Consider the following 111,428-nt stretch of genomic DNA (forward strand, 5'->3'; position numbering starts at 1 on the left):
GAATCTATCTCCCTTCCCAAAAACATTGTTTAATCGATGTTTGATAAGGATTTTTTTTAAATCAACTTTTCCATGAAATTTAAGATAGTTTACTGTCAAAAACCATCCATTTGGACCACTTGTAAAAAATTGCATCAAAGTGGCATTAATATATGGGACTGAGCGAGTCTCTGTAAATACCAGTGGTGTAGGAACGCAGTGTTTACATTAATGGAACCTCGAGGCTCTTGCCTGTCTCAAAATGATGCATTCTTGGGCAACCTTTGTGCCCAAAGCAATGCGAAAATAGCCATGCAGCTCAGAATTGCTTGCAATATTTTATTCCATTGCTAGCCTAGCCTTTTTCCAAATTAATCTGTGCCTAACTTGCTTCATGTAAATGCAGGAGACAAAATGTTGGTTCTACAATAGTTGGAGTAGTCATGCAAGCCAATGTCTCGATATCACAGACTCCTTAATATTGCTGTTCCTGTGCTGAGAGGAGACGTTTTTCCTATGGGAGATGGTTGATCTGTTGGTTGATGATTTCTGCTATTATATGTTGTGTTATTTGCGCACTTTAGGTTTTTTCATACAAGTTAAACAGCCTGCACTGGTGAGAAGGTTAATGCCTTGCAATGTTATCTGACTGACACTGGATATTATCTCCACATTTATCCTCTGGTTTAACTTCTAGGAAGTTATATCTCAGATAAATATCACAATCCCATTTGCCCTCAGAAGTCCTTATTGCCGTCTTTGAATTATCAGAATGGCACAAACTGAGGCTTGTTCACCCATTTCTAGTGAGATACGTGTATATATGTATGTATATTATAGTCTGTCTTGAAACTAGTTTTGGAAAATAAGGCATCAGCTAGCTCCTTTCAAGGGGTTACATAGATTAGTGTCTACGGAGAGTGCACTCTTTCATGGTATTTTTTCCTCAAGCAGACATCTGATGCTACTTCTGTTTTGTGCAGGCAATGAATGTTGCTTCTAGTGCATCATCAAATGTCTCGTTATTAAGTAATTAGAGAATGGTTTTTATAAGCATTTTGACTGTGAAGAGCCCCAATTACTATTATTACTACTACCTTCTGGCAATGGAGAGGAAGACACTGGTGAATCCTCCTTTGATGTCTGTTGAAACAAGCTGAAGAAAAAGGGCAGACCTTTGGACTCTAAATAATGATACTATCTGTAAATAATAAAGCTCTTCAGGGCCCTTTGTAGACAGACTGTAACTTCCTGCCGAAAGGTATTCATCTTCATGCACAGGCACAGTGTCTGTCCTGTGTTCCTCTCTTACCGCTGGTCCAGCTGCATTTTGTGGCTGTAAATTTCTTACAGAACATATTTCTTATTGTGGTAGTTGTAATGGCATCTGAAAGGACACACATCTAGGGGTTGGTTGGGGGTTTTTTTTGATAATTTAAAAGTTTTTCCAGACAGAAATTTTGTTTGGGCAAGAAAAAAAACAAGAAGCAACAAACAAGGTCATTTATTTGAGATTTCCAGACATCCAGACTGGAGGTGACTAGAATTCTGGCCAGTTCTGCAACTTGGTAGCTGCAAAACCCGGCAAGTCATTTGGGATGTCTTGGACTTTGGACCAGGGAGCCCAGAACATAGTCACCAAACAACCTTGCTAACAGACAAGGGGATCTGCCAGGCTTGCCAGATATCCAGAGGTCCTGGACTAATGGCTCTAGACAACTTGTTTTTCATCTTTGCAGTGCACATCTAGTAGGACCAGTACAACCAGGACCTGTCTGACCTGCTGAGGAGGTCCTGCACGGGGGATCGCTATATGCCCACCAAGCATGTATTGTTTTGGGTGTGATTGACTATCTGTGGCTATCCAGAAGGTGCTGGATTTGCTGTGCCGTTAGTGCAAGTCCGTCCAACAGTACTTGAGTTTAACGTCTCCTTTTTCTCTGTTCCATACCCAAGAAAGCTTCCATGTGATAGCAAAGTCACAGTATCAACTCTAGACTTTGTCTTGCTGTCATTTCTGTTTTAAAAATAAAACTGCAGCATGCTGTTAGATAAGTCCAGCAGTGACAACTCTCTGAGGTATAAATCTAGAGTGGGGTCTTGCCCGTTTGGTCATCCAGGGATGGGCATATCATAGCTAAAGAGCTCTGTGTGTATCAAGGGCAACTCCCAAGATAAGGGCACATCATGCAACTGCTAGTGAGGGCGTACTGGTGGCAGGCAGCTGAGTAATTGCTAACTCTAGATCTGCAGTTGAGGCCCAGGTACATGCCAGCACATCTTACAGCAACTCCCAGGGAGCCGCTGTCTTCCCCAGCACGTGTACCACATCTGCTCCCCAGCTCTCCAAGGTACCTGCTGTGTGTCTTGTGCTCAGGCACATACAGATTTTGAAATACAGGCCATAAACTCAGAGCATGCCTTATAATAAGCCCTTCTCATGTGCACGGCTCTGCCTTCAGCTCAGTGAATCAGATCAGAAGCCTTCATGAAGGACCAGACTGTTTTCTCTCAGGAAGGGGGCCGGAGTGCCAGTCATTAGGGAAAGGAGGGGTGAGCACTCTTCTCCAGGCTGATTACTGAGGCTCCGGTTGAGCCAGCCTCCCTTGCCCATACAATGAAGATTGCCCATCTCCATTGTATGAGTCAGAGAATCAAACCCTCTTTTGGGACATCTGTCTTTTATCAGTGACCTGAAGAGGGAGAAGGGTTCTTTAACCTTTCCTTTGCTATAAATTAAGGAGCTTTCAAAAACAGTTGGTAGGTGAACAGGCCCTTCTCTGCTTCTGCCTGTGCTCCTCCATCACCGTAGTGCTTGTATGACATTATTACACCACATATTTTTCTTCTACAGCAAGCCCGTTCCCAGCTATAGGAGGCTGACAGGCCTTGTGTAACTTGTCATTACTCATCAGCACTCCCTATACTCGTTTAGATCTCAGGGTGTGGTTTTAATTAGCTGATTTTGTAATAACACCCAGGTGACTTGGTGATGGATAGACACCCTAGAAACCTATTAAATAGGAGTGTAGTGACTCTGTGTCCTTAGAGTACTCTCTCAGATTGTTGTTTGCTTCTAGAAATTGAGTCTGTGGGGTTGTTTGTTCATCCTTCCCCATAGCTTCCAAACCTGTTGGTTGAATTCCACCAGGTTATGCTGGTGGATAAATCCCACAGAAATGATCAGACCTGTAGATATTCATGGAAATGTGCAACCAGCTAGAAGAGAAAGAATACATTAAGTGCCTGGACTGAGAATCCTGTGCTTGTTTAGGTAACAGAAAATCCATGTGGGAAGGAGCATGTATGAATGTCCCAGCTATGGGGGGAAAAAACATTGCTTGCAACTCAGTTACCAAATCTGAGCAAACTGGACTATAAGTAGGTGTTTTATTATCATATAATAACCTTAATTTATGTTTTTTCCTGTTGCTACTTTTAAGTTCTCTTATCTCAGCAGCTTAGTGATGTCTTCCATTTTGCTAGGCTTCTGTGGTCTTCAGCATGAAGCTGCTTGGGGCTTTGAAATGGTCTGCCATCAAGGTATGTGCTTGGCCAAGGACTTTTTAGTATTTGATATCAGATACAGTCAGACTTGTATATCCAAAGACTCTATATTGTTTGGAGCTAAACAAAGCTTTGCTTTGGTTGTCTTTATAACACTGAGCAGGTTTTTGGTCTAGTTGGTTGCCTTTTGAATAGCTCAATAAAATCAAGTGGTACCCTCTGTACAAGTTGAGCTTTTGCTTTACCTCTGTTTTGGTGGAGTTTCATCGGCCTTATTTTTCAGTGGTGACCTTAGATCTGAAATAACAAGCTCTTTTTTAATCTTATGCAGTCAAAACCGTTAAATACCTTCCTAAGAATGTCTTGCCCCATGTTCTGCAAGTTAGACAGCTGTTTGGTCATCTGCACGCACCTGTACTCAACCCGGATATGTATTTGGGTCTTTCAGCCCACTATTTCAGGCTCAGTGGAAGGGTGTCTGTCCCTGCATAAGCATACTTGTTAGCTGGTCCCAATTTTGTGTGGGAGAAGCAAGATGAGCATTCTTTTTCAGTACTGGTGATCACTGCTCTGTTGATACTGGCTTCATGTGCAGTGTTGCAGTATCTATCAGGATATACGCTCTTGGTGTTACTTCTTTCTACTTCTTCAAGTCAACCAGCTGTGAAGCCAATCTTGCATTTATTATGGAACAAAGAAAAAAACTTCTTTTCTAAATCCACATGACAGAGTTATCTTCCCATCGTGTGCAGAAGACTATAGTTAATTTTTAACTTAATACAATTTTAATGTTTCAGGAAATGTATGTTTCCATTGTATACAGAACAGCACACTATACAGCTGCTGTCACAAGCACATCTTGCCCCTGCTGTTACCTTATCCTTGCAGTCTGTCTTCAGGCCTTTTAATTTGGAAGCTGGTTTGTTGGAGTTTTTTGGCAGCTTTGCTGACGCTTTCATTTGGAAAGCACGGTTCTCCCCAGCCTTGGAAATACCCATTGTTCTTTGCAGTCAAATCCGTTTTTCACAGTGACCTTGCTTTGACCTTGTTATCAGTCTTACCATAAATAGTGTGATCTCTATTTAGTCCATCTGTCAGCTGTCCAGGTTCACATGACAGGGCATGAGCGTTGCCACGCAGATTGGAAACCAGCTGAATGCACAAAGAACGATACATGAGAAATGTCGGAGGATTTGGATGCTAGTAGCTGTCTAATGTCTTGTTGCAAGCCTTGGCATTAGATCTCGTCTTAACGTTGTTAATAATCTGGAGGAAGGGTTAAAGGACACGCTAATGAAACTTGCAATGATATCATCCGCTTGCTTTTACAAAGCAAGGCTCTTGAGCAAAGTTTGCATTGAAACAGGCATGCCAGTTGTTGCATCAGGTAATGCCCACTTGCAAGCCTTGGGATTCAGTGGGTTTGTGTAGATTGAAAGTTAGACCCTGGCCCCGAGAATAAGAAAGGGGAGAAAGGGATTTAATTAAGGAGGCACCACACATAACTGAGCACAGTGGACACCAAGTTAGTGAGCTTGAATGCATACTCTGAAGAGCTGTACGTTGCTGGGCTTATTTGATGAGCAAGAGGGTGGAATAGAAGGGGCGCGTGGCTCTGCTGGTGAACTTTTACTGTACCAGGGAGAGACTAAACTGGGGTTATTTGTGCCTGCCAGGATCTATCAGGAGCAGCTGCCTTTCACTGTCCATTACTTGCGCCCACAACTCTTTTCTGACTAACTTTTAATCCTGATTCAGCGTTGCGTGTGAATGGTATCACAGGAGTACGTAACTGATGGAAGAGGGGCAGCGTGAAGCCTGCGAGCAGTCTGTAGCAAGGTAGGTGTGCATGTGGGAGCCTCACCAATAAAGCCCTCAGCTGCTGGGTGTGGTGGGAAATGATTCATGGACCTGTAGGTTTCCTAGGACCAGGTGTAGATGAAGGTGACCTTAGGAGCAAATGAGTAGAGTAAAGGGCTGGCTGGTAACACTGCACTTCTGAACAGAGGCACCATGGCTTTAAAGCCAGAAGTTGCATTTCCCTACCCTTCCCTAAATCTGCTCCTGCAGAATGTTGTTGACATAAGAGGAAAAAAAACAATTATGAGCTCTTCTGAAAATCCTGTCCCAAACGTTTTCAGCCTGTGGTGCCTCTAATTCACTTGCAGGAAGCTCAGACATCTTGATTTTGGTGCTTAACTGCTCTGATATCAGAGTATCCCAAAACTCGGACTTGGCTTGATGGCTTGTTCCTGGAAACAAGGCTGCTCTGTAGAAATAAGCAGTTAATATCCAAGGGCTTTGAGCCAAAAATCAGCAGCGCAGTTCTCCTTGAACTCTTTGGAGCAGGTCCTGTGTGACAACATCCTTGTATTTCCAAGCTAATTCATGATTGTGGACCACTGGAGGGAAAACTGCTTCCAGGAGGGGCTGTTTTGCAAATGCATTTTAATGAGGGGAAAAAATCACCAGTAAATGGTGGAAATGTCTTTGCTGGTGGCACAGTGGTACTGTAGTGATGCCACATCACCTGCAGTTTCCACAGTGGCTAAAAATATTGCTGCCCATTTTGGTTTTTCTGAGGGCTCTGATTTTTTTCAAAAATGCTGAGTGAGCATCTCTCTAAAAACCATGCCTTGTTCAGGTGCCTGAAATTAGGCACCCAGGAAAAGTGGAGGAATTTACATTTCTAGGCTCCTGCCACGCGTTTGGAAGGAATTTGGAGCGACCCAGAGAGCATGTGCAGTCTCTCACTGAGGAATGCTGTGGGCTGCTCAACAAAAGCCTTTTTTATCATTTAGCAAATGATGTTCCAGTTCGCACAAGTGTCTTAGGCCATTTCAGCATCATCCAGCACTGTGCACCGTGTTGCCTAATGCTGTTAAGTCCTCAGGCAACTGCTTCTCTACCTGTGAGGAAGGCATTGTTTTAAGTTGGCCGTAGACTTTTAACTTTTACCTTCCTCGGTGCTGCAAGGGCATGTGATGTTCTTTGATTCCTACTCATTCTGGTTTCAGAGCATCCTAAAATTTGGACTTGGTTTGAAGGCCTGCCCTTTGATAGAGGGCTACTCTGAAAATGAGCAGCCAAGGGCTTTGAGCTGAAAATTAATTGTACCCATTGCATGAAGGCTTTTCTTGCTCTGTTCTGCATCTGTCTCTCTGTTCTGGTAGAAATGGTGACGCTTGTATTTTGTAGCACCTTGTTAGTGCATGCGACCTTAGCAAAGTGCCGTCTAGCAGGACATGTAAGCATGCACTTACCTTTAAGCAGATAGGTCTGCTCAGCACTGGTCTGCAAGTGCCCTACAGCTTGCAGATAGGAGTGTGGGGCTGAAGGCTGCTCACTCAGCAGTCCTTGGCCTGGTTGGGTTTGTGGATAAGAGATCACAGATAAAGTCTATGCATAGCATCTCTGAGATCTCTAAGGAGAGTCTGTCAAACATTTGGTCAATATTAGCTTACACAAGCCATGAGGAAAGCCCATCTGTTGCATAGTCTGGACTTGCTCCTGAGCTAAGTTCAGTAACTAAAGACATTGCAAACTCTGTAAGAGGAAAGTACCAAATTCAGAGTCCTGCCTCTTCATGAGTCACAGCATTACCCCATTGCTCCCCTTGCAGATCTCCTCCGGCTCATTCTGCTTTGTGTGTATTTCTCTGGCGTGGTAGTTAATCTGGTTATGCTTCTGCACTCACTGCTGGTGCGATCTCTCCTCCTCCGGGCCCCTGAGGGCCCCTAACCACTGTTCACCTGTGTGCCTCTGGAAGTCTCTGCTGCGGGTTAGTTGTAGCATGCACAGTCACTGCAAGATTAGTGTTTTGGTTTGGGTTTTTTCCTGGTAGCCAGCAGAATAGGTTTTTTCTTTCTTGTCTGGCACTGACTTCAAGGGTGTAAATTTTATGCCCTGTCAGATTTGCTCCAGCTACCCCTGTGTTTAAAAGCCAAGCCAAGAGTGTTAATGAGCAGACAGCTGTTTGCATTTTCTGGTGCTGTTAGCTTTCTGGTGTGTGGACTTGTTTGGACCAAGCAACTAGTGAAACATTAACTATAAGGCTGGCCATTTTGTCTCATCCTCCCAGTGCGTTAGATCTGGAGAGAGCCCCCCGCACCCCTGGTGTGGCCCTGTGCAGCAGCTCTTCCATAGGACAGTTTTCTCTGTTCATGGATCCCTCCCTTGCATTGCACAGTGCTGCTGCCTGTGGCACACGCAGCTGCTGGCCCTGATACAGCAGGACCCATAAGGGCATGTCCTCCTGGAAGCATGTTTCCTGCACTCTTGCAGATGGTTCACTCATGGACTTTATCCTCTTCTCTTACCAATTCTGTCTTGCATCACTTCCCTAAGCTTTCACTTCTCGGAGGTAACTCGGCACACCTGCAAGGATGAGTGCATTCATTTTTACTGAAGTAAAAACTCCTCTACTTGAAAGAACGTCCCAAGGAAAGGTCTCAGTTTGTGAGTTCTTGGTGCACGGGAAGAGTTGTTTTGCCCTGGAGGCTATAGCCCCTGCTTGGCATTTTCGTGAGCTACAACCACTGCTGTAGTACATGTGAGACATGAGTCATGTCTCTAAAGACTTGCGTTGATTGAAATCACAGTTCAGAGCTCCCCTGAGGGTTTCCTCAGCTTCACGGTCACAGAAACAGATTCTGCTTTTCTTCTCTGTGATCTGAGCCAACAATTTGCCCTTCAGCCCAGAAGAGCCCTAGTTCTTCAACCAGAGGAATAAACCAACTGAGGATTTATTGGGAGAAGGAAGAATTTGGCCTTTCCCTCCTCTCTCCCTCTCTCCCTCTCTGCCTATGTGCACGTTTGCATTGTCACTGGGACATCTGTCTGCTCTGGTCACCTTGTCCAGGAGTGGCCGTGTAGTTGCACAGCCTCCTGTGCCATCTGCAGGAATTGTTAAGTAAAGGAATTAAAAAAGCAAAAAGGTATAATGGCTTAATAAAGTTCCCATCTTGTGTTCTTGAACTGGAACAGTATGGTATTTGGGGAGTTGAGTGCAGGTGCTCTGGGAGCCAACTGACATTGAGTTGTTCTGGTTTTACAGTGTTGAACTCGAACAAATTACCCTTTGGGTACTTCCCAAGGGGAATGTTTGTTGACTCAGTTCGCAAAGGAAGTAAGGATGTGCATTTGCTTGGGAAAATTATTATCCAAATCACAGTGTTCTTTTGAAACAGTTGTTTGACTGAATACCAAAAAGAAGCAATCAGACGCTTGCCTTAAAAGACCTTGGCAAAGCAGTGAATGGTGAAATTATAAATTTCTTCTCTCTTACCCCCTCAGAGCAGAATTATCTATATTTGGATTTCTTTTTATAGCCCCAGAAAGGAAGTGAATGAAGTTTGCAAATGGTGTTTGGACCAAATGCAATTAATCCGGCTATGCCTCTTACATGTAGCTGAACTAGAACAGAGTCCTGAGGAGCAGTGCTTGTTCTTGACTCAGACCCAAACAAGATCCCTTGCCCTCTCTCCCCTAAGGACATTTGGTAGAAAAATGAATGTGTGGTGAATGTAGAGCTGGGAGGTTAGATGTTTCGGTTTCTTCGCATCGCTATCAAAACTATACCAGGGAAGCCTTTTAGGCTTATTTTAGCTCCAGCTCCACTCCCACCATTGGAATGTCCAATCTATTTAGACTGAAGGTATGTGGGGCAAGGACTGCTCCATCTCTGTTGCTGTTCCCACCTTTGAAGTATTTCTTAACCAATCCAGAGAAGCTGTTTCTCTTCACTGAGTACCACATCTCTCTTTTTCTCCTCTCTCTTACTCTCACTCAGTGCTTTTCACAACCCTTAGATCAAAGCTCCTCTGCTCCAAGATCATTCTGGATGGCAGGGCTGCCACCTCCACTTTTGTCCCTGGGTGAGGTTTGGCACAGACTCATTCAAGATGTTTGCCATTTTTGAGGCACAGAGTGAGTTTGTGGCTGGAAGAAATGCCATGTAGGAGAATCTTTTTTTGATCTCTTTTATGAAATATGCCGAGAGCAGTGAAGTCTTCTGTGGCTTGCCTAGATACTTTGAGGATGATCTCAGTGTTAGCAGATGAGGTACTTGAGTGTACATGCTACTCTCCCGAGGGGGACCAGAGCTCTGCTGGATGACCAGAGCTCATCAAACAAGTCCGTATCTGGTTTCAAAACTCAGATTTGTTATAGTCCTTGGTGCAATGAGCAGTTCCCTCTGTACCTGCATTTACTCTCTCATCTCTAGCTGGTTTTTTAGGTATCTTACCACTAGCTTGAAAAATTCAATGATCAGTTGAATAATAACAGTGTTCAAGCTACACTAGCTCTCTGAAATCTTTGTGGGGTCTGATCCTGCAATCCCATTCCCAGTGGATTTGCTGTGTTATATTGAATTCAGTCAGTGAGAACCCCAGCACTGATCTCCCGGAGGAAAGGGAAGATGCAGGAAGCTGAGCAATTAGATCAGACCCCGAGGTTTTCATCTATATATGTTTTTAACTCTTTCATTTAATTTCCCTGGATGGGTAGGTTTAATTGAGACATTCAAAAGTATTAAAAAAACCTAATTCCAAATCAGCAATGCCAGGAAGACTCATGCTGTGGATACTTTCTTCTTCCCAACCGTTCCCTGTGAACTCGGGGAAGTCGGACTGACCTGGCAAGCGGCCTAGCTCTCTGCTGTTGATGACACCTCTCCAGCAGAAGCAGTGTGTGGGCAGACAGGTAGTTTCATCATGGGGAGGAGGAGGAGAAGGCATGCATCACCTTTTGTTTAAGCAGAAGCATCTTTTTGGAATGCTATCCATTTTATCGGTTAGGGCTTGGAACAACAAGCAGCCAGGAGAGGCTGGATATTGTAATTAACACAAGTGGAGGCAGGCTGCTGCGTCTGCCTGCCTGCCTGGAGAAGAATAACCTGTTGAATTTGCTAAGAGCTATTGCTGTGAGGACAAGAGCCACAGTTACTGGGAGTACAGCAGCCACAAGTGGATGAAGTAGCTGCTCCAGAGCTATGCTGTGGGGAAGAGGCAGAGGCTTGGATGTTGGACACTGGATGCCCATTTGGGTTAGAGCCTCCGCTTTTGCCTCCTAAGTCTGGGGAGGAAGAATCTGCAGCCCGTTCGCTTTTGGTTGGGTCAGCCAAGGATGGCTGCGCTCTCTCAGCACTTGAGGATCCTGCTGTGGAAGAACTGGCTGAGTGTCAAGAGGCAGCCGGTGAGTGTGAAAACAAAGTAGTAGAGGAGGGGGAACCTGGAAATCACAGGAGCTGAGGAGCAAGGGGGGCACTGCAGGAGAGGAAGGTCACAGTATTAAAGCAGAAATATTTTGAAGGCTGGTGATAGAGGCAGAGGAAAGGGAATGGCATGGAAGTGAAGGTGGGTCTTTTTAAGCCAAAGTGATTTGGTCTTGCGTTGGAGCTCACGCATGAGGGCTCAGGAGTCCAGATTGAGTACCACGGATGCCACTGTTGTTCCCTCGGGGCAGTGGTCTGTGCACACAGAACCATGCACAAACTCATGGGCAGACTTGAATTAAGGCTGCAGTTCTGTATCTGCTCCCATGTAGGCAGACCCCGCAGTTGGCATACAGCCTCCAAGGAGTCCCTGGGATTTGGGGGTGATGGAGGGTGCCCTTATATAGAGCCATTTGTAAAGGATGGACAAAGAAAAAAGTAGCTCTGAGAGATGCAGGTAGGACAGATTTCCAGTGCAGTCCAGTGTGTTGCAAATCAAACATCCCAAATGGTCTTTCTTTCCAAAAGATAAACCATTGCCAGCAATGTCCAGAGAGCAATCTGAACTGCAGCAGCATCAGGGAGGCGAATGTTCCTGTGGATGCTATTGCGTGTCCAGGCAAAGCATGCCCAGTAGTTTTGTCCCAGTCCGGTTTCAATACAGCTGCGCTGTAATTTCAGCAGAAGCATACTGCAGTTCATGGACTTGTACTGTGACCTGTCCTCTTGCTAGTAATCAAGATGTGATGGTTTTTAAATTTCTTTTGGTTGAATGGAAGCCTTGGCAGGTGCAGAAAATGCTGATAGAAGAGAAATGGCCGTGGAGGGTGTGATATGAGGATGGAGTGAAAGGCCTCATATCACTGCATGCTTCTGCAAGGTCCATTCTTGCCTGCCCTGTCCTGCCTCTTGGTTTTGGTGCCTGATTTGGAGAGGTGCTGAGTTCATCTGACTCCTTGTGATCCTCCATAGGAGCTGTGGACATGCTGCGTACCTTAGAGTATCCTTCACTGCTGCAAAGGATACAGGAGACTTTTTTCTGAGATGCAGAGGAATCCCAATAAATTACCTCTAATTTCTCATGAGAAATTAGAACAGCCTTGTTAAAAGCAGAAGGCTTGGGTCTCTTTCAGCTCTTATGTATCCAGAGTAAATGCGAACCTAAGCCCTACCTGTACTTCTGACGGTACAGTCTTACTTGCTTTAATTCTGGTTTCCTGTGGAGTTGAAATATCAATTCTGTAGAATTGAAATGTCAATTAAAATAAAAAATCTGCCCACTACTGATTATTTTATGGCAGGCATTCCCTGCAACCCTCCTTCATTTCCCTCTCTTGCTCCAAATTAGGGAGCTTTGTCAGACTGGAGGGGGTGTGAGGAGGTAAACCCAAATCTCTGCTCCCAAACACATCCTGATTTCTCTGCTCTCCTGCTTACGTTTATTTACCTGTGTAATCTGACTTCGCTTACAGACCAGGCTTTTAGAAAGCTGCTTTTTTTTTAGCATGCTTGTTTTGTGAGGGAAGCGTTCTGTTGTGCTTCTCAGTTTCTGATGACAAGCGAAGGTGGTTCCTGCCGCTGCATTGGTGTTGGCTGCCCTCGCCAGGGCTGATTGGTATGTCGTGGAATGGTCTGACACCAGGCAGCCCCCATCCTCCCCCCTGCAGACTCGAACGCTTTCCTGCTCTCTTTATCAGCCTCTCCAGGGCTGGCAAACACATTTACTTCTGCCTTTTGCTTTACACTTTATTTCCTCTGCAAGCTCTCTGCAGAGCCCCTGGAGAGACTGCCTCTACCTGTGCAGCATGGGGAGAGCTACAGCTTGCTTGACTGTCAGTTTGTTGAAATCAGCTGAAGCTCTGCATCCATGGCCAGGGAATGCCTCAATACAGGTTACTCCTGCTGAGAAGGGAATGGTCATGAGTTTAGGTGGCAGCCTTCTTGGGAGCAAGGTTTGCCCTGCGTACCAAGGGGAACTGGAGAAATCAGTGCCTCTTGCACTTCTGTTGTTTTCCATCTGTCACTTGTAGGCAGCTTGGTTATTTAAACAGAGGCAGGAGGGAGAGAAAATGTGGCTGCATCCAGAGATACTAAGTAAGGTCTGAGCAATTAAATCTACTTTTAGCAGTGAAATAATCCAGCAACCGAAGGATTATGCAACCTACATCACAGTGCTTCATGTCCCAAGAGCCAAATTGAGGTTGGTTATGGCTCCATTCAAGTCAACATGTTCTACCTGCAAGCAGTTTGGCCAGGGTGGTTGTCTTGTTTTTGTTAACTAGAAATGCCTGGGACAGTGGGAATATTGTTATGTTGCAACTGATGTGCCTGGTTACTGTTAAATCCAATTAAGTCAAAGGACAGAGATAATAAGGGAAGAGCTGTCAAGAAAGCGGGGAGTATAAGCACCATTTTAGCTCAAAATGGGGAGGTACAAAGATTTCCCTGAGTAGAAACAATCAGTATTCATTTCTTGCCCCAAGAATATGACAGATCTCTTGCCCTTCCTTTAGGCGGCTTCTGACTAATATCAGTTTCTCTGCTGTTACCCCATAATTTTACTTTAGCCTACATGGTATTAAACAAGGAGGATACCTTAATAATACCGTTTGCATGTGAATTAATCAGAGTTAAACAGTGTGTTTGGGGACTGATTATAGAGAAAGCATGTGATATAAAAAATTATAAAAAGATGTTAGTTTCAGTGATGAATCTTGTTATGAGATGGCAGTGTATATATAAAAGGTAGGAAGAGTACTGTCTGTGAAAGCTAAAATGTTGCTGAATGCTGAAATTCTAGGAGTACCCTCTCTGAAGGGATGTGTGGGGAGGTGCCTTGTGGTTTGATGTCTGTCAGTTGCCTGTTTTGGGGCATGAATCTTGCTCCTGCTTTCATGGCTGTGTCATCTCATCAGGGATGATAGGGATGGAGTTGCTGTAAAACAACCATCTTTAAGCTGCATTGCTCTCCAGGATTTGTTTGTCTGTTTGTTTGTTTTTATGTTCCAGTAAGTGTTACAGGAAATGAAAACACTGTTATGGGCTTGGAATTACTTTGGAAAAACAGTTTTAGGTAATATGTGCTGATCTGAAAAAAATAGCAACACAATGATGAAAAATGGGATGATTTTGAAGAAAGACATCTTTACAGTTTCAAAAATTGGCATGAAGATAGCACAGCAATTTTGCAGCACAGAGTAGTCTGAGCTTAACTACTGATGGATGGAAAACTCTAATCTAGTAAGTGCGAGTAATCTAGTAAGCTAGCCAGCTAGTGCAAAAGCAGTTGATTATTTGAATAATTGCATTTTCCTAGCTTACAAAACTCCAAGGCTTGTAGTTTTAAGACTGACTTTGGGCCTCCTACCTAGGTTGATTTACTACACTAGATGATTAGCAGACTCTATTTTCTTCATTCTCGTCCATTGAAATGGTCAATCCTTATGTCAGAGACAAGAGCTCTATAAATGTTCATGTTTCTTCCAACATACAAGGCCAATTTTACATCATCTCTCTTCCATCTCAGCTCATCTATATGGACTGCTATAGTCTGGAAATGGAAAGGTGCCAGGGAGTTACGTTGCTGGGGTCAGAAGCTCATATGAGGGATCCTGGTGATTGGTGTTCAAATGTGACTTCTCCAGTTGACTGGTTACACAACTCCATAAACCCCTTTCTTCACCGTGCTTGAGCTCCACATTTTGTAAATGACTACTATGAAAACCCTTTCTTTCAGCTCTACTGTGAGGCTCGACTACTGTTTGTGAAGAACAGTGAAACTTTTTGGGGAAAAAAAAATGCTGTAGACTTGCCAGTTCACTTGTCAAACACTTTAATTTTGAGGTATAATCAAATCAAAGTCATCTTGACCCATCGTTTGAGCAGTGCCATTCACTGAAAGTGAAACCAACCTTTCACAGTTCAGCTCTTTTATCTTGCGATCAGTGCATCCAAAAGTCTTGTACTTCTCAGCGTGCTTTTACTATTACATAGCAGTGCCTCAAAGCTGTGTAAACACTGTCCCCCGTAATTATCAGCCAAACTGAAACACAGGAAGGCTTGTGTTATTTTCAGGCTTGTTATTTGCTCTTGAAATCTTACGTAGTTTTTCTTCCTGCATAGATAATACTTGGGTTTTAATAGTATGCATACCAAGACAGGCGTGATTTACAATGGCATCCTATAACTCATTTAGGGTAGTACTTGTACATTCCAGACAAGCTCTGAGACACATCAATACAACAAACGTAACCGATATATTTTCATTGCTGTTTTATAGGTATGGTCGTTCATTTTAATTTCCTGGCCTGTGGTTGTTTTCATAATCTTGGCCATTATCCGTCTCAAATTCCCTCCAGAACCACAGCCAAACTGTAAGTAACTGGTTTGTTTTTATGTCTTTGGGATTTAGTTCTCATTTCAGTGACTGATGTGTTAATTTGATGTGTTTTGTTACTTTTACAAATTTGGTTCTTTGTAGTTTCCAGTGGAGATTTCCTGGGATGCAGCATGCTGTAAATAAAATGTCTGTGTTCGTCTGAGGTTGTTTCTGTTTATGTTTTTTTTCAAATTAGTTTTATAATTAGAAAACAACTTTAAAGAACTGTCTCATCAAGATGCACTCAGATCCTGCTGTTGTAGACAGCAGTATAAATTTACGTGATAAATTGAGGGACAAGAGGGCAGCTGGGGGAGACCTTAGTAAAATGAGTAAGGGCATAGGCTTCAAGTGGGATTATGAAGGTGAGGTAACAAACATGAGGTTGGTCAACATGAAAGATTTTGCCGTGTGTGCTACAGGCAAAAAGCACCTATTTAGGCAGCTTGCTACTAAGGCTCAGCTGAAGAGTGGTAACTTGTTTGGCTCCCATAACTTGATGGTCTATGTGAGCCATTTCTAGCAAGTCAGAGAGCAGCAATTTGGGTCGATGAATATTTGGTGGTGGTTAAATGGATGAAGAGTTTACACAAGGTTGTTTTTGCTTGCAAGCCTTGCTTCCTGGGTCAGGAGAATGTGTCCGCATCTCAGAGCATGGGTGTGCTTGAATCTGCTCTAAAAAACTTACATTGATTTAGTGAGTCCTTATCACCATCAGAAGAAGCATGCCCCCAATCCTGGCCACATTTGTTCATGAAGTTATATGGTAAAACAGAGCAAGGAGTTTATCCAGTTGGAATCCTTTTTCCCTTCCAAAGTGTTAATTTTGAGTTGGAATAAATCTCTGATTCTGCTCTCTGTGGCCTCACAAGTGCAGTCCCAAGGAGAGGGGAGAGGAGTGAGTGAAAGGGCTGGGCCCCTCTTTCCCAACCTTTGTGTTGGGAGAAATCAATCATGGAGCTGCACTCTTTGTTATCTGCCTATTAGAGGGGTTCCTTGCCCTTATCATTGCAGAGACCCTGAAAGTGTACGCAAGATTCTTGCTTCATGTTGCACATCTAGTCTGCTGAATCACATCCATGTGCTGCAGCACAAAGCTGTGCAGAGAGCTATTAGCGAGAGCCATAGTTTCCCAGCACAGGGTAGGAATAAGCCCTCAAAAATTACCCTTGCTAAAAGATTTGCAACATCTGATTCATAGGAGAGACACCACCATGGATGACCTGCGTCAGGGTGTCATTGACTTGACAAGAATAGCCCTGGCAGGGGCAATGCTGGATTTTTATATTTGGGGCGAGGAGACTGATGCAGGGGGCGAGGAGACAGACTCTGGCAGCAGCGAGGACAAGCAGTTGGCTTCCAGAATTTGTAGCTATCAGATGTGTAAAATGTGATTGTGAGGGATCTGTACTTGATGACATGTGTGTGCACTGGAAATGTTTGAGCCAGTGACGTGTGTGATTCTTTGATTAAAAAGTCTTTGTTTCTGTATGATGTGTGAGAAAGGGCCACATTGTGATAAATACTGGATATACAATTAGGATAGCCCTTGTCCCAGAGAGCTTGCAGCCTAATCTGAGTAAAGGTTTGTGTACCTGATTTTGTAGACAGGGATGGAAAGCCAGAGTAAGTGACTTTCTGAAAGTATCACAGGAAGTCTTTAATGGAGAAGGACATTCTTGGTGTGTTAGGGTGGTCTTTTAACCCCAAGCCCGTCAGCTGTCAGCAAAAGGCCTCTTTAGGCATGTTACGTATTTTAAGTTCTCCCAAATTCCCTTGAACCAGTTGGAGCAGGCAAGACAGGACACGTTGTACTTTTTGAAAGCCCCAGATGTTGCCAAGTGTGGAAATGGCAGTCCTCCCACACTGCTCCATTGGTTGTGCTTCCTGTCCCCGATAAATCAGATAAGATGAATGTCAAGAGAGCCAGCTGGATGGTAAAATATTTATTCTTTTATTCTACATGGCTGTTAGTTTGAATGTGTATTTATCTGGAGCATGTTTGCTCTGGATGGTTGCATCTCTGAATTAATGGATTGGAAGGAATGTTCTTAGGAACAGCAAGTAGCTCCATCAGTTGTGCTTTGCAGGAAAGGGGAAGATTGGGCAGTATCTTTGGACTAGATCCCTTTTCTTCCATAGATGAAGTCTATTTTGGGACAAGTGTCAGTAAGTATGTGAGTAGGTGGCTGTCTCTTAGAAGTGGATGATAGGAACTCTCTATTGCAAGAGAGGTTTTATGCTGGAAAATAATAGTTATGGTGTATTCTTGTGATCCAGATGTTCAGAGACCATCTAAGAATCCCAAGGGGAGGGAGAAGAACGTTAACCAGAGCATCAAAAAGCCAGTTTCTGCTGCTTTGCTAGTTAAATAAGAATAGCCACTTGACAATTATGCTCTGTTTTTGACAACTGGAAAAATATAACAACTTTTTGCTTGAAAAGCAAAAGAGAAATCATTTGGGAACTTTCTTTTCTGATAGAAAAAGAAAAGGGGGGGTGGACACATGTAGGAAAACTATTACAGGAGGGGGTTTTTTGTTTGTTTTGAACAGGAGTAAAATCCACTTTATGCTGAGTTCCAGTGCCCGCCTTAAAAGATGCAATCAGTAGGTAGTGACAAGAAGCTGTTTCCAGTTCTGCTGTCAAGAGCTTATTGCAGGTAGACAAAAGTCAGGAAGCACAGAATCAATGGCACAGAGATAGAATAAGCTACTCAGATGCTGAGTTTTGAAGCCTTAGAGATAACCCCACAGAAAATCTCACTCTGTAAGCTTATCTCATGTATTCAAGGCCACAGAAGTGTCATGAAATCTATTATTTGCTCAATTAAAACAGCTCAGATTCCAGACAGTAAGTTCTTCTGAAGGATGTCTAATACACATTCAATAGATTGAGGATTATGTAGAGAAATTACATAGCAAATATCAGTCAAGAATGAACAAGTGGCAAGAGCTTCCTGCAAGAGCAAGTTGGTCACTTTGAATTATGTTGTGTAGCACCTAGTGCAATGGCAGCTTGTGCCAGACTGAACTCCGAAGGGAAATGACATGCCAAATAAATGCCACCAGTCAAGAGGATGCTCATAGGAAAACTAAGAATTGAGGAAAACAAGGAGCTGAAATCCATCTGATACCTAATTTTCTTCACAACTAAAGCATCTAGTATCTAAGAGGAAAAAAACCACCTCTCTTCTTTCTCCCAGGCATCTGTTTGATGATGTATTTCCAGGTCAGCAGAGATTGTTGTCATGAGGAATGAAAAAGAGATTTCTCTCTCTCTGCATAACCAGTTCCGGTGATGATCTGAGAGTCTAACCAAACAAAATCCCCATCCAACGTACTATGCACATCACAGTTGTAGCTTTTGACCTTTTTATTATGGCCTTTGTATTTGCTAGGAGATTTTGGGACGTGTTTTGTGGCATACATGTGGAATAGGAAGCTCTGGATTGGAAGCCTGCAGTGCGAAAGCCAGTGAACTGGGTTTGATGATATCTTCCAGTCTTTTGTGCCTGTATCACCTGTTTTCTCAAGTGAGTAGGGACAAAAGTCCCTTTCCATCACGACAGGTTTTTGCAAGGTATGGGAATTGTGTGTGAGATACAATCTGTCCCTCAGGGCTCAACCCACTCAGTCTACAGAGAAGCCCAATTACACTCCTAGCTTTAACTAGCACTGTCACACCCTGTCACACCCTCCCCGCCTGCTTTCTTCCTTTTCTGTTCTCCTTCTCTTCCCTCCTGTCAGCTTGACCTCATCATTATTCTCCAGAGAGGCTCTCTTGGGTGTGGTTAGTTGTCCACTCATCCAGAAACCCTGCTCTTTAGTGTTATGGAGAAGATGTGGTAGAAACCTTGCTCTCCTGTTAGACCCAGGGCTCTGCTCCCCCTGGCTTTCCAAGGGACAGCCAGTGGGCTGTGAAAGCCATGCCTCATTCACAGATATTTTTCCTTCTTCATTGTAAGAAGCTGTGATTTGGGTCTGGTCTTAAAATCCACCAAATTCTTTCTGCCGCAGAATTCATTGCCTGAACTCTTCTCAGTAAAGCCCATCTTGCCCTTCACCTCTGCTCAGAATTTCCACCCAGATTTCATCACCATCGTGGAGATGCCTGCAGAGCGTATTGCATTCACTCAGAGATTTGTGATAGACTCAGTAGTGGAGTGCTCAGCAAGGCTGCTCTTTGCAGCCAATGTTCTGGGGGAATATCGTAATAGTTGAGCGCTAGACTGTTTGCCAGTACCAGCATAGCTGTTTAGGTCTAGTTTAGAGCCAGAGCTGCATGGCACAACACTATGTAGGAGCAGATACTCATACTCTGCTCTCATTCTTGGTTCCAGTGCTCCTGGGAGAGGGCCCAGGATAGGAGGGTCTCTGAGCTACACTCCATTCAGCCTTACTGTGATCAGTAGCTAGGATTTGAACACATCCGAGTTGGCTGGAAGAATCAGTATGAATCACAGAGCAGAGATCTGAGATGCCTTGGGAGAGAGGCTGTGGCTTGTTGTACCTGCAGATGGAGCTTTCACGTGACTTCTGTGCTGAGCACTATTACCATGTTAGAGGTAACTGAGGCACGAGTTACCCTGGTCAGGGTAGTGTCAGAAAAAGAGGCAGGATGCTCTATATAGCTTAGAAGAAAAGGATAAATGCAGATAGTATCCCCTTTCCCATACCACTGGGAAAGGGGATAAGGCAGCTGGTTGTGATGGGTGCGAGGTGTCTGCTCTGCCAAGCCCGTGGCAGGCAGTGCCTGTTGCCCTCCATCCTTGTCACCCATGCATGTCTCTGCCCCTCTGACTGTTGCAGCAATGTGCTGGTAGATGAGTTCAGGGGGCTCCTACCCTGTGGGTCTGCGTAACGAAGGACCTCAAACCACTTTTAGCTCTGACAGTTCCCTGCCTCAATCCCAGCATGTTGCTCTGATGCAGAAATCCTTACACTAACTTTGTCCCACAGTTAACAGAGAAAGACCTTGAACTGTGTTAGTTTTCCATGTGAGTGATGGCTGTGGCTGCCAGGAGGACACGTGAGATCAGGTGGCATGGAGCAAGGTGAGCCACAGCACTATCCTTCCTCTGAGATACCATCCTGGGGATAAGAAAGCTCTGAAAAGGTGCTTGCACTTTAAAGGAATTTGCTTCATAGTTGGAAAGACTTGAACTCATCTCTTTTCCCGTAGTGTGGAAAAATTAATAGGTTCCCATGCTAATTACAGTGAGTTGAGATGGTGGCTCAGCTACACAGGCTGCTCCTTTCATTTGCATAAGTCATGGGTATTTATGCAAGGTATAATCCACCCCAAGGGTTCAACCTGCTCTCTATACGGACAAGCACACATCAGACTCCCAGCTCTCCTTCACCATTTGCCTGTGATGGAGCAGTCCCACTCCTCCTTTTCCTTTACATTGCTTCATTTTCCTCCCCTTCTTTTCTGTCCATTTTCTCCCCTTTTCTGCACAGCCAACACCAGATTTCTGTCTGTGCTCAACTGCAGCATGATTAGCAAAATAACTTCATCAGGTCCCTCCTTAAGCATCCTTACTTTGGTATGAACTTTGGTTTGTTTCATTTTGTTGTGCTGCCATTGTGTCAGGGAGCAGACTTCCATATAACACTGTTTCATTGAAACAGTGCTGAAGGGGGGTATGAATTATATTAATTATCCCCACATTGGCTGGAATAGACATATATATTGATCTCCTTACATACATAAGCAGTGCCCAGCCATGCAGTGCCAGCCATACATTTCCCTGTGACTTGCCCAAGCTTCACTTAGCTCGGAGACCCATAGCCTAAAGAGAACGCTGTGATGTTTATGCCTCCATTTCTTTTTATGGACTCTCCCGCCTTGTGAGGTGTGACTGAAGGATGTTTAGAGTTGGAGAGGGGAGCTCCTGAGTTACCAGTATTTTTTCCTCCCCACTGAATTACAACAGGGCCTTGGGGCAGTCGCTTAATTCTGATTGACTTCCTGAAGCATCTGAATCCAGATGCTGGGACCTAGAAGCGCAGAAGTGTTTTCCAAAGGTGCTGAGCAGTTTGGCTTGGACTGAAGATGAAGTTGTTGATATGTCTGTTTCTGGAAAGGAGGTCACTTTTGTTTAAAGAATCTAAACTTGGACTCTGGAGACTACCTGGCGGCACTCAGCATTGAAAGACATTGGTTTAGTAAACACAGCTTTTGTGCAGGTTTTTTTCAAGAGTCTAGATATGGATTTAAGCTTTTAGGTTCCAGCTTCCTGCTGGGAAATGTTCCGACTCTCTTCTTAGGTCCTGTTTGTGCAGTGCCCTGCTGCTCATACAGACAAGGCAAGTTGGCTGTATTACAACAAGACCAAGTTAGCCTTGTCTGCATTAAATATTGCTTAAAAAAGCCCTGCAGGAAAAGGGCTAGTGTACAGTTCCTCCTCTCTCTTGGCGTGTTTGTGCTTCAGGCGGTGGAGCATCCCTCCACAACGCAGTCAACCTCCAGTGCGATCCCTCCTCATCAGCTCTGCCCCACAGTGCGGACTTCAGCTCTGTCATTTCCCCATCTTGATCTGAATTTGCAATACCTCTTAGAAGGTTTCCATCTCCCCTCCTTTGTTCTTTGTGTTTGGTTTGGGGATTCTTTCTCCACCCTTTACACCTGCTGCTTCTCCCGCTCCTTTGCAATTTTTATGTTCTCTCGTCTTTATGATCTCCCTGATCAGTATGTGAACCCAATGCATTCAGATTCAAGTGCTGATTTTTAATTTTTAAATAAGGGGGTGGAAGGTGAAGGTCTGTGGGCAAGCAAAACTAGCTTGCCTAGTCTTAATAAGCATGGAAGTAGATGCTGTCTGCTCTGGGCCGGTCTTATTTGCAGAGCCTGAAATGCTCGAGGGGAGAATTAGGCAATGAAATGCTTCCTCCATTGAGGCCACCAACATGGGGAGGAGTCTTGTAGTGAGTTGTCTGCTGCTTCGATCTCACTGTCGTAGGCAGACAACTGAGGACATCATGTTATTGGGACACTTGAGAAAACAAGGTTGCTGTAAAGATGAAAAATGCAAGCTCACCCAGCCATACTGGCGCCTGGGGAGTTGAATGGAGTTACATCTGGGGTCCTGCTGAGCTTTCATTTCGAAAAACAGGAGCTGGGTAATGGGTGTATGACTTGTAAATCAGGGTAGGCTATGTGGTACACAGGTGAACTGATGTATGTGCCATAGATGCTCACAACATCTTTTTGTTACATAATGATTTGTATGGGGGAAATAACAAAAAAAAAAATCAAATTAGAGTTGAGGGAAAGAGGGCGGCCAAGGATGACACTGCTTAAAGCACAATAGGAAGGCAGTGGGGGAATTTGTGTGCTCCAGGGACAGTGAGACTTGGGCTAACACCAGATCGTCATAATTAACGTGTGTGGTGCAGGGCCCGGCTGGCAGGTTCCCCCGCGCTGCGTGCCATCCGGACCTGTCCTGATATGCGCGGGCGGTAGTATGTTGCACCGTGTGTATTTGAGCTTACTGTGTGCCACCTTGCAGCATGAACCTGTCCTAACATACAGCAGTGATGGAGGCTTGCAGAAGAACAAAAATTACTCTGGTACGATAGATACTGAGGCTGTTTGGTGTCTTGCAACTTGGGGGTAAGCTCAGGGAATCTCTTCTTTCAGTGCTGTCTGCTCAACAGGTGAAATTGCGGAGGTAAATGGCAGTTCTGCTGGCTGGCCAAAATAGGGTGAAAGAAATCACCTGCTAGCTCTGGAGTGGTTTTAAAAATGGGCTTTGTGATAGGAAAGGCAACAGCGTAGGGACAGCGCAATAGGGAGTGCAATACCGAACCATTAGCTCTGATCCAGCACAGCTCTTAAGTATGTGTTTAACCTGAAGTGTGAGTAATCCCATTAAAATCAGTAGGGCTAATCACTACTGTGCTGTGGGCTTTGGACACGCTGAACAAGATTTGGGCTGTACTGCTGGGAACTGCAATGCTTACTGTCCTCACCCCCTTTTTTTGTAACAAGTGTGGAACTTGTGTGGGCATTGATCTTGCAGGTGTGAAAAAGGTAAAGGAAAGGCTCAGCTGGCGTTTGCCTCCAGGTCCTGCTCCCACTAAAGACCTAGGTAACTAGGAACATGCAGGTCCCTCTCTGCAGCTTCAAGGTCAGATGTGAGTTTCAGAGTGCATAAAATGTCACAGCAATACACATGCCGTGGCAATTAAATGTTGCCTTTTTATAGATCAAGGGATAGGCCAGCCAGCTATTTGGGCCATTCTCCATGTGTGTAAAAAATACCCTGCTTCAAAATTAATCTTATCCCATTGATTTGATGATCAGGTTTAGTTTTTAGAGAGAGATCAAAAGTCCTGGCATTATTATAAAGCTTTCTACAAAAGATAATAGACAGTGTAAGTTGTTGTTCATAAGTAGATGTGAACAAAGCTGGAAAGGGGCAGTTGCATGTGGTTAAGAGAAACAATATCAGTCGTCATGTCCTGAAACAGGCATGTTTGTCTTTTTGACTCTAACAAAGCCAAGGAATAAAGTTTAAAGCAATGCTATGTGACTGTAGGAAAGACTAGAAGGGAAGTGAGAAGGTTGTGTGTACACAATATAGTTAAACATTTTGCTTAGAAAGTTGGAGTAGATCACCATAGCAGTAAATATTTTCATTGTCTGTTTTGTGACTTCTTAGATAAATATAAATCACAGCTGATAGACAGTCAGAATTACCACTCTGGTTTAGACCCCCTGCTGCTGCACGGGGATGATTGAGAGAGAGTGTAGGAACGCAAAGCACAGAGTGTTCCCTCCACTGGAAAAATCTTGAAATGTTTAAGGTTTCTTCAGCCAGAAGCTGAAGAGGTTGAATCCAACTGATCATATTTAATAGCCACTGGCGAATCTATTTTTGTGAATTTGTCTAATTATTTTTTAAATGAATGTCTACTTTTCAGCATACACCACCCTGTGGCAGTGAGTTCCACAACATTTTGGTATTTGTTAAAAAAGGTACTTTCTGTCCCTTTTGCCTGCTACCTCAAGATCTCATTGTGTTTCTTTGTCCCTGTGTTGCGAGGGATGATCATTTACTCGCCTTTTTCATCACTGATCATTATTTTATTTATTTCTCTATCAAACCACTTTTTGGCCATCTTTTTCTTTGCTAAAAAGTCCCAGTTATTAAGTCTCTTTGTATGATTTAGCAATGATTGAATGCATTTTCGATTAAACACAATACTTCCTGATGAAGTCGTTTGCACATTAATGCCTTTAATTCACCAGTGGGGGAGTTGAGATTTGTATGGATTTTTTATGAACTATGGAAGGAATATGGAAGGACTTAATGCATAAGGTATACGCAGTATCAGAGTGTGTGAAATCTGAAGCCAAGAGAATTTTTTCATGCCCAAGGAGTGGTAGTGATATGACACTGAACTATGGGTGGATAGAAAACAGAAAAACTTTTTAAATTAATGGTAAAGGAGGAAGAAAATACAGTTAATGTACCTAAATTTATTTAAGAAGTAGCCATTCATAATGGAAATCCTGTATCTTTGATATGAATAAAATGGCATATAGATTTTGTCTGGTTTTGCAGGATGGATGGCAGAGCTAGGTAGGAAGCCCTGAAACCAGAAATACCGTGTGGGCAGAAAAGGGAGAAGGAATGCATGGGTGATATTTTGAAAGCAAAAGATATGGTCTGTGTAGCTCCATTATATTTAAGGGGATATGCATGTTCAAATGATGGTGCTGCAATATAGTTAGTGTCTCTCAGAGTAGCAGAGCCGAGACTGGGGAGTTGAGGGAAAGGAAGCTACTTAGCAGCACAATGAGTGAACTGGTTGCTAGTTTATAGGAGACACCACTGGCTGATGTAAACCAGAGTGTAGCCTGTACTGAATGTGGACGTGGTCCTATCTGTATACCCTTGTTTCATGCATAGCAGTAGTAATAAATACAAGAAGTGATAACCTGAAAATACTACCAATTTACTTTCCTTTGCTCTGGTGTGGATAATAATGGCTGCTATCCTCCCAGCACTTACCTCCTTTGAGGCAGGCAGCCCTCACTGCCTCAGGCTGAAGGGGAGGACATCGGGAGCTGCGTTCATGGTGCTGTGCCTGCGGTCCGCTGAAATGCCCAATTCCTTGAAGTGAATGGTTGGACTCGGCTAATGCAAATGCCTGAAACCTCAGTGCGATGAAAGCAGCAAAATCAATGTGGCAACATAAAACATGGTCCATTTAGATTTAAACATTTCAGTCAATTTCAATTAATCTTATGGATCCTAGTAAAATAGTAATTTTCATCTTTCTTGTATGGCATTTATTATTACCCTGACACTTTTCATCGTTGTTATACCAAGCACCTTCACCTGAAGAAAACAAAATGTTTTGCTCGTGTTGAAAGGAAGTATGTTGGAATTTACAACATTCAGGGAAGTAAGAGAGATTAATTTTCTTCATTTTATTCTGAATGAAAACAAATGTGGAAATGCCAGAATTTCCAGTGGCATGCAGGTATTATAAATATCTTGTGTTTATTACCGCTGCTCTGCATGCCTTATTTCTTTTCAGCTCTTGGAGATGTGGCTGGCCTAGCTAGATGCTACTGGGCAGGGAGAATGAGCCAGCCCATGCAGCGCTGAGCCCTTGGCCTCTTCCACCCTTTGGGATGCCTGTCTTGTTTTCTTCAGGTTCCGTCCCCTTCTTTCAATGGTGATTGATAGAAAATCAAAGCCCTCAATGAGAGGGGACACCAAAAGCCTCTGCGCTTGGGATTCTGCTGCTGGCAAACACAGAAGTCAGTCTTTACTAACAAACAGGATACAGATCTGGGCTCAGGTTTTGGTTGCAGACAAGTCAATTTGACCAGAAATATGCTAGGGTGACCTCTCAGCTCAGACGTGGGGCAGCAGTGGGTGCAGTGATCTCTCTGTCTTGGCTCATAGGTGGTGTAGTGGGAGCCTCCAAAGGTAATTGTAGTTTTAGGAAATCAAGAGGTTTAAAGCTAAAGGCAGCGGGGAGAATGAAAAATTATGTCATGTGTTGTGGATCTGTTCTGTCATGTGATGTGGGATCATGAAGTTGGGGACTACAGGGCTAGGGAAATCCATATTCCTTGGATATGGCATTGCTGTAGACTTCAGTGGGAGAAGGAGCTGCCTTCTGCAGCATGTGGAAGACTGAAGGGATTCCCAAGAGTAGAAAGACTACAAAAGTCACTAATGGTGGTGTTATGTTTCAGATTGCAAAACTATCCCCCTTGAAAGACTGTCCTTTAAAATATGCAGAGCATTTACAACTTTCCTTCAATAATGTTTCATAGCTAGTGCTTACGTTGTGTACTAATGTAGTTGACGTGCTGGATAAATCTCAGCCAAGGGAGGGACAGGTAGTTACGAACATCTCCTGAAGCCTTGAAGGGAGTGAGGAGCCAGCTTCCTCCCTGGCTGTCCTTGCAGTGGCGTACGGGGCTGACGCAGGTAATGAATTTGTATGTGTGGGCAGAGCAGCCCGTGTGGCTCTGTGGAGTCACGTCCCCTTACCACGAGCAAGTGGATGGAGGGCGGGAGGATGGAGCAGGGAGCACATTCATCTTTTGACTCACGTTCTCATCAGTAAATTCCTTTCTTTGCAGGATGAGAGGGAGTTAAAAGAAAGAAATCTGAGGCTGCACCATGTTTGTGTGGGGCTTGGACTCCGAAATCAGCCATGCTTCCTACATGGTGCCTTACGCTCTGGCTCTGATCTGATCTCAGGCACACCAGCCAGAGGCAGCATAGTCGGAAGCTGAGCTTCCTGTGGCTGTGCTGCTCAGCTTCTGTTAAATTAAATTGTTGGCGTCTTTGGCCCCTGAAGGACATGATTTCCAAAGCAGTATGAACAGGGGGACAAGTGCTCCGTGGTTCTGATGGTGGCGAGGTTGACTGCTTGTTATCTGGGAGTGACAGACCTGTCACACGGCCTGGCCACCCTGTTCTTCGCTCGGTGGGGCCAGTGCAAAAAGAAGGCAGTGTGCATGGCGTGGCTCCTTCAGCATCATCAGCTTGCCACACAAGAAAGCAGGGGTGGGATTCATCTCCCAGCGGTACATATCTGTGGAAGGGGTGTCTGCATCTGAACCAGGTCTTTAAACTTTCTTTGGAGTGGGTGGAGATCTCATCAATGCAGGCAATAGAGCCAACGTAACAATTCATTTCATCCTGACTGATAAGCCTGTGTGTTTTTGGTGTGCTTGACACAGAGCACGGTTGTGCTAGATACTCGGGGGTAAGAACCAGCATAGGTCTAACTTACACCAAATGAGAATTTGGCCCAGACATTTCAGATTTTTCTGTGTTATAGTCTTTCTTGAAAAACTTCCTTAATTCTCTAACTGCTGTCAGAGTCCAGGCCTCTTCCAGAAAAGTCCTCTCTGGCATTGCCACTGCTTTTGTGCCAAGAACATTGTGGGGTTACACTGGTTCACACCTGCAGTGACTCAGTGATGGATCAGGCCCCATGGTTGTATCCAGGTGCCAGCAAGCTGCTCAACATCTGATGCGAGTTGGCAGAGCCTCACTGAATATCTCAATCGCATTGCGCCAATGATGTCTTCACAGGCATTGTGCCACCATCATGAGTAGCAGCACTTCCAAACTTCAGGTCATGAATTCCTGTCTCTATTTTTCAGGCTGCTGTTTCAAAAGAAAAGAAAAGAAAGAGCTGATATCATCACTGTGTTCTTACGTTGTACACCTCGCTTGTGATACAGCAACTGATTATTTAATTGTCCAGTTAGTTCAAAGTGTACCACCTTTGAGTCCAATTTTAAAATTTGTTATTGCTACTTATGTCTCAAGGAAGTGTCTTCCTCTGCTCTGGATTCATCAGGATCTCTTCCATCATTGTCTCTGTAAACATCTCGCGTCTCTCCAGAGAAGACCAGTGCTCCCCAAGCTCCCAGCCGCATCTTTGTGTTACCCACTCTGCTGTCCAGCTAGGAGTTACATAGCTTTAGCTGCTCCAGGTCTGCTAAGAGATATGTGCTTAGTTCCTGGCCCTGGTTGTCGTTGGTAGATATGGATGGCAGTGGACGGTGTAGCCATTTCCCTCCTAGCTCCTACCTGTCTCACTTCATTGTGGTTATGCGCTCCATCCTGAACCTCATGGCTTCCCAGGTCTTCGAAGCTTCCTTTTGGTAGGGACACTGGTAAAGTGAGGTCTGTGGTGTGCATTTTTGGACTGGCGTGTGAGTCAATTTCCTGCATGGGAATGAGGGTGCAGGAGATCAGAAGGAAGATGAGAGAAAAATGCCAGCGTGTGCAAAATGCTGTTTTGCAGGGTAGTAATTGGTGATCTCAAAGGGCAAATGTCCCAGGCACGGCAGGGGTGTTCACACAAGGATGCTTCCAGATTAAAGTGCCCTACTCTAAGGTTCCCCTCATGGGCAGCAGCCTTAATTACACTTCAAAACCTTTAGAGTGGCATATGTTTGGTCCTTTGGCCCCAACAGCAGAAGGACTGCCTGTAGGGACAAGAGAGATCATCTCTCCTTGGTGCTCTGTGATTACCGGGAGCTGGCTTAGCCTGCTGTGTAACGCCTGGGGGATGCAGTGCGTGTTGGGGGAGCTTCCCACAGCAGGTAGCCCTCTCCTCTGGCAGGGTATCTATCATCTCCTTTAATTTTCTAGGGCAGTTCTCTGCTGAGGTATTCAAGAGAATCACAACACCACTCAAAATGGGTGCCTTTGACTCTGCAGGTCTTGGCAGTCCTCTGTGCCAGTTGCTATCATCTGGCCTGAAGCAGTGGGAACTCCCGTGCTAAACCATGAGCTTTTGCATTTTGACCCTAAAATGCAGTGCGTGCTCATGGGCTGTGACCAACTGTGCTGAGGAAAGCTCAGGAAAGTCAAGTCTCCTTCAAGGAGACTGACAGCCATGTACTCCACCCAGCACTGCCATCCCCTTTGGGAACATCTGTTTTTTGACCACTGCTATACTTAATAAATGTAGTACAAATGTAATATGGTGTCCTTGTTGGAAGGGTTAGAGATAAAGCTGTGCCTGGGTGAGAGTCACAGGTTGTCTTTGGAGACTAAAGAGTAAGGTAATCAATTACCACAAGCTTGCCTGCGGGCCTTTTGTAAATCTGGCTCCTTTCCATAGTAGAAATAATAGCAATATGTCCTTTGCCAGGTAATTTTCCAAATGATTATTTTAAATAATACGTTGCTGTGATCCAGCAAAAGAGTTTTGAGATTTATTGGAGCATTTGTCACCAAGAGGAAAAGCAGCCGGTGAACTCTGCGGGCTGGCAGTAAGCAGCACGGGGCAAGTGGCACATAAAATACTAAAGTCTCTAATTGCTCAGGTCCACTCTGTGTTTGCAGAAATGGGAGACAGGGACATACATCTCACCCCTCAGCGCTGGCTGCCAGCATCACAGGTCACCAAGCAGATGGTACAGGAGCTGCTCTGAGATGGCAGGAAACACGGAGGGGGTGGTGGTGATAGATTGCTCCTCTCCCTTCCCTGGGCAGGTCTGCACAAAAAGCAAAGGAGGTTGTCTGGTCCTGGATCCATTGCCCCTTCCTGTGGTAAAAGCTGAGGCAGAGCCCTATTTTAACACCCTGGCTTGAAACTGAAGATTGTGACTTTGCATGGAAACTGATCCAACCAAGCCTTGGAGAATATGCTCTTATGGGTGCTTCAGGTTACTCTGGCCATGTGCCTGCCTTTATTTTATTTTATTTTTTAAAGGCGGAATTAGGATATCATAAACCTAGGGTGCTTTTGTCATTTCTTGCCTGTTTCTTGCATTTTGGAGTGGAAGGGGGAAATCTGCAGTTGCTTGGGGACTGACAGGTATCTTATAAACAAATAGCTTGACTCTTTTTCCTATTAAATAGCCTTTCATGGCTTTGTCAGTGTTGACGAGGTGCTTCTAGTGGGATTTGGCACGTAGTGCTGCTAGGGTGGAGTAGAAGAGCCTCAGTGAAACTGAGAATCAGTCCTGTGGTTTGGGAAGAGAAAATAGCACATACTGATAGAAACACATGGCAAAAAATTGCACATCCGCATCATAATAATGGCATTTTCTTTCTCCTCCTTCCTCCAGGTTATCTTGCACCCCGAAATCTTCCTAGTGCAGGCTTCTTCCCATTCCTGCAAACTGTGCTGTGTGATTCAGATGCCAGATGTAAAGGCACACCATACACACCAGAAGATCTGCTGCCAAGACTTAATGACATCTCATCTTTCAGACTGTAAGGGAATCTGAATATATCTGGGTGTTACAAGCTGTAAAGCAAAACTTGCTTTGAGGTGGAGGGAGCAGCCATGCATGTCTGTATGTGCCAGTGTGTCCACAACAGATGTATCTCAGATGGCTGTTACAACAGATACAGTCTCAGATATCTGAACACTTAAAGAATGGGCTGCAACATGGGGCACTTTAAAAATGTCTGTATTAGGGACAACTATCAGTAATGTGTCAGTTGATCCAGGCTTGATAGTAGAAGAGAATTTTACTGCCTGAGAAAAATGTTCCTGCTCACCCAGATCAGAGCAAAGAAACTTTTTTCGCATGATAGTGGGTCAGGTCCTGCAGAGTGTCAGTGGATAAGACTTGTACCGAGAGCAGCCCAGCGTGCTGATCTGCCACTGTGGTGATCGGTTCAGGATGCTTTGGGTGGAAGTGGCAAATGTTCCCCAACAGCTCTAGTTTGAGGTACGCTTGTTCTGGAGCAACTGCTTTTTCAGTAGATTCTCCAGGTGCCAACCAGAACGGGTGTCCTCTCTGCAAGTCATCAAACATATCGGGAAACAGATGAAAATGAAGAAACAATTTTTGCACACAAAAGCATGTAGATTTACAGCGTCGAGCTGGCTGGGCATGTTTTGTTGGAATGTCCATTTGTTGAAATTGAAATGTTCAGTGGAGGCATTTCAATTCTGTTGATATTCCAGTTGAAGCCAAGTAGCATTTGCTTTGAGACATGCCAGCCAGGGTTGTTTCTGCATCTTGGCTGCCCGGTTCTGGCACACCCCTGGGGAACATGCTACTCTGAGGTCTGGCTGGTTAATGGAGAGCTGAAAATCCAGGCATCTCGCATACAAGGTCCCTGGCTGCTCATCTTTGCTTTCAGGTGAGAGGCTGCTCCATAGTGGCTATGTCAGAGCCTCAAAATCCCCCTTGGCCAGAGCCTGAGAGTCTGAAGAGCTAAGGTGGGCCCCATGCCTTCTACCAGAGAGCCCAGCAGGCAGGATGGGGCATCCTGGGGTTGGTGGCTCCTCAAGGGTTTTCCTTAGTCAGTGCAGAGGGACTGGCATTTCCCAGGCCAAGTCAATGGTCAGGATCTCTCCATTGGTTAGAAGGAGTCTGAATGACTAAATATGTGGATGACTGAAGTTACGCAAGGTGAATCCTGATCAAATTCAAGGGCAGAGCCGCACAGAGACTGGATGCCTGGATTCACAGCTCCTCACTGGTTTCCTCAGTGTCATTGTTTTTCCCTGGGCATGTTAAACAATAGTTAATTTGGGGTATTGAAATGAAGAAATGAGAACTTCTAGTGCCAAAGCTGGAGGTCTTCCATGGGTTTCAATAGCTACAAATCCTCCTTGCTTTCTGTTTTTGGTTTCTGTACAGCTGTTTAGGAAATAACTGTTTTTTCCTGCCAACTGAAAATCAAAGGATTTGGCCAAACTATAGCTCAAGTCACATGAGTCATTAATAAGCATCTTGACCACTGTTGATGCTAGAAGTTGGCTGTGAGAAGTATCACACAACTATGTGGGTATAGCTACCCTTGGGTGGTCAACGTCAGCTTTAGAAATATATTGTATTCTACAAGAAAAAACACCCAACTGTTAAGTAGTCACAGCAAACCTAGCAGGATACAGCAGAGTATAAAACCTCAGCAGAAGGTTGACTGGGTAGGGGAAAGCTGCAGAAGCCAACATGAATAGATGCAGCTTTGCCTCAGGAGCAGAATCACCATGGGTGCGTTTGTCGTGAAGGCAAAGTATTTGAGCTGTGACCCTTCACTGTCTGGATATATTATTGTGTCATATTCTAGAGTTTGTAATATTCAGCTGACACAGACTGGGTTTTTTCCCCTCCCATTGTGCAACTCACTGAAGCTCTTATTAAACTGTTTTATAACTTGCCCTAAAACTGTGTCTTACCAGTGGCCAGCAGAGAAAATGGGCGAGGTTCTTATCTTTGATTCTGTTCCTTAGAAACATTTACCAAGGTGCGCAAGTCATGGTTGCTTGAGATTTCCCTTAATAAAAGAGAACAAAAGTACAAAAACTGAGCTCAACACCAACATCTTCCACCCTTTCTTTTCCTCTGTAGTGAAATGTTTGGGAAGGATGAAGTACGGTCCTGATGTCTTGAAGGATTTCTTGGTAGGGGCATGCAACCTGCTGTTATAGCTTGGAGCTATTCCAGCTTACATCAAGGCCTTTCTGCTCAGTCCGAGTGTCATTAACAGTGCCATGAAGTTCTGCACTATTTCTTCTGCTGAACGTATGTTGGCGGAGGACAGAATAGGACTTGATACAATGAGGCCTTCTTTCCAGAAGTGGGAATTTGTTTAAGATTAGACCAAATACGTGTCAAGCCTTGCCTGTCCTTGGTGTCCCTGCAGAGCAGGCATGAATGCGGTCCCCTCCATCTGTTTGAGAGCGCTGCAGTGTGCTTCCCCAAAATAAATGCCAGGCCTCTAGAAGGAACTAGAATTTTGCACAACCCAGATTTCAACACACCTGCCATGAAATCCAGCTATAGACCCATTCTGAGTCACGCAGTAGTTAAGTGTAAGCTTAATCATAAGAAACTCTGAGTTGTTACAGGTGTCTTGTCTTTCCCCCCCTCCCCCCCCCTTTTCTTTTTTTCTTCCTTCCTCCAGTAAGCAGAGGAGCTCATCCAGTGCAGCCAAGGACAGCCATCCATCACCATGGAGTGCAGAGGTTCCTAAAAGCAGGAATGCTTCACTGGGTAGGTTATTCACTGCTCTGCAAAGTTCTGGTCTTTAAAGGCTGATCTTTTGAAGCTCCCTGGACAGAGATGCAATTCTTAGAGCACTGCTAAAATGATTTGTGTGTTCTATACAGGCATGTGACCATGGCCATGACATTAGTGTAAATTCTTGGGAATAATTACAAGTAACTGTCTGTAGAGAAGACTTTTGGAATTTGGCCAAGAAACCACGATTAAATTGTTGCGCTTCACAGGAGCAATGTGAGATCGCAGACTGTTTGGACATTAATTAAAGACCTGGCTATTTATGGAATATTGTCCTTTTATTGCCCACAAGTTGTCCAGAAACAGCTTATCATTTTTTTCAAACGTATTTCTTATTCACAGTTATCCGGCAAATAAGTCTTCTTCTGTGCCACAGTGGCTATTTATTGTTGGTGATGTTCTCCTCTGATGTGATTCTCTTTCCTGAAGGAACTTTCAGACTTAAATTTTCTATAAAATCATTACAATTATTATCTATTGATGGTAATGGCTAGTACTGTCCGCACGCCATCATGATGGATAGTCCTTTCTCCAGGGAGCTCATGATCAAATGAATGATTACAGATTTGCATTCCGTGACTGTTCTGCCCCAGCCATTCACTGTTCCAATTAGCATTCCTGCCAATGCACTCACTCGGTGTACGGGCAGAAAAAGGCAGAACGCAAAAGGGACTGAACACAGCGGGGGGGCAGAAATCAATGAACAGTTAGGGGAACTATCAACTCATGTTGATGGCCACGGATGGTCAGGGAGGAGCTCAGTTCTACATCTTATTTAAAAAAATAAAATACAAATCATAGGTCATAGCTTTTGCTGGTGTAAACTGGCGTAGCTCCTTCGGTTTCAGTGAGCTCTGTCGTTTTGAGAGTGCGGCTCAGTGCAAGTGTTGGCTTTGGTGTGTGTCAGCTGGGGACCTGGCAGTATGCCACCCTGTATAGCGGGCAGCAGTGCTCCAAATCCGTGTTGGAGCTGTTTCTGAATAACAAGTACCACCCACTGGTGCCAAAGACACCTGGAGAGTTCTCCCTTACAGGGCTATTGGCTTGAGCTGATGTGGGCTTCCTTGTAAGGCTACCCATCTCTCTTCCTGCATGGGGGAGCTGGAGGACTGGAGAAAAGAGGTGGAAATTAATGTTGAACTGCAAGCAGATAGTTAAATGCATTTAATTTTTAAAAGTTACAGAAGGAAAGAATGTAATCCGGGATTTAATTACATCAGAAAAAACCTTAAGTAATTACAGGATGCCATTGGCTGTATCTTTGGAAACAGATTAGTAATGATGGCATGCCCAAAGCTGTAGTCGGTTATCCTGTGTCATGGTTTGATGTAGCAAAGAGATTAAAAGACATTAAGTAAAAGACAGTGTTTCAAACTGTATTGCAGCATTTGGGGATTTGGTATCTCATGGAGAAAAAACCCTTCGGAATATTTCATCACCATCTAACTTGACTTCCAGCATCAACATGTTCAACAAAATCCTCAATTTTGGGAAGGTAAGTCTGTATTTGCGTAATAGCTGAGTGTGAACATTTATGTATCGTCATATTTAAAGAGATAGAAGCTCCAAGTACCAATATACAGCTTTTATTGCTTTTGGATCTCCCCTGTTACGTGAGTGTGCTTTATTTTGGGAAGAAGGCGGCAGTTACTATGGGTGGACTTTAAGCTTTGTGGTAAGTTTGTTATCCTCTAAGTAGAAACCAGATAAACTAGACACCTTGGGACATAATACCATGAATTACCAAATACGGTCACACAGAATACCCTGAGATATTTTGCTCAAAACTTATGTGAGTTAATGTGTTTAGAGTGTGTTTTCTTTCATGTGAAATTAAAGATATGATGTCACAGTCTTTGCCATTCAATTTGTTATTTGCCCGCAATACTCCTGCAGTGGCACCAGAGGCACTATGTGTTTATTATGTAGGTATTGACTACATACAGGAACAACTCCTTTGTGACAGAAACTTGGTACCATGTAATGGACACCAGTATGCTTGTGTTTTTGTATTAAGGCCTACAAACACTTACTCACACGTTTCTCTTTGTCTGTGTGGAGAGTTTGAGGGATTTCAGTGACACTGTTAACCTGTTAGAATTCTGTATGTGTGTAAGTGCTTGTAATGACAATGCTTTTCAGATGTCACTACTACCCCTTAAAAAAGTCTCATCACTGTATTTAAAACCATCCCAAATAGAGTATTGCTTTAAAGTTGCCTTCAACATTACATCTTACTTTTAGAGCCAGACCCGATATTCAACTGCAGCAAATCTCAAAGTCATTCTGTGTGAGGTCTTGTCGCGATACATAGCACATCCCGATCTCACTGAAGAGAAGATGGCAGCCAATATCCACCAGACATTCTGCTTTACTGACTCATCGCTTTTAGAGTCGTTTACCCAAGAGTTCAGAAGTCAGCTCTCTCAGGTAAGTGCCTGGGACCTTTCCTAATATCTGCAGCTAGTAGCTGTGTTAGTTCACACATGTTATTGCAGTGTTTGGGAGATATAACGTGGCTAGGAGTTGCTCATCTCTATACTGAAGTGCATACAGTGCATGATGAGGCTGAGCTAATTCTTGTGAATGGGATTAGCCCACAGACCTTAGAGTTGAGTACACAGCTCAGAAAGGCAAGGACATGCAGCCGTCAGCTAGTAGCCACTAAGGGCTCTCACCACGCCTAGGTCTTGTTTCTCCTCTTTATTTGCCTTGCTGCAGCAACAGGTAGATAGAACAGTGTGAGGATGTGGTATAAATCAGAATATTTAAAGCTAGGGGAGGTAGTAAATTTAATTGTGTATTACCTCAGCTGTGTAACTTCAGTAACTCTTGCATCTAATCCAACAATTCATGATTGAAGCAGTACTTGTCTTTGGGAAAGCTATATAATTAAAGCAAATGAATCCTTTAAAGGTCATGCTTTCTTTTTTGCCAGGGTGAGGACTGATATTAATTTTTCTTGTATTCCTAGTCTTCGGACTGTTTGGGACATTGTGAATCGTAGGGCTTGTCTAAACAGAGAATTTATTGTACAATCTGGAATGTGAAGGTAAAGCACAGTCACTCTCTCAGTTATTGCCTGTCACTAGAGTCCTTTGAATGTATTGTTTTTAGAGTTGTGTATAAGTGCAGTGCAAGCTGAAAAGCATAAAAAGACCCACCGTCAGCAAGGGTTCTTGTTCTTAAATAATTTCTTGCATTGTTGTTAAGGTGCAACACAACCCACAGTACCAGGCAGCATTCGTCAATGAAATGGTCTCCTTTCTGATGCTCATCTCCCAAGTGCAGAATGACACCTCCTTGTGGCATCTCCTTTTGCTGGCCCCAGATGTGTTTCAGGGCAGCATGCAGCTGCAAGACATAATTGATTTTCTTCAGAATCCAAGCAGGTAAAACTATAGAAAATGCCAGGAGAGGCACTGAAAGTTGGTGGGTTTGTGTATGGAACTCTAAGGACGTCACCTCTCGTCTTGAAGAAAGGGTGTTAGCTTAAAAGCATGGTTTATTTGGGGGATGATATGGCTCCATACTCATGCATCTCTAAAGGTCTCTAAGGACAGTGAGCAGTGTTTTGATTTTCAATGACTCTTGTGTCACTTTTTAAATGGGAGCTTGATATGAACTCTTAGTTTTCTTCCAGCCTGCTTAGAGGCGCTGTCATGCCCATGTGCAGATAGAAAAGGTGGTGAGTAACAGCCACTGCCTTTGGTTGAAGAAAAGGCCTCGTGGCTGGATAGTTGTTCTGCTAAAGAAAGCAGCTGGCTGCTTCTTTCTGGAAAAGCATTGAGCCAAATTCAAGTTGCTTTGGAACACCTCAAACATTTGTAGGGAAGCCATAAATTCTTTTTTTTTTTTTTTTAAATTGATTACCTGATTTACTGCTATTTTATCTTTCAAGATTGGTCCCAAAAAAGCAGAGAAGGGAGGGAGCCTGGTTTTTAGCATATGGGGCTTTGAATATGTCTGACTTTAAGAAGAAAGTACCAGTTATGTTCTTACTCAGTGGTTATATGAAAAACAGAGCTTGCTTAACTGCATTAATTAACTGTGCTGAAATATTCGATGCTGTATGCAGCTAGGACAATAAAAACTCTTCTAAAATTGGCTTAGCCTTGAAATCCCTTTCCTGGTCCATACTTGGGCTAAACTCTCACTGATCTCTAGAAGACTTGAGTTACTCAAAAGATTAGGGGACTCTGTTCCAAATCATCTACTGGATATGTGACTGACACTGCTATAAATTATTCTGAATAGTCCACTTGTTACAGGACGTGGAGGACAGCAAGCAACTGAGTGTCTTCAGACTTTTTTTTTTTTGTTGGATACATGAGCAGTTGGGTAAAGATGCCAAAAGAGGTTGTAGAAACTTTGCCACTTTGATTACACCCAGGCTTAGAGGGACTCACTTTTCATCACTGGCATGTTGCCAAGGCACTTAAAAACCTGTACATTTAATATCTAGGTAATTTGCCGTACTGCATTGTGAGAACTATTTGTAAGTTGTAATGTCCTTATCCTTAAAGGACTCGGTAGCAGCGTGGCAAGAATTTTAATTTTATCCAGAGATGTTTTGCCCATGCTGCTGTTTCAGTCACAGGATTATTGCGTTTGTTTGCATTTACTGGCTTGCAGAATCAAGCCTGAGAACCAGCACTGTTTGAGTGCCCAGGAAGAATTAATATTTACTGTGCTGCTCTGCTTTGCTCTACAGCTGCGGAGCTGGGCAAAGTTATCATAGGCACAACAAAGAGGCACATAGAGTTTCATCACCAGAACTGTGCAGTGCTTTTATGCCTAGCATCTGGCAGTGTAAGTGCATGAGTAAAGAGTTACTGCAAAGAGATTGCACAAATAGTATTTTTAATGATGCTTACAAAAGCACATCTTAGTGAGCCTGGCCATGTCTTTTACTCAGGCAGTACTGACCTCCTAAAGAAATGCTGTGCAGGGAATTTTTTTGTAGTCTGCATATGAAGATACAGAAGAAAAGAACTTTTGCTCATTGTGGTATCTGTATTAACCACGTGATACCACCACCACTGTGGAACAGCAACTTCAAAGTCATGAATTCTATAGAAAGTTTAGGAGCAAGTTTTATTACCCACACAAACCTGGTTTACAGACTGAATTCACAAATGCTCTTGTTTGTTGCTTTAAGATAGCTTTTCAGATAAGCCCGTAAGCTGAACTTTTTCTCTAAAACCAAATTCTGCAAAAGCCCTGCAAGACTGACATAAAAGGGCAACAACAACACTGTTTCCATGTTTGTTACCTTCTGATCTGGATGATATGTGTCCACTTTTGGCAAGCCTATGCCTCCCACCTCCTTGGCTCTGCCATTGCTCCACTAAATATGTCATTTATAACTGCGGTTTCTTCCCCCTCTAAGACTCTTACTAACAAGCACCTCTGCAGAATGGAAATGGAGAGCACCAAGTCCACGAAACCTGCATGGAGACATTATGTTAAATGAGGAGAAAAGAGATCCCTGGTGCTCTGTTCTCACTAGCAGTCTGTTCCCACAAATCAGTATGTATTTATTCATGCTACTGAAATCAGCTCAGCTAGGTTATTTGTGTATCACCTGCAGAACTTCAGGCAGGCGAGGGATTGTGCATTTCACGGTGACCCTATGCATACAGTGAAGAGCTACTCTTTATGTAGCTTCTCCTGTAGGAGAAGCAAAAGGGACTAATAATCACCATGAAGTTTTCAGTAACCTGCACACATTGAATAGACAGTCTTTTAAATGTCTTCCTCTGTGATACAATATGCCTGATTATCAGCTTGTTCTTTCCTAAGACTGAAAAACATTCCTTGCTTCCCTGTCAGCCTGATTATTACAGTATAAAAGAGGAAGGAAGGAGAATTGGAAATGGTAACAGTTATATTTGTGATTGCTTCTTCTTCCTTCCACAGATGTTGTCCCCTAGGAATCCCTGCTCTCCCTGGAGCCTTGTCTGCTTGCTTCTTGGTTTCTTTTAGGAGGAGACTTAGCCACAGCAGTGAATCACTGGGCTGGCATATCACCTGACTGTTTTCTAAGACCTATTGTGAGGATTTAAGTGGTCTATAGATTTTACATAACCCTTTGAATAAGTACACCTAATGAGTGCAACACATATGTTTGTGCTAATATACTGCCATGGCTTTCCCATCAAAGCCCTTTGTATTTGTATTTTGTGCATGATCAAACAAATAATTAAAAGTAGGGGCAATGTCTTGTCTGCCAGACATTTTAAGAATGATAGGCTGTACTCCAGCTGTTTCCTGTTTGAACACTTGTTTTATTTCTTCTCATAAACCTGTAACCACAATTTATTTTTCTTGTTGGTTTTTTTCCCCTTTAGTGTTGTGCTGGCAGCTCAGAATGTCTCTGCATCACTTGTGACTGATGATAGATTCAAAACTGTTCAGAATGGGGTTACAGATCCTCCATATTCCCTGAACTGCTTGGAGCAAGGTAAGACTCCTCCATATAGTGATATCTCTGCTGAAAACCTGTGACGCTGAGAAGCAGCAAACTGCAGGCTATTAAGTAACCATACAGATTGCATGCTGTTCAGGGCTCAGCATAATGAATTCTTCTTTCAACTTTTTGCAAATGTGAATAAAATACCTCATTTCAAATAGAAAAGTAAAAAAGCTTGGTTTTGTCAGTAGACGATGAATTAACATGAGTTTGCAGTCTCAGTGGAAATGGGGAGCGGTAATTTTTTACCGTGATTTTTTGGGGGGGTCAAAATCTGCCTCTAGTTGGGGGCTCTGTCAAACCCACCTCGATATATCAAGGTAGGGGCTGAGTCTGAGCTGCACAACAAGCTGTATACGTCAAGATTAGCCGTTCCTCTACACCCTTGTCAGCTTACAGCAGAGGAAGAGTCCTCAATATCCACCTCTAACTGAGGTTATGTGAACGGGCAAGGGAAAGGTACAGCATCTAAATGCTACAAGGGACAGATTGGTAAATGCCATCCATGCTCTGCCTCTTGTTTGATGGAGATTGTGGATGTCGGGGTGGATAAGAAAAGAGCAGATTAATGCAGTGCAAATAGGGAAAACATGAAGATGTGGCTAGTGAGAGGACTGGACACATGGGGATATCAAGATGAGTGTAAATGGCTATGGGAGACGTAAATGATGCTGCAGTCAGAGCCTATGTGTGGGTAGTAAAAAAGCATTCCCAAATAAAGGGAAAGAAACAATAATAAATGTTAGGCCAGCTTGTGCTGCATCACTGATGGCAAAGTGCTCCTAAAGCAGGAGAGCTCCATTAGCACCCAGATCACAAGGGCACTGAGCTGTTCCTGAGACAGAAAATCATTTCTACGATGACAGGTAGCATCGTGACTTCCTTCGGAAGGCCAGGAAGAGTTACACCCCAAAAGAGCAGTCACATTTCTAACCAGGATCTTGTGTCTTGTCGTAGGAGCCTAACTTCATACATGCATGTTATCCTTAAGAGATTTGCCATAAAGCTCTTCTCAGTTTCCAAATTGATGTGATCTTTACTAATATACTCTTTACGTGTTTGTTATAGATAAAGAAAGAAATTTGGTGACCAGATATATTTGTGATCACTTTATTAACTGGGAAGACAATCGGACTTTAGTGTCTGAATTGGAGGAAGTTCTGAGGTAAGACATTAGCTAAAGGGATATTACTAACAGTATAATTCAAATCTATGATCTTTGCTCTAAATCACTTTACATTTCCACTTGCATTGATTTCATATTCACTAAAACGTTGTGGGTTTTTTTTTTCCCCTCCAGAAAAATACAGTCACCAGAGATTGGTGGAAAAGACTCCAAGAGGTCCATTAATTCAGATGATTTAGAAGCCATACAAAAGTCTCTACATCGTTTAAAAGGCTTTGAGAGAAAAATGAATAGAAGTGAATTAAAAAGCTTAAATCTATTCAGAAATTTGAAGAATGAAACATTACAGAAATTGTATGCAATTCTTGAACTGGGAATGAATCCACATCGTGATTATAAATTAAAGGAACCATATAATAAGGAAATAATTGATGAAATCTATAACTTCACATCACTGCAATTACAGAGTGACTTTAATGGGACTTCCATTTTCAATATAATGACCCAGTGGAAAGAAATTCAGAGCGCTTTAAAATTAGCTACAATGATTTGGAATCCAGTTCTGTTAAATAATTCTAATTTTAGTACAGTGCAAACTAAGGATGCTCTCAAAATGTTGCTCTCCGCTAGCATGCCATCATTTCTGGAAGACTTCAGAGACCGTTTAAATGGAATGCAAGAAATACCACCTTTGTTTTCCGATTATCTGCTTAAGCCTGTGTCCTACAGAAACTTTCCAGACCAGCTCCTAGCTCTCCAGAAGATGTTTTTTATAATGACAGACACCAACATAGGTTATCAGTACCTACTGATGCCTGTGTTTGAACTGATGCGGAAAGTAGAAAGCTCCATGGGTGAAGCCTGGTGGGACGAGTTGAATGCCTATTGGCGCATTGGGGAAAAACTGAGATCGATGAAGTGGAATAACACAGGCATCATAGCCTATGGGCAGTTTTTAGAGGTATTAAACAGCCATTTACAAAAGCTGAATAATAATTCAAGTAGTGTCTTCAGTGAACGATTGGATCAACTGTCAGAATTTATAACAGCCGTGTTTAAAGAGTTTGGGGAAAACTCTGAAGTAGCCAGTATCTCACTAGTCACTCAAGCCATACAAAAGACCTTGTACATATTAAAAGACTTACAGCTGAATTATAATGTCAGTAAATTAAAATCTATAGATCTTTTCTTTAATTTTGACAATAAAACCTTTGAGAGCTTGTCTGAACTTCTGAGGAGAGGAATGAAAATACTCCATTATACAAGTGCCAGTGAGCTTCCAGTGAAGAAATAATTAACCCTGTCTATAACTTAACACATCTTCTACTGCAGGAGTTCAGTGAGTCTTCCTTACTGCACAATACTTCGCTAGAGGCAAAAATTTGGCAGTTTTTGCATTTAGCCTTGAGTCCTTTCCTTGAGAACAGCGACAATGGTTATGGGACACCTCAGAACTGCTCCGCTCAGGATGTGCTCCACGTAACACTTGAGATGCTGTTTGAAAATGCCACTCTAAGCGAGTCCTTAGCCAGGAGCCCCTGCAAACCCCTCTTTGATTCCATGGGCGTGGAGGGTGGAACAATGCACAATGAGACCTTTACAAAAGTGTTCCAGCTTGCCCTAACAAACCTGAAACTGTCTCCGGAGTTTGCTGCTGTCTACAAGAACAGCAGTGACCGCTTTTCCAAGGAGCTGTCATGCATCGTCCGGTCTCTGCAGTTTTCTCTGAGTTTCCTTTCTGAATTAAACCTTGTCTCCGAGCTGGAAAACTCTTGGGTAGAGGAGGAGGTGAGAGCTCTGACTGCTGTCACAGAGGGGCTGCTGCAGAGTAACGCCTCCTGCCCCATCCCAGTCCAAGATGTGGGTGGTGTGGTCCCGTCTCAGCTTTTGAACATGCTCATTCCTTTCATGTTGAATGAAACAGTACTGAACTCCCTGAATTTCTCTGATAGCTCAGCAGACTGGCATAGGCTGCCTGTGTTTTCCCGTCTGTTACCGACCATTTCCATTAGGAACAGCAGTATATATGAACTGCTACAGGTGGGCAGAAATGCTTCCAACCAGTCTGAGTGGGGACATTTCTCACGGCTGTGGCACACCACTGGCAACGTGTTGACCACCAAATGGAACCTAACGGAAGTGGATGAATATGTGAAACTCCTGGAAATCATGAAGAAAGCTCTAATTCTTGTGGACTTTGGGGTAGCTCCTGGAAAAACATTAGTACATCAGATCTTTCATAATTCTAGTGAAGGAATTAAATCCTCAGATCTGAATTATTTGTATAGTTCATTAAAACTCTTTTTCAATTCAACTTCTGCCACAAACAGCACGCTGGACTTGGAAAGAATATTTCAAGAAATACTCCCACTGTATGAAGTTGGTGAAGGATTGTTCTACCCTAATCCCTATGGAGAAGAAAATCAAGATGTTCTAACTATGGCTGCAGTGATTTGGAATCAGACAATGTTAAACAGGACTCATTTTAATACAGAGAAAGCATGGGAGGTTATAAAAATGATTGCACTTCATGCAATCTCGCTTGAAGACATTGAAAATTATCTCAGCACAAATGAAAAAGTGTCATCATTATTTTCTGACTTCTTGTTGACCCCTGTAACTTCTGAAAATTTTGCAGAACAGCTCTTGTCCCTTGAGCAGCTTCTTGCTGCCACGGCAAAACTGAATACCAGTGATCATTATCTGCTGATTTCTTCTTTGTCTAAGCTAATGCAGAAACTCCAGAGTTCCCCTCATGGAAGGCAGGGAAATGAACTTCGTGCTTTCTGGCATATTGCTGAAGTACTCCAGGCCATGAACTGGAATAGTACAGACAGTCTCACTTCCCAGTCACTTCTAGACATGCTGCAAAATCAGTTCAGTATCATGAAAAATGACTCCAGTCTTCCTTTCAGTAAGGAACTGAAGCAGCTGATAAACTTTGCATCCTCCATGTTTGAGCTGTATGGTGAAGAAGACTCCAGAGGAACCAACATCTCCATATATTCGCAGGCCATGCAAAGGAGTATCTTAATTTTAAAAGGTTTGCAGAAAAGTTATAATATCAGTGAGCTTGAAACTATCAATCTATTATTTGATTCTTACAGTAACTATACCCAGAGACTGATTGAAATATGGAGAGCGGGAATGAAAGTCCTTCATGACACCAACTTAAACAAAACATTCAAAGAAAAAATGGACATTGTCTATAATTTCTCACATTTGCTGCTGCAGAAGGAGTTCAGTGAGTCTTCCTTACTGCACAATACTTCGCTAGAGGCAAAAATTTGGCAGTTTTTACATTTAGCCTTGAGTCCTTTCCTTGAGAACAGTGACAATGGTTATGGGACACCTCAGAACTGCTCCGCTCAGGATGTGCTCCACGTAACACTTGAGATGCTGTTTGAAAATGCCACTCTAAGCGAGTCCTTAGCCAGGAGCCCCTGCAAACCCCTCTTTGATTCCATGGGCGTGGAGGGTGGAACAATGCACAATGAGACCTTTACAAAAGTGTTCAGCTTGCCCTAACAAACCTGAAACTGTCTCCGGAGTTTGCTGCTGTCTACAAGAACAGCAGTGACGCTTTTCCAAGGAGCTGTCATGCATCGTCCGGTCTCTGCAGTTTTCTCTGAGTTTCCTTTCCGAATTAAACCTTGTCTCCGAGCTGGAAAACTCTTGGGTAGAGGAGGAGGTGAGAGCTCTGACTGCTGTCACGGAGGGGCTGCTGCAGAGTAACGCCTCCTGCCCCATCCCAGTCCAAGATGTGGGTGGTGTGGTCCCATCTCAGCTTTTGAACATGCTCATTCCTTTCATGTTGAATGAAGCAGTACTGAACTCTTGAATTTCTCTGACAGCTTAGCAGCCTGGAATAACCTGTCCACGCTCTTCAGTGTGGCACAGGATGAGCTCCACATGAACAACCTGCTGCAGAGACTCCAAGGCGCCTTCAGCCTCACCAACTGGAGTTATTACTCAAGCGTCTGGGATGTGGTTGACAGTTTCCTAAACACCAAAAGGAATCTAACCGAAGCAGCTGCCTTTGCAAAGTTGTTGGAAGCAGTGGCAAACAAATCTGCCAACGATGTGTCAGCTCTAGAAATAACAGAAGCCAGTCGCTACATTCTCAAGAGGCTGAACTTCTCTGATCTGCTAAATGAATTCAATATAAATTCCAGTTCGGCCTTTATCTCCAACAAAACTAGTTTTGACAGAGTGATTGATATTGTTGCTCATCACTTCATTGTCATGGCAGAAACCCTGTACAACAAGACCCTACCTTGGACTCAGAGTGACCAAACTCTGTCACCAACCAGTCTGATCACACGGTGAGTTTGCTTTTTGGGTATTGTAATTGCATTTATGGGTAGTGACCACCATTCTCATTCCAGCGTGAGAAGTATGTAATTTTCTTCCAGTGGAGCAACTTAAGCCTGAAATCACCATAATTTAGGACACTAGGTGTAATGTGGGTTAAATTGAAGAGGAGGAAATTTCTCCTTGAACTTAATGTACAGCTAAAACTGAGACATTCAAAAATTTTCTGTGTTGGCAAGTATCAGTTCACAGTGGAAGCAGAGTCCTGTAGGAGGCTTGCCACCAGTGGTAAACTCTTTGGAAACCCCTTCTTTGTGGTATGAATCTCTAATTTTTGATTCTCAGTCTCCCCTAGGCGTGCCTTTCCATCTATATCTTGCATGCACAGTGAACCTCTCAAGTGTGTTTTCTTATACATACGGTTTGAGAATGAATGACAACTTTGGGAGATAACAGCAAAAATAATTGATGAAATAAAATTGGGAGGATACCCACTTAGGAGGTGTCATGGGAGACACATGGCTTCATCTGGAATTCTTATTTACACTGCCAAGGAACAGCATCTACACAGCTGACAGGTTGCTCACTAATATACCTTGTTTCTGAAAGAGAAGCTGATTTAAAATCCTATCTTATTTTTCAGATTTCTGTTTTTAGAATTTGAAAACACCATCTTACAGGTGACAGTGAATAACAGCTATAACCCTTACCTGATGTGTTTAATAAATGTCACTGAAGTTGAAGACAGCAAATTGACAGGTGATCATGATTTCATTAATGTTGTGGGACCTCAGCTGGAATACATTGTGCCTGTCTTTTCAAAGTGTTTTGTGTAATGGTGGGAAGGAATGGTGCTACATGTTTTCATCTGCTGGCAATTAACTGGAGCTGTGAGACCTCGGGAAGCCAGACTCCTTTTTGTTTGAGTTATGTCACATTGCAGATACAAGTTTTCCATCCAACTCTATCCAAAAGGCACGTGTACTCTTCACTGTGATGTGATGACAGGTTGCTGACACTCAGATAAAGAAATCTTACAAATAGAAACCTATATTCCTTTCACAGCTTTATGTACCCATAAGATGACAGGAGTTATTTTTGAGAGTTAACATGGTATTTCACATAGATATTCATCGTATGAGCTTATTGTAAAACCTGAGAGGTTTATCTGCTCGCAGTACAGAGATATCACATGTGCTTGGAAGGGCACTGTCAGAAATCCTGTTACCAGTGTGGGGTGGATTTCTTTAGGACCAGAGCACCTACTCAGACTGGATCCATTATAATCCAGATTACAACCTAGGTCTTGGTCTGTCATTTCAGAGGTCCTGAGCCATGTGAATTTGGTGGAAAATAGCAATGCTCAGTAGGCCTCAGAATAAAAGTGCCGATATTCCCATCTGCAAAGTTTCTGCAAGTCTGGTGTTTTTGACTCAAGTAACTTTTGTTTTCTTCCTTGCACAGAAAACAACACGCTGCTTTTGAAGCAAGCTCATCTGAAAAAGAACCCTTTTATGCAAAATAATACCTCTGAGAAACATTCATCCATACCAGAGCTCCTGAAGCTAAAAGTGAGTCTGCTTAAAATGCTGACTTGAAGGACATCCCGCAGTGATACATGAATGTGCAGTAGAGGTTTTGAAAAACAGCATGTGGAATAAAAGTTTCTTAAAAGAACAGCTGATAAAAACTAGGACTGCAACTCTGCTTTCTGCTTGCTGCCTGTATTTAAAGGTCACCATTAAACTGGGCTGAGGAACTCGTTCTTATATGAGTCTCTACCCAGCGTACACCCATTTTTCTGCAAAGGTAGAGGTGTTCCTATCCTCCCAGTCTGTTGGATAGAATGGCTTCTGTTTTCCAGCAGCCATTCCAAAAGGATGAGCACTGCATAGGTTGCCAGTGACAGCATATTCCTCGTAAATCAGTGCACCGGTAGTTTTAAAGTTCAGTACATTGAGACTTAGCAAAGCAGCTTGCAGAGCCGAGGTCGTTCTGGGATGCCTCAGCTTCATTTGAGAAGTATGTACGGAGGAGTTCTCGAAGGCACAAGTAGCAGGTAGATACCTCTGCCCTGCTGAAAATCAGTGGAATTGTGCATACCCAATTGGCAGTTATAAGCCAACTAACTTAGTTACCGCTATGCCTAAGGAGCTATACCAACACCAGTGTGGCTGGAGTCCCAAGTCCCCATGTGCTGCCTTAGCCCTAGATGTCTCACAACACCATAATGGTTTCTGAGATTAAGCACCTAAGCAATATTGATTCATGGATTTCCCTCACCAGCTTTGGATTTGGCAATGCCTCATTTGGATAAAATGCTTCTTACACCATACATACGTGACTGCACTAATGGCATGCATGCACTTTATTCTATTTCTCCATATGAGAATTAAAGTCTTTTTAAAAAAAGGTAACAGTATGCAGTGTTGTTGCTGCTTAATATATCTGTAACAACAACACGATCAGCATCAGTGTGACGGGTACTTATAGGCACAAAACAGAAAACAGTTCTTGCCATAAGAGCCTGATAATGTAAATAATGATGTCAGACAAGAGGGAAGCCCATAATAGCAGAGTAGGCAAAGGACTATAATTTTACACAGGTTGGCAGATGCGGAAGTCCTGACTTCTGGCCAACTCCGTTTCATATGCTGTAGCAGAGATGACCAGGTGGTATCTGAAAGGCTACACGTGTTGCACAAGGTAGATTTATTTGGTCTCTGGGAAGATTAATTGGTCAACAGGTAAGTCCAAATGGAGTATTGCTGTGTATGCCTGTTGGACAGCGGAAATGATATGTTAAGGCCTGCAAGGTTTATTAGGTCCTGTGCAATGTTGTGTAGCCAGGTCTGCTACAAACTCATGTAGGAATGATTGTTAGGAACTGTTCTATTGGAGACCTTTTGAATGAAGTAAAAAGATATATTAAAATCTTAATCCTAAAGAAAAATGGAAAGAGGCAGCTAGACTCTTTAAAACTTGCCTTTTAGAATTCTGTCATCTAACTGGTGTTTGTGCATTTGTCTTCCTTTTCAAAATTTCCTTTGAAGATATCTCGCCTCCAGGATCTGACAACACTTCTTTGTGACTATGAGAGCTTTAAGTCAATACAGCATATTTGCCATCTCCCTAATGTTAGCTTTGGAGAACTGTGTGAACAAAGTCAATCTCGTGAGCAGCTCCTCCGCACTATTGAACTGAGCAATCAAGTTGTGACCAATGTACTGAATCACAGAAGAATCTCCCAAGAGCTTCAAAATATACTGATTGGGGATGCCATGAACATCCAGACACAAATGAAGTGGTGAGGCTCTCCCTCTGAGTTAGACTGCTTTAGTCTTCTATTTATGAAATGATGAAATGGCTTCTTGCCTTCTCTTCATATTCCCAATTTTGTTGGTTGTTTTGTTTTTCCAATTTAGGTTTCAAGAAAATGTACCAGAAATTGCTTTCTTTCAAGAGATTCCTCAATATATGACTACTTTGAATTCCATGTTGAACATCACTGAGAATTTAACGGATTCTAGCAAGCAAGGTAGTTTTCTGTATTTACTTTACAATGTTGGTAAACGTCATCACTGGTACTATACTTTCTGCTGGAAATCCCAAGACTTGCTTAGCTGCCAGGAAGAAGTGATATTAATGAAATAACCATACACCATGTCCTTGGGATGCTTTAGGGTAATTCTAGAGCCTGTTCTAGACCACCCTTTGTTTTCTGTACAGCCCAAATAGTCCTATGTGCTGAAAGTCCCAAGTCTTTGTATTTGAGCAACTTTTGCTATCACTAGACCTGTCAACTTCAGTCCACAAATCAGACTGTAAAACCTAGGAAACATGACTGTATTTTGCAAGTTTGGTTTGTATTTTGCAAGTTTGGTACATACAGCGATGTACTGCACTTCCATCTTTTACCTAAAGTCCTCCCTGTGTGCTTGAGACTGCTGTATGTCTGGAGAAAGCTGTTACATCAGTTGTTCTTGGATTGTTCTTTACAGAAAAGTTAAGAGATGTGTTTAAAAATGTGGACCAGCTCAAAGAGGATCTCAAAACCACAACAGGAATGTCCACAGCCGGTATTGATGCTCTTCTGGAAGCATCTCTCCCGGAAAACAGCAGTCAGGTAAGTTTGCTGTCATCCTGGTGGGAGATCTTGTTGCTTTCTACCTCTCACACCATTAAAACCAGAATTTGTTAGTGAATGCAGCTAAGCAGATCGCTGCATGCGTGACAGCACAGAGAGAAGTAGATGATCCCATAGGGATAGACAGCATAGCGTGTTACGGATCAAAATAGCCATCAGAAATGCAGTCAGAGCAGTCATTGACGTCAGTTCGGCCATTGGAGACCACAAGCCGTATGGTGTCTTTGGCTGTCGCCAGTAGCTGGTAAGCAGCCATGCACTGCCTGGTGAGTGACTGCTCCGATCCAGAGCAAGGGCACAATTCACTGTAACAGACTAATGAGGAGTGAGTGGAGTCCTTGGTGGGGTCCTCAGCGCTGAGAAGTTGTTGCAGTCCAGATGGAAAAGCACACTTCTAACCACTACTCGTGAGAGCACTCAGGGTCCAAAAATAGCCTCCCATAATGAGAGATGAGCTTGCCTTCCTCAGCCTCCTGCACAAGCAGAGCTCCAGATGCTTTTCCCCTTCCCAACCATCTTGTCTGGACTGAGCCCCAAAGAGCATGCTCTTTTCCAAACTTCACATGCATCAGTCAATGGGAAATTGAAGCCACAAAAGCTTTTACTACTGTGCAAGCTGGGCAGTAAAACACAATCCTTAGGATTTGTCCCTTGGAGCAGGAGTAATGGGTAGGCATTTTCTGGTTCTCAGGGTTGAAATATGACACTGTGGAAAGAACAACAGCAAGGCAAGATGAATCCATGCATACTGGAACGAGTAGTCTACCCCCTAACAAATCTTTTCTTCCTTTGTGCATACACAGCTCATTTCTCGGATCCTCCAGCTGGAGTCTTGTAGCGTCCATCCTGCTGACCCACAGCTGCAAATAGTAGCGGAGGAGTTCTGCAATCTCTCTCTTTCAGAGAGGACGCGTGAGATGTACATCTTGGGCGTCACTCTGTTACGACACTTAGACATTTACAATTTCTTATACAAGGTTAGTGCTGGATTTGTAGAGTGCTTTCTGTAGTCTTTGCTGCATGTAGTGGCTGAAAGGTCATAAAATATCATTGCAGTGGCCAGAAGCTATGCTGATTTACACAAGCCAAAGATCAGGCTTTGCTCATGCAGTAATTTTTATTGCATATCCATACTGTGACAGTGTGGATATAAATGAGGATCCCAGCTGGTGTAAACCAGCAAACCTCATTTAAAGGCATTGGACCTACTCTAAATGCCTCCCTGTCTGCTAGTATCGTTTATATGCTGTCACAACCTCTTGAACATTCCCAGCTGAGTTCAGGCTTCCCAAAAATAAGGCACTGGACTAAATTTTTTTATTCCTTGAAAAGGGAAGCCCAGAAAAAGTCCTGTAAAATATATTTTCCCAATCTAGTTGGCACTGCCAAGTTACTAAATGATTCCAATATCCCAGGCACACAACTATGTAAACAGCATGTAAAAATACCATTCATGGAGAAGTGCGTATTGAATACATATTTAAAAATGCTACAGAAGCAATCCTGGGGAGAAAAAGTTATTAAATGAGAATGGCGATGAATTTGGCTCAGGTCAAAAGTCACTCATAGTGTTTGACATCTATGTTGTGCGAAATGCTACCTCTTAGAGACTCAGATTATATCCGAGCCAATATCTGATACACATTTCCCAACTGTAGGTGTTTGGAAACATGCACTGTTCAGAATATGTAATATTCAGGGAAGCGGTTTGCAAAAGCGCTTGGGGATTTAGGAATACAAATTCCATTAATTTCCCATGGGACATACGCTTCCTAAGCCTCCTAACAGTTTTGAAAATCCCACAATCTTTGTCTTGGAATTAACACAATATGGGCGTGTACATGCATGTGCGCACAGATTCTTCCTAATCGTAATTGATTTCCTTCCTGCCTCTTGTAGATGTTTTTCCCTAAGGAACTTCAGAAACCCGTGGACAAGATGTTAGGCCTTCTGACAAAAATGAAATATTTCAGACACCAGGTTGAATCTGGCGTTGATCCATTGCTACAAGCTATTCATTCACTGAAAAAGCTCCGGCAGTCTAGAAATGTGCCACTGACTAAGGTACGTGTAGGCTGCACGTGCTTTGGAGGCAAAACACCCCTGGAACAGTTTCCACAGGAATTTCTTACCCTAGAAGCCAAAGGTGCATTACATCATAGATTACTGATTCTCTTTTAAAGCAGCGGTGTCCTAGGAAGAATCTCTATCAAACTTATATGTTACCTTCCTGGGAGAGCTTTGATTTGGAGCAGTGGGACGATCATGCGCTCATGACGGGGGGGACACTAGGAACACGTGCAGTGGGAGGGACACTAGGAAGAAAAATGCAGGGGATAAACAACTGTCTTGAAGGAGAGTAGACTTCCAACAAAATATACCGGTGTACTGGAAGAGGTCAGCTTGTGAAAGCAACTGGAGAACTGCCCACAAAAGGCTATCCAAAACCACGTAAGTCAACAGCAAAAATTTACTCTAGCTTTAGTGTGCATTAGAACACACCCAAAGCCTCAAGACGGCCCAAAACATTCAGTACAAACCCAGTCCTGCTCCGACAGCTGCAGTAACTTCAGGTTGCACTAACTTCGTCCAGCACTGGATCCAGTCCCTCTCTGATCCGTAGTCAGTGACAGGATAGATCACAGGAATCGTTTCTAGTAATCACTTTACCTGTGCATTGCAGAACCACGTGCAGTCATGGACTAGATGGGGATAGGGGATGTACACATCTGTGTGACAAATTCTGTCTTGTAACCCAGGGTATATATGTGTCACCAGGCACACATTATAGGCAATTCCCACATTGGATCTCATACCTGGAAATGAATTTCCCACCTCTGTCGTAGCAGAGGTTAGCCATAAAAGCATGATTTCTGTAGAAAGTCCCTTTTTTGTAGAGACAAGCTTCTCATAAGAAAGCAGTGTAAAAATGTTCAATCCTTGCCTTCGAATTCTGTTATTTCTTTTTCCTCCCAGAATGGGATGCTTTTAGCATGCAGGATTTATTTGCGTTTTGTCTTTTCTGCAGGCATTATTTAAACCAAACAACTTTAGGATAACACGTGGCACATTTAAGTCCATGTCAAAAGTTCTCTGCAACCAGGAGATCACACCCCTGTTTTTTGAGTCCTTGCTTCCAGATTTTGGAGACCCTGTAAGCAACAGTTCTTCTGTGGAAGATGTCTATGTCCAGAAGATGATGAGGAAATATGGGATTCCTCATGACTCCAGTAAGTCTGGCTTTTTCTTAAGGCAAAAACATTTCAGAGCCAAACTTTACTGTTTCCAGAGACATCCAGTGCTGAGCTGTTCCCCTGTATGTCTCTGGAGGGCTGTAAGTGCTCATAATTTATGCTAGCTGAAGATCTACACTGCCCTAATTATTGGTGGTTTATTTCCATAAATGTTAAAAGGAAAACAGCTTATGTAGCAGAGCAGTGCTTGACACTGCACTGTTTCCCATTTGTTGATGATCCGGTCTTAGGGCTTGACAGGTCACTGCTTTTTCTTGATGTGTAGTTTTTCCAACTGAACTGACATTATTAGCTCCTCTGAGTTCAGGAAACTCCATTTAACCTTCAAGCAGAGAATCTTGACTCGAACAATGAGACTCTTGTCGTCTTGAGTTCAGCAACAGGAGATCATGGGGGTGGATTGCTTTTGTCAAGACACATTATATCAGTCAGTGAAGAGGGCCCTGAAGTCATTCACCAGACACAGCAACAAACTGGGTAGATGGGAAAAAATACACTGGTAGCTTTCTCATGTCTGGTCTATTTGTGCTCTGTGCAATTTGTTTGCTTTTCTCCCCTTGCAGCACCGTTTTGCTTATCCTTTTACCTGGACCTGGTCAAGACCCCAACTGGAGCTTTAATTTGGTCTTTTTTAAAACCAATGGTGCTTGGGAAGATCCTTTATACACCAGATACCCTAGAAACTCGAGCAATCATGGGAAAGGTATGGCTCTGTTTACAGTACATCAGGATATGCCCACTCAAAAGGATTGTAATTTTTCTAGCACGGGCTTGTTTCTTTGAGAAGCAGAAGTCTATTTTCTGACTGTTTGGAGTATTAGTCAAATTATCTTTTCCTAGTTGCATTGCTGGTCATAGAGTCATCTTTTGTCTTTGAATGAATCTTACCTCCAAAAAATTGCTGTTGGTCTAATATTTATAATATGATTTTTTTAAGGCATTCAGTTTATGAAGTTTCACCCCCATATTTTCAGCCAGTAGTAGAGAGATGTCTCCCAGGACAAATGCTATAACCAGTACTTGTTGGCAAGCAGACCAGTGGTAGAAGGAAAGCTGATATCCCAAGACATGCTCCAAATGTCACATATGAGGCCAATTTTTGAGTACTTGCATCCAAATTCAGTGTGTTAAGGGGCATTTTGTCAGTGATAGGGTGCTAAGAAAAATCCTAAGGAAACCAAATTTGATCTTAGCTGTTTTATTGATTTATTTATTCTTTAAAAGCTGTAAGGTGATGAATAAATGAATCCTTATATGTTGTGGGCTTTTTTATAGTCTAATGCAACCCTGAAGCAGATGGCTGATCTAGCCCTGAAGTCCCAGGAGTGGTTGGACAAGTCTCCCATCATCATGAATTCACTGGCTAAGTTAAACCAGACAGTTCCGATGATCAAGGTATGAGATCCTACCTCCCCTGTCTCTCTCACAAGAGGGAATTGGGAGGATGGATTTCTTCACTGAAATAAACTGGAGTTCCAGGGACCTCAGGGACATCTTAGGTCAGCTGGGGAGACCCTTCTCAGGCTTTTGTCCTGGACTTCACAGTTTCTGTGCCTGCCTGCCTGTTCCCGTAACAGAAATAATCCTGACGCACCTTTCCATGCAAATCCTCTTTCTGAAATGATCTGTTTGTAATATGCTCCCTGACATTGGCCATGCTGAGGCCTGCTGGAGGGCTAAGATGAGCCGGGAACGCTCTTCAGTTTGTAAATTAACTTTCTGCTTGATGGAGTGATCCAGCCAGCCAAGACCAGGCAAGAAATGACTTTTTCAGAAAGTGAAATAGTATCTATAATAAGCAGGTAGCTCTGGGTACACACATAAGAGCTAGAAGATGTCTTTGTACCTCAGTGAATGTGAATTAAATTTCTTTTTCCCCTCCTAAGGAGCCTAGCCTTGCTTGGATACAGAAAGCAGTAGGCTGTAATGTTTCACATACTTGCTTCCTGTTCTCTGCAGCAAAAATTGTCTCCTTTTCTTACAAAACTATGAAAATGAGATCTCTGGAACCCTAAAGCATTAGAAGTTAATTTCAGTGGCTGGAATTCATTGTAATTTCCATGGCACTGAGAGAAAATCCAGAGTGGAATATGCAAAAGTGAAATGAAGTATTCTCTGCTGACTGCACTCATTGGTGGAATAATAAACTATTCAGCCAAACAAAAATCTGTCTACCGGTCTCCAAGCTAAATTTTGGTCGCCTACCCATTGTGCTCTGGCTGTGTTCACAGGACCTAAAACAGACACAAGTGAAACTTACTGCACATTTAGAATAACAAAGATTATCCACGATTTTTCCGCGGGACTCTAGTGCCTCATGGAGACTCAATAGGCATCCTGTCTTGACTCTAAGAAACACTAGCGTGTACTTACAGGGCTCTGTGTGACGTTTTCATTGCTAACATCTCCCCATCCTGATACAGAGTGAAATATGGAAGGTCAGGAAAGGAGTAGGAGGGGGTTGTACAAATGCTCAGTGAAGGCAGCTGGTCTGTTGTATTTTAGAAATACACTGAATAAGCTCAAGGGGCTTCTAGTCAAACTGATGCTTTTTCTTTTTGCTTGTTGATAGAACACCCTTCAGAATCCCTTTGTGCAGGTTTTTATCAAGCTGATGGTGGATTTGGATGCGGCTGAACTGCTGAGTCAAATAAACGAACTGGGTAAGTTGTTCCACCACATGTGTTGCCCTCCTATTTGCGCTTCAGGTCTGGGAGCCCCAGAGTCATCAAACTGTAGCCATGCTCTGCTACGGCTCTTCTCTGGTCAGTATCGGATGCTTTAGTGCAAGGCAATCTCAGCTGTGATTCAAAAATCTTGTGGCCTATGGGAAAAGACTCTTAGAAAGCAAAGGGCTTGTATGAAGAGATGTTTCTCGGGAGTGTTGAAGGGATAGTAGGATGGGAATCTCTGCAGCTGAGTGTGGCCACTGGAGGACACTGTTTAGCCATCATTATCACTTCAAATGAGCTACCTGGGACTCTCCTGGGAAATGTGGAGAGCTCATCTGCATCACATCAGGGTTCAACTTAAAAGTTTTCCAGAGCAGAAAAGCAAGGGATCAGATAAAGGTACCCAGACTGATGAAGCCAGAGGCACCATTACAGGAGATGCTCTGCTGGAATTTGCTGTTCTCTGGTGGTCTTGCATGGTCCTTCAAGGCAAGAGTTGCTGATCTGCATTTTGGGAATCATCAGCTAACAGCAGTGGTGGATACCTCCCCTGTTAGTGCACAGCACAGGGATCACAGTCCCTTCCTAGCTGCTCTTATTGTCCCTACCCGCTTTTTCAATGAGCGGCCATACATGTCAACATCAATCTGGGTTATGCCAGCAAAACCCAGCATAAACGAAGAGTGGTTGTAGTCTGTTGCAGTCAGAAGGATATTTACATACTGTTCGTGATGACCCTTGTGTTATTTCATGAGTAGCATCTCCTGTCTTAACTCCCCATGAAATCATCACGCCTGCAGCAGCTGTTCCATATTAGTTACACTGCATTATGCACTCACCTTTTAAAACAGCCAGGAGACAGCAGCGTCTTTATTAAACTGCATTATCAGGTTTAGTACACACATCAGCAGAACAGACATAACTTTTCCTTGATGTGCTTGGATAAAGCACATTCTCCCCTGAGACAGAGCAGCTCAACAGATGAGTTGATTACATCAAAAACGATAAGATGTGGAATGAATGGTGAGTATCATATGCGAGTCTAAAACCTCACTTCTGATTTGGGATGGCTGTCACATCCCATTGCTGGCATCCTCCCAAAGGCAAACTCACGAGTGTATTACAAATGATTAACATAAAAATTGGGTCAACAACATGCCTTCATTGCACTGCTAAGTGCAGAAATGTATTGTACACTTAATGTTGAGTATGATGGGGTTTTTTCTTCTTTTCTGGTGTCAGTGTAAAGAGCGGAATGATGTGTTGGATTTTTTGCTATGTGTAGTGATGCTACTGGTTTTGTTTGTGTCTTTTTTTTTTTTTTTCCCCCAGATGATATTCGGCTGGAATTACAGAACAACGCTGACATTGTCGATCAGCTGAATACGTTAGCTACCCTTGCTGTAAATGTGTCCTCCTGTGTCTCATTTAATCGCATTCAGGCAGTCAGAAACTTAGAGGAAATGGAAATGGTGGCTAAAGAGCTCTTTCTGAAGAACGAGCTTTTCGCAAGTATGTGGCAGTCTCGAGTGCCCCTGTAAATTAAAGTTAGCCTGGTACAGGGTGGGAGTCCAGCATAAGAAGTTTGGCTTTCCACCAGCAACTGTTGCGGTCACAGCTCCCACCACACAGCAGTCAATTTTCACCTGGTGTGTGTGGGACCTGCATACTCAGACCTCCTTATGGCAGCATTATACACTCTCCTTTTTATACCTCCTTTTCTCATACACTTCTGCTGTCTGTATACAAAGCCTTTGGTCAACTGGTGTTTTCTCTAGGTTAATTTTCAGTTTGAACAAAACTTCACTGCCCTTAGGAGATCTTCATGACAGCTGCCTTCTTTCAGGCCCCCATGGGAAATGATGCTTTAATTGAGAAAGATATAATAGAACCATTTAGGTTGGAAAAGACCTTTAAGATCATCGAGTCCAAATACGAGACAATTCAATATATTAGAACGTCATAAGCTCTTGAGATGTTCCAGCCAAACACTGCAATATTATATTTGGTCTTCTCAGTCACACTTTTCACATTTGTGGATCACATTGCAGCTTCAGATCAGATGACAGAGAGGGGCAGGGGGGAGTACAGAATAGGACCTTATATTAATTTGAATGATACAAATGTGTCTTAATTTTTAAAGAATGCCCAATATCTCCTCAATTAGGATTTACTTTAAGTCCTGTGACCTGTTTGGTTTTATACCTCATAATTGAGGGGTAGCTAGAAACTTTTTCTTTTCTTGGAACTTCAGACCCTAATAATACTTGTCTATTCCCATAACAGCAGTTTTCTTCCATGTTTGTCCTCCATTCCATTGTATGCTTTATATATGGAATAATCAGGAAAAATATTCTGGAGAGAAAAACTTCTGTGGTATGCCTCTACTCAAACAGACATTTTAAAGGAAAAAAAGTCCTGTCTGCCAAACTGTATCTACAGCATGCCATTTCCTAACAGGAACTTGCAAAGCTTTTATATTCTTAGACGTCTCAGCTTTGCAGGAATTTGTGTGGGCACAAAAATATGTGTATAGGTCGTGAACAATTTTCAACATAGTGTTCCTGAGGTTTTTGTCTTACAGCACCACTATTTGAGCTCTATTGATAGAGTACCTTTGGGCAAGTGTGCTGAGTCCCATACCTAACAGATATCTGACAGTCCATGTTAACAGCAAGATTTTTCCAAATACAGCTGGTTGTTTTGAGGGCCTTTGGTTTTTGAATGCTTAGTGGGAAAAGATTTAAAGGTTCTGGGGGTGTATTTCGCACCCAGAATCATTGGTCACATTTGAAAGTAGGAGTAGCTGCAGTGATGTATAGTTTCCACTGCTAGATCCTCGATAAGCAGCCTACTCATCTGAGCATTATTTGTACAGCAAAGAAATGAAATGATGGATTGTAATGTAGAAAAGGCTTACAAAAATGAGGAGTTCCTGCGTATCTGTGTGTACTGCTCCCTGTGCTGTGGACTCTGAAGGAAAGCCTTTTCCCTTTCTTTTCCAAGGTATCATTTTCAAGCTGCCTTCAAGCCGTAGCAGCCCTGGACGCTCAGTTTATGGGGACTTGGCCCTCCCTCCTGTGCTCAACTACACCATCCGAATGAGCAGCAGGATCACGCAAACCACCAACAGAATAAGGGAGCGCATCTGGACAGTGGGCCCGCACAATTCCACCTCGCAGAGCCAGATTTACAGCCGGGCGTTTATTTATATCCAGGACAGCATTGAAAGAGCCATTATTGAGTTACAGACTGGCAAGAATCCAGAGGAAATAGCTGTTCAAGTCCAGGCCATGCCTTACCCCTGCTACAATAAGGATATGTAAGTTTGTGTGGCTTTTGTCTCCGTGCTTTGTGTAAGCTCATCTTGTCTGACTGGTGGAGTTCACCAGCTGCGCTGGTCTCCTTAATACCATGTTCGCATGGCCTAGAAATAATTTCATTTTGTGTTTTGTTTGGTTTTTTTTTCCCAAGGCTCTGAACAAAAGAGGGAATTTTGGACTCTAGTATAAATGGTCTATGTTTAGTTTGCCTAATCTTTTGTTTTCAGTGCTCTGTATGTACCTGAATTGTCAAGGGTAACTATAGGTTTTACAGCAGGTAAAATTTGCTGTCCTTATTTTACTACACATGGTGGAACTGAGACTGGGGTTGGCAGGACTTGGGTTAAATATGAGTGTTGGCTTGTTCTGCAGGTGTTTACATGCAGACAATGCAGCAGAACTCAGAAAAGGTATTTATTGGGCAAAAAAAGGTCCCTAGGTTTATGAGCTTTGTTCCTAGAGGTTGCTATCCAGCTGTGGTATTTGTTATTCATTCCAGTGATTCTAGCTAATGTTTCATGTACAGTGAATAGTTCTCAATACAGGTGCCTCTCAGATGCTTTAAGAAGGATAAGAGGGAAGATGAAATTGTACCATTCATCTCTGCAATAATGAGGGAGGACAGAGAAGCTTTCGATGTGCTGAGTTGCCAGGGTTAACAGCCTGTTATACAGAACAGTGCAGCATGAACTGTGTGTGGACCAGAATAAGTTTTGAATGGTGGAGCAGATCAAAAAGTTTTGGATCATCTTCCTTTCCACTCATCTTGAGCCAGATCTGCAGCTAGTATAAACTGCATCTCTGCCAAATGCAATAGAGAGTAGTGAATCTATCACAGCTGAGGACCTGCCCCTCTGGCAAGGCAATTTTGGTCTGCATTGGAAAGCTGGCAACGTGGTACTTCCTCAGAGTTACTACCCTGACCGCAGCTGGTGGCCAAACTAAGTAGAAAACACACAGGGAAGGGATTTCAATGTCCATCAGAAAGCACTGAAGGATGTTCAGCAAACAGTATTGGTAGGTTGGATGGTCACTCCACACTGACATGAGGGTCTCCCTTGGACCGAAAGTACAGACTAGACCTAGGAGTTCTTTCTGTTGAAAAGCCTGCGTGTCTACTGCATGAGCTAAAATATTATCTGGGAGTTATAGCTATAGAAGCTATAGCAGACCCATTAATCTCCTGTGTCAGCCTGTCACTGAAGAGAACTGGGGACCTATAATCTCTTCTCAAGGTAACAGCATGCAAAGTGGCTGCAAGCATGCAGGCAGTAAGCATTCAAACCAAGCGTCAACTTCTTGCAGCAAATACGTGGATTATTGCTGTGAGATGATAGTTTTGTACAATGATTAGCTGGCTGCTGGAGGCATTTACTACAGTGCTATCTGCTCCTTTTCTTGTTCTTGGGCTGCTGAGAAAACCGCTTGCCTTTGGGTTTCCCTCCCCAGCCCAGGTTCAGAGGGACATGAGTTTGCTCAATTATTAAAATACCTAAAGGCTTTGGATTAGCATCCAGTAGAAGTCATCATAAAATGACTGTTTATCGATTGTTATCACATAGTTACCATCCTGTAGGGAATATATATACCAGTACACAGAAGGTGTTCGAAATGCTGAATTTTTAATAGCCTAGAGATCACACATAAGGTGGTAGCCAAAAAACCCCAAGCAACAAAGAACTAGTAGAGCTACGGAAATGTCTTTTCATTGTTCTTTATAAATATGGCTTCATTTGCATGGAAGCATTTCCTGAAAGCGCTGGTTTATGGGAAACTTTCAGCTTTACAGGTGAAAAAAATTAAAAACAAATTAATCATATTAATTTCATACTATTATTGTACATTAAATTTTTTCCAGGAATAACACTGGTTATTTTTTTTAAGCCAGGTTTAGAAATGAGGGAGAAAAGCATAAGCCCTGTAGATAAAATGAAGTGAATCTCCTGCTATAAAAACTTGCTTTCCATCACAAAAGGAGAAATTTACTGTTGGCCATTGTTGTCTTTTTTTCTGCACACATTTGGCGCAGGAAAAATGTTTTAACTAAAGTGAGGAGCCAAGAATTGTGAAGCCCACGTTGTAGACCTGGATCTGCAATACCTGTCCCGTGGGGTAATAGGACAGACCCTCTGAGGGGAAGCACCTGTATCCAAACTCTGGCACCAGGAAATATGGCCTGATAACAAAATTTGGCCATTATATCTATTAACAGAACTGGGAATTGTGGCTGGCTTCTGTGATGTTTCAAAATGGGATGCCCCCCATCAGAGAGCCAGGAGATGCCACTGCCCATGGCGGTTCCTGCTCCTGCCAGTGGTGCTGCTGAGCAAAACTTCCAGAATGCGTCTGGCAATCCCTCTGTAATTTAAAAAAAGGAAAAAGATTTTGAACAGTCAGGAGTTTCATGAATAGAAAATCCGATGCAATGGCAAAATAGCCTTTTTTGTAATTATTAATTATACTCCACGGTTTGAAATATAAGCATGTCTTTTCCTGTGCCAAAGTATTATTCTGAAAAATATATTCTGTATAAAGCCTTAATCCCCAGAACATTTCGTATTCAGCTAAAGCCTGCATTTGCCTTTTTCAGGTTCTTAACCAGCGTGACCTACTCTCTCCCATTTGCTCTGATGGCTGCCTGGGTGCTGTTTATAGCTGATTTTGTTAAAACACTTGTTCAAGAGAAAGATCTGAGGCTTTATGAGGTATGGTGAAACTTTCTGGGGCATGCAAAATTATCAACAGATTTTCCTTATTAGTGGGTAGTATATCTCATGTGCAATATTAAATGGAGCAAAACAAGCATTAAGGAAAATAATATTCCAAATACCTATTGTTTGACCTGCAGTGTTTGAATTCTGGCATTGTAACCAAGCTCAAAACCATAGAAATGCAGGGCATTTGCCCTTCAAGTGGTGAGAATATTGCTTTGCAGTTCTGAACACTGGAAACATGGGGACCTCACAAAATTACAAGTTTTCTGAAGATTTAAAGCTCTCTAAAAATTGACTTTGAGTCATACCTACTGGGGACAAAGACATGAAAAGTGACTTATTTCCTATCCTTGAAGTTATTATACTTAATATTTCAGAAGGTGCTACATATTACATCAGCTCCTCTGAAATGAAGTTCTTCATTCAGGTTGCCTCTTGGAAAAGAAATGACATTGAGACATAGGGAATTTATTAATTCAGGTTTTCAGTGTGAACACCGTCAACAGAGATGAGCAGCAAAGAACTTTTGTAAAACTAAGCTTCAGCAAGCAACAAAAGCTCAAGCGGATTTGTTTTTTATCCGATACCATGGAAACAAATACTGACTCACCAAAAACATTTCCAAGAAAGGGCACTCTATGAACTGTGATGAGATTGAAAATGAGTGAACCCCAGTGGCTAGCTGACAGCCCCTTACTCTAGTTTAGGGAACCCAATTTCACTGTCTTTAAGAACCAGGGTGTTGGTAATCTTTTTAGGTGTGTAATAATCTACAACAAGACACCAGCACACCTGTAGTTTCTTTTGAATTTATCAGTACAAATTTACAGTTTTATACAAGTCTTGTGGACTTGATCATCAGCTAATATAAATTAATATTGCTTCCTTATAACCATGGTAATTTAGCTATTACTTGTTGTCTTGGGGTTGTGTGAGAAATGGTTTGGTTTCAAAGATACTTAAGAGCTTTTACGCTCAAGCCACTGGATCAATTAGCATTATTTTAAAAAATAACCAAAATGCTTTAGAAAAGTTACAAATCTAAGGGCAGAAGTTGCTTTGGAGCTTGTGGGCTGCGACGCTTCATACTTGCAGATCCTGTCTGTGCTGTTCTTTTGCAATAGACTGCTTTGCAAACCTAGGGCATTCCAGAAATGTGAATGCATGGTTTCTCCCTGGTTATCAACATGCAGTATGCCAGAGTATGAAAGAGCATGGTTTGGCTGCATGCCCTGTCCAGAAACTGAAAAAAGAAATGGTTCGATATCAGCAGAAAGATCTCTTAATAAACAGTTGTCCTTTGTGATTCTTTTTTTCACCTTTCTCTCTGTAGTACATGAAAATGATGGGTGTTAATGCCAGCAGCCATTTCATCGCCTGGTTCATAGAGTGCGCCATCTTCCTTCTAATTACTGTCACCTTCCTCATCATTGTTCTGAAAGTGGGTGACATCCTTCCCAAAACAAACACAGCGCTCCTGTTCCTGTACCTTATGGACTACAGCCTGTCCATCATAGCCATGAGCTACTTCATCAGTGTTTTCTTCAATAACACCAACATAGCAGCCTTGGTGGGCAGTCTCGTGTACATCCTCACCTTCTTCCCCTTCATCGTGTTGCTTGTCATCGAGAATCATTTGAGCTTCTCTGTGAAGAGCCTACTGGTAAGTTCTGCTTTTCAATGACAGGGACCATGTGTGTGGAAGCAGACACTCACCTTCAATAAACTTCAGCTCTTATAGCTTGCGTCAGAAATATATGTGAGTTGGGTCCCTTTCTAAATTCCATCAGTGGGTGTTTACAGGTACGACAGCACGACAGGAGAGTTGGTCGTGGCCTGTTTGAGGGAGACCTGGAATTAGTTGTGTCCCATGACTGAAAGCAGTACTTGTGGAATTTCAGTGAGTTCCCACCTGCCAGCTGAATCAGAGTAGCTTTAGCTATGTACTTTGCCCTTTTGAATTGCAAAGCAAAAGCACTGTGAAAAATGAGTCTGTCTCAGTAAGGAGTTTAGGTAGCAGGGCCATGAGGGAGGGCTGGCTCTGCTCATTGCTGGCTCTGCTCATCCTTTAGTTTCACGGATCTCAAATTCCTAGCCATGGAAATAGATGTAAAGCCTTGTTTCTTACCACGGGTAGAAATAGGGTAGGTATTAGGTTCCAGAAGTCAGCCTGTATTTCAAAAGCCTAAAATAAAGCCCTGTATGAGAGATGAAGTTGGGTCCTGGGTGTGGAAGCAGAAGGCAGGCAGGCTCTAAGGAGACATTACAGCCCATCACCAGAAGCGTTACCCATCATAAGCCTGGTCCAGTATTCTTTGTGACTGTTGGAAGAAGAAACCCACTAATTTTTCTGGCTACTGGACCAAGCCAGTGAGGTACCTGATTGGTTGACTGACTTGATTTCCCTTTGAGACTAATTCATAAGTTGTTTTCAATTTTGTTTATTCCACAGAGTCTGTTGTCTCCAACTGCGTTCAGTTATGCAAGTCAATACATTGCTCGATACGAGGCACAGGGCATAGGTATGTTTCTTGTAGACAAAACCAGGCTTTGAGCCCCCATGGTTGTGACATTTCATTAACTAATATGAATTCTGTTTGTATTTCTGTTTTCCTTTCTGCAGGTCTGCAGTGGGACAACATGTATAAGTCCCCAATGATTGGAGACAACACTTCCTTTGGCTGGATGTGCTGGCTCATTCTGATAGACTCTTTCATTTACTTCATCCTGGGATGGTATATAAGGAATGTTTTCCCAGGTAAGGATAGAAGGCATTGAGGCTGGCCCTGTACTGTCTCTTTTGGAAAACAATGAATATGACGCTGACTGATTCCATGGTTCAGGCAGTAAGACAGTCTGCACACACAGGATACCTCTGTTTCTAGATCAAAGGGAGCATAACTTTGTAGATGTCAGAGTATTAATGAAACTGAGACAGAGTGGAGCAAGGAGAATTAGGGTTCCTCTGCTTATCACATGGGTAGAGGGGTCTCCTGAAGAAGCTGAAGCCAAGGACATGGAAGGATGTGTTTGCAGTCTGCTCGGTGAAAATGAGAACAGAGCATGGTAGCCTGCGTTTGTCAGTTGAGTGATTTTGTGTTGTGTTACTTATATCATTTGATTTCAAAAAGTAATTCCTGCCTTGGGCAAGAGCCAGTACATTTGTCTTTTGCTTTTCTTCCCCACCTAATGAAGGAGTCCACTGGCATACGGAAATCTACCCAGTGGAAAATGTAAAGTACTCATGCCCTCCAGCTACGAAGTTACTCAGAATAACAAATTAGTGAATGCTTCCTATTGTGTCAATCGGGCAAATTCTCTACAAGTATCAGTAGTACATGAGCACATCAAGAGGGGAGAGATCTTTGTGGAGTTTATTTTTGCTATTTTGAGTGCACCCCAATAGTGATACTTCCTCAGAAACAGATACCTGAATGAGATTCCTCTCCTTGCAGGTAGATACGGCATGGCTGCTCCCTGGTATTTCCCGTTGCTTCCATCTTACTGGGTTGATTACAACAGTTACCTCCCCTTCTGGAATGAGAAACGAAGAGGCCTTCTCTTCACCAAGCTGATGTTAAGGAAAGAAGCCACCCTCAACAATAAGATATGTATGTGAATGCTAGATGGGGTAGCGATACTAACTTACATTTTAGGTAAACAAAGCCAAATTTGTAAAGGGGCACCATACTCAGAAAGCGCATTTCTCTATTGATCCTTATTTTGTAGCACAGGAAAAATTGGAAGCTGTTATGTGAATGGAGATTTGGCTTTTAAATTATACTTGTTCTTCCTATTTGGTGTGGAAATTCAGTACTGATTTTCACATGCATATTTGTGTATGTTGTAATTGGGCAGTTGCCTTAGATGCATATATCTCAGTCTACAATGCTCTGTGTAGAAATACTTTTGTTTGTGCAAGCAAATACGGGTTTCCACTTGGCAAAAAGGATGTGTGCTTCTTTGTTCATCTCTTTAAATATTTAGCCTGTAAAATACTGTGAGATCGCACATAAAAGCTTGCTGATTCTACCTAACTGAAAATAACTCAATTTTGTTGTATGCCCTCTAATCTTCTGTGCTTGCTTAGTATAAATTAAGTTAGGTGCTCTGAAACATCTAAATATGAGACCTTTTCAAAAGTGATTAATGCTTATTGTCAGGAGTTACTAGAAGCTGCAGAAGTAAAAAGGAGAAATCCCAGGGAGCTCAAAGTGATACAGATCCTGTGAAATGTTCTCTACATTCCTAGCTGAAAGGCACCTACTTTCACTGTATTTTGTTTCTAAAAGCCCTGCTTATCTCTGAGGTGAAAAAAGTAGCACAAACGCCTGCTGCGGTGCAGTAACTATCCTCTGACCCTTCCTTTTGGTGTCAAAGGTGCCCCCCCGCCTCACCTGGAACCCGAGCCCACTGATCTCACCTTGGGAGTCTCCCTCCGTGGCATAACAAAGGTTTATGGATCCAAAGCTGCAGTGGACAACCTCAGCCTCAACTTCTACGAAGGGAATATCACTTCCCTGCTGGGACACAATGGAGCCGGGAAAACTACGACCATGTGCGTATCCTTTAAAGCTGCCTTTTTTGTATACTGTGGGGAATGATTGGGTGAACGAGAGAGCAAGTGGGGCTGTGCAGTGTTGGGAGACTGAATAAGATACTTTATTAGGCCAAATCTCTCTTGTAGTTTTATCTTGCTCATGGATGACCTCAGCAGTCTCTTCATCTATTAGAATTAAAAGTTCTTTTCTGCCTAGGAACAAGCTTTTTAATCTGGTAGGATACCTGTTATACACAGCACAGCAGCTGTTCTAACGTTTTGTTCCATGACTCTTTGGTGCCTGGGGTTAGGTTGTTCTGAAAGCTGTGGGTAGCTTGTGCACACACCAAAGCTGAAGTGATATTAGCAAGAAAGCTTAATAAAGGTATACTTCAGCTGTACAAACTCATGTGTTGGCTGGGATGGAATGGCAGTGGGTTAATACATTGGCCTTTCAGCCTTCCAGCCTTGCCATTTATAAATTATTATTTGAGTTGTTAGATAACAGCACTAAAACAGACCTGTAGAAGTGGATTTCTCCACTGATATATATGTACATCACTCTGAAAGCAACATTAAGCTGATAAATAGAAGCCTCAGAAGAGCCAAAAACAATAAGACAGATGTATGCTTCATCTCAGCTTATTATCAATTCACCTCATATCCTGTTTGCAAAGTGTAGGCAAAGGTGATATGCAGAAAAGTATAATAGCTTCTTGAAACTTGGGGCAGGCTTCAAATCCTGAGTAAGGTCACAAGTTACTTCTCTCCTTTTTAATGATGGTTAAAAGCCCCAGGAGAGAGAGAAGCTCTGGGAAGGTGAAGGGCAGTCTGAGAGACATCTTCTCCCTCTAGTCCCTGCAGGACAGCACCAAAAATGACCTATAATGTGCAAGTAGTTATTCTGAGCAGAGGGCGTTTGACTCAGGTCTGTTGGGTATTGCTAGGTAGGTAATTATTTGCTTGAACTAGATGAAAGTGCTGCCCACTGTAAGGTGTCTTGTCTGGAAGTCCTCTCCCATTTCTTGTTAATAATGGCAGTGAAATCAAGTTTCCATGCTGTGATGTGGTTAGTAAGATGAAGATGTGGTTTTTCAGTCTCTCTTGTGGTTAGCAATATGAGGCTGGCTGGATCCTGCAGACAAACCTCAAAGAATGAAGAGTAACTGCATTATATGAATTCCCAGTGATTAAATTGGAAGTCAAGGGCATTCATGAGTATTGATGTATGGGATATGCAATGGTCTGACTTAGGGAGAGGAAGGCTGAAGAAGATAAAAGTAAATGTGAAAGGTAGCCAGAGTTCAGTGTGTGAGCTTGGTACTTGCCCTCGCGTTCCCACAGAGGGTATGAGGATGTCGTTTGATGTTAATTGGCCACCGCTCTGCCAAAGTATGGTCAGACAGAAGAAGACGCAGTGGTCGGCGGTCTCTGGCTGGAAGCAGTGTGATGGTGATGTAAAGAAACTTTGAAAGTGATGATAGGTACAGGACCATGTGAAAAAATCACCTATGGCTTTCTCCTTTTTCTAACTTCCTTTTCTATTTATTTTTCCCTTTCAGATCTATTTTGACTGGGTTATTCCCTACATCTTCAGGTACTATCTTTGTGTATGGCAAAGACATCAGGACTGACCAGGAAGTTATCAGGAAGAACATGGGTGTGTGTATGCAGCACAACGTGCTCTTTAACTACCTCACCACAAAGGAACACCTGCTGCTCTATGGGTACATCAAAGTCCCTCACTGGAGTAAACAGGAGCTCTACCCAGAAGTGAAGAGGTATAAAAATAGCAGGATTGGAGAAGGGAGAGAGGGCTGTCAAAATTACTGTGTGATAGTGCCATTGCCACTGCAAAGCTCAAATGAATGGTTTTCAAGACTGTTGCAGATTCAGTGTAGAGTTCAAATAATGCCTTGGTCTGACTAGAGGAATATATTGATATCTGTGGCTGTAAGAAAACACTGTCTCTTCTCCAGGGGGTTTACAAGCTTCTGTGGCAATTCTTTGGAGAAGTACTTATAGGCCTAAGGGTCTAGTCCTTGCTGCTTTACAGTCTTCCCCAGAAAGATTTAATCAACCAGTCAGAAAGATGATGTCGGCTTTATTGGTTCTGCAGAGAAGTGAAGCAGCCAGAACATCCCAGGGAGTTTGGATCTTGGTGTTCTCAGTTGATGAGGTTGAGCCTTTAACCTTGACTTGTCAGATGGAAACTTTGAAAACATCCTAAAAAAATGCTTTAAATTAAAATCCCAGTGACTGAGCTACAGGGTGAATCATCTCCCCGCACTGTGACCATTCAGTAGAGCAGTCCATACTTGAGCAGTTTTTCATTTGCAGTTATGGGTTTTTTGGGTATTTTCAGATTCCCTGCTTTTAAAAGATGCCTGAAGGACAACCTTTGGGGGTTGTTTTTTCTTTGTTTTCAAGGACTTTGAAGGAGACTGGACTGTACAGCCATCGTCACAAGCTAGCTGGCTCCCTGTCCGGGGGGATGAAGAGGAAGTTATCTATAGCTATTGCTCTCCTGGGTGGATCAAGGGTGGTGATACTAGATGAGCCAACTACAGGGGTGGATCCATGCTCTCGGAGAAGTATTTGGGAAATTATCTCCAAGAATAAAAAAGGTACCGTGATGAGACAAGATGCTCCCCGGTGGCAAAGGTGATTCGTGTCACTTTTGCAAATATGGTATCAGTGGCTTTGAACTGTGGGTTTTGGAGACCACAGAGAACGAATTGTGGGAGACTGGGATTTTGCAGGGCCTCTGGGTGCATCCTAGTTGGTTTCTGTAAATTCACAGTGTCATTTGAAAAGTAACTTCACCGCAATACACAATTTACAATACAGTAACTTTCAGCTTCTCTCTAATGTTGCCTTTCATCCAATTTCACTAATAATTACAAAAAAGCGCAGTTGATTTTCACCTGATACTCTGTGTCCCCTCATTCAGCATAGCTTTCACCTGTCTCATGTAATCATGTGTGTTTATTCTGTGGTGGCTGACATCAGCTTTGTGTTTTCCAGGCAGAACCATCATTCTCTCAACACATCACTTGGATGAAGCAGAAGTTCTGAGTGACCGAATCGCCTTCCTAGAGCATGGAGGGCTCAAATGTTGTGGTTCGCCATTCTACCTCAAGGAAACATTTGGTGATGGATACCACCTGACACTCACGAAAAAGAAGGTTTGTGTCTGAGTTGGTCCTAAATTTTCAGCATCTTGGGTGGGAAACTGAATCAGTCGTATGACAGGAAGGAAGGAGGCACGTCATAGTGTCCCACAGAAATGAAGCATGCTGCAGAAGGTTCATCTCAGTCTTAGATGTCTGCAGTGGAACGGTTGTTCCAGTATACTTTCACTTTCATGGAATAATTTTTTTATGCAACCACTTTATGAGTGGGTGAAAGTAGGATGTGTTTTGGGTTGAAACCCTTGATTTTGGCCACACAGGTTCAAGAATATACTGGACTGTTTCCTTGGGCTGCCAGTAAGATCATTTTTTCATACACCTCAACCACTGCGATACCTGGGTTACAGTGCACTCTGCTCTCCGGCTTGCTCTGCCTGTCCCGTGCTGGAATTCACATACTTTTTTTATAACTAAGTTTCTTTCAGAAAGACAGCCTATATGGGGACTTCCCCAAAACACAGGAGTCTTAGCTCCAGCCCCTCTACACAAAGCCTTGCGGCTCTAATAGACAAGGCAGAGGTCTGAATTTGAGCCTCTTGTATCCCAGGTGCACGATGCAGTCCTTTTTATCCTCCCTGCCCCGCTTGGGCCTTCGCTCCCTTTCATGTCACATGAGCATGGTCACCACAGCAGGCACTACTGGGGACAGAGGCAGAGATTCTCCTGTTTGCAAGCCTTCATGGAGCTGAGCTAAAGCTCTCAGCAGCTTTGTCTCTGAAGGGGGGCCATCAAGGCTTGTTCAGGGATGCAGGCACTTACAGCTATATCGGCAGGAGCTGAGTCACAGATGCAAGGACGGTAGTGGTATCAAAGAACTATTGAGGATCTGGATGTGAGCGCGCTGCTTCTCGGTGAGAGATGCTAACAGAATGTGTGGCCCCCACTTCCCTCGAAGCAGAGGGAGGCTCTCCAGCAGGGCCACCGGACCAGCCTCCGTGGCCCTCAGAAAACAGGAATGTCAGTGCTCTGCTTTGAAAAAGAACAGGGTCTCCTTGAGGGTTAAAGGCAAGAGTGTGTGCAGAGTGTGAATTCTGGAGTTCAGAGAAATAAAGCAGATGGGAAGAGTCCATCGATAGTATCTGGCCTGAGGCAAAATGTTCTGCTTGCAAGGAGGGGGGAACTCTGCTCTTGATAGCGTTTATTACAGTGCTGTTGCTAGCCCCAGCACACAGAATAACGTGCAGATACCATAAGAGATCAGCCCCTCTTCCAAATTGCTGGCAGTATAGATAGAGAAAATGAAAAAAGACCCATGTGCAAGCCCCGTTTTTCATGGGAAGAAGAGTGTATTTGTGCTGACAACTAAGTTCAGGTGTCAGCTCTCTTGTGGCTAGGCTTTTTCTCTGTTGTACTGCAAACCCTCTAGCTAGTGCAAAGTGGTTGATGCAGCCCAATGCCAGTATCCCTGTAGACAGAGGGAGCCCAGCGAGGTCTTGGAAGGACCAAGATGGGCACAGTGCCACACCTCCCTCTTCAAGGGCCAGAAACCCACGTTCATCTCCTTTGGATATTTAACTTGAAATGTTGCATACTTGGACTGAGATCACCTACCAGTTATGCTCTGGGACAGGATTTGGGCTAAGTCCTGTGGTAGGAAGTTTGACCTCGCAGCCCTCTCAGTGACCACAGAGTGTTTTCCTCCTTTTTCAGAACATGATAGAGGTGTGTGACACCACAGCAGTGACCTCCTTGATCCAGTCCCACCTCCCGGAGGCTTATCTCAAGGAGGATATTGGTGGAGAGCTCGTGTACGTGCTTCCCCCCTTCAAGTCCACAGTCTCAGGGGCCTACCAGGCGCTTCTCAGAGCCCTCGATACCAGCTTGAGTGATCTCCACCTTGGTTGCTACGGGATTTCAAACACAACCGTGGAAGAGGTATGAGCTCAGGATCCGCTTGATTTAATGAAACGTTGTGGAGATTAACTTCACAGCGCTGTGTAGCTCTCCTTTCTGGGCTAGACGGTGGCGTGTTTTGGATGTGAGAGTTGCAGGCAGGGAAAGAAGCGGTTTGGTTGTTCACTGTGTTACACTTACGAACGTGTGAGTGTGTAGATGTATTCATAAATCTATACATATACTAATGCACAAAGTGTACCACTGTCTCACCTTGCTAACAGCTTTTTGTCATTTTACCCAGAAAATGAGACACTGGAGTTAGACTAAGGAGAGAGGGCAATGATGTGTTTCTCTTTGAACTGTTCTCCTGGTCTCCACAAATCTGGGTTTGTCTACGGATGCAGTCAGCAGGGAGGGAGTTAGCAAACCATCTAAATGATGAACTTCAGCATGGGTGCTGTGTTGTACAAGTGAGTCACCTGGTGCATCTTGGCGTAACTCAGGCACCTTTCTGCCCATGGGAAATCTCTGGTCAAATAAACACAAACACTTCGTTGCATCGGAAACAGAAAGTAAATGGTGAGCAGTGATGACCCTTGTCTTGCAGAAAGGAAGGAGGGAGATTGTTACCTTTCTGCTCAGAAATTCTTGCTTGCTTTTAAGGTGTTTTCCTAAGGCAGCAAGAATGAGTTACACAGCATGTACCACATGCAGCTCGGGTGCCACGACTGCGCACACTCCCAGCATGGAGGCGGCCAGGATTGTCAGAGGCTAGAGGGGAAAATATCCCAGGGAAACAGCTCTCCTTGTTTCTTCACTGGTGCCATGCAAGGAGAGCCGTCAGTGCGCTGCTCACTGTGTGGGTGTGGAGGGAGTAGAGTTATGTAGGGCCTGAGCTGAAATGCAGCTTCATTTACACCTACTCAGTAGTCACGTAGCAGGTGGTATTAGGACAAGGTAAGTCCAGGGGGCAGCTGCAAAGGTTTAAGTTTCCACTGCTGCAGCAGGAGAGAGACAGGAGGTGACAAGGAGCTGGACAACAACAATTTTATACTGAAAAAAAGTGAATTTCTCTCGCAGAGCACAATGGCAACAGAAGGAGGATTGTAATTCACAGTTGCTACACCAACTACAGCTACAAAGTAGGAGAGTGGATTCTGATTATTGTTTTGGTAAATGGAGTCATTTGGACCAATTTTCCTTCTTATTTTCTTGCTCCATAGGTGTTTCTCAATCTGACAAAAGAGCTAGTGAAGGACCAGCAAGAAGATGCTGAACTGCCACAACAGCTGTCTGGAGCCAGTGGTCAAATTGGCAGTGACGAAATGTCTATGAGCACGGATACCTTCACAGAAAGAGATGGTACTCAATTACCTCCAGGTTTTATTCCAGATTTGTTGCAGATGGAAACAGTGACAGATGGACTGATTTGAGCTCCTCGTCTTCTTTCGTTGTTGAAAACCACATTTCACCCAACCAGGAATCACAAAACCAATAAATCGCTAGAAGTACAGTGCTCAACGGTTGTTTAGATCCACTGGTTTGGAATAGTCTGAATCACAGGATAAATTACAGAGGAGTTTTGTGTGCATCGCCTTCCTTTAAATTGATCCAGGTTTTAATCTAATCAAATACAGTGTGTGGGTGAAAGAGCAAATGTATACCTCTGAAAGTAATTGCTGTAATTGATGTAGAGGATTATTTCTACATAACTAGTAGAATTGGAGAGAAACTTTGTGGAAACCCCTTAGCCTGTTACAAAAGCAGCACAGCTCTGAGCTGGGTGCTCCTTGCTGCTTTTTGCTGTGTCCCAGCTGTTGCAGTATGGTAAAACAGCTCAAAGGGCCAGACAGTGGGATAAATTCACATTCGGAAGAGAATCAAGCTACACCAGTATCTCTGAGGGTTTGAGAGCTGCAAAAGGTGGCATGGCCCAAAAATAAGCAAATACCTGGTTAAAGTGCTTTCTCAGAGTAGAAACATTTTTTGTACTTATAAATATACCATTTATAGTTAGGGAGGCATCCAAGGGACAACACAGAGGTATTTTCATGCTCACTTCTCAAAGCTGACCTGCACTGTAAATGTTACTGTAAACAGTAACTCATATGCATAGAGAAGTGTTTTGTGTCACCCCTAATGAGAACACTGAAAAGGATTTGCTTCATGTTGTATTATATAGGTTAATATTTCATGGAGTAGGTTGCACAGGATTTGGCTCTGCTTTTAGTATACCACAACCCTGTCCATGCAAAAGATCAACTGGTTTATGTGCCTTGTTTTCTTAATTCAGGATTAATTCTCTTATTGATTTGTCTGAGGACTTGCTTTCTAAATTCTGAAAATTTTCAGTTTGCCAATATAAAAGAATAATACGTTTCCCCTGTAAGTTGCAGCTGGGTAGGTAGGATGTAGATAACTTGTTGCATCTGGAAGCCTGTGTTCCTCTTGCAAGATCTCAAAATGAATTCACTACATCTGCGCATTTGAAATTAAACAAAAAAACTGGTGTTAGATGAGGTTATGACTCAAGAGCCAAAATCTGAGTCATGTCCCAAGCCTGACCCTTGCATATGTTCCAACTTAGTAGTTTTGACTTGCCACCTGTAAATGAGTGCAGGAAGCTAAATATACTCCCAGGGTACTATAACCATCAATTCTCTGCATTTCACAAATACTGATCCATGACAAAGTGCGTTCTTCTTTTGTACCCAGATCAGCTCCTGATTAGATCAAAAAGCCTGCAGGGTTTGCCGTTGCTGCTTAAGAAGACATCAGCTTTGTTCATTAAGAGATTCCACCATACCCGGCGGGATGTCAGAGGCTTCATTGCTCAGGTCCTCCTCCCGGTCCTCTTTGTGACGGCTGCAATGGGACTTGGGACACTGAGAACTAAGGAGACCGAATATCCTGAACTGATTCTTTCCCCCTCTCTCTACGGCACATCCGACCAGGCAGACTTCTTCGGGTGAGTGGTGGTGTTTGTGGTCCTTAAACCCATTTGTTTATAAAGAGCCAGTTTTACCGTCAGGATTATTTCTAAGCACACCCAGTGGAAAAGTGTTACGCAGATAACATGTAGCTATGTTATCTGTGTAGTTATGTTACGCAGATAACATGTAGAAATCTTGTTCCTAAGGGATCTCTGGGGGAGATGGCTTGGTTCAGACCAGCAATCAGAAAGCTTTAGCAAAACCACCTCTCAGTTGGAATTAACTGTGAAATATGTGAGGAATATTCTTTGTGTTTCCCATTGGAGTCCTCTGGCCCTGTGACAGCCATACTGTTCCACAGGGATTTTCTTAATATATCTATATATACGCTCTTCCCCTGATGTGAAATGGAGGTCCCCATATCAGTTGTCTCCAACATTACAACTCTGGGATCAAATTCTATTCATCTCGTGAACTGTCTGCATCGCCCTCCTCTCTGTCAGTACAGGACATGCTTTCCTGCCCAGGCCCCACTAGTCCAAGGCACGCAGTCAATTTGAAGGGCATGTGCTTTTTCAGTGTGGTTAAGATGTAACTACTGAATTATTTCATTGTGCCTAAAAATCCTATTACCAAAATGATTATAATTTGTATCATTCTGATTTCATTATGTGAACTGCTGCCTTTCTCCAGTGGTTCTCAGCTTTAAGTCAGAAATATAAAATTTAGCTCTAAAGCAAGCATGTCTGCTCTTAGGCGTTCTGTCCCAGGACTGCTCGTGCCTTTCCACTTCAGTCCTGCTAGATGGAGGAATGAACCAGAACTGCATGTCTGAGTCCTCTGTTCCTCATGTTCTCTGCTTCTCCTGATGGATCATTGTTAGATAGCTGGGTCAGAAGCGAGAAGCATCTTCTTGAATGACCAAAACCAAACGGATATCACAGATGAGAGAGCTGATTGAGACAGGACTGGAAGTAGTGCCTGAAAATTGCAGTAGATGCTTTTCCCCTGGAAACGGAATCTTGATTGTCCAAAAGTTCATCAGGATCTTGCTTAGATCTAGAGGCAGCAAATCACTGGAGTAGCTGTGCAGCTCTAAGTGATGAGCAGTCCTTTTAAACCTGAGTGACTGTCCTCATGTACTGCATGTACTCAAGTGGTTTGCAGGGCTAGCACCACAAATAATCATTTATTTAACATCTTAAATAAATCCTGTTTCATTCAGACGGTTTTCCTCTGCTCAGTGGTAGTCGAAGTACCTTGAACATTTTCCTATTTTTTTTTTTTTTCTTTGTTAAATCTTAGGAATTTTAATGAAACCACAGATGCTTTAGTCGCTTCAATGCTTGCTTTCCCTGGAACGGATAACACATGCATGAATGAAAGCAATTCGTAAGTAGTTCTTGGTTTTCTTCCATTTAAATTCTGAATCTGCAAGAGAATTGACATAACACTTAGCCATTAGACCTTAATAACCACTTCGATCACCTGCAGAATTTTCATACATTGGTGCCACATGCAGAGAAAGAAAAGTGTCTCCTGCCTCTCTGCAGATTGACTTGCAGACTCCTTCAGCTCATTAGGAGATGTCTAACTGGCCTTTTGCAGGCAGGCACAAGCTTGCGCAGCTCACAGACTTGAGCTGGCGGGATGCAAGTCAGTTCTGAGCAGGGAGCTGTGTAGTCATGATTGGTGTGAAGCAGACCTCAGCCCTGCCGAAACCCTCCGTGGCTCCCATGTGGCTTGGAGCAAAGGCTTGCATCTGTCAGCACAGAACTGTAGATATTCTTGAAGACAGAAAACTATACTGTGCTTTAAGGCTGAGACTGGGACTTCCACACAGTCCCAGGACCTTAGCCCTGGTTTTCTTTGCTTGCCTCAAGAAGTATTCACCACCACAAGTGGACTCCTTTATTACTATGAGTAGTAAGGAAGCAGCTTTGGTGGTGACAGGATGCCAGGATGAGAGTAAGCTATTCTCGTATCTAGGAAGTAGTCCTTGCCTCCCCAATAATCCCAGTTATAACACTGAGCCCATCCAGAAAGTTCTCAGCGTAGCTTTTGTTATCTGTATCTAAAAGCTGTGCCATGAGGGCTGGTTTGTTTTGGGCTCTGCAGATAAATTTTCAAGGAATTGGTAGTAAAATCCTAGGCAGACTTGCATGCTCATATCTGCAGGCAAATGTTTCTACTGAGTATTTACAGTGACTGCCTAGTCAATACAGTCCATCGCAGGACTCTCCAGTTATTGCAATGACAATAGCCCTTATTTCTGCACTGTAAGATGATTTTGGCCTTTGCGTGCTAACTCCTTACGCTGTCCACTGTGGGAATGAAGTGGTGTCTGGATTCCTTCTAATCAACTGAACGAATCCAGGCACAGAGAGCAGTAGTGAGGGCTCTCTGCCGAGAGCCACTGAAGGCAGCGGGAGGATGGGTATTCCCTGAAGCACCCAGAGCTGACAAGGAGGCCTGCTTTTCTGCTGAAGCTACTCACTGCCACCCTTGCTGTCATTAAATGTGACAGCAATTAGCATCGTTTGCACACCTGAGCATAGAGAACCTCAGAGGAAAATGTGTTCATTTTCAGGCAGTGTTTAAAGGAGGACATGCTCGGCCAGTGGATTGTCAGTGGAAACCCGAGAACTAAGTATTCTGCCTGCAACTGCACGGATGGCATCCAGGTAACTTGAATAAACCCGAAAGTGAAGGGATTTGGGGGATATTTGGGGGGCCTTGTAGGCTGGGAGTAGTTTTGTGGGCAGGCATGAGACTAAGGGGAACTCAGTGTTCAAATTCCTCCTGTCTGTTTTTGGCCTTGTTGATTTTGTACACTGGATAACCACTGTCTGCACCAGTTTGGAGACAGGAAAGGAAACAGCGTCCTCAGAAGATTCGTGTGCTAATATATCTGCCTTGCTCCCTATGGTGGGAAAAGGTTTAACGGTGTTTTTGCATGTTGTATCATTGTCCCATTTAGCAGAGGTGAACATGTATTCAGAGGAAAATTGCATTTCACACAAGCGCTGTCATTATATGAAAGCACAGCTATTATGGCTGTTTGCTCTTCAGAATTTAACTTTATGCAAAGTCTAGATCCATCTGCTTTTACTCTGCTCCGAATTATAAATAGTGACGATTAATAATATTAGTTATTTGCATTACGGTGGTACATACAGAACCAGATGTGGGCACTGCTGGGCTGAGTGTCTTTACATGCACATGGGGAAAAGGCAGATTCTGCCCCAAGGATGTTACAATTTTATGGTCCAGTTTGAAGTTGAGCTCTCCTCCCTTCCAGTGCTGTTCACCTGTCTTCAGCTTTTTTCCAGTAGGAAATCAGTCTCATGGCGCGGCATGATGCCATTTGTAACATAAAGCATGTACTTAGTTGACTGTTCCTAGTCGTTCCTTAAAATGCAGCTATTTTATGCGGTTTTCTGGACATACACTTAATTTCACATCATTAAAAGTATTGGCATCATTTCTCCAGTAAGTCAGGATAATGTTCAAAGCTGATTCTCACCTCTAGCAGGCACAGGCAGGTGTTCTTTAGCATGAAGGAAGCTATTTTGTGTATTCTGATACAAAGTTATCAACAGATACACAGTGGGGGAGGCCAGGGTTTTTGTTATGGATGAGCTGAAAGAAGCAGCCAGCATGCTGTCTGGTAGGACACTTCAACCTTATGAAAACAGTCGATGTGACTTTGACCCTCAGCATGTTAAATTATATATTCAGGACTAATCCAAGGATTCTCTGAAGCTCGGGAAAATATTCCCAATGACTGACAGTAAAGCAAAAATGTAGAGCATAGCTGCTGTGAAATGCAAGATGAGGGTTTGAGGCCACCACAGAGTTTTCTGCTCCATGAGTTGTTTTGCCCTCTGCAGTTGTCTGTGCAGTCACACTGATGCTCTGCTAAGTAGGATCAGCCTTAATTCAGGAAAAATCTTCCTACGTAGCATGAAGCACATTTCAAGGTCTCACTGATGTCAGTGGAACTGAAGTGTAGATTTAAGCAAAGGTTGTTTTTAAGCACCTCGCTAAATATGTTCAGGACAGCATGCAGGGAGGTATGTCATGTGTCTTTGCACCCTGATTTGTGAATCATCAGCTTCTGAAGGAATCAGTGCCAGGACCAGAATGTTGCCATTGCCTGCTCTCAATCTTGTCCTGATATGCTAGTTTTTAGTTAAAACACAGACACTGAACATTTTTGTTCCTTTGTCTCCGCTCAGACATGTCCACAGACGAACTACACTCCCCCTCACAGAAGGACCTTCTCCATGCGGACGCTTTATAACCTTACAGGGCACGATGCGGAGACCTACATTCTGGCAACTGCCAAAGACTTCCTGCAAAAACGGTACAGCATAAATCTCCAGTCCTTCTCCTCTGAATTGCACTGGGAGCAGCCTCTTATACATACCATATCCACTGTGCTTGAAGAGGTGACAGTGCAGTAGGGGTTTAGAAGGGACTCTCTGTTGATGGTATCTGTGAATCTGGTGAAAGGAGGTAAAATGTCCTGCAATCATGGAGTTAAAGATGAAGGTTTGTGCAAGTGCTCTACTTGATTGTAGCAGAGATAGCCTAGGGATAACGTGTCAATCGCCTGATACGTTGATGGCTGTATCTGCAGGCAAGCCTTTGTCTGACTCAGAAATGCTTAAAAAGAGGAAAATCTGATGCCGCCTGTCATGAAGTAAACCCTGGGGAGAGACTTTCCTCCAGGTTTGATTCTCTGAAGAGTCTCAGTGTGTGCTTCACTTAAACAAGTGCATCCGTTCCAGTGAAATTAGAGGCTGAACATTTTCTTGCACCATGGGGCTGTTAGAGCTATTAGTGTGTCTGGACTCTGCAACACAGCCTCTCAGCATGTCTTGGGGCAAAAATAGCCTGCCATTAAGGTTGTCAAGGAATATGTTCAGCTGCCATTGATTTAAACTGAGCTGCTCGTCTTCTGGGTAAGAAGCAGTCATCTTATTCCAGTGTGGTAGGCAAGCTGGTTAGGAGTCCACACGGCTCCAAAATGTTTCTCAAATGGAGGCTTTCAGCACAGTTTTGTGATAGTGCTGCCAAGTTTCTGTTTCCCTTTTTTCCCCCAAATAAGCGCTCCTGCAGCAGTGTTGGCTTGGCCACACGCTACCCACTGGAATAAGTTCTTTTAAGTCAAGCTAGAATTAACTAGGGTGACAGTGGCATGCTAACATGCACCAACCAAAGGTATTAAAGCTTCTAAATGAGGGTAGCAATGCATTTCACTCTGGTTTTCACTCAGGTATGGTGGCTGGAGCTTCGGGCTGCCTTTGACAACAGATCTCCAGTTCGATATCAGGCCGGTGCCCCCCAACAGAACATTGACTAAGGTAACTAACCTCCATCTGCTCATCCTAGCATGGGAAGTGTGGGACCCAGGTGAAGTGATGTCGAGTTCAGGGATATTTCAGAAAATAAAGCAAAACCCTCTGAAATCTGCAGCTTGGCATGGGAGAGAGGACTTGCAGTTCATTTCCTTTTCTCTCCCCGTTCTTCTTTATTGGTCTGACTTCTCTTGCTAGCAGGAGACAATTTTTCTGCTGTCATCATTTTATTATACAGAGGTAAAAAGATCAATTAGTAGCACCTTCATCTCATGAGAGAACGTATGTACCCTAACTAGAGCTGGCTGGTGCATTCTGGTATACCCATTTCTCTGTTTCTGCTCAGTGAAAATGTTGTAACGCATCAGCATTAAAAGCACCAAGGCTGAAATCTGAGGTAGTGGGGAAATGCAAGAGAGTTGACAAGATCCTGCCATCTCATTGCAAAACCTAGCCACCAGTAGTGTGTTCCTGCAAGAGCAGTGCTGTTTTCAGAGGTGGCTCCAATAAAAGGGAATCACAGGGTTTGTTTCACTAACACTCAGAGCTCATGTAATGAATTTGCAGATGTTTTCACCCCTCCAATCTTACAGCTTCATCTTAGATCTGAAAGCTATAGCTGTTTGCTTATCCCATGTCAGATTTAATACCTGGAAACCTTGATAGTGTTGGAAGCAGGGCAGACTCCAGTCCTTGTTCTGCTAGGGCAAGGAGAATGAAATCACTGAGCACGCAGGACTTGGGCATATGCAAAGGTGGATGCTGTGGACTGTGTTTAAGCCTCTAACCTTAATAGCCTAAGCTCTCTGTCCTTTGATAGGTAACTTACACCTCCAGCCTGGGTGCTGTGGGTTGTGCCTAAAGTAGGTGATGGTAAATCCCCTCAAAGTGGATGTCCTGTGATCTGATTTTTCCCCTCAGTCCTCAGGGTTTATCATGGTATAGGTAAGAAAAGTTATCATGCAGAGGGAAGGGCTGTTGCTGAATGAGAAGGTGACGACTGGCTATATTTTGCCCTAAAGCAACCTTTTTCCCCCTGGCTTTGAAGGGGTGTTAGACATTTGATTGCTTAGCCTTCTTTGGGAGGTCCCCACTGCTGGTCGTCAGATCTGAGCAACTTATTACAGAGAAGAAACCAAGTTTCTGTACACTTTATATCACATATCCAGCTAGTGCTTCTTTCTTCTCTCCCAGAAGGCAAATGAAGGTGATGGGACTGCTTGTGCTGAAGGTGAAATGTGCTTTTATACTCATTCAGTACTTGATGTGGTTTAATCATTGGACTTTAACTTGTAGAGCTTGTGACTTTAGATAACAACCATGGAATGATTCATTTGTGCAAGCAGAACAAACCAAAATGTTATCAGTAACAATTTCTTTCCCAAATTGTTTCTATTTCTCAATTGTGTGCAGGTGTGGTATAATCCCGAAGGTTATCACAGCCTTCCAGCCTATCTCAACAGCTTGAACAACTTCATTCTTCGAGCTAACTTGCCAAAAAATGAGACTTCCAGATATGGTAAGTGTCCCTTTACACGAGCAGATAATTTCTCTCCTTTGGGGGGAATATCCTGGTTCTGTTGAAATCGATGACAACACTTACCTTGACTTCAATGAGGCCATGTCTTTATTCCCAGTTACGCAATTCCTTTAAAAACAGAATCGTAAAACATGAATAAATCACATATTTCATTTGTCTTAGTCAAAGACTCAGGGGAGCTGGACAGGGAGGACCCCAGCTCCTACGTAAAACCCTTCATCCAAAAAATGCCGATGGTTGCTTTTTGATTTATTGCCTCTCATCATGGTACTGAAATAGCTGTCTCTTGATAGGTGCCCATTAGTTATGCATAGAAAGGCTACTTCAGGTCATCTCCAGGGGTGGTTTAGATTAGTAAATTTTAATATGTCACCCTTCTGCTGAGAGCAACTCAGGATGTGTGGGTATGTGTATGAATGAGAATGAGAGAGAGATTAAGTGAGAAACATAATTTTCAGCTATATTTTTCCTGTGACACACGACATACATACACTGATTCCGAGGAGTGTTAGTAGCCCATTTGGGGTTATTGGTTCTCATAGCTTCTCCTTGGTAATGTAATGCAGCAACCCAAATTCATGCTGATAAACCAGGGCACCCTATCTTACCATTTACGGTTTAGCCTACATTAAGGGTGCAGCGTGGGCGCAAACATGTCTGTGTATGTATGCCTGTCTCTAGAGATGGAGGGGGTGCAGGAAGAAGAGAAAGATTTATGTTGATGCCATTTTGACAAATCCTATACAGAGATTTATGGGATCTGACAGAGTAGCAATTGTGTGCAGAAATGCTCTACCGATCGATTTTTCTTTGACAAATGGTGCCCTTCCAGCCATGTCCTGGTCATGCCTAGCCCCCCTCACCTCAGAGGCCTACTGTTCCAGGTGACAGTGGAATAGGTGACAGTGTCTCTTTGCTCGTAAGACTATTCCTCACTGATGTGTCTGAATTGAACTAGAATGGAAAAGGCATCTGGTCTGAAGCTTTGAGTGTCATGCCATGAATTAAAGAAACAGCAGAATGCTGATTAAAAGTCAAAACAGCATGTCTCTCTTCCCACCTCCACATACCGATGCACTGAAACTCCCCTCACAACAAGCTCAGCTCACAACAAGTGAAACCAGTGCCTTGTCCCCGCTGCCATCCTAAAACACCCACTGGCTTGTGCCTTTGAGTTTTGCAGCATGCCCTCCAGGTCAGAAGGTTCAGGCTCTTCGGTGTGCGCTGCAAGAGTATATCACAAAGCTGCAGCCTCTGCCCGGGTGCGGAGAGAGGAGACCTGAGCCAGGCGCTTCCAGTGGCAGGAACATCCCAGAGCAGCTGAATTATTAAGCAGTGAAGCTTTTTGCCCTGTCTCTGTATTCCCAACACATGCTGTAGCAAGAGGAAAGGCAGGAAGCTTGTGTGAACAGTCAGAAAGTTTTCACACGGAAAGTTTTATACCAGCAAAGTAACAATTTTCAGTGGGAAAGAATAGCAGCAGTTTTTATTCCATCTGTCCTGCTGCTTATGTGTTTTTGGAAAGAAATGCTTAGTAGTAAATGACCAGACAGATAATTCTCCACTTCCCACTAATGATCCAAGCCATAGAATGGGGGAAATAAAATGAATGGATGAGGATAGCTCCCCCGGGGTAGTGTAAATCCAGTTTGAAATACAATTGAACAGACGTTCTGCGTGTTATGTTCCTGGCAGCTAAATCTATTTGTTGTTGTGACAAATAAATGACAGTTTAAGAACCATTGAAATGGCCAGATAAAAGTGTGTTGTCATTTCAGCAGTTTGAAAGAGGTGCCAGTCCCGCTTTGGAGGTTTGACTTAGACTGTGTATATTTTTAAAAAATACATAAAAAGCTTTTTACCCTGTCACTAAGCGAGTCATAATAGCTTTTGACTTATGTATATTGTGCTTTCTCTTCTCTCAATCCCAACCAACAAAAAAGAGAAAGCATTGAAATGGAAATTTTGACTTCTAGCCTAAGCTTCAGTAAAGGAAAATGGCTTTATAGTGAAGTATTAACAGATTAGACAGACGGTATCTTTCTTTCTCTCTCTCTCTTTTAGAGAAGGGAAACATTTCCTGGCTGTTTGTGTGGCTTTATCAGCAGCCCAAGATTTTAATTCCATTTCTCTCACTGATGACAAGACTGAGGGGTTTTTTTTCCCCTCCGAAATGAATTTCCTATGAAATCTTCCCTTTCAAATTTATTTGTTCAGTATGGCATTTGGTCAGCTAAACCCAGAGTCTCCTCCTTTCTGGTCCCCATGTCGCAGTGCTCGTTCTTAGGGAAAATAGCCCAGAATAGTTCTTCCTCGTATAGCTGCTGAAAGTCAGGCACCTGGCTGTACGGAGCTTAAATTTCAGAGGTAGCGTGTTCTAGCAAATCTCTCTGGATTTAATAGCAGCTAGAGGTCCTCCAGCACTCCCTGAGAACTGAGGCATTTACTTAGGTGCCTATATACGGATTGAGAACCTTGGTTTTAGGCACTTAAACATTTTAGCCTAAACCCTTTCTCAGGTGCTAGCGTCTTAGAGACTGGGCTGTTGTCTTGGTGGGACCAAGGCAGAGACCTTCACTGGAGGTTGGAACTGGCCCACCAGCGCCTCCCATATTCCTCCCTTTGTTAGAAAACTCTGGTTTTATAGGCACGAATTGCCTCCAAAGAAAGCAAATGCACTGTGATGAACAATACTAGTATATTTTGAGCTACGTATTCTCCTTGTAAAGAAGTACTTAAACTAAATCTTATGAAGATATCTGCACATGAGCAGAAAATTTCTCTCTTGCAGCTTGTGCCTGATACAAACCCATTTTTAAGGGATCTTTTTGGAAAACATCACACTGGGCTTACAAACGCAGTAACTAGATTTTTTTCTAGTTCCTTTGGACAAAACGATTTTTTTTTTTCCCCCTAGTTGCATAAGACAGAATAGCTCAGAATTAACCCTTTTGCCAAACTGGGAACAAAAGTGTCTGTAGTTTACTTGGGTTTATGCTAGCATCTCAACAGATGCCCGTGTTGAGAAAGACACATATCATAGGAAGGTAATAGTTGTGGAGAAAGCCAATAGGGAATGATTTGTTTCTGATGATAAAAGAACAAATGAAATGAAGTGAGATCATCAAACAGCAGCTTTAAAACAAAAAATATTCATCAGTTTTGAATGTGTCAGTGTTGAGGAATCTGACCTAAAATACATGGACCCACAAGCATGTGCCTAATTTTAGGTGTGGGAGTGCTCTCGCTGAAGTGAATGGTACTGTCAGGCGGACAGATGCAGAAACAAGGCCTAGGGTTTGAATTTCGGATCTGCTGTGCATCGAAGTGAAGTCATAGGAAAAATGAGGATGCTCAAAATTCTGCCCAAGATCACACCAAGATAACAGAGCAAAAACCAGCTTTTGATCTGCTTTTCTTCTCTACTCACAGTTTTCTGTATTACTGTCAATATCAGGAAACTGGTAAAGGAAGCTTTCAGTTAGCCACATTTTCAATTTATTTTCTTTTTGGTTTTGTAGGTATTTTCTTATCAGCTCACCCATATCCCGGAGGACAGAGTCAAGAACAAGTAATGTAAGTAGATCCATTTGGCTGATGCCTGAATTGTTTAGCTTCAAAAGGAGCAAACCAGCTTCTTGGAAACCATAAACCAGCCTAAATTACTGAGTATCTTTCTCTAAATGATGAAACTGCTCTCTTCCTTGTCTTCATTCCCTCTGTGCATGAATAGCATCCTGCATGCCACAGAGCTGCAGCTTCCTGTTAGGGTTTCTTCGCAGGATCCCACATAGATCCGGAGGTCACAGTTATAGCGTCACAAATTTTGGTGCTTTGGCACAATAATAATAATTACATAATTTTCCCTTTGGCCTTTCCAATCAATGCTATGGTACAGTGTTACGACTCAGTGCCTTGAGTCCTTTTTGCTAGGCTTAATTATCATCAGCAAAAGATGCTGGCACAGACTCAGGCCCTCTTTGCCTCTGAGCTCTAAACAATGCCTCTGCAATGAGGGAAATCTGCCACTTTGACTCGCCATATACATCTTTCTCCGCTTTCTCCCCAGGCTCAACAGCTTACTCGACATCATAGTTTCAATGTCTGTTTTGGTTGGCTACTCTATCACAACGGCAAGCTTTGTGCTCTACGTGGTAAAAGAACATCAAACCAAAGCCAAACAACTGCAGCATATTTCAGGCATTGGGATGACAAGCTATTGGATGACTAACTTCGTTTATGATCTGGTAAATAATTCACATTCCTAAATGCACCAAGAGTAGCATTACACAGCAGGGGAAAAAAAGTTCTTTATTTAAAGTTGGTTGCCTAGACTTCTTAATATTATTACTACCAAGAGTGTTATGTAGTAATTGTTCTCCAAGGCATTGAAGACTATTAAATGTGAACCGCAACACTGGATTTTGCTAAGCGAAGGCATTCCTTCTCTCTTGAGTGTATGCAAAACACTCAGCACATTTATATGAGAGCAACACACAACAGGCCAGAGCTTGATTTCAATTTTAACATGCAAGCAGCAAGCTGCTTTTCTGTTAGCTTGCAGGGCTAGATTAGTTGTCGTGCAGGCTTTACGCATCTGGGGTAAAGCTTTGGGGCTTGAGGCTGCAGCCATTTTGGAAACCCTGGGAGTACAGGGTGTGACATTAGCAGACGTCTCACAGCTGACACTCCCCTGTTGGGCAAAAATCCACTGCTGGGTTGAATGGTCTCTTTATATCTTATACAGGTTTTTAAGCCAAGGAAAGCTACTAATGCAGCTATATGCCTTCCAGGACCTCAGCAAGTTCCTTTCTACAGTGCTGCACTGCGCTGTATAGATTTACCACCTTGTTCCTATAGATAGTTGAGCTCTCCAGCACTGTGCTGCATTACGTGGTGTAGGCATGCCATTGTTCTCCCTGAAGTTAAGTTTCCTCATGGTAAAGAGGGTTAATAGCACTGCTGGAAAGCATCGCTGGGCTAAGAGGATAAATATGCACAGTGTCTGTAGACTGAAGTGCTTTGTGTCTTATGAATTACCTACAGTGCACAATGTCAAACCCTCACATAGTTAGAGATCTGCAAGTGCAGACTATCTCTGCTCGTGAGCTTTGGCATTGCCAGCCATGCCGTAATGGTGATCAGCTCTACATATCTGACAAATTTCTATTGATGCAGTTCTGCTAGTGCCTAAAATCCCAGTGATGTCATCAGTTCCTGAAAATACGAAATCTTCAAGGGCATTTGGGTGGCCAGCCCCCTTTGACGCAGTGAGGGCTAAGGGCTGAAATCCCTTGGGGAATGTGAGCCTCGACTCTTTCTGCAGAGCACAGCCTAAGCTTCTAGGTGTTTTGGTAACACCGATGCACATTAACAAAGCAGTCCTAACAATACAGTTCTTACCACTAAAAGTGGTCTAAACTGCCTGCTTATAGGGGCTGGTGTATACAGCACAAGTATCTCCTGCCTTGTATGAGGGGCTTGGAAGGGGTCTGAAGGCAGCGTGGCTGCGGTCTGGCTTGGCAGAGCAGCCCCGAGTTGCAGCACAGGGGTGAGGATGGGGCAGGCCTGCGTCTGCTTCCCTGATCCAGGTTCTCGCTCCAGCACTGCATATTTGTAGATCAGCCTGTGGAAAAATCCCCAGAGTCCTTGCCACAATCAGTATTCAGCGGGCTGAAACTAATCCAGCGCTCTCGGCAACTTGATATTTCTCAGTGAATCCCTGCCAGTAAATTCTGTTAAATCCCAAAGCTGGGGAAGAGAGGAACCTCTCAAGGCAGATGTTTGGTAGGTCCCTGGCTTGAGTCAACATTATAAAGACTAGATTTACAGGGCACAATGAAGTGGTCTGACTGCAAGGCTAACAGAAAACCCAAAGGGGTATTTTTCATTCACAACCTTTTTTTAAGGCACTTTCTGCTCACAGTCCTGAATGTTGAGGCTGAGCCTCTTCGAAGTGGCTTTGTGGGAATTTGTTTGCAAGACCCCAAAAGTCTCGAGAGGACTGAGACCCCTCCTGTATTTGGTTTCCCTTAGAAAACCCAAGTGCACTTGTGGGACCAGATTCAGACCTGGCGTTGTTGCTTCTGCATAGTTCCAGAAAAATGTTTAAGAATTATCATCCTAATAACATCTTTTTAATATCATTTTGCAGGTACTTTTTGTGGTCCCTATTGGACTCTCAATAGGAGTTATTTCATCCTTCCAGATACCAGCTTTCTGCAACAACAATAACTTACTGGCAGTATTTCTTCTGCTGTTACTGTTTGGGTGAGTGTGGAGCTTAGTTATTTAAATATCATTGCACAGAGTGAGGAACTGGATATTGCAGGCTGCTGCAATTTGAGATGCAAGGGAGGAATACGTGGGCTTTTTTCTTCAATGTGCACTTTACAAATGGTGACTGGTTGCTCCTTGCAGGAGCAGTGAGCTAAACTACTGTTGTCATGCCTGCTTTATTCAAAGCAAACTCTGTGTGAGGGTATGAAATATCCAAGGTCACAGTGACAGTCCAAGCTCTAAGCAGATGCTTACTGAACTATTGCAAAGTTCAAGATACAGAAGCATTTCAAAATCAGAAAGGAAAAAACAAAACAAAACAGCAGCACAATTCAGGAAAACTTAGCAAAACTGTCTCCCTGGCTTTGAATCCTCCAGGCCCAGTCTGTCTGCTTTCAGCAGGGGCTCCATGTTCAAAGTACGTAACATAAGCTTTTTCTCCAAATTCTAACAGATACAAAGCCATTTTTCTTTCTTTAAGCTCCTGTAATATGGAAATCTAGTCACATGCCAAAACAGAACTGTTATGTTGTCAGATGTCTTTAGTTGTTTGTTTTCAACTGCTCTTTGAGTTACTGTAGTGTTCTCTGCACTGTTGGCAATTTATAGATATGCAACGTTTTCATGGATGTACCTGCTGGCTGGCTTTTTCAAAGAAACAGGAATGGCCTTCATCGTTTATGTCTGCGTCAACTTGTTCTTTGGCATCAATACCATTATTACTCACTCGGTTGTATTTCTGCTGTCCCAGGAAAAGGCCACAGACCAGGTAGCAACCCTACGAATACTAAACCCTTGGGGAAACAACAGGAGGCTTCTTGTTGAGTTTGGTGGCTTTGATCAGGTCCTTAGTGGCTGGCTGGTTTCAAGATATTTGAGGTAGACCAAGCAGGGGACACTAGTCACAGGACTTAATGGGGTTCCCTATAGACAGGACATGAGTCAAATACGAATCTGGCTTGTCTGTAAATCTGCACCCCCAGCAAAGAAGGAAATGATGGTGACAGAGGGGAGAATACAAAAAGAGAGGTAGAAAACTGCCTGTGCAGAGAAGGGCAGGAGGTGGGTGTAGACATTTGATATAAAAGTCGATAGGGACTTCGAACCATTGCTAAGTTCTTGCAGCATGAACTGTGGAGAGTGACAACTAGATGTCGTTGCCCTGAGTCTGACATGTGCTTCATTAAGCCCAGCACTGGCTTTCTGTCATCTAGATCTGTAATGCAATCATCTTCTCCCTGCAAGGATGAAAAATGGCTCAGAGACAGACAGTGATGATTCCCTAAAGTAAAGCCTTCTCTTAAACTGAGATGTCCCTGGGATAAAATGTACACCTTACATTTTGTTTTCTTTTTTATAAAGGGCAATTGCTTTGTAAAACAATAGCTAAGTTGGATTTTTCTCTCTAGCTGGACAGTGCTTGTTTAGCAGCCCTCTGGATTTTAGGGATGTGCAGTCATAACTGCACATCTTTATCCCTCTGTGCCCCAGTGGCAGGGAGTCGGTTTCTTTCCGTGCTAATTTCCTGCCTCTCCACTTTGCTGTGTGCATTAATCCTTTCTTCTGCTAGAAATGTACCGAATCTCTATGTACGAGAGTTCATAAGTGTGAGACTGCGCACGGGGCTGTTTTGCCATGAATTAACTGGAAAAGCCCTTCTATGTCTATTAAAGCCAAATCTTGTGTTTTATGGAGATGTTTGTCCAAGGAAAACAGACAGGACAGTGCTCCAGGGGAGCGGGCTCATACGGCAGCAGTGTAGTTTTGGGAGGCACAGTGCAGCTCAGTGTCAGGATTCAGCTCTGGCTCACGGGCGGGTTTCGGGCTGCTGCATGCAGAGGGTGAGGTGGCTGGAGCAACAGTGAGGGACTGCGCTGGGAACTGGCTGCTGTTTACTATGGGTGATCACAACCTCAGAGCTGCCTGTTGACTTTTCTGACCTTGTGCCTGTGAAACGAGCTGTCTCCAGAGCTCTTTGCTCTCAATTTATCTCTGCGCTGAGACACAAGCAAATCCCAATGTAATTGTTACACTTCAGTCCCACAGTAAAACCTATGAATTTATTCCATGAATAAAAGCAGTGACTGACTGTGCTGCTTTTTGGTTTTTTCCAGGGCTTGCGTGATCTCGCTGAAAACTTAAGGCATGCGTTCCTTCTGTTCCCACAATTTTGCTTTGGCTATGGCTTGATTGAACTGTCGCAGGATCAGGCGCTGCTGGGCTTCTTAAAAGCCTATGGAGTGGACTACCCTGACAAAACCTTTGAGCTGGACAAGACCACATCTAAGCTGTTTGCCATGTTTATCCAGGGCACCGTGTTTTTTGCTATTCGTCTTACAGTTCACGACAGGATGATTCAGAGAGTCTGGAACAACATACTAGAGTAAGTAACATCTGGAGTCTCGCAATGAAAACAGACCAAGCCAGTGCTCAGTGGTTTAATTCTGGGCTCTCGCACCATCATTGTCAATTATGAAGCCCATAAATTTCCAAGACACTTTGCAAACATGGAGTAAGTTTTCTCTGGCAGCAGTCCTGGTACCTACCAGTAATTAGAGTATTAACTAATAGAGGTATAGGTTACCGGAGTCCCTTGGTAGTCTTTGCTGGCTGAGACTATGGCCCTCGTTTCAGGGCTCTGGGTTTGGTGGGCTGATGTTTAGCTGGTTGGTAAGAGCAGTCAGTCCATTGACAACCTCCTCTGTTTGAATCTCCCCATCTCCTCTGGCTTGAGTGCACACAGGGAGGAGCGAGAACAGTCCTGTCACCTGCATTATGAGGGTGCCCACAAGGCAGGACCTGCTCCAGGTCAGAATATTTGCTGAAAAAGAGAAAAAAATCAGGCAGAAAGAGAACGCTGGATTTTTTAATTCCCTAAATGGAGCAAATATCAGGAGAGAATAGAAGCTGTCTGTATATCTGAGTATTTTTTGCATGCCCTGGGATCTCACGGGAAGGCTCCTTAGTATCTATCCCAAGCACACAGGCCCACTGCTGTCTGCTTGCCAAAGGGTCAGGTCCCCTCTCTGCCCTCCCTATAGGTTCCTGTTTGACAGAGTACATGGCAAAGCAGCACTTCTGCCACCCGCGGCTGAAGAGGACGGGGACGTCCAGGCAGAGAGGAACCGGGTGGAGTCTGGCAAAGCCGACTTCGACGTGGTGCAGCTCCAGAATCTCACAAGATCTACTACCTTCCTCACAAACGCATCATGGCTGTGAAAAACATCAGCCTCGGGATTCCTGCTGGAGAGGTAAGCGAGTGGAAAAGGCTGCGGGCACCTTCCACCCACGGCAGGGAAACTGGAAGAGATCCACAGTCCCACTGTCCTCTTCTCTCCCAGTCCTTGCTGCTGTCCCAGCACAACTGTAATGGTTTGTTCTGCTCTGATCTCTTCCTTCCTTCCTTTGCCTTATTTATTGATTCTTGGTGTTACAGTAGTGACGAAAGACTCCTGGTCACTGTGGATTACCATATCGTAAATGAAGACAGCAGAATTTGTCCAGTTGCAATTATTCACCTAAACAGCATGGGAGACAGTGAGTCAGGCTTATCTGCTTGTATTTTCCCATCAGGGAAAGACAAATCACTTCAGCTGAACACACATTTTCATGAATCAAGACTTAAAACTAACTCTAAAGAAAAAAACATTCTTTGGTCATGTCAGTGCAGTTACCTGCAAGAACACTGACTCATGAGAAGAGAAAAGAGAGGAACACACAGAGCACCTCTGAGATCCAGAGGAAAGTGGAGACCGGATTCTACCTCAGGCTGTGCACTTGACTTGTGGGGAAGCTTGGAATTAATCCTTGGTACCTGATTTTTTTTAATTGCCGGGATCCCACCGAGATGGAAGGATGTAGGGTGCTGGGCAGGAGGACAGCAGCCTCACGTGGAGACTGTGGCGCTGATCTTTCTGGCAGAGGATTCTTTCCAAGCCACAACTGGCATCGAGGTTTCCAACTGCTGGCAAAAGTCACCCTGATGCTGGTGGGGTTTAGGGTGCCATTCCCCATCTGTCAGCAGGGGCTGTGGCCCTGCACGGCAGACTGTGCACAGATACTGTCCCTGCATGGACCTCAAGGTGGGGAAGAGCCTTGGATTGATGCTGTGCATCTGTGGTGGGCCCAGCACGTGAGGATTTTCAGATCAGCTGGTCTGTACTAATGATATCAAAATAATAGTAATTATCAGCACAGTGGTGGCTGCTTATGCAACACACAACTGCATATCTCCAACTTAGCAATAAAACATAGATTTTTAGCATGAGATACTGAACTGCACTACAGGGAGCCAGTTCTTAATCTTATTAATGTAGTGCATTAGTGAGATTATTCGACAAAAATCTTGTGTCGCATTAAGGTTTTACCAATGACAGCACGAACCTCGCTCACCTCATTCCTATGAATAGCTCTGTTCCTGTCAGTGGGAGGCTTTGCACAAATTTAGGTGATCAGGATTTGGCCTGCCAGATGAGCTTGCTGCAAAAATGCACCTTGCCGTAAAAGGAATGACTCTATTAGAGACACATCCTTGATTCTTCACCATATTAAACAAATGGTCCTAATATAAGCTGCAGTATATTGCACCATAAACAACCTCCATTATAACGTTTGTATGCTCTGAGTACCTCTGCCTCTCTTGCAATTCATCTTGCTCAAGGGTCCAGAGAAGAGAAGAGACAAGATGCACTGAGCACTCATCTCGGAGCAATATTTCTGCATTATAAACACAGCATGGTTACATTTCTCCTTTTCTTTCCCACAACCCAGTGCTTTGGCTTGCTTGGTGTGAACGGAGCTGGAAAGACGACCATCTTCAAGATGTTGACAGGTGATATCGGAGCATCCAGCGGAAGGTTGCAGGTCCAGGATCATTCTGGGTATGGAGGATGTGATTTCTGGGGAAGGCACCTGGGCAAATCAGCCCGGGAGCAGTTTTTAAGGCTGGAAGGCAAAGGAAAAGAAATGTACAAGTCTGAAACAAAACATTCAAAACAGAGCAAAAATAAATAAGGCAGGGAATTTCATCCTTTGAAGATGGCATGGTTGCTTCCCTAGGGGTCTGCATTTTGCTGTCTGTCGTGGTTTAAGCCCAGCCAGCAACTAAGCACCACGCAGCCGCTTGCTCACTCCCCTCCCACCCCGGTGGGATGGGGAGGAGAATCGGAAGAAAAAGGTAAAAACTCATGGGTTCAGATAAGGACAGTTTAATAGGACAACACAAGGAGAGAAGAAATAATAATACTACTGCTAATAAAAGAATGTATAAAGCGAGTGATGCACAATTGCTCACCACCCGGAACCCGATGCTCAGCCAGTTCTCGCGCCGCGATCCCTTGTCCTCTCCAGCCAGCTCCCCCAGTTATATACTGAGCATGACGTCATATGGTATGGAATATCCCCTTGGCTAGTTTGGCTCGGCTGTCCTGGCTGTGCTCCCTCCCAGCTCCTTGTGAAAATTAACTCTATCTCAGCCGAACCCAGGACACTGTCGTACCTCTGCTCTTCTCAGTGGTGCTCCTTCCATTTCATTCCATTGCAAATGGGATCAGACTGAGATCCTCAGCTGAGTGTGATCCCACTTCTGAGTGGGAGACCAGTAGGACTCATCTCAAAGCTCTCTTTAACCGGAGTAGGCTTGGTGGCAGCTGTGCTATCTGAAGTGCTGGCGGTACTTGGAGAGCTATGTACTAGACGTCGTGGCTAACAGATGTCGCAAATACAAGTCTCCCTTTGCAGAACTGAGGGCCTAAAAGCTGAAGGTCTGCAAATTCGTAGCACTTTCCTTCAGGGGTTGGGGAAGGGGGTAGGAAGCAGGAGAAAGGGTTTTTCTCTCTCCTGTCTGATTCCAGAGTGCATTGGCAATTCAGTGTGTTTAAAATGACTTGCCAACTTTCTTACACAGGTCCTTGAATGACATTAGTGAGGCACACTGGTCACTCTTTGGCTACTGTCCTCAAGAAGATGCCTTGGATGACTTGCTGACGGTGGAAGAGCACATGTATTACTATGCTAGGCTCCACGGCATCCCAGAGAGAGAGATCAAAGGAGTGAGTAACACTGGGGCTTGACTTAAAGCGTTTTCCAGTTATTGAGAGCCTTTACATTGATTTGATTAGTCTTTCAATAAATAGATAGGCGTGTGGTAATTTATGCCTGCACGTTGTTGTGAAAGCAGTACTCTTGCTCCCATAGGTTGTACTCCAGCTTCTCCACCGGCTGAATCTGATGGCCTACAAAGACAGAGTCACCTCTATGTGCAGTTATGGCACCAACAGAAAATTGTCGACTGCTCTGGCTCTCATTGGGAATCCATCAATTCTGCTGCTGGTGAGAAATGGGGGCCTTGTTGGGGGAAAGATGAGCAGATCTTTGGGCTGGCAGGGGTACTTTGACAGTCTAGCAAAGCCTCCTCAGGCACAGCTTACAGGACACTCCCCAAATGCCCATACTTAGCCTGACAACATACGCATCAGAGGAAAGTTTTGATTCCAGCAAGCACCCAAATTGTCTTTGAGGGCATAAGAGAGTGGTGAGTCTGGCAGTTTCCCTGTTAGCATCTTGCAGAGGTCAAAAATAGATCCTATATTTGCCAATTAAACTCTCCTTATTCCCAGCTCTTTCTTGGTTTTTTTGTATCAACTAACCTGCACAGTCTTGCAAGAAAAGCGGCATCCAAGGCTCCAAATCTGTAGGAGAGCAAAGGAGCAACTTCCCTCAGGATTAGAACATAAAACTATTTTTCTAGATTTGGCTTCCCCTTTTGTCTTTCACTTTGCACTTTCCAGTTCTTCCATGAGATATGCCATGGCTAAAATTTACTTTTTTGTGCAGTTTTTCCACTTGCTGTGTTTTGAATGCGTGCAGTGCTCTGTGAGCAGATTTCCCAATATTCAATTTGATACCTACTGGACATAAATCTCCCTTGCCCCAACTTGTATCGAGCCCAGCACTGCTGCCTTTACTTCTGCCCACATACACCAGTGCTCTAGCTGCTTTTGTGAGATAAAAAAAAATCTCAATAAAAATAGAAAGTGGGGAAATTTCCTCCCTACTGACTGGTGCCTGAACCCAAGCTGTTTTATTTCTGCCTTATGTAAGGCGTTGTCCTCAACAATAACAATTTGTCAATCGGAAATTGGCTAACAGTTTTATCGGCAATGCGTAAGATAGGAGATAGTATACCATCTTTCATCTCTGGCTTACTGTCTCTCTAAATGGAGAAATGCAACACTTGCTTTGTCAGCGTATGAGGAGGCGGCAAAACGCAGGCGCACGTGGGAACCAAGTGCCAGCTGATAGCTTCTTGTCTGAGATTATGCCTGTGGTGTTTAGGGATATTTAAAACACCATGGTATCAAATGCACAGTAGGGTTGATCTTAGATGGTGCTATCACAGCCAGTCAGTTTCTCTAGAGTCCGACGGAGGCTGGGAGTTCCCACCGGTTGCCCGGGGAGCTGTGCAGCTCCAAAGGGCAGTGAGGATGGAGATCAGGCTGACTTGCTTCCGCTTGAAGGGAGCGTAGGATGTCTCAGTCAAACCCATAATGCAATTGAAGATAATCCTTCTCCCAGATGTGTACCAGTGTAAGCTCTCCTGTGGGTCCTTACTAGGCAACGTAACACTAATGATGAACCTAAACAGAGCACGAGCGTTAGGAAGATCAGGTTTTGAGTGCAAACTTACATTCAGTCCCGTCTTTCCCAATAGGATGAACCGAGCTCTGGAATGGATCCAAATGCGAAACGCCACCTTTGGAAAATCATCAGCGAGGAAGTGCAGAACAAGTGCTCGGTGATACTCACATCCCACAGGTAGGGCTGCCTTGGCTCTGTCTCCAGTTTCAGGGTCTGCAGGAGGTATGGAGAGGCCCGTCCTTCACACTCCCCTTTGGTCCTCGCAGAATTTCAGGGCACCGAGCTGTGACAGGTTTGGGGGTTTGTTGTGGCTGAATGTGGGTGCCCACAGAGACCCACAACACTTTAGGGAAGACCAGTAATGTTTGCCGGTTACTAAAATAACTGTTTTGTACCTTCTCAATGACTTATTCGAGTTTCTTGGTTGGTTTTTCAGCATGGAAGAATGCGAAGCCCTCTGTACCAGGCTGGCTATTATGGTGAACGGGAGTTTTCAGTGCATTGGCTCTTTGCAGCATATCAAGAGCAGGTCAGTAAAATGTACTTCTTTCACTTTTACTGAACGGCGTATGGAATTAGTAAGCTACAGCTTTGAGGGCTCAGAACACGAGACCTTTGTTAACAGGGCATCAAAATAACGTCATTTTCTGGTTTATGTTTCTTACTACACCATTCAAATTCTGTGTTAACTAATGCACTTTCTACTCTCTCTCAGCCTTTTTTCCCCAGAGATGTGTTCCCCAAAGTAATCTGTTCACTGCTGAAAATGTGAAATGCGTGTTAGGGTTGAGCTTCGATTTTATTAGTTATCACAATAGCTCGGCTTCTTATTAAGTTTCACTCCAGGTTAACAACCCTGACCCCACTCAAGCTGCACTCTGCCTGGATTAGATTTCCCCAAAGAGGCTGTGCAGCACTCTCAAAGGATTTTCTTTATCTGTTTCTCTTTTCTACTGTGTTAACTGTGATTTTCTTTTTCCCCTAGGTTTGGAAGAGGATTCACTGTGAAGATGCACTTAAATAGCAACACAGTTTGCACCGAGATGCTGACAGAGTTCATGAAGTCCCACTTTCCAAATACATGCCTGAAGGTAAGCAGGACAAATGCTTTCAGGAGAGGCCCTCTCAATCCCTTCAAATTAACCAAGGGGATCTTGCAAGATAGACATCTTGTGACATACTGTGCCCATAGATCCGTGCTCTCAGAGTGTAAGGGGTTCATACACACGCACTTGTCAGTGCTATCAGCACCATTGTCCGAGGGCTGGAGCACCCAAGTTCCTTCGTGCCTTAAACAACTTCAGGCAACGAGCTGCAGTGATCCTGTCAGGCAGCTGTTAGGTGACCCGCTGCCCCTGGGAATGGTGACACTGAAGCCTGGACTGCATGGAGACCCACTTCGTATTCAGTGGCTAATGAGATGGTCGGGTGCTTCCAGTAACTGAATAACTGTAAAACCAGAGTGAGTCAGTCACAAATCCCATCCGTTGTCCGTAACCCAATCTCTGCGTTAATCAAAACGGCAGACTTGGAGCTGCAAAATGCTATGGCTACCCTCAAGCTTCCCGCTCTGGGGCTTAGTTATCATCCCCTAGTCACAAAACCCACAAAAACTCCCGATGGGGAAACACCGGTCAATACCGGACAATAATATCCTTCACCTTTGGGAGCCAGAAGGGGAGAACACGCAGCCCTGGTTCAGCTCCTCTTTGCTTTCGTTCTCAGCCAGACAGCCATCAGATCTGTTGGCTCTTTATAGGCAGCAACCTCTTAACCCCATCGTTCCTGTTCCCACAGGATCGGCATTTCAACATGGTGGAGTATCACGTTCCAGTCTCTGCAGGAGGGGTAGCAAATATATTTGATCTCCTGGAAGCCAGCAAAGCAGCCTTCAATATCAGGCACTTCTCAGTGAGTCAAACAACGTTAGAGGAGGTGAGGAATTAAAGATGTGTGGCCATCCATTTACAACTGTTAACAGGGGAGCAGCCTGATGGTTACACATAATGGACTGCTGCACACAATAGACTACATTTTGAAAGGGATTTCCATCTATATTCCTCCTGGGGATATTTTATCAGTATTACTGCCTCCAGATACCTGTGCTGGCGCTAGGAAAACGCACATAGAAAGCTGCCTGTAGCATAAAGGATCTGTTCTTCCTTCTGTCACTGCTGATTTCAGCAGCCTCATGGGTGTGGATGAAGGGCAGGATTATGAATCACCCCCGAGTCCAGTGCTAGGCTTTCCACCAGTCCTGGAAATCTGCTTGATTTCGCTCTTTCTTGTCCTGTATTTGGGTTGTAAGTTCATTTAGCATTACTCCAAACTTAGCTTCATGGTTAAATTCCTTCCGTTTTCCCTTGGAAGAACATTCCCACGGGCATCAAGATCTTGTAGGAAACACATCAGCTGAAGGGATGCCGCAAGGACTATCCAGAAGAAATCATCCTGTTGAGCATCAGCCTCTGATATATTAGGTCTGTCCCAGAGAGAGAAGCAAAAACCGCAGCCCTGTAATCCTACAAATTGTTAAACAGAGATCTGGGGGAGGAGGGAAGGAGGTCCTCGGTATGGTTTTAATAAGGGGCAGTCGTTGTGAGAGAAACGGGCAGACGAACCGCAGGAAGCCCCAGGTCATGTTTTGTGGGAGGACAGCTTGGATTTGTGTGTATGCAAATGTGATTGCAGGTAGTGTTCCAGTAAGAATATTTTATGTATTCATTAGATACTGTTCAAACGAAGACTGTTACGTGTGATTATATATACGTATCTATATAATATGCAGTTGTGCGTGCACGGATGTCAATTATATATAGACAGATAGGTTTATAAAGTAGTAATATAGCTGTGATCAAAACGAGCCACCACACAGGTATTGCCTCGCTAGTACTTTTGAAACATGAGCTGCAGGACAATTAGGTTTTGTACAGGAATGTCTACCTTTGCATCCTGGGCGTCGATTCAGCGGTACAGGAGTGTGCATCCATTTATTTACACTAGCCCATAGAAGCCCAACATTTGCAGTTCTCAAACCCAGTGTGAATCCATTCCTGAGCACTCTCTCCAGGCTCACAGTCAAATGAACAGCCATTCCGGTTTTTATATTCATTCAGATTATAAATTATTTATGCTGTCACATACTGAATGTTTTCCTTTAAACTTCTAGGTTTTCATCAACTTTGCTAAAGATCAAGCAGATCCTGACGGGGTGGATGCCGGTCCTGATGTGACACTGGACAGCTCTGACACAAGTAGCCAAGATAGCACCATAAGCTCCATCTATTAAAGGGACCCAACCACAGGGGATCATAGAAGCTGGGGAAAAGACCTGATGACCCCGTGGGGTTCTTCCTGCTCTGTTTTCTATGATTCTGGGATGGTGGGGAGAAAAAGTCCCATTGTCTTAAAGTACTTTTCTTTTTTGATACGCACTTATTTTGTTACTAGGGTCACGGTAGGCATTTAAGACTGGCATTTGGTTACAAATCAGATTGGTCTTTCCACAGGTTCTTTCCCTCCCCTCCGCCCCCGCCAAGTTCTTGTTTTATGATCACTTTAGTGCCTGCGAGGACTTAGTTGACGTCACCTGCTGCTCGTGGCCATTTGCTTACAGCAGAAATGGCCGTGATGGAGCAGAGGAGCTGTCGGCAGTGCGGGGTGTTTGACAAAAAAGCCTCCCCGCGGCTGCCCTCTCTGAAAGCCCACACTCTGCTCCTTGCTCAGCAACAGGCTTTCTGGGTGACCATGAGAAAGTCGCTCAGTTTTGACAGCTTCCCCACTGGTGAAATGGGGTTCACGGCCTTGCCCTGCCTCACCGAGGTGTTGTGAGGACGTAGGTGTTACGTACTGAGAGTCGCGTATGCCGTTGGTGGGGGCCATCTCTGGTAATGACATAAAGCTTATCTGTATGTGTGGGTTATGTCAGTACAAATATAATTATTTTAAAAGTCAGCACTTCAAGTGGTTTGGGTTTGTTCCTGTAGTTTATTCCAGCCCTATGTAACTCCTCGAGTGAGTCCTCCAGTCCCAGGCAGTTCCTGGCTCTTAGTACCCACTGGAAGATCATTCCACCACCCAGCCCCTTTCTCCTTTTGGCTGGCGTTGAGGGCTTCTCCATTACAGCTGAAGAATGGTACGAGGCAGGTATATTTGTTGAATCCTCTAATACGAACAAGTTTGCTTCACAAGATCTGTGTTTCCCTGAGCAGAGTAAAAGCAACGAGCATCTCCCTTGCACAGAAAACCTTCCTCTCCCAGGCGGCTCTGCCTCTCTGCTTCCTTTTCAGTGACCTTCCGCCTCAACGCCCGAGAGGTGGCTGCCCCGTAACTCCAGAGCTGTGTTTTCCCACATAATAAGGCGTAATTAGCTTCTCCTTCAAAGACTCTGCCCACTGGCTTTAAATGCGACCTCTGCCTACCTCTGAGCAGCAGCCCCCCAGTAGCTGAGTTCAGCACACCAGCACGCACATCCTGCTTTTTTCCCCCCAGAATCATTAATAGATAGACTCGTTGACTATTACTCTTTATTATATGTATCAGCAGAAGGCCTCAAAGCCTCAGGTTTGGGTCAGGGCATTGATGTACGTGGTGCTATTCAAGCACATAATGAACTTAAACTCTTTGAGCTCAATAAACTTACTGTTGCTGGTAAAAGAGATTGCCGATAAAGCCAGGTCGTACTTACCTTGTAAGACCTGGGAAGGCCCGTACGGCGCTCGCTTTGGGGTTCACACACACAATTCCAGCCAGAGGGGTTTTTTTTTCCTCCCCCCACCCTCCCGAGCTAATTTGAGCCAAAGGAAACTTCAGATGAAAGCTGCAATGACATGTCTTTCTCACCCTGACCATCAGAGGAGTTTTACTAGTTCAGTTCCCATTTGATGCTGAGGCTTGCCGAGATAATCACGCAAGGAATAGGTACTTTAAATATCAAGGGTGTTCGGGATTTTACAGTGGGATACTGAAGTTCAGAGTTTAGCTGCTGCAAGGAGGTCACGTTTTCTCCTTGATCTTGGTGTAAACTTCTTGCTGATAGCAGGAGGAGTTTTGTTACTGATTGAAGGTATTATCAAGCCTTGAATTATGCCTCGACCTGCTGACTGTAATTAAAACTGGAATTCAGCTTCTTTCCAGAATGCGTTTGACACCTGCAGTTTATAAGTAACTGAAAAAGCTGCCCAGACACTCATTGTAGCTTCTATTATTATGTCTCCAGCTCTGCAAAAGCTCTTTTTTTTCCTCATTTTCATTGCATATCTTATACAGATCACAGTATAAAATTAAGCTTTTCTCTAATGCAGGGCTTGCGCTCCCTGCAAAAGACTCAGAGCATGAATGCCAATGATTTAAATGCAGCCTTGTAATACCAATCAGAGTATTATTTTATTATGTCGATGGCTTTGCAACTGCCAGTGAAAGATGGATCTTCAGGCTCTGTCCAGATGTACTTTACATTTAATTGAGGGAGACTGATACAAAGCTATTCTTTTGTCCCTTTCGAGCCTACTAATCAAAAAAAAAAAAAAAAGGAAGTGATTCATTGGAATACTTCGGCAAGTTGCAGTTTAATTGGGTAAAATAGAGTTTTCAAAAAAAAAAAGCAAAAAGCATCCTTTGAATTTCCATCCAATTCTGGTATTAATAGAAACATCTGTTTCATGCGAAATGTGTCACGGCCATGATATACGCTCCCCGTTTTCACTTGCAGGTAAAAATAAAACATCTGCTATCGCAATCAAGTCTGTAGGTATTGGGCCAAACAAGCCAAAGTTTACATACTTAAGGGAATTTAATTGAAACCTGTGGAGAAGCAGTTACAACTGTTTAGGGGGTTGAAGCATCTGGCAAGGAGGTTGCATATAACATCACCAGGGGCTGAATTGCCTCTTGTGCCACGTCGCAAATATCCTTACTCCCTGCAGAGCCTCACAGGTTCGACCTGTCCCTTTTGGAGGTCGGACACACCCCAGGCTCGACTGCGGGACGATAAATGCGGAAGCTAATACTATCCTGCCTCCGAACACCGGCTCCAGGTTTCTCACCGCCCCCTTGCCTCCCCGAGGAGGGTTCATTCTGGCTCCAGGGGTGGCCAGAAATACAGAGCCCTGCCTAAGAAAAAACTGATAAAATCTGGCTTAAAGATTACGAGCAGGCTGTACACGTCAGGGGAAGGATGGGGAGACTCCCCTATCTTCGGTGCTTGCGGTAATCTTCCCCCCGTTGATGTGTGGGGGTGATAGCAGGTGTCACCCCCCCTTGTCAGCCCTCTCTGAATCCCCTCAGAAATTTTTGCTTTACATGACTGCTTTCGAAAAAAGCCAGGCAACCAACAAGCTCGGTCCTTTCTGTGGTCGCAGCAGGGAGGTAAGATCATTGCAAACACTGACCCTGGTGTCCCTGGAAGGGACAGCGGAGCGCTCTGTGTACTGCTGCACATCACCTCTCCAGGAGTGAGATGAATGCTGCAGTCTCGGGGGGGGGGGGGGAACAAGCTTTTCGTCTCACTTCTTTAATGCAATCTCACTTCAGCCACCCTAATAACCCTTGTTTGAGGCAACACGGAGCAACAGTGCCAGGCAAGCCCTGCCGGAGCGATCACGCAGCCCGTATGTGTTAATTGGAACTGCGTGGGCCTCAACTGAGCTTAATTTACAAATGCTCTGAGATGTTACAGACACAAGGTACACGCAGTGCAATCGCCAAACAAGTCCAGGGCCAGGGAGTCAAGGAGGAATTTCGTAATTGGTTATATGGATTGTGAGACTGATTCAAATCAGTTTGGTAATTGGAGCCGTGGACTTGGAGACGACGATTCCAATCTCCATCCTGGCTCTCCTTCATTTATCACTTTGCGGCGCTGATGAGAGCATGGCGCTTCTCCAGCCTGATCCTTGCTTAGCTTCGGTCTCGATGCAAATGGCCACCGAGGGCTGACTTTGCAGGGTCAGAAAAGGTCCTGGCAGGGGCCGAGGAAAGCTGTCCGGAAGGGCCAATGTTAAGCAATGGTTTTCTCAGCCCTGACTGCTACTGTAAATATAAATTCAGGGTCTAATTGGATTTTTTTGTCCTTTCGTGAGAGCCGCAGGAGTGGTTTTGTTACTGGGTCGGATCAGAAAACACGTTTACAGGTCAAATGAACACGTCCAGGTAAACATAACTCGGTGACGAGTGGAGCGCAGGAGCGGGCTATGCCCACAGACCTGCTGCCTCTGCAGAGCCGCTCCTGGGATCCAGGATTTGCAGGATCCGACCTCATAAGAGGCTGAGGATGGGGCCCCGGCCTGTCGTAGGGACTTCAGCTTCCTTACGTTGCTGCAGCTTCACTGAAGCTGCTGTGAGGTTTTATGGCTTTTTACAAGCCAAGAAAAATGTATGCTCCTGCACTTAATGGGGAAGGGTTTTTTTGTGAGCTGGTGGGGGAAGAAAAATGGTTGTTGGATCGCAACAGCACATAGCATGATTTTACTCTTTTTTTTTTTTTTTTTGCAGACAACAGCTGTGATCTTGCATAGCTATAACAAAATACCAACAGTGTATTAGAAGAGAGCACAACAGAGAAAAGAAACAGTGGGGAATGGGGAAAAAAAAAAATTTACCGGAATTATTATTCCATGACAGTATTTAAATAAAAAAAATCACTCTAATTAATTTAGTTGTTCAGGGAGAGGGTGGAAGTAAGGAAGATGGCACTGAAATAGTAAGAACGACATTAGTAAGGGAGACAGCCAGCACTGACTTGCTGATGGCTCTGCTCCTCACACTACTCGCATACGCAGCGCTGGTAATGAGGGAGGACGATCGGCCCCATGGCCGCTGGGCCGGGGTGCAGCCCGTGCTCGGAGCAGCATAGGGAGCTCGGGCCAGACAAGGCCCCGCAAAACACCTATAGCATGGGGGGAGCTGCACCAGACCACCCCAAGGGGTATCAGCATTTTGGGATTGGGGCCTGACCCACGTCATGGTAAAATCCTGCCGCACCTGAAAGCCAGCACATGCCAAAACAGTGGCCACATTCAGCCCAGGGTGAAGAAAAGATACAGCTTGTGCTTGCAACCCACAGAGCAAAGCTTGAAACCAGGCGCCTCTCCACAGCACTTGGTTCCTGGGGGGTGCAGCCCCCCACCTCATTGCTAATTGCTGCTAGAAGAGACTTTGGGAAATAGGCCATCGCCAGGGAGAGCCATTCTGAGGGCCCCGTGCTGGGAGATAAGAGAAATAAATGGCGGTGCTCCCACAAGCTTTAAGGCTCAAAGCAACAATCTGATCATCTACCCCAGCCTCCAGTTTAATGGAGGCTCTTGAATTTTAAGCAGTGGGTCTTTCGCTGCAGACAAGCATGTTGGGTAGAAATGAAGCATCTCTTAGAAAGAGCTCAGGTCTTCACTGACTCCAAAGAACAAAAGAATGCAGCTTCAGGGCACGACAGAATTTATGGTAACACATACGAGATAAAATCCAAGTGAAGACAGGGTAATAATTGAGGTTTTTACCTCCATTAGCAGGTCAAGGTGAACTCTCAGCCCTCTACTGTCTATGTCCTAGTTACCAGCTGAAGGGCTTTTACACAGCCCTCTGCTTTAATGTGCGGTGGCTTTCTCACAGCCAGAGCCTAACAAATTGAAGTGCATCCAGAGCGTGATGGGGAGGAGGAAGCAGGATGATATGCCTCTCCACGACCAGACCCAATTGGGTTATTCCTGTGCAAGACAGCAATGAATTTAAGTTAAAATGATACCAACCAGATTGAAATGCAATTAAAGGAGTTCCCTTAGGGTTGCACATCCAATTAGTAGAGTACCTTTAATTACACCAGTGCAGTTTCAAATAGACATGTGCTGAGAGGACCATCAGCACAGAGCTGAAGTCTGCCTGGTGACCCACATCCACGAGGGCTCCATCCATGGAGTTTTGCGTGGGTTTGCATCACCAAGTGGTGGTCCACTCCTCTACTGGGGGAAGAACTCCTGGGGTGGCCCAGCCTGGCCTAGGAGCAGGGTGCCCGCTTGCACAGGGCACCCAGTGCTCCTCAGGGTGTCAGTCCCAGCCATGAGCACCTCTGCATGAGGGCTTTTTCCCTTGCTCCTGCAGCCTCAGCATAGCAGGGCTGGCAGTGGAAAGTCTTTGCAAACAGATCTGCTTTGGGTGGATCACAAGGGATGGAGCTCGACAGGAAGGGCCCTGAATCACCTTCTCAAGGATCCTCTTTTTGCTGGGCGGCTGCAGCAGGAGCCTGGAGAAGCTCCCAGGCTGAGTCGGGGCCCTTACCTGAGCTGGGTAACCTAACCCCAAAGGGCTGCCTCTTATTTCTCTTCAGCTAGCCCTAGGAGCAAGGCAGAGGAGAAACACAGAAACCATTTTCAGCTTTTTAACAGCAATTTTCTCTAATAAATGATTCACAGAATCATGGAATGGTTTGGGTTGGAAGGGACCTTAAAGATCACCTAGTTCCAACCCCCCTGCCGAGGGCAGGGACACCTTCCACTACACCAGGTTGCTCAAAGCCCCATCCAGCCTGGCCTTGAACACTTCCAGGGAGGGGGCATCCACACCTTCTCTGGGCATCCCGTTCCAGTGCCTCACCACCCTCACAGTGAAGAACTTCTTCCTTACACCTCATCTAAATCTACCTTCTTTCAGTCTAAAGCCATTACCCCTTGTCCTATCGCTACACACCCTTGTAAAAAGTCCCTCTCCGGCTTTCTTGTAGGCCCCCTTTAGGTACCTGAAGGCTGCTACAAGGTCTCCCCGGAGCCTTCTCTCCTCCAGGCTGAACATCCCCAACTCTCTCAGCCTGTCTTCGTAGGAGAGGTGCTCCAGCCCTCTGATCATCTTCATGGCCCTCCTCTGGACTTGCTCCAACAGGTCCACGTCCTTCCTATGTTGGGGGCCCCAGAGCTGGACGCAGCACTCCAGGTGGGGTCTCATAAGAGCGGAGTAGAGGGGGAGAATCCCCTCCCTTGACCTGCTGGTCACGCTTCTTTTGATGCGGCCCAGGATACAGTTGGCTTTCTGGGCTGCAAGTGCACAGTGCTGGGTCATGTTGAGCTGCAAAGCAATTAAGATCCAGGTGCTTCTGAAAGGTAAAAGACTTTTACACTTTTTCATACCTAAGGTTTCCCTCTTGCAGTGACTGAACATACCCTCCTCCCAGGAACTGTGGAAGTTAAAGCATTTGAGTTGACTTTGACAAGAAAACTCATTAAAAAATTAATAATGCAAACATTAAGAAATGCTAGAAACACCAGAGTACTTCTAGGTGTTCCTCAGCCATCTCTGGGGAGTTATGTGAGGTACAGGAACTCAAAATACCTTTCCAACTCTAATCTTGAGCATTAACAACACTCTCAAAGCAGCCAGATGCAGCGGGTGCAAGTCAGGAGTGCAGTCCTTAGCTTGGAGCCTTAGTCAAAGTCCCTGTCGAAGCCTATAGTCAGGCTGCCCTGGACTGCAGCAGGCTGTGGGACCACATCTTGCTCCCCCAAAATTCCTATTTAAAATCCTGTCAAAGAGAGAAAACAAAGCTGAAGGAGATGCCTCTTTGCCTGTTGTACCACCAGCCTGAGGGCTGGTGTGTGTTGATAACCTAGGGATCCAATTTTAATGCAAAATCATGTCACCTTGCCCTAAGATCAATACTGATAGGTGCACAGAAGCACGTGCTTCATACATCTTTATATGCTCCTCCTCAAGAGTTGCTTTAAGTAACTTCAATGCCAGTAAGACAAGCAAAATTTGAGACCACAGGCTGTCGTGGTTTAACCCCAGCCGGCAACTAAGCCCCACACAGCCGCCCTCTCACTCCCCCCACGGTGGGATAGGGGAAAGAATCGGAAGGGTAAAAGTGAGAAAACTCGTGGGTTGAGATAAAGACAGCTTAATAGGTAAAGCAAAAGCCACACGCGCAAGCAAAGCAAAACAAGGAATTCATTCACCACTTCCCATCGGCAGGCAGGTGTTCAGCCATCTCCAGGACAGCAGGGCTCCATCACGCGTAACGGTTACTTGGGAAGACAAACGCCATCACTCCGAACGTCCCCCCCTTCCTCCTTCTTCCCTCAGCTTTATATGCTGAGCATGACGTCCTATGGTATGGAATATCCCTTGGGTCAGTTGGGGTCAGCTGTCCCGGCTGTGTCCCCTCCCAACTCCTTGTGCACCCCCAGCCTCCTCGCCGGTGGGGTGGGGTGAGGAGCAGCAAAGGCCTTGGCTCTGTGTAAGCACTGCTCGGCAGTAACGAAAAAATTCCTGTATTATCAGCCCTGTTTCCAGCACAAATCCAAAACATAGCCCCATACCAGCTCCTGTGAAGAAAATTAACTCTACCCCAGCCAAAACCAGCACACAGGCTTAATCAGATTAACAATTATAATCGTTCCCATCCATCACCGCAAAGCAGGCTGCAATGCTGCTGGATCCGTTCTGCTTCAGGAACCCGGGAAATCCGAGCCGCACCTGATCAGCCAGACAAGGGCAGCTCGAGGCTTGCCGTGAAAGAGGGAGAGAGTGATTGCTCGGGCTGACTTTGGTATTCATTTTTTTTATTAGCCTTCAGAGCCTCCCCAGAAATTATTAAAGCTTCTCCGGGGAGTGCAGCGCCGCAAAGGGAGCGTTTACTCACGGGCTGGTGCTTCACGCTGCCATAACCCCCTGCGTGAACATGCCGGAGCGGCTGTACAGGTTTCCTCCCTCGCATGGGCAGCGAGGCCTCTCCTTTAGCCTGCTTTCTACATCTTCAGCATTTGACCATCGTCACTGTAGACTCAGCAAGCAGCTTTTTTTCACCCGTAGACAGCTCTTTGCCACGCATCGGTGGATGGCAGCAAAGGCAAAGCTCGTATGTTTGTTATAAACCACCCTGGTTGTCTGTCTGAGGTTAAAAGGAGCCTCCTGCTCCTCAGGGTTGTGTTGTAAACTGGGATTTGCGAAATTGGGCAGGATTAGAGAATACCACGGAGTTGTAGCAATGGGGACCTTCACTGGGAGGTTTGGGGCTGAAAACTAGGCAGTGTACGTGCGCCTAAGGTACAAGCCTGTGCTTGGGGAGGCCGCTTGTGAACTGTTCTCCCATCAAGCTTCAGTTTTAAATTGGGAAAAGCTGTTTTAAAAAACAGCAACAACAACAACAAAAACCCCAAACACAAACAAAAAAAAGCCCAAACATTCAAAGGTCCTTAATGTGCCAGGGGCCCAGGGGGAGATGTTGGATGTTGGAAAAGGCTCAGCCATGGCTGGCTGGAGGAGGGACGGAACGGTTTGCTCCATGCCCGTCGCCCTGCCTTTGCTGCCGGTGGAGGCAGCAGAGCCGAGGGACACAATCTCAGACAGAGTTCATATTGCAACCATTAGAGAAATCCCATGTGCCAAAACGACATAACTCTGCCGGCGTGCAGAAAAATGTAATTACTGGGTGAGCGTTAGTGGGGCTTCAGCCCTGACCCGTGAGAGCAAGAAATCTCCACAGCTCCCTTGGAGAGTCTTGATGTTATAGGGGTTATTTTTCTGCTACGAATATCCTACATGGGGTGATTTCAGTGCTTGAATCAGCTCCTATATGACACTAATGTAGTGCTCCTTTGCACAATACACCACCACTTTTCACGCTAAGTTAAATGGGAGAGAGAGGTGCCATCCCAGGACTGCTAAGTTTCTGTATTACTCATCAGCTTCATCATGATAAATCAAAGCTGCTGTGTTGTATTTCCCTCCCACCCCTTTTGAGCTCTGGCTCAAGCAGAAATTACCAGGCGAGATCGCTTGGCCCGTGTAACAGAGCACGCCAACCTATGTGGTTATAAGAGTCCTTGAAATCATCTTAAAAAATGGGAAGCTGTTTTTCCATCCACCCAGGCTGTGACATTCAGAGGCGCTTGGCACTGATCTAATGAAAACAGGAGGGTCCGTGCCACTGGGCCTTCCCATCCGCAAGGGCTTGTTTGTGGGATGGAGCAGGAGAAAGGAGCCTTTTGGGCTTGGATGGCTCAGGGCCGGGGGGGTGCCAGCAGCGGGATGGAGCAGCGTGGGCGCTGGGCTGGGGATGTGCACTGGCTCTGGGAGGGGAGGTTTTGTGGGGAGGAGCTCACAAACCATCTCACTTGCCACGGAGGTGAACCAAGAGGAGGGATTATAAGAAAATCAGAGCACAAAAATAGGGGTTGGTGCTTACGGCGTGGTATGTTCGAGTGACAGACCCTGGTAACTCGGAGGAGAGGGTGAGATGGTGTCGGCTGCCGCCACGGTTTCGGCACTCTTCCCTGCAGAGGCTGGCGAAGCCCAACCTGCCCCCCAGGCCAAAGGGAAACAGCCCCTGCGGGTCTCGGGTCAGACTGGCGTTTCTTCTGGCAGTTTATAGCAATCCTATTTGTGGATTAAAATGCAGCTGTCAAGGCTGCTCGTACAGGATTTACGACGTGGCCTCAAAATACAGGAGAAAAGGAAAGCTGAACTCTCCTCTGATGCTTGCAAGTGTAAACTGCAGACCTGAGCTGAACACACTGTAAATAAGGATCATTAATCATCAGCTAAGCGGCACGCGGTTGCTCTTATTTATTATAACAACATAAATCATCAGGAACTGCTATCGTGTTAATTTGGATTTAGTATGGATTAGTATAGAAAAAAGAATATCCTTACCTATTTAAAAAATATATACCCTTAATGGTAAACACATACAGATGTGCTGGGGCTTTTGTTCCTCCATTTCCTCCTGCTAGGAAGTGAGTTGGGAAAATGCTCTGGGAGCTCCGCATGTGAGGGTGTGCAATGGTTCAGGCCAAGCCGCAGCTGAGCAAAATCCGTCTTGCGATTACACGCTAACTCGGCACCTAGGGAAAAGCAAGACCGGGAGGTCTCCAACACGTTTCGGAGGGGCAGCTCTCTGCGCCGCCCCCCAGCCCTGTGCAGGGCACTGGGGGCTGGCATTTCCCAGGTACTGCATTGCATCCGTGTATCGCTGTGGTAACCCCATGGCTTTCCTTATTTTTTTATTTGCAGCTCAGCTCTGGCTTTTACATTGAAAAAGCATGAGGCATGGTTTTTGTGGGATGCTGGAGCCCTCTGCTCCTGCCTTTGGAAGGAAGGCTTAGCAGGGAAGGAGCATTTTAATTTAAATTAAGGGAGCATTACCCACACATTTCATATTCTCCAGAAATGCCAGCTATACTCCTATTTTTTTTTCCGATTTGACTTTATTTAAGCTAAATGGTGGGGCTGAGCCGCTCATGTACCAGAGGAAGGCCAGCAGAGGCACCAGTATGACCGTACCCGATGTTTTGAGTGTGGAGCTCATGCCAGGGCCAGAGAGGTGGCCCCATCTCTCCCCGCAGTGCATTTCTGAATTCGGTGGGGACGGAGCTTCACCCCACAGGGATCCCCATCTCGGTGCTCAGACACAGCATCTGTCCCTGCCCTTGAGCACTCAGGCGTAGCCGGGGGGCCTACTCAACCCCCCTCCAAAATAACTTGAATTCTTTAAAGTGAAGCATGTTTGTTGTTAACAAGTCACGGCAAATTTCTCCCCAAAATAAGCCCAGCACCCGCAGTCCCGGTAATCTGTTTTATCCTGATGAAACAGGAGGTGCTGAGCCCTGACCGATGGCGTGGAGATCCCTGATCGACCTCATGGAGCACACAGCAACCAAAAGGTAAATTTAAAAGCAAGGACTTCAAAGGGACACTCGGCTGTACATCTTCAAAAGGAGACGTGCAGGGAAAAAGGGAATTAAATCCTGACAAAGGCACCCTGACGGAAAGGAAATGATCGTGCTTTCTTCATTTAAAAAAAAAAACCACAACACCCCAAATCCCAATGTTTACAGCGGAGCATACGCTGCCCTCGGTGTTTTCCCTTAGGATGGGATGGACATGGAGACTCCAAACGGGTGGAGGTTCCCATCGCGGCGTGTGTGTCACAGCCCCATCGTGGCTCTGGAGCTGTGCTCTGCTGCCCCGTCACCCCCTCGGCACAGCCAGGAACCCTCGCCAAAACCTTTAATGTCACCAGCGCCGTCTTAGCTGGGGGTTAGTCCCGATTAAGAAATGGGCCTTGATATTTGGAAAACAGAGATCAGAAGAATTAGGGTCTGGGTTTTTTAAATTTAACTAAAAGGGAAATAAAAAGGATTTTATGTTTTGGGGTGGCCCAAAGATTTCGTACAGGCTTGATGCTGCAACGATACATTTAACAACAGGCTCCTAAGTCACGGGTAAAAAGAACAAAAGCAATGCTGCACCCGCACCTTGACTCCGCCATGTCCGAACATGCAAGCAATTGCCTTTAATTGCCTCCGTCGCTTTTAACCTGTGTTTTGTGTGTGGCAGACGAACAGTCATCAAACCAGGGAGAATTTCTCCAAGCGTTGAGCCAGAGCTGAGGCTCGCATTAATTAAAATTGGGTTAATTATAATAACTCTAGTACAATAGGGGTAATATAATAGTACTAATTAGAGTGGGGCTAATAATAAGAGGGTTCAAGCCACAGCAGCCACTGTATAAAACCTGCACCCAAGTTCTTCAAAGTTTTCCTTGGACTTGTATCCCACTCAACTCTAGGGCAATGCAACATCTAACAGCCGCTGCAAAGCTTTGACTGCGTTTTCCCGAGCATCCAGGCTTGCATCGCACCGACCATATGTCTGCCTCTGCCTGCGAGCAGATTGCACCAAATATTTTCCTTTGTTATCGTGACTGAGCAAACAAACACCATCTGCAGGGCTCGTCGAGGGAAATCCTGGCCCCCTCCGCACCAACGGGAAGGCAGCCGTGCGCGTCCGTGGGGCCTGACGTTTCTGCCATCCATACCCTGAGACGAGAGCTTTTCTCTGCTCCTCATCTCTGCCCATCCGCCGGGTTGAGTTAGGACCTGGCTTTTGCAAATAGATTTGAAATTCAGAGTTTATTACAGAAATGCTGGGTCCCTTCAAAGGAGACTGCCTAGCACTGACCCTGGCTTGCGGCACTGCCTTGGGGTGGTGGTAGGTGGAAGAGGGCAAGAAGGCTTTTTTGTTGTTGTTGGCTCTGTCCACACAGGTATTGCTTGGATGTATCCAGGCTGCTGGGGGCTTTGGGCATTTTCCAGCCACGCGTGAATCCCTGGCCCAGGTCTGATGGCGATTTTTGGTCCTGCCTGACCTGCTTAGTGCCAGGGGTCTGGGTGGGCAGCTGACAGGGAGTGCAAATTATTGCCTGTTCAAACTTTTATTCCTTTGGAAGGTAAAACTCCTGGGGGGCACCGTTTGATATGGAGGGTCTGTGCCGTCCATTCGTGCACCCCAGCACTGGCTGGGAGCAGGGGAGCATCAGCAGCCGCTGAAGCAAAGGTTTGCACATGGTCCCCAGCTGCATCGCTGGGTGCGGGGCTTCCTCCTGCTTTGCTTTTCTCTGTTACTTGCCGTTCTGTGGGAAACCCCTCTTCTCCCTCTTCTGGGAAAAAAAGAAAGAGTAATCTCAATTTTGTAAAATCCCCCACAGTTTTGACCCAGCTGGGGATTCACAGAGATCTCCCGCCAAGTGATGGGCCTAGCGCATGCAGGTCTAAATTACCTGTCACCTCTGTCGCTTTTCCGCTCGTGCTTCTGCAGCGCTGGGTCCAGAGCATGTGCTCTGACCAAATCTTTTGTACAAGTGCCTTTGGATTTAGCAATTCGCACGGCGAAAGCAGAACCGATGAACCACAGGCTTCTCTGTTGCTGCCTTTAATTAAAAATGCCATGTCTAACACCAGCAGATGTTCCTCCTATCGAGACTCGACTAATAATTTAATGCCGTGTAATGCAATGCTGACTGTGCTGCTTAGTCTGAAAGTGTAATAGACTTTTTTTATTATTATTTCCTTTTGGGGATCAAATCCCTCAATATTTGAAATCTTAAAACTTGCTAGTCTAATAGCCCTAACCAATTACTGCACCGAATGATCTTAGCAGCCCCGCGTCTTTCAAGTCGGCGCCGCAGACCACGATGCCTCTGAGACCACAGCGAGCTCGCAGGGCTTTGGGCGCGC

The 111,428-nt window shown here is 44.3% G+C and overlaps 1 protein-coding gene across 1 annotated transcript; it reads left to right on the forward strand.

Annotated features, from left to right (window-relative positions):
- Nucleotides 1-10,614: 10,614 nt before the first annotated feature.
- On the forward strand, nucleotides 10,615-98,352 carry ABCA12 (ATP binding cassette subfamily A member 12). Its single transcript, XM_050899927.1, is given in 59 exon segments — nucleotides 10,615-10,683; nucleotides 14,982-15,075; nucleotides 30,165-30,312; nucleotides 32,965-33,053; nucleotides 34,466-34,575; nucleotides 35,325-35,510; nucleotides 36,294-36,472; nucleotides 39,434-39,546; nucleotides 40,624-40,720; nucleotides 40,856-41,955; nucleotides 41,958-44,195; nucleotides 44,198-44,257; nucleotides 44,260-44,514; nucleotides 44,517-45,006; nucleotides 45,639-45,754; nucleotides 46,460-46,566; nucleotides 48,049-48,302; nucleotides 48,421-48,533; nucleotides 48,997-49,121; nucleotides 49,946-50,119; nucleotides 51,042-51,206; nucleotides 52,171-52,372; nucleotides 52,960-53,099; nucleotides 53,672-53,791; nucleotides 54,969-55,059; nucleotides 56,401-56,580; nucleotides 58,075-58,390; nucleotides 60,982-61,096; nucleotides 62,439-62,768; nucleotides 63,558-63,627; nucleotides 63,729-63,863; nucleotides 64,561-64,716; nucleotides 65,486-65,663; nucleotides 67,208-67,426; nucleotides 68,076-68,272; nucleotides 68,673-68,833; nucleotides 70,490-70,714; nucleotides 71,899-72,037; nucleotides 73,391-73,643; nucleotides 74,914-75,000; nucleotides 76,199-76,292; nucleotides 77,850-77,977; nucleotides 78,893-78,980; nucleotides 80,388-80,493; nucleotides 84,036-84,090; nucleotides 84,584-84,761; nucleotides 86,669-86,784; nucleotides 87,403-87,562; nucleotides 88,908-89,176; nucleotides 89,835-89,968; nucleotides 89,971-90,044; nucleotides 91,564-91,673; nucleotides 92,699-92,843; nucleotides 92,989-93,123; nucleotides 94,505-94,608; nucleotides 94,868-94,960; nucleotides 95,417-95,522; nucleotides 96,229-96,366; nucleotides 97,601-98,352. Coding segments are annotated over 59 exon segments (11,949 nt in total). The 3' UTR covers nucleotides 97,721-98,352.
- The last annotated feature ends 13,076 nt before the right edge of the window (nucleotides 98,353-111,428 follow it).

This window comes from Gymnogyps californianus, chromosome 7 (assembly GCF_018139145.2).
Source record: "Gymnogyps californianus isolate 813 chromosome 7, ASM1813914v2, whole genome shotgun sequence".
Lineage (NCBI taxonomy): Eukaryota > Metazoa > Chordata > Aves > Accipitriformes > Cathartidae > Gymnogyps > Gymnogyps californianus.